The sequence below is a fragment of the Perognathus longimembris genome, chromosome 15, assembly GCF_023159225.1.
Source record: "Perognathus longimembris pacificus isolate PPM17 chromosome 15, ASM2315922v1, whole genome shotgun sequence".
Lineage (NCBI taxonomy): Eukaryota > Metazoa > Chordata > Mammalia > Rodentia > Heteromyidae > Perognathus > Perognathus longimembris.
In genome coordinates, this window is record NC_063175.1 from 27,470,568 (window position 1) to 27,614,746 (window position 144,179).

General features: G+C 38.7%; 1 protein-coding gene, 2 long non-coding RNA genes and 1 pseudogene across 3 annotated transcripts; 2 read left to right on the forward strand and 2 right to left on the reverse strand.

Moving 5' to 3' along the window:
* Positions 1 to 13,580: 13,580 nt before the first annotated feature.
* Trappc8 (trafficking protein particle complex subunit 8) lies at positions 13,581 to 95,536 on the reverse strand. Its single transcript, XM_048363043.1, is given in 30 exon segments — positions 13,581 to 14,705; positions 15,492 to 15,581; positions 17,483 to 17,628; positions 19,896 to 19,997; positions 24,677 to 24,850; positions 26,795 to 26,853; positions 27,192 to 27,254; positions 28,920 to 29,016; positions 31,052 to 31,199; positions 33,343 to 33,785; positions 36,500 to 36,654; positions 39,139 to 39,265; positions 40,824 to 40,898; positions 43,794 to 43,924; positions 44,277 to 44,471; positions 46,709 to 46,817; positions 47,854 to 48,078; positions 49,616 to 49,671; positions 49,674 to 49,746; positions 59,973 to 60,078; positions 62,314 to 62,414; positions 64,278 to 64,428; positions 64,976 to 65,091; positions 65,943 to 66,199; positions 69,726 to 69,819; positions 71,827 to 71,980; positions 76,490 to 76,664; positions 78,423 to 78,512; positions 88,789 to 88,983; positions 95,016 to 95,536. Coding segments are annotated over 30 exon segments (4,299 nt in total). The 5' UTR covers positions 95,173 to 95,536; the 3' UTR covers positions 13,581 to 14,470.
* On the forward strand, positions 83,774 to 84,426 carry LOC125363785. The gene is made up of 2 exons (XR_007213345.1): positions 83,774 to 83,905; positions 84,217 to 84,426. It is a non-coding gene; the product is annotated as an uncharacterized LOC125363785 (long non-coding RNA).
* A 7,994-nt stretch (positions 95,537 to 103,530) lies between the features above and the next one.
* LOC125364090 lies at positions 103,531 to 120,038 on the forward strand. The gene is made up of 3 exons (XR_007213408.1): positions 103,531 to 103,654; positions 110,797 to 110,800; positions 120,027 to 120,038. It is a non-coding gene; the product is annotated as an uncharacterized LOC125364090 (long non-coding RNA).
* Positions 120,039 to 140,145: 20,107 nt separating this feature from the next.
* On the reverse strand, positions 140,146 to 140,240 carry LOC125364306 (annotated as a pseudogene).
* Positions 140,241 to 144,179: the final 3,939 nt, after the last annotated feature.

A 144,179-nucleotide genomic window follows, 5' to 3' on the forward strand; every position in this document is an offset into this window, starting at 1 on the left:
GGGTGCTGACTTCATGATGGGCTGATCCATTCATGTATTCAAAATCCGAATGGACCACTGTGGGATCCATGGAACTGAGGAAGGTGGCAACAGAGACCGTATCTAGTGCTAGCACTTCCGATTGCTCTTCTCCACTTCCTGTCAATTGTGATGTGAGCTGTTCGGCTATGCCCTCCCCAGTGTGACAGACTGAAACCAGGAGCAAAATAAGTCATTCCTCCAAGTTATTTTCCTCTGGTATTGGTCAGAATGATGTTAAAATTGACTGAACTACTTAGAAAGCATAGATCTGGAAGAAAGGGAATTTTATTTTTTACTTACTTATTTTTGTGTCTGTATTGGGGCTTAAACTAAGACCCTTGAACTCTTGCTTGTTTTTCTTCCTCAAAACTAGTTCCCTACCACTTAAACCACATCATCACTTCCAGAATTTTCCTGGTTAATAACAGATAAGAGTCTCTTACATTTATCTGCCCAGTCTGGCTTGAAACCACAATCCTCATATCTCAGCTTCCTGAGAAACTAGGATTACAGCAGTGAGCTACCAGCACCTGGGAACATTTTTTTAAGAGACGCTACAACCCAGTGCTGCCAGCAACATGGGTCTGTGATCAAAAACTAGCTTTTAGTCTGTTTATTCAACTTACTATATCTCACTGGCCTTCTTACTCCAAAGTGCATGCCTCTCAGATACAGGTAGGAACTCCCTCAGCTTTTGCCTAAGAAACCTCCCCATATTTCCTTCTGTTTCTGGTTGACCAGCAACTCTGAGAACCCTAGAAAATAGCTGCCTGGTCAAGACAACTGTCCCCTACAATGACCATTCTCTTCTCAGCTGAGGCACCCTACTGCCAGTGTCCCAGGGCACAGTTGAGAACAGATGGTGTATTTGTTTATTTTTAGGAAAGTGGGACTACAGAAAATGATATAGGAAATGAGATTCTCTATTTATTGCTGCTAACTGAGCCTTAAGGATTTCTGACCAGTTTGCCACAGACCTGAAAAGAGCAGCCTAGATTATTCGGTGGGAAAACTGAGAAGCCCTGAGAATTCCCACAAATTGGATTCAGACCCAATTTCATCACACAGAAGGTCTTTCTTGTCATCCATACTACCTCAGGATGACAGGCAAACTATGAGCTCCCCTCAGAGAAGAAGCACCTCACTACACACCTGTGGTTTATATGAGGCACTAGCAAGAGTCCCTTAGTCTTAAAACCACTCCTGGGTCCAAAAAAATATGGTGCGCCTATACAATGGAAAAGATTATATCATTTGCAGGGAAATGGATGAACCTAGAACAAATCATGTTAGGTGAGGCAAGCCAAGCTCAGAGAGGATCTAGATCTAAAATACCCCAGGACATAATAAATTATATGGTACTCCAGAAACTCACACACAGTGAGACAAAAGGAGGATACTCTTAGGGAAGGAACACAAAGGTGTAATGCCTATGTGTCTCTGATCATAAAATAGTAATATAACAGGGCTGGGAATATGGCTTAGTGGTAGTGTGCTCCCCTTGCATGCATGAAGCCCTGGGTTCAATTCCTCAGCACCACATAAACAAAAAAAGCTGGAAGTGGTGCTATGGCTCAAGAGGTAGAGTGCTAGCTTTGAGCAAAAAGGAAGCCAGGGACAGAGCTCAGGCCCTGAGTCCAAGCCCCAGGACTGGCAAAAAAATAATAATAACATAACAATATTTATTTAAATATCATTTTTATTTATTTAAATTCAATTTATTAAAAGTTATATTTGGGGCTGGGGATATAGCCTAGTGGCAAGAGTGCCTGCCTCGGATACACGAGGCCCTAGGTTCGATTCCCCAGCACCACATATACAGAAAACGGCCAGAAGCGGCGCTGTGGCTCAAGTGGCAGAGTGCTAGCCTTGAGCAGGAAGAAGCCAGGGACAGTGCTCAGGCCCTGAGTCCAAGGCCCAGGACTGGACAAAAAAAAAAAAAAAAAAAAAGTTATATTTACTGAAATGAGCTCCAGGAAATGGAAACAGGAGGTTTTTTTCTTTGTAAATAAATAAGTAAAATCACTCCTTTTTAAAAAATAATTACTTATTTGTTGTCAAAGTGATGTACAGAGGGGTTACAGTTTCATACATTAGGTCATGGGTACATTTCTTGTACTATTTGTTACCTCCTCCCTCATTCCCCCCTTCCCCTCCCCTTTTCCCTCTCTCCCCATGAGTTGTTCAGTTGGTTTACACCAAATGGTTTTGCAAGTATTGCTTTTGGAGTCATTTGTCCTTTTATCCTTTGTCTCTCTATTTCAATATTCCCTTTCCCTTCCCTAGTTCTAATACCAGTATATACAGTATCCAGGGTACTCAGATGAGATACAGTGATAGCACGGGGACAACCACAGGAAGGGGATACAAGAGGATCATCAAGAAAAGAAGCTACAGTTTCACACGGCATGTTGAAAGTAATTACAACAGTGATATAATAGTCATTTCCATAACATGGAGTTCATTTCACTTATCATCATATGTGTTCATAAGGGCATAGCTATTGGGCTCTTATGATCCTCTGCTGAATCACTCCTTTTTTGACAGTTCTGTCATGTGTGTTCTCTCCAGATAGGCAGGGAGAGAGAGAGAGAGAGAGAGAGAGAGAGAGAGAGAGAGAGAGAGAGAGAGAGAGAGAGAGAGAGAGAGAGAGAGACAGAGACAGAGACAGAGAGAGAGAGAGAAAGAGAGAGAGAGAGAGGAGAAAAGAGACACAGACAGACCAATAGATAAAAAGAAGCAGAATCAAACTGCCTCCTAATTTCACAGAGGCCCCACATTGGCTATCTCTAACATATTGCTCTTTATTTGTCTCATTTGCTGCCATTGCCTATGAGGAGAACAAAGATGGCATTATCTTCATATTGCTGAGATAAAACTGAGGTAAAATCATATGATACGTAAGTAGAAGGAGTCATCTAAAACCCAGCTCATCTATTTCCAAACCACACATTTCCAATACAGGATATTGATGTACCAAGACGCTTGTCTCTCCAACCTATTCTTGTTCAGCAAGCCTTCTCCTGACATTTCTCTTCCATGCTTTCTTCAAGTCTTACCATTCAGGTTTCTCCCTGCCTGGCGCTGTTTGTCACAACGCAGCTGGATTATGCAGGCACATGACAGCACTGTTGTAGCTACATCCTTGGTCAGACAAGTAACTTTATTTTACATCGGTAACACTGGATTAGGAATCAAAATGCAAGCTGGGCCCAGTATTTTTCATCTGTTATCCTAGCTACTTGGGAGACTGAGATACAAAGAAGTGTGGTTGATAGTGAGCCTAGGCAGAAAAATATGATAAAATTCATCTCCAAATAACTAGCAGGATGCCTAGAGAGAGTAGAGCTCCAGAAAAGCAAGCCAAGTGAACATGAGGCTCTGAGCTCACACCCTGATATTGACGACAAAAAAAAAAAAAAATCACAGTACTTTTTTCTTTCCTCTTCCAGGTAGGAACTCTCTAAGAGGTAACACTAAACACCATGGGTTCTGGGAAGGGTAGACTGAGGCGAAACAGGAATAGCAGCCAATCATCATAGCCTGGTGAAAAATCAAAATGGATACACTTTGTCTCTGCAAATGCATGTCACAGCTAACCAGATGTAAATAAGTGGGAAAACAGGCCACATTTTTAAAAGCATTTTCCTTGCGTATGTTCTTGAGTTTGCTTAGTCCTGAAAACAAGGCAGAGTGGTTTCAAGCCTGAAAAGGGAGATTCTGAAAGAAAACCAGCTTGGGATGCAAGATGAACTCTGTGCTGATCCTGTCTGATAGCACTGGCAGGACTTGTTGTTAAGCAAATCTGTTTAGTGGGGGTAGCTGGGTCAGAACGGGGGTAAATTTTACTGAAAGAAAACACTATACATGCCTCCTCCTTCCTTCTGTCTAAAGCAGAAGCTGACATTATTCATGAGAGCAGGACAAACATTTAATGGCCCAGTATTTGCATAATTACTCTATTAGTAGCTTTTGCTGTTCCCACTAATTGCTTTCAAATATTTTTACTACATCTGTTGGGTTTAACTGCTTTCTCATCAAATCAGCATCCTCAGTTACAGCCGTGTCCCAGGCTACTTAGAACAAAATTAGAAACGGGTTGGAATCATTGGATTTGCCATGTGACTATCAGGAAGGGCACAGTTATTAAAAATATTCTGGTTTCTCAGGGCTGGGAATATGGCCTAGTGGTAGAGCACTTGCTTCGCATACATGAAGCCCTGGGTTCGATTCCTTAGCACCACATACATAGAAAAAGCAAGAAGTGGTACTGTGTCTCAAGTGGTAGAGTGCTAGCATTGAGCAAAAAGAAGGCAGGGACAGTGCTCAGACCCTGAGTTCAAGACCCAGGACTGGTCTCTCTCTCTCTCTCTCTCTCTCTCCTCTCTCTCTCTCTCTCTCTCTCTCTCTCTTTCTCTCTCCTGGTTTCTCTGTCCTCAGTACTCAGTGGGCTCAACATTATTTTGGTGTTGTTTTAGTTTTTTGTTTGTTTTATTGGTCACGGGGCTTGAACTCAGGGCCTGGGCATTGTCCCTGAGCTCTTTTGCTCAAGGCTAGAGCTCTACAACTTTGAGCCACAGTTCCACTTCCAGTTTTCTGGTGGTTAATTGGAGATAAGAGTCTCACTGACTTTCCTACCCAGGCTGACTTTGAACCATGATCCCTAGATTTCAGCCTCCTGAGGAGCCAAGTCAAACTGTCCTTCAGGTTCTCTAACTCTGAGAATGACCCTAGACTTGCTAGAGAGATTCCTGGTATCTACAGCATTATGATTCAAATTCTGGGCTAATTCTACACTTCTCCACTTGTGGGCTTGATCTTTGCATCTCTCTGGGAGAGCTGGCCTGGAGTCCTTGCCCCACTGTGTAGGTAGGGTTGGTGCTCCCATGCATAACGAAGTTGTCTTGTTAGGTAGAGCTAGGACTCATTTCAGGAGCTGAGAGAAATTGTGATAATTTGAGATTCATGGATCTGAATTCCAAACTTGGTTAGCTACCAATTACTTGTATAATCATAAACATTTAGCTAATAATAATAAAATAGCGAAAAAATAGCTACCAAATTAGCTTGATATATACCTGTCTATACTGAACACCTTACATGTCATTAATTTACACATATAAATGAAATATGAAATAATTCTTATAGCAGTCCAATGCATCCATTTTTATTCTCACAATATTTATTTTTGCTAGAATAAATGAATACATTAGCTCTATCTGATTTATAAAGGCTCTTGGAGAAATTTTAAATCTTCAAGTATCTCATTTTAGGCAATAGACTGTAAAATATAATTGTAATGACTACAAATATCTCAGAATAGCATAAGATTTCCTCATATAAATCAATATCTCACCTATTAGTAAGATGAACTCAAGTAAATATAATACAAGAGAAGCATCTTAGTGAATTGGAATGGGGTTTGACTTGTGACAGAGAATATAAGAATATAGTTTATTTCATGAAAGGGAGGAAGAGTAAGAAACATTAAAATCTTAATGTAACATTCAGAAGTATTGAAGTCTCTCAATAGCACAACATTGTGTCTAAAATTATTTATTCCTTTCATTTCACCAGCAAATCAATGTTGTCATGGTTCCCTAGAATACAGAAATAAAGTTAACCTGTGAAAATTGAACTGTTAAATCTCATTGTTATATATAATTCCAGCACCCTTTAAAAATATGACAAAGCTCTAGCTGTAGACATTTTTATTTAAACGAGGGGTTGAAGATGTATAGGCAGAAAGAAAGATGATATCCAATGTAAGGATCACGCCTGACAATCCTATAAGGTGACATAGGTTAGTGAGAGAAAAGCATAGCAGACTCAGTAATCAAAGGTTTACATGACACAGGAAGTGCAGAATGCAGAGAAAAGACACAGAAAAGCTTTAGTTTCATGCTTTGCTTGGACAGTTGTGTAGTAAGGTCATTGTCAGAGACTTATCTAACTGTTAAAGACTGACAACAAGACTTGTCTTTTCAGATTCTTTCTGGCCCCACTGGATAGTATCTTTTCTTCCAGGTATAGAACAGGACACCTGTCAATGAGAGTCTTCAAGGGAGAAGCTCAGAGAGCAAAACTTATAGGTATTAGTTTGCTTTGGGGAAGATGAGTTCATGCCTGTATGTCCTACCTTTGCTGAGAGGAATTCTGATTTCTGTGGATCATTTCTGAAGAGAAAGAGGGACAGGAGATAGGAACAAAGGAGAAGGTCAGGAAGGCTTTGCTTACACATCATTCCAGTCTCTCAGCACAAAGAACCCATCATGGTAAGGCCTCAAGAGCATACAATAAATAATGTCTATCTAGAGAATCGGTATATATTTTATGGAAACATGTTGCTGTATAATTGGCTATATGAATTCCACTAACTCGATGACACAAATTTAAGCTAACTAATTACCCAATGCATATCCTATGGAACTAGAAAAATTGAGGGAAGGGGTTGAGTTTGGAGGGATGGGGAGAATGATGAAAAGGGTAACATCTATCAAGATGCATTATACTTACAAACTTATTTGCTGAACGGTAACCCTTTTGTACAAGTACTTAGAAAAATATAGTTTAATGTTTTAAATAAACTACAGTGGGTGAATCATTCAATGTTATAATATTGTCTGTCCATATGCTTTACAAAGCTGAGGAAGCACGTGTAAATGAATCTAGAACAAGCAGAACAGATTGGATCTGGGTTCCTGACTTTTCTTCCTTCTTAAACATAGGGGAAAATCATTTCACTTAGACCCAAATCTAAATAAAACTAACCCTGTTTACAAGGGCCCTTATTATATTGGTAATGGCTATCCAAATGCTACTTTTGAAAGAATATCAGATTATATCTAGATTTAGCAAATGTGTACCATGAGTGGAAGGGCTATAGTGGTAGCTTCTGTATTGCACAGTGGATTCTGTATCCATGGGGCCTGTTTGAATCACTGGATTCATTGAATCCAATGGATTCATTCATGGAATCATTCTATCAGTGGATTCAATGCAGTAAGGATGGGAATGAGAAAAATTGTGTCCATGCTAAACAAATAATGGCATTGGGGAGTTTTTAGTTCCCCCCAAAGTAGAATATGACAATTATTCACATAGCACTTACCTTGTATTAGTTATTATGAGTAGCTTGGAGATGATTTTTTTTTTTTTTTTTTTTGGCCAGTCCTGGGGCTTGGACTCAGGGCCTGAGCACTGTCCCTGGCTTCTTTTTGCTCAAGGCTAGCACTCTGCCACTTGAGCCACAGCGCCACTTCTGGCCATTTTCTGTATATGTGGTGCTGGGGAATTGAACCCAGGGCCTCATGTATATGAGGCAGGCACTCTTGCCACTAGGCCATATCCCCAGCCCTTGGAGATGATTTAACCTACAGAGGAGTATGTATTTCAGTTATTTGTAAATACTACATCATGTAATATGAGACTTGAACATTACATATGTTGGTATCTGCAAAGGTGATAGCATTGGAGACTTAAATTATATGTCTATCCTCTTTGCTTGGCAGCGTGGCACAAGTGGTAGAGTGTCTGCCTAGTAAACAATGCTATCATCACCTAAAAATTGGCGTAAAATTCAGAGCTTAATTTCTTCAGTTGTCAGATTTTTCTCTTTCATTTTAAAACTACATATTTGCTATGTTTTGTCATTTGGTTCGGGCGGGGGGGGGGGGAGCATTAAAAACCCTACAAAACAGGCTAGGTCTATAACTTCAGTGCAAGAGTGTATGCTGAGAATATGAGAAGCCTCAGCACACTTCCCTCCCCAGACCTACACAAGAGGAGAGTTGTTACATTCAGCTACATAACTTGGTTAAGAGTTTAAAGTCTTCAATATCACCCATAGGAGGAAAGAGTTACACTAAATATAGCAAATTTTGAATGTATGCAAAGCCAAAATGGTGACGAAGAGGAAATAACAAGCTGTGAACCAGTTGACAGACTCCTCAAATAGAAAAGTGTGTCTGTGAATATTTGGAATCCTAGATTGCTTTATCAGTCATTTAAAGACATGGATAACAAAACAATTTTCTTTTTTTCCCCTTTTTTGGTGGTACTAAGGCTTGACCTCAACTCAGGGCCTTGCACTTGCCAGATAGGCACTTTACCCAGGCCACCCTGGATTTCCATGCTCCTGAGCCACTAGGATGACAGACAGGCCACCATACCCAGCCATTGTGCTTCCCCTTAGCTGGGGTGATAGGTGCATGCCACCACGCCCAGCCATTGCTAGAAATGGAGTCTCACAAACCTGTTGCCCAGGCTGGCCTTAATCATTGATCTTGAGTCTCAGCCTACCTAAAAGTTGACATTATAACCTTGAGCCACATCAGGCTTCTGAACAATTTCCATTATCCTCAAAGAATTTCTGGTTATCATATAATAGTGTTGCAATACCAACAAATCATTGCCTAGCAGTAATGTTGTGTTTATGATATTCTTAAGTATATAAAGCTTCTTTCCAAGACTACCCTTCTCCCTTGGTTCTTGGCTAGCAATCTTAACAATTTTGTAATATAACATTTCTCCTTGGCTAGCAATCTTAACAATTTTGTAATATGATCTCTCTCCTCCCCCCTCCCCCCCCCCCACTTAAGATCTTCCTCTAAGGGTAATTTCCCAGTAATACCTTCTAAAAGGTTTTTTGTTTGTTTGTTTGTTTGCTACACTTACTATTATTCAAGACAGCTTCTCAAATGTTCAGGGGTATCCCCAAGGGACACAATGGCTACTTTCTGGTGGGAGTAAATGTTTCCATTGTTCTCTTGCCTTTTTACAGGCCTTGTGAGCAAGAAGCATTATCTGCACCTTTGTTTAAGAGCAGTTTTTCCTGACTGCTTGTATTGAGATGGTCCCAGAATGGAGAAATTCGTCTCTCTGGCAATAAGAACTGATTGCTTTCTGTCCAGTACAACAAAGTTGGTGTCTCCCTCTATAGAGACGGTTCTATAGGTTTGCTTGTAGCCCATTATAAACATATTTCATAATTATTTTACAAACCACAGTTCAATCTGTTACCCCACAACCAAAGCAAGTCTGATAATAGGGTCCATGAAATTGGACTTTTATTTGGAACTACAACTTGAATGATTTCACTCCATTTTGGTTTTGCCAACTGCAAGCTTTCACTTAAGTCTTGTTCACTGTTATGGTATTGGCAGTGTCTGGGACACACACACACACACACACACACACACACACACACACACACACGGGCTGATCTGGTCCACAGCTGGGGCAAAACATCACGCCACATTCAAGTGGAAGCATGAGGAGGCCTGTTCCCTGCTAAATGGCCAAAGATGACCCCTAAAAGCCAGAACAGCCTGTCTAGTTGGGCAATTGGCTGGGTGCTAGTGGCTCACCCCTGTAATTCTAGCTATTCAGGAGGCTGAGATCTAAGGGATAAGCTTTGAAACCAGGCAGTGATTGAAAGCAGCAATGAAGTCTATGAGACTCTTTGGTTAACTGGGGAGGGGGGGGAGGGAAATCCACAAGTGAAATGGCAGCTCAAGGGGTAGAGCACTGGCTTTGAGTAAAAAAAGCTCAGGCCCTGAGTTAAAACATCCTTCCTGACACACACACACACACACACACACACACACACACACACCTTCCTGACACACACACACACACACACACACACACACACACACACACACAGTGAGGTAATTATTCTTGGAGCTGGTAAAGGAAACCTAGTCAAAAACTAGGTTTTAGAAATAGTTACTCTGGGAGGTGGAGAATTCAGAGGGCAACTTTCTGTGACAGCAATGTTAAAGCCAATCAAAGATATGGTAGAGTCAAGGGAGATTTCAAATGGTGTAATTCCTTAGAAAGGCAAAACCAAAGTAGAGCAAAACAAAACACCAGGTAGCAGATTCTTAAAAGAGGTGAATGGGTGAGGTGAAGAGGAAAAGAGTAGACAGATGAAGAAGAGAGGAGAATGCAGTCAAGAATCCAATGCATCCTACAAAATTAAGAAGGGTGAGGGAAGGGGTAGGCAGGGAAGGGAGGGAGGGATGAGAATGTTGAAATGGGTGACATTGATCAAGATATATTCATAATCTGCTTTGTTAAATGGCAATTCCTTTCTCCTAAAAGTATTTTTTTTAATGCTAGGTGAAAAGAAAATAAGGCAAGTTTCTTCCCTTTTAGGACATTTTTCAAGTCAAAACATCATTCTTCCTGTCATGCATTACTTCTTGAAACTTAGATACAATTACCACTCTTGTTGGAGTGCCTTATTCCGACAAGTCATGTACCAACCGCATCTACACAGTTCTACCATGGGAAAAAAGACAACAGGGATTGTGGGTGACTAGCAATCCTGGCGAGAACACACATAAACACTGTAGCAAAACAAAGCCCCAAACCTACAGGAGCTACAGAGGCTTCAGGAGATTGAACTAGAATCCTAAAGGACAACCTAGGTAGAGGGAAAAGTTTATACAAATTAAGGATTAAGGGATTCAGGGAAAGTATGAGCTCTGGAGAGGAAAAAATTGTTTTCAAAACCCAAGCATAGAGCACCAGGTTGAATGTGATGGAAGATGAATAGAAGCATCTAAGCTAAGATATACAAAGAACAGCCCAGCCAGTAAGTTTGGATTTTCCTTGAAAAAAAAAAAAAGATTCAAAGAAGGGAATAAAGTTGATGGGATGTGCAGGTTAGAATTCTCTGGCTAATTTGGAGCTAGAACAGAAGCACATGTAACTTTTGTAGTAAACTGATGAATAACCACAGAAAGCAGCACCCTGGAAATACCAACAGAAAAAGAGAAAAAGCAGACATATTCAAATGACAGGTGAGAACATCTATAGAACACAGCGGTTAAGTAGATGTGAATGAGAGAAAGTTAAAGACAGTCTCTTTGGTGTGAAGCTGAATGGCAGCACCACATATAGAGATAAAGAAAATAGGACAGCTAACAGGTAACAGAGAAGTAGCCAAGAGTTCACAGCTCCAACCTTGGCTTCCCTGGGGAGAATCAGAAACTTCAACCACAAGGTAAGGGAGGCAGCTCTGGCGACTACAAACTGGCAGTCCTACCCACAGGAGAAACCCATGGCACTCATAACCTTTACATCTGGACTGGGGATTTGGTGGGACAGGGTCTCCTCTTGCCTAGCAGTCTGGACACTTCACAGAGTAAAATAATTGGACATTGGGCCAAGATGGGGCATGCTTTTTGTCCATTAGTTCTATATGAATGTTATACAATTATTGAGATGGGCTGGGGATATAGCCTAGTGGCAAGAGTGCCTGCCTCGGATACAATTATTGAGAATGTCTGGGAACACTCCAGTTCCTTGTTTTTAGGGGTAACTGATTCAAAAATGACATTTAGAGGCAAACACTATCAACATTTTTCCTTGTGAATCCCCCCTGAATTTCATTAAGTACTCAGGCTATTTTCAACACTTCAAAGGTATGTTAGGGAAACCACTGTTGATGCAAAAGTGTGCTCTCGGTGCCCTCTAGTGGACAGCTGGTTTCAAGACTCACTTGGCAAATGTGGTACATACACAATGGAATGCCTCTATCAGAAAGAATGACATTGCCCCATTTGTAAGGAAATGGAAGGACTCAGAAAAAAATTATACTAAGTGAAGTAAGCCAGACCCAAAGAAACATGAACTCTATGGTTTCCCTAATAGGGAATAATTAGTACAGGTTTAGGCTAGTCACAGCAGAGGATCACAAGAGCCCAATAGCTATGCCCTTATGAACACATAAGATGATGCTAAGTGAAATGAACTCCATGTTACGGAAATGAGTGTTATATCACTGTTGTAATTATTTTCAACATGCCATGTGAAACGATAGCTTTTTCTTGTTGATGATTCTCTTGTATCCCCTTCCTGTGGTTGTCCCTGCGCTATCACTGTATCTCACCTGAGTACCCTGGATACTGTATATACTGGTATTAGAACTAGGAAAGTGAAAGGGAATATCAAAATCAAGAGACAAAGGATAAAAAGACAAACGACTCCCAAAGCAATGCTGACAAAAACCATTTGGTGTAAACCAACTGAACAACTCATGGGGGGAGAGGGAAAAGGGAAGGGGGGAAATGAGGGAAGAGGTAACAAATTGCACAAGAAATGTACCCACTGCCTTTCGTATGAAACTGTAACCCCCCGTACATCAGTTTGACAATAAATAATTATTCAGAAAAAAAAGAATCACTTGGCCTCTGAAGCTTTGCAGGACTATCATTGTACCATCTATCCTGTCCTCCCTCCTCTTGTCCAAGTCTCCAAAACAAATCAGATTATGGATCTCTACCACAATTTCAGGTTATCTCTAACCTGTTCTGTAGTTTCCAGTCTTTCGGAATTCCTGCCTTCCCTAACTTACTCTTGCAAAGACTAGCAGTGTAAGTTTAAGAAAACCTATCACATTTTAGTTTTTTCTACTTACCTGTAGTGATATTCTTTCAAGCATATTGGCCAAAAGCACATATTACATTTGGGTTCGCTTGCTCTTATTGTTGACTTATTTGGAGATGAATGATTAGAAAGGTTTGGACAGCTACTACTACCCTAAGGACAACTACAAGTGAATTCTCTGGATTTGGCTTAAAATTATGTTTTATTCCCATTCTTAAAGGTCATTTTCATTGTTTGGAATCATGGCTTAGAAATCATTTCCCTTCAACACAGGAAGGGAAATAATTGTAGCTTATCTTCTAGCTTCCATTGTTATTTATTTTGGTAGCTTGAATTCAGGGCCTGGGTACTGTCCCTGAGTTTCTTTGTACTCAACCACTTGAGCCACAGTTCCACTTCTGGTTTTTGAGTAGATAACTGGAGGTAAGTCTTGCAGGGACTTTTCTGCCCAGGCTGGCTTTGAACTGTGATCATCCGATCTCAGCCTCCTGAGTAGCTAGGATTACAAGTGTGAGCCAACAGCTCACGGCTCTTCCATTATTTCAAAGTCACTTATCAGTTGAATCATTGCCAGGCAAGTAACTCAGCATAGAACATTTGCTTACAAGTGTAAGGCTCTGAGTGATTCCCAGAACCCGGGGGAACACTGGGGGGAGGGGGGAGGCGGAGGGGGGTGTAAAAATTTTTATCTGCCTCTTAGATGTCTCCTTCTCCTCCCCCATCTTTTTTCTTCCCTGCTTCTATCTGCATTTGCCCTGGCATGTGCTTTTTAACTTGAAAGCAGATCAAGGCTCTCGGCTGCTTTATCCCAACTGAGTAAAGCCAGAGAGATCCCAGATATTGGTTCAATATTGACAAACTATATTAGTAACTCTATTTTTAGAAAGATTTTTTTCACACTTTGTTCAGACTTTTGACTTTTCTTCAGCAGGAAAGCAAACTACCTAGTCTGCCATAACCAGCATTAGAGTCTACAGTGCAGTTATCCACAACAGGTGCAATCAGCTGTGAGCTTCCTTTCAATTATGGTTACTGGTATCACACATGACTCAAGTGAAGAACAACATTCATTTGCTCATGCATAACAAGACCATAGAGGCCTCTAAAACCAGATTCTGTTTCATATTTGGAAACAATGACGATAAAGCTTTCACAGGAAATTTTCTGGTACCTGCTACATATGGTTGGCATTTATTTTAAATAAAGGATATATTAAGTGCTCAGAAAACCAGATTTTAAAAAAGGCATCTAAGTAAATCTATACAGTGAATAGCATGTCTTTATTCTATTTACAGTACATTTGTTATAAATATAATACATTTTTGAAAAGCTTATTTTAATTAACTTGAGTAGATTTATATTTTAAACAGATCAACTCAATTATTAAAGTTATATAATAAAGAATGATTTTAATGACAAAAATCACATTGTGAAGTAGTGGGATGAATGTGAGATGACCGAGGGAAAAAAAGTCAAAAAACTTCCTTTCAAAAAGCATCAGGAAAAAATGTTTTCTCTTTACAAACATATGTCTAAGCCATAGGGACCAACCAACAGTAGAATATGAAGATTTTGCAGCCAAAGTTCAAAACTGGTTTTAAAGAACTGCAGAGTAAGACGGGAAAATCTGTATATAACACTCTAGAACTTCACAGTAAAGCTGGAGTTATAGACTATTGGCTTAACAGGAGTACTGCTGACAAGGCCTTCCTTCTCCCAAATCATCTCCACTCTTAATGTTCATATACCATTTGTAAGTGTAACAGCAGACTTAGATGTTTCTTAAGACGGGGCTTAATAAGGTGCATGGATATGTTGAGATTCTGTATTATGAACATGTAAATTATTACCAGATTTGGTTTAAGAGAAAAAAAATGTAAGTACTCTCAGTCTGATGTGCTTTGCATCATCAACCAAATGACAAGTCAAAATAATTGCTGTGATGGGAAGCCATCCTCCAAGATAAGTTAGGCATTTCAAATACTGCTGCAAAGCCAACTCAGCCAAGTTAAACTGATTCTTGTGAATTTCAGCATCCACTTGCAGGATGTCACACATTATTGATGATGATCAAGGCAGGCATGGAGTTCTGCTGACTTGTTTCAAACACTGTAACTTGGTCTGATAACTTGGCAAACACCCTAGGAGTTCCAAGGTTATAAACACCTGTATGAACAAAGCATGCTTTCAGCTGCAAACTGTGAATCTCCTGGCTTTTAAGCTGAAGTTTATATTGTGTCTGTCCAAGCCATGTGAATGATCCATGGGTTTCCAATGCTTCTGGACTAAAGGGAGAAGGACAATGGCGGTTAAGTTGCAATGTTTTTTCTAACTTCTCCCCCAGAGTCCCATTACCATATTCCTTCATCCAATACTACTTCTAGGAATTACTTTCTAAAGTCAACTGTTTCTTAATAACAAAAACTATTGTTGCTAATTACTCATGTTAACAGCTAATCACATATTAACAGGTACTATTTTCTAAGCACAAAGCTAGAGTGAATTATCTTATTTAATGCCCACAACAGCAGCTAGTAAATGATGGGGCCTGACTTAAAACTTGAGCTTTTACCTTTTAGATTATTTATATGTATGTGTAAGCAAGAATACTTAATGGAAAAAGAGAAAGCAATCTAATATTAACCAGCGATGTATTATGATACACATAATAAATGATAACACATATATAATAAATGACATACATAATTTATATACACAGATGTTCATAATCATATATATATATTATGCTTGGATTTCAGACAAATGCCTGGGTGTTACATAACAATATTCAATATATGCTTCAAATTATTTTTCTAAGGATCAAAAAATTTCAGTTCCAAAAGACATCTGACTCTAGGAATAGCAGATTTGGTAGTATGGATCTGGATTTTTTGGTTAAGTAGTATTTTATAATCAAGGAAGAAACTAATAGAAACACCATATGAAAAATTAGGGCATATGTAAGTATCCATGTTAGATAATCACTGATATAATCTAAAAACATTAAATTGCTCTCTAAGCACCTTAAATCTTAAGTTTCAAAATAGCTTCGTATTACATTAATTCTTTACCTTGTTGTTTTATGCCGAAGATCAACTATCACATCTACGTCAGCCTTCGAACAGTTAGAAAGTAAAAGGGTGACTGGTACTAAACAAAGGCTATGGGAGAAAAATTAAAAATGTTAGCTCAGTATTTTTTTCTTAGAAACAACTTTTTGGAAAATAATAGTTAAGAATATCTGCAAGGCATCTGGGTTGGTTCCAGATTCTCGCTATGAATGGATCAGGAAAATGTGGTACATATACACAATGGAATTTTATGCCTCTATCAGGAAGAATGACATTGTCCCATTTGTAAGGAAATGGAAGGACTTGGAAAAAATTATACTAAGTGAAGTGAGCCAGACCCAAAGAAACATGGACTCTATGGTCTCCCTTATTGGGAATAATTAGTACAGGTTTAGGCAAGTCATAGCAGAGCATCAGAAGGCCCAATAGCTATACCCTTATGAACACCTAAGAAGATGCTAAGTGAATTGAACTCCATGTTATGGAGACAATTGTTATATCAAAGTTATAACTACTTTCAACGTCCTATGTGTATCTGTAGCTTCTATTATTGATGATGTCCTTGTATCACCTTCCCGTGGTTGTACATACAATATCTCTATAATCTTATCTGAGTATATTGGAAACCGTGTATACTGGTATTGGAACTAGGAAATTGAAAGGGAATACCAAAATTGTCTGTCTGAGCTCTTTAGCTCAAGGCTAGTACTTTACCACTTGAGCCACAGTGCCACTTCCAGTTTCCTGGTGGTTAATTGGAGATAAGAGTCTCACAAACTTTCCTGCCAGGTTGGCTTTGAACCTCAGATCTCAGCCTCCTGAGTGGCTAGAATTACAGGCATGAGCCACCAGCACCCAGCTCCCATTCAATCTTTCAGATATCACTTTCTTTTTGTTAGTCTTTTCTAATTTTTTTTTTTTTTTTTTTGCCAGTCCTGGGCCTTGGACGCAGGGCCTGAGCACTGTCCCTGGCTTCTTCCCGCTCAAGGCTAGCACTCTGCCACTTGAGCCACAGCGCCACTTCTGGCCGTTTTCTGTATATGTGGTGCTGGGGAATTGAACAGAGGGCCTCGTGTATCCGAGGCAGGCACTCTTGCCACTAGGCTATATCCCCAGCCCTCTTAATTTTTTTTTTTTGCCAGTCCTGGACCTTGAACTGAGCTTCTTTAGCTCAATGCTAGCACTCCACCACTTGAGACACAGTGCCACTTCTGGCCTTTTCTTTTCTTTTTTTTTTTTGGCCAGTCCTGGGGCTTGGACTCAGGGCCTGAGCACTGTCCCTGGCTTCTTCTTGCTCAAGGCTAGCACTCTGCCACTTGAGCCACAGCGCCACTTCTGACCATTTTCTGTATATGTGGTGCTGGGGAATCGAACCCAGGGCCTCATGTATACGAGGCAAGCACTCTTGCCACTAGGCCATATCCCCAGCCCCACTTCTGGCCTTTTCTGTTTATGTGATTGCTGAGGAATCTAACCCAGGGCTTCATGCATGCTAGGCAAGCACTCCACCATTAAGCCACATTCCCAGCCAATCTTTTCTAATTCTTTAACTGTTTCTTTCCAGCCAGCCTTCCTCTGGGCTCCTTATTCCCTAGGCATTTCTCAAAGATCATTTTATTCACCACCTCTTACTGGTCTTCTATTGTGTCCCTATCCAAAGTGACTTTGCCAGTCAGGACATGGATTTGTCTTCTACAGCCTGGTTCCAGTGAGACTTCCCTCCATCTTATCCTGTATCTGCAAAGTGACAACCTTTTGAATGTCACCTATTTCATTTTTAGAACTTTAAGTACTCTTTCCCTCATTTTTAACTTAATGATAAACCTGCTTCTTAAAGAGAAACTTAGCAACACAGAGATGGCTGTGGAAATCTCCATCCTTAACCACAACTGCAGCATATACTGTAACTCGCAGTAAGAGGTAAACTACTTAATATTTGGGTTAATGCCATACCTAAACAAACAAAAAGACTGGATAAATAAAGCTCATACCTTTTTTGGTGAAATGGATGATTAAATGATTCTGGGTAGTGAAGACTTGTTTTAATGATATTAGAAAGCTGGTCCACTGATGGCCTTGAGGAAACTGTAGAATTTTCTGGCCTGAAAAACTTTAATAGTTCCATTTCTGGTGGCTCCTGAAAAAAGACAAGAAAATGACAATAACAATACTTCTTGTTTTGCTTTTTAAAGTATAGTATTAAAAAACAAAATAAATTAAAACCAGTAGATTAAAAAAGTTAGGGTACAAAGGTCCTGAATTCAATCTCCCATTAGTGAGGCTAATTTGAGACTCTGATTTCCAGTTAACCAGCAAAACCTGGAAGTGGAGCTGTAGCTCAAGTGGTAGAGCGCTAGCCTTGAGCACAAAAGTTCAGAGAAAGTGCCCAAGCCCTAGGTCAAACCTCAAGACTGGCACATGTGCGCACGCACACACAAATTAAATTAACTTTAAAAAAATCTTCAATTAACCAACATACACTAGAAGTGGAGGTCTTGCCTCAAGTGATATGACACTAGTTACAAGTGCCAGCTCTAAGTTAAAAAACCAAATAAGAGACCATGAAGCCCTAACTTCAAACCCCAATACCAGCACAGGGGATTAAGAAAAACAACAGCAGCAAAAAACAACCAGTAATTTTTCTGTTATTATTTAAACAGTTCAATATATACTCTAGGATAGATATTAGAATTTGAAATCATTTCAACACTTTCCACTATAGTGCAGGAATTAGACCTGAGTTCTAGCAACTTCACACACCAGTTTTGTGATCTTAAGTTGTTTGTTTAATACTGTAAGACTTAATTTCCTTATAATTTTTCCTTATTCAAGTTCCTAATTCAATGGGGTTGATAACTGGTGATTTCAAATTTTTGATGTGATTATCCATTAAATTACTTAGGACTTAAGGTTATAGACATTCAAACCTTACACATCTGTTTTAGTTGAAGATTGGAAATTCTTCTTAAATTCCATTTTGAAAATACACGATAAAATTTTGTAGATTACCTATATTAGCTAGAGATGAACCATGCATATACAAATTCAGTCAAGAGGAAATCTGAGGAAAATGGCAGCTAAACAACATTGCCAAATAATCTCTCCTCACAGTAACACCAAGTTGAATAACTATTCTCACATCAAACTACCTCCAAAAGAGCTAAAGAAATCAGGACTAATGACACTGTAGATTTGCTCACACCAGCATTATTACAAACAGGCTGGCAGGCATAGAACAAGCATGGAGCTGGGAAACAGAGTGGGGGAAGGTGTGTGGTAGGTGCAGCTGCAGTAGTGGGAATCCTGGGGCAATCAGGGACCTTCCAACCAACTGGATCATACCACTACTTAACAGAAACTCCCAACTCCCAGCAAAAGATAAGAACACAATCCCACAATCCCAGCAAAACCTCAGCACACCCTCGGGTGTGTCTTGGAAATCTTGGCATGGACTTCAACTGTGTGGATCACGTAGTGTTAGAAAAACCAGAACCCTGCACTGCATCATTGAGAACTATACTGATTGAGAAAACAGCAGCCTGTGAATTGGTGGGAGTCTGGAAGGCAGCTCAAGCAGGGAGTGAAAACAGAGTCTGGGAGGTTAGGAGGCCATTGCCTGGGAGCCATCAGAGGAACTCGCATATAGAATTTGAAGCCTACTTTCCTGTCTATGGCTCCTGCTCACCGTCAACTGAGTGGCCACTTTGCCAGTAAACAGTAAGGACTGTACACAGTCATTGGTTCAGACTTAAAAATTTTTTTACATGTGCTTCAAGGAAGAGAACAATTTTTTTCTGTAAGTTTAATAATTATTTCAAAATAAAAAGTTGCTAAATTTAATGTAGGTACCATGAAAATTATTCATAAGAACATTATAGTATTACTGTTTTTTAATAATTGGAATTAAATGTTATGGAATTTTGTTCCAATATACTTTGAGAATCCAGCACAATTAAATAGTATTTAAGGAAAAATAAGAAACTATATTAAGCACAGCTCCATAGGCCACCCTTTACATTTTATAATATGGACCCTTGAGTTTTGCAATGGGATGGTCCTGTTACAACAAATAAGAAAATACAGAGAATATGGTTTCCTTCTCAGGCAAATTTAAAGCTTTGCATCATTATGAATCCTTGATTTAATACAGAATATACCTTCAGAAACCCCAAGGTCATCAATACCTCTTAATATAGTTACAGAGGTAATACCCAATTTTTAAACCAATTTCAACTCAGTTCTCTATCTAATTTTGCCACCAATCTCTTTCTCAAATCCAAATAGAAGAGCCTGAACAAGTCTGAACCAACCAGAAACTTTCAAAACTACCATAATCACCCAAACAACTCTCCACATATAAAACAACCCCTCCAAGTCCACAGTAAAGCCCTAATCTATTATTACCTGTTTCTGACGATATGAAAAGGCTTCTTTTCCTATAGTATGAAGAATAACATGATGCTGACCTTCCAAAATAAGCTGTTTACTGTCTTCTACAACATATGCCTAGAAAATACAAATCCAAGAAAAGTTACTCTGCTTGGTGATATATTACAAAGTAACCAACTCAACATCTGATAAAAGACAGAAAAATAATGGTTAAAAAATCTATCAATTACCAGTATTGGCTATAGCAATGATTTCAACTTTCATTTACTCATTTAATTAATCATGCATTAAAAAATTCTCTTTTGACTCAGTTGGCCTAAACTTAAATCCTTCTCACTTTTTTCCAGATTTTTAAGAAACTACTTCAGAAGAGTTGTGCAAAGGCCCAGTGATTTTTCTTTACTGGTCTGCAAATATAAAGGCAGAAGGTTTATTCTTATATTCTTTTGTGTTTGCTTTTATACAGTATTGATGTTTCAATTTCCAGCTTCACAGTGGCTATGCAGATGGCCTACCAGTTGAGTTACACCTCTATCCATTTACTCTTACACTCTTCTAGAATGCCTCATGGTTAATTACATAGCAAAGAAAAATTAGTGGCTATAATCACAAGTTCTATGAGTGAAAATCCTTGTTGGACCTTAAACATATATACATATAGTTTTATTTTTTTATTTTTATTTTTATTTTTTTTGGCCAGTCCTGGGCCTTGGACTCAGGGCCTGAGCACTGTCCCTGGCTTCCTTTTTGCTCAAGGCTAGCACTCTGCCACTTGAGCTACAGCGCCACTTCTGGCCATTTTCTGTATATGTGGTGTTGGGGAATTGAACCCAGGGCCTCATGTATACGAGGCAAGCTCTTGCCACTAGGCCATATCCCCAGCCCCAGTTTTTTATTTTTTTGAGACAAGGTCTCGCTAGGCTTCCCAAGTACTAGGATTGCATGCATCACCATGCCCAGATTAATTCAAATGCTTTTCTTCCAATATATAATGAACCAATTTCATCTATACTAAAATACTTGTTATACTTAATACATCTCCATCTTGAATTGCTTTTGTTCCTTAGAAAATATCTATAAGTGGACTTAATGTTTATGTCATATATAACAATACAAGGTGGGGCTGGGAATATGGCCTAATGGTAAAGTGCTCACCTCATATACATGAAGCCCTGGGTTCAATTCCTCAGCACCACAGATATAGAAAAAAGATGGAAGTGGCGCTGTGGCTCAAGTGGCAGTGTTAGCCTTGAGCAAAAAAAAAAAAAGAAGCCAGGGACAGTGCTCAGGCCCCGAGTCCACACCCCAGAAACAAAAACAAATAAACTCAATAAATTCCCTTAAAAATATACAAGGCAATATAAGGCTTAATTCTGATGAGCTCAATTTTATTAGAACAATTAGATTCAGTAGACAAAAATTACTCAGACAAAATGGTTTCTCAATTCTTGCTCACTTCCAATTTCTGCACTATGGACTAGTAAAAAGCTTGCCATCCAGAGATGTACTTGAGTGGTAATACACTGAGACCTAGGATAACACAGGACCTACTCAGATGCATCGTGTAGAACCCAGAAATAAGGGAGTTACACAGCTGCTCACACGGCCTTTAATCAGGAGGGGAAGGAAGTTGATAAGTAAGGTTAAACAATGACAGACATATTTCCCAAAAATCCCATAAAAGGCTTAAATTTTTTTAAAGACTTATTTTTGCCCAACACTAAGAGTTGTACTATCATGTTTTCCAACCCTTTTTTGTTGTTACAATGCTGTACATTTCTGTATTTTACTCCAATAATTAAAATATGGCTTCTAGTCTGTTGTAATTCAATGAGTTATTGTACATTAAAAAAAGGGAGGGAGGGCTGGGAATATGGCTTAGCAGTAGTGCTTGCCTAGCATGCATGAAGCCCTGGGTTTGATTCCTCAGTACCACATACTCAGAAAAGGCCAGAAGTGGTGCTGTGGCTCAGGAGGTAGAGTGCTAGCCTTGAGCAAAAAGAAGCCAGGGATAGTGCTCAGGCCCTGAGTCCAAGCCCCAGGACTGGCAAAAAAAACCAAACCAAAACAACAAACCAAAAAACCCTACCAGTCAGTCACTTTTTCAACTGAGTGCTAATGTACTTATAGGTACTAGCAACTACCAATTGTTATATCCCATTTTGTAATCCACTCAAGATTTTTCTTTGCAGCCAAGGAACATTATAATCTTAGTTTTCTTCTTCATGTGATCAGTAACATGGGCAATGGGCTCTTGTTTAGGGCCACTGTTTAAAAGATAAACCTTTCTACCCAACCAGCATTTATTGGACATTTAATGAACACAGCATGTACTTCTCACAATCTGTTTTAAAAAACAACACAAAAGTTACATAAACGAGCCTGTGGTGACAGTCAAGGATCTATTGAACTTAATGTAATAGATAGTGGTTTATATCAGAGGCAGTGCTGTTGAAGCTGAAAATCAGGACCCTCTTTATTTAAGCATCTGACTCCACACTTAATATTTTTAACATAAAGTATTTCCTACAATAAATACAAATATCAATTTATGTAAACAGTATTTCATTTGAAATTCATGCAAAGCCAATTTGGTTTCCAAACTTTATTTCTATCTCTAATTTTGTTTTTCTTTTTGCTGTATTATGGATAAAACCCATGTCCTCTTTCCATTAGGCAAGTACTGTATGACTGACCCTCAGGAACAGAAGGTTTATTTTGAAACAGGGTGTGATAAAGGAAATACTTTAGACATATCTGAATGAATTTAAAATACAATTACTGATTATCTTATGCAGGTATATTATGCTGACCCGATGACACAAAATCAAAGTTCTGTGAGACTGGGGTAAATATTCATGGACAACCACCTTAATTTCACTGTAGAGTCATATAATGCTCCTCTGGTCAGTTCACATTAAAGAAAACTACTGCCTCAAAACTTTCATTCTGAGCTACTACATGTGGGCTTTACTTAGATCTCTCTTTTTTTTAAGGATCCTGGGGCTTGAACTTAGGGCCTAGGCACTGTCCCTAAGCTTCTTTTGCTCAAGGCTAGAGCTCTAACACTCCTTTTTGGTAATTCATTGGACTTAAGAGTTTTATAGACTTTCCTGTCCAGGCTGACTTAAAACTATAATCCTCAGATCTCAGCCTGCTGAGTAGCCAGAATTACAGACATGAGCCACCAGCACCTGTCATGATCTATGTTTTCTTTTAAACGGTAAAATTGTATTTCCATATAATCAGGGGGAAATGAGGTAAAACCAATTACAGATTTAAGAATTATAGACTAAATTTATTAGGGAGGGACAATAATACTATGGAGTTATATTAGATGAAGTGGTTACAGCTCAGGAATAGAGTGCTCACTTTACATGTCTGATATCCTAGACTCAATCCTCAGCACTGAAAAAATAACAACAAAAAAGTTTTCTGTACTTTAAAGTCCTTACTCTGCTACAAGCACATACAGAAGTATTAAGATAAACATGTCATTAAAAAAATTATATCTAGGGCTGGGAATATGGCCTAGTGGTAAAATGCATGCCTTGTATACATGAAGCCCTGGGTTCAATTCCCCAACACCATATATATAGAAAATGGCCAGAAGTGGCTCTGTGGCTCAAGTGGTAGAGTGCTAGCCTTGAGCAAAAAGAAGCCAGGGACAGTGCTCAGGCCCTGAGTTCAAGCCTCAGGACTGGCAAAAAAACAAAAAAAAACAAACAAAAAATTATATCTAGCATGTAAAGGCCCTGGGTTCTATCCTAAACATTACAAAAAACAGAAACAAAACAGAAGGCTGGGGTTATAGTTTAGCAGGAAATACAGTGAATGCTTAGCATGCATGAGACAAAAGAAAGAACTAAAACCCTACAGTAGACAATGGCAAAAATGAAAAGAAAAAAACAACCAGGAAAGGGAAATAAATAGAAAATACATGAATACAACGAATATGGCTGTTGGAACTGGAAAGCCCTGGAACTTATTAAGGTACATAGCAGTTTATGGTGCTATGTTTCTTTAAGGCTTTGGAGTGTTTGAAAATGCTTTCTCTGCTCTTATAGTCAATAACACATAGAAATAACAGTAGTACGTAGAATAAAGTCATCTAATTTGAAAGTTATTTTCTTAGGAAAAAATAAAGTGCCATTAGATGACTGGTAAGTTATAAAACAAGTTCAGTGTTGAAACCAAGTTGAAGCAGAATACAAACAGAAGTATACTTTATTCAACTTAATTATTAAATATCTAAGCCAGGAGTAATGTCACATACCTGTAATCCTAGCATTTGGGAAGGCTAAGGCAAGATAGCATATGATGATAGTATATGTTAACACAGCAAGGGTCAGCTCATCTTGAAAAAGAATTAAAGCCGGTGGTAGCTCCTGCTTGTAATCCTTAGCTAAATAGCAGGCTGGGATCTGAGGATCACAGTTTGAAGCTAGCCCAAGTAGGAAAGTCCTTGAGACTCTTATCTCTAACTGGTCAGTAAAAAGCTAGAAGTGGTGCTGTGGCTCAAGTGGGAGAGTACTTGCCTTGTGCAAAAACGCTCAGAGAGAGCACTGAGTTCAAGCCCCAGAAAGGGCACACACACACACAGACAGGCACGCACGCGCACGCGAACACACACACACACACACACACACACACACACACACACTTCACTATACCAGCCAGCACATGCAAAAAAGTTTGCTAGACTCTATCTCCAATAAAACAGCAGTTGGAGCACCACAAAAACAAACAAAATTATTTATAAGTGAAGCTTACTCAAATAATTCAGCAGCACATACCTTCCATAATATGACAATATTCAAATCTACTTCACTGCACTTTTGAATCAATCTCACAGCCTCTTCTACTGAATGTTTGCCTGTATTCACAGACTGTTGAGTCTGTGATTTTTTTAACTCAGAGGACAAACTTCGAAAAAAGAAATCTGCACATGGGCTTGTTGAACTTATTATCTGTTAAGAAAAACACAAATCTACATAAATGTCTTAAATATGATCTTGTATAGGTAAGTTAAATACATTTCCTGCCACAATTTATACTTCTAAAATTTATATATCTCCAACCCAACAGCTCAGTCATTTGAATATATAAGAAATTTGGCAAAACTTTCTAAGTATCTTTTTTTTTTTTTGGCTAGTACTGGGGCTTGGACTCAGGGCCTGAGCACTGACCCTGGCTTCTTCTTGCTCAAGGCTAGCACTCTGCCACTTGAGCCACAGCGCCACTTCTGGCCATTTTTTTGTATATATGGTGCTGGGGAATCGAACCCAGGGCCTCATGTATAGGAGGCAAGCACTCTTGCCACTAGGCCATATCCCCAGCCCCCTTTCTAAGTATCTTAAAAGCTGTCATCCCGGGCTGGGGATATAGCCTAGTGGCAAGAGTGCCTGCCTCAGTATACCCGAGGCCCTAGGTTCGATTCCCCAGCACCACATATACAGAAAACGGCCAGAAGTGGCGCTGTGGCTCAAGTGGCAGAGTGCTAGCCTTGAGCGGGAAGAAGCCAGGGACAGTGCTTAGGCCCTGAGTCCAAGGCCCAGGACTGGCAAAAAAAAAAAGAAAAAAGCTGTCATCCCAAATTAATTAACCTACACTCCTGTGACCTATCAAAGGATAAATAAAAATTATAGAACATAAACATGTTACTGTTAAAATAACAGTATTTCTCATTCAAATACTTTTAGAATACTTGTCAATATACAATGAAACAGAATGCAAATAGTTGCACTAGTTGTTTTCAACTATTTCAACTTGAAGTAGACAGCATGAGACATTCAAACTGCAGAATTTTCTGTAAGAGAATATTCAGTCTCAATAAAATCTCTATACTTACAATCCTATAAATTACAAGGTACATATCATGTAAATATATGTACAAAAAATTATAATATGTAATATAGCATAATATATATAAAATATAACATATATAAATAAGTAAACAGCAAATGTTAACAAATATATGCATGGACTTTTGTTGTTGTTGTTGCTGGTCTTGGGCCTTGAACTCTGGTCCTGGGCACTCACTGTCTCTAAGCTCCTTTTGCTCAAGTCTAGCACCCTACCACTTGAGCTAGAGTAAGAGTAGCATGGACTTTTCTGCCCAGGCTCGCTTCGAACTGCAATCCTCAGATCTCAGCCTCCTGAGTAGCTAGGATTACAAAAGTGAGCCACTGTCATGCGGCTACATATGGATTCTTATCTTCAATTAACCAGCAAAAAGTCAAAAGTGGAGGTGTGGCTCAACTGGTAGAGTGCCTAAGAGCCTTGAGCAAAAAAGCCAAGTGAGAGCACAAGGCCCCAAGTTCAAATCCCAATGCTGTCACACACACAAAAAAAAATATAAAACAACAACAATAAAAAACCCACCCCATTGCTTAGGTGATCTTATGCATAATTATGACAGTACCTCGGCCTAAGTTACAAGATGGCCTTACATATCTAGCTTATTATCTGCATGTTAGAACCACCTGATATGCTATCATCCAAGATAATAATGTCTATATATTCTACCATGGATACTTCCTAAAAGAAAGGTTCCCTCATTTAATTTTATCAAGATTTTTTTAATCCCGTGGACTATGCTATTTCATCTGATACATTTTTTTAAAATTAATTTTAAATAACTAAACTAGCATGGTTCAGGTTTCGTTTATTTTGGGGACTGAAGGCAAAACACATGTTTATCCACCAAGGAATTAATAAAGCATCCTCCAAAGGATTAATAAAGAAATGGTTTTTCCTTTTTCCATGCATCTTTATTAAGTTTACTCAAAACAAATAAAATATACAGAATCCAGCTGAGACTTATATCCTTCTGGTGAAGAACCATTTGAAGAAATAGGTGTAAATTCAGGAATTTAGACTTTAAAATCAAATGGTATTGTTTATTTTCATACCTGCTCATTTCCAAAGATGATATCTGCAAAGGTGTATTTTTCTGCGGATTGTGTAGCAGCTGAAACATAAAAGAAAAAAAACTAATCATAGTATTGCCATAAAATATAAAATGAGGGGCTGGGAATATGGCCTAGTGGTAAAGCACTCGCCTCATAAACATGAAGCCCTGGGTTCGATTCCTTAGCACCACATATACAGAAAAGGCCGGAAGTGGCGCTGTGGCTCAAGTGGTAGAGTGCTAGCCTTGAGCAAAAAGAAGCCAGGAACAGTGCTCAGGCCCTGAGTTCAACCCCAGGACTGGCAAAAAAACAAAAAACAACATATATGTACATACACACACACACACACATATATGAAATGAACAACCATGAAAGTGGGAAGTTAAAATGGATTTACCTTCTTTACATCTTACTGCCTTGAAGCAAAACTTTCCCTTTTCCCTACTGGCAAGTTTGGCATCTAGGAATAAACAAGAAGAATTCAAAGATGTTTCTCAGTTTATGACACAGTAAAACTAATTCATTATTCAGATTTCTTTAGCAAATTAGAAAACAATTCAAATTATAAATAATGTTTAGTATAAAAAACAACCTTTGCATTTATTTCAGTGAAATCAATTTTCACTGAACTCTTTAAAAGAACCAAAGTCAGTTTTCTCAAAATATCTCTCATATGTCCCTAATGTACTGTGTGTTGTATATTTGACACTCTAGATAAACCCAAACTTTAAAAGATTAAAACTTGGGGATGAGAAAGCATATAATCCTACCATTCCAATCCTTTTTGTCACTTCCTTTTGGTACTTTTGTTGTGTCTATAATGTTTATCATTACATGTACACATTTTGCTATTGTTTATCTCCCCCTACCACAGACACTCTTAAATACTCTTTAAATACATGGTAATTTCATAACCATGAGGGTTGATATGAATTACACCATCTTTTTTAAAGTTTAAATTTTTTTTTTTTGTCAGTAAAGGGGCCCTGAGCTCTTTTTGCTCAAGGCTGGTAGGTACTCTATCACACTTGAGCCACACCTCCATTTCTGGTTTTCTGGAGATAGAAGTATCACAGACTTTCTTGCCTGAGCTGCCTTTGAACCACGATCCTCAGATCTCAGGTTCCTGAGTAACTAGGATTACAGTTGTAAGCCACAAGTGCCTCCCTTGAGTTATACCATATTTTATGCTAAAGATTAGTAAATTTTTCTCCAGAAAAAAATAATCATGCAATGAATAAACTTCTCTGAATATACAGATTTCTCCTATTTAAAATTAATCTTTAGTATGTATCTTCAAAATAAAGATTAATGTGAAGCTAAGGATTTAAACATTTTTATGTCTTGAAATACTGAACATACCAGTAACAGCCAATATCATTTTGCCAGCTTCACATCAATCTAGATATTCTCATATTACTGACAAGATGATAAACTAATAGAAATGTCCTAGAAAATAATTTGCCAGTCTGTGACAAGAATTTACATTCTTTAGTTTCAAGTATGTAAAGATTTTTTTGTGGAGGTATGAAAATAGTAAAGCTATGAAATATAGGCTTGACTATATAATGGAAAGCAAGCATTAAGTGGTGATGTCTATATATTTCTAATTTTGTCTGGATTTTTGACAGTGATCATGTACTCAGATATTGATTTTACAAATGGTAAAAAAAAATACAAATATGATAACCAGAATTTTAAAAATGGAAAAGACTATATAAAAATAGGTAACTTGACTTACACTCATATACACTAACAAAAACACAAGTGAAGGCTTAAAAACATGAATTCTAAGCTGCACACAAGAAGCTACTCAGGAAGCTCAGATCTGAAGGATCACAGTCCAAAGCAGAAAAGTCTAAGAAACTCCTTAGATCTTAGAAAAAAGGCAGAAAGCTGGACTGAGCACAGTTCAAGGTAGAATGACATCTGTGACCAAAAAAGCTGGACAAATAAACCATAAGGTCAAACCCAAGTACTAGTAATAATAATAATAATAATAATAATAATAATAGTAATAATAATTCTAAAAAAGGAACCAGTAATTTAATAGTATGGCACTAATTCTGCAAAGTAAAGCAATGAAATACCATAATTTAGTATGAAAAGGGGAAAAGGCACAAACCTTTGTTCTCAGAGAGATTTACAGATTTCTGTAGGCTCCAGTGTTGGCTACTACTTGATACTTGAGCTATATGGAACTCCTTAACACCCGCTTCACTCTGTCATAAAGAGAAGAGTTTTACGATTTCTGAGCACTAAATTAAAATATATCAGTAAGAATAAAATTCAGTTGCTATCAAAGTCACTGCCAACTAACATTAAATAAAATTTTTACTTTCAAATAAAGTGATTATAGTGGCGCTGTGGCTCAAGTGGTAGGTGCTATCCTTGAGCCAAAGAACTGAGGGGCTGCACCCAGGCCCAGAGTTCAAGCCACACGACCGACAGAAAAAGAAGAAAGTTACAAATAAAGTGACTATAACTTCAGAGAGTTTAAATTATTTTATTTCCTCTCTAACATTCTCAAAACAGAGAAGTCAACATTTTACCAAGCAGTCTTTTTAATTATTATTCACACCCAGTGGTAAACTTTAAAACACCAAGGCCACTCCATAACTGAAATGTACACAAGTTATTATAAGTAGTTAATAGATCAAGTTATTTGTTTTCCATTTTATTAAAAATTATGGTGTTTTCTTTTTATTTCCTTTGATGGTTCTGAGATAACTCATTCTTAGTTTAGTAAAAAAAACAAGAAACCTCCCAGATATCATGGCACAATCAGGACTTGGAGGGCTAACCTGGGCTTGTCTTCCCCTAAAAAATTAAGCCTTATAAACAAGAACCATAGAATACAGTCAATGCACATAAAGTTACTTAAATTGTGTATAACTTTTATTCTAAATAAAAGCTTAGTTTGATATTAGAAATCATTAAGATTTTCTTGACTAATAAACATTAATCTTTGAAGTATGAACCCTGTCATTTCAATTATCTTTTAAAAAGTGACTTACAAATTCATGAAATTAAAACAAGGTATATCACAGAAATAATATGTAACACTTCAAATAAGTTCAATCAATCTAGGTCTAAGGTATTATGAAACCACATTCCCTTCTTTGGAAATATTAATTTTGATATTTAGAGTTCACAAACAGACATGCCTTTTATAATAAAAGCAATGGAGCCAGGAGCTGGTGGCCACTTAGGATAGGATGAGATCTAAAGATCACTGTTCAAAGTCATCCTAGGGAGGAAAGTCCATGAAATTATCTCCAATTAACCACCAAAAACCTGGAAGGGGAACTGTGGTTCAAAGTGAACCAAAATGCTTAGGGACTGTGCCCAGGCCCTGAGTTCAAGCTCAACCACAGATGAAAGAGAGAGAAATGGTACCATCATAAATGTATGTAATTAGATTACTAAGTTAATACAGGATATGAAGTCCTAATAATACTACATAAATTTAATTAGATCAATAGAATATTCTTGACTGTGAGACTAAAAAGTACTATGAATCTCTTTTAGCGTGTATTATTGGCATCTGGAAATATACAAATATGAATACATATCATACTATTATCAGAAGATATTTTCATTAGGAGAAAAACTGACTAACAAAAGAAGGGTATATTATATAGCTCAAGTGGTAGAACTACGTGCCTAACAAGTAAAACAAGGTTCCTGAGTTCAATCCCAATATCACAAAACAAAACAAACACTTCCATGAAGATTTTGTGATTTTTATAAACCACAAAGCTGATGGAAAATTAGGATGTTTTCATACATTCCTAATGTCTGGCTTATACTGTCTGGTAAAGAGGGGGAGGACCCAAAACCTTTAATAAAAACAAGGCACATACATTTCATATAATTAAAAATAAAATTCAGGGGCTGGGAATATGGCCTAATGGCAAGAGTGCTTGCCTCATATACATGAGGCCCTGGGTTTGATTCCTCAGCACCACATATACAGAAAATGGCCAGAAGTGGCGCTGTGGCTCAAGTAGCAGAGTGCTAGCCTTGAGCAAAAAAGAAGCCAGGGACAGTGCTCAGGCCCTGAGTTCACGGCCTAGAACTGGCCAAAAAAAAAAAAATTCAGCTTTAAAACAACTCACAGTAGGGACGGGGGAAATGAGGGAGGAGGTAGTAACAAATTGTACAAGAAATGTACCCACTGCCTTACGTATGAAACTGTAACCCCTCTGTACATCACTTTAACAATAAATAAGTATTCAGGAAAAACAAACTCACAGTATTGGTATTTTCCACATCTACAAAGACTAGCATATTGCCTCCTCTTCCTTCTTCACCTTCAAGTGAATTACTTCGGCAGACAGTGGCTCTAACATTCAAAGATCGACTGGTACAAATAACTGCAGTGTGTCTTAATATTCTGTGTCTGAAGAAGTAAAAAACAAAAAGTGCAGAGTTAATATAAAAGCCTATTCTAATGTTAAAATTCTCTTTTCTGGGACTGGGAATATATATGGCTTAGTAATAGAGTGCTTGCCTAGCATGCACGAAGCTCTGGGTTCAATTGCTCTGCACCACATAAACAGAAAGGCTGAAAGTGGCGCTGTGGCTCAAGAGGTGGGGTACTAACCTTGAGCAAAAAGAAGCCAGGGACAGTAACTCAGGATTCATTTAAAATTCTATAAAAGTAAGTTATAAAGTTATTCTTAGCCTTCATACAGCAATGTCTGATTCTGCACTTTTATTTGAGTATGGTCTTCAAGTTGCTTGCTGAACAACTACAAGGAAAATCCGAATTTTAACCTGACATTCACAGCTCTCAGCCATTTAATTTAACATTCCAAAAATATATTCCCTTTTACTTCTTTCACACGAAGTTGACACTATGGCTGAATTCAATGTTCAGCTCATACTAACTTTCAAACCTTTGTTTACAAGTACAGCTACTCTGTGGACTAGTTAAGTATCCTTTATACAAAATTCTGTAGTCTTCACTGTCCTTGGTAGCTGATTTCATCACTACAATACTCCATGAAACTTTCTTGGTAGAGTACTCTTATCTACTATTTTAAAAATTAATATTTAATGAGGATCTAAAAGGTGTCCATACTTACAAATACTTGTTCCTCATATTGCGTCACAAAAACCATAGCTATTTTGTTGAAGAAAATAAATGTAACAAAAATATTCTTAGTTAACTTTAAAACAAGTTTTGTGTGTATGGGGGGGAAGGGATGGTACTAGTGTTAGAACTCAGAGCCTTGTGCTTGCTAGGCAGGCACTCCTACCTACTAGAGCCACACCCCAAGACCTTCTGGTTAATTTTGTAAAGAATGTGAAAGTGATAATGGCACTATCATGAATAAAATGTTCTGGCCAGGCACTGTAGGCTCACCCACGTAATCCTAGCTACTCAGGAGGCTGAAATCTGAAGAGGATCATGGCTCAAAGCCAGCCAGGGCAGGAAAAACTGTGAGACTCTTATCTCCAATTAACCACCCAAAAACCAGAAGTGGTGCTGTGGCTCAAGTGGAAGAGCTCTAGCCTTGAGCTGAAGGGCTCAGGGACAGCGCCAGGCCCAGAGTTCAAGCCCCACAACCAAAAAACAAAAAAAAATTCTGGCATACAATGTAAAGGTTTGACTTAAGTCGTAATCATTGCTTAATATATATATATATATATATATATATATATATATATATATATATCACCTACTCTGTTATCTGTTCTAAAAACATACATACATTCTTTTCCACACATTCTGGATGAAAATGGAAGGTAAACAAAATAATCTGCTTATGAAAAGACAACTGCAGGTAGGTTGGCTCACATACTAATGACATTTTAATGGGTAGTACCTGTTAATACCATTAGGTGATAACTTTGGCCATTATAATTAATTACTTCAAAGAAACATGGAGTTAGATGTAATGAAAAAGTTTTACTTTTTCTGCTGCTGGCTGTCTAAATTTCAGATATGTGGGGACTTAACATTATGCATAATTTTTTTTTTTTTTTTTTGGCCAGTCCTGGGGCTTGGACTCAGGGCCTGAGCATTGTCCCTGGCTTCTTTTTGCTCAAGGCTAGCACTCAGTCCATTGAGTCACAGCGCCACTTCTGGCCATTTTCTATATACGTGGTGCTGGGGAATAAAACCCAGGGCTTCATGTATACGAGGCGAGCACTCTTGCCACTAGGCCATATTCCCAGCCCTATGCATAATCTTAAAGAGGGTTATTTCTTAACAATGATAGAGGAGTATCAAAATGTTTATCAAGGAGCTTGGAATGTGACTTAGCAGTAGAATGCTTGCCTAACATTCATGAAGCCCTGGGTTCGATTCCTCAGCACCACATAATCAGAAAAGGCCCAAAGTGGTGCTGTGGCTCAAGAGGTGGAGTGCTGGCCTTGAGCAAAAAGAAGCCAAGGATAGTTCCCAGACCCTGAGTTCAAGTGGCAGGACTGGCAAAAAAAAAAAAAAAAAAAAAAAACAGTTTATCAATTATACATACTAAATTAAGCATTCAGTATATATAAAGCTTAAATTTTAAAAGATTTATAATACTCACTGTATTTTAGGTTGCTTTTTAACACTTTCATAGTAGAACAAAAAGTTAATTTCATGGACACCTTCTTCATCTGGCCCACGTAACCACATTGGTAGTTGGACTGAAGCTCCAGGTAAAAGAACAGTGTCAGGAAGGGGTACAGGAATCACTTCTGGCTGACTTCCTATGCCAATACCAAAGTCTACAGAAGAAGCTGATGAAATGAGGGCTGTACACACAGAGGTAGAATCTGTCACAACAGTCTTGTATGCACTACAGTTTTCAGAGGCAGAGGGGCTCAGTGGTGTTAGAACAGCAGTATTACCACCAAAAGTAAAGAACTCTGGACGCTTAGAAACAACTTTCAATCCAGTGAGAGGACATTTGCTGACATTAACAAATTCCACATAGGCTTTTCGGATTTCTCCACAGAGGAGCCCTGTAGGAAAATGTATAAAAAATACCTGCATTGGAGGGAAAAAACATTATTATATTGTCTGTCAAAAATTACGGACCTCTAGTAATACTTAAGTGTTATTTCTTTACTAAAGGCTTACAATTATTTCACTGCCTTTGAAAACTTTTTAGATACAAAGCAATTAGCAATTTCATTTTAGAAAACAAAATAAAGAGATACCAATGTGACGTACCCACTCAGATTTTGAGTTATAAATTAAAGGTAAAATATCAGCAACAAGAAGGCTAATGTGTCAAAATTTTCACAACTTTGTAGATTACAAACATGCACAAATGTAACATGGCTATGTAAATTAAATGTTTCTCATAAGCCTTATTTTTATTGACTTAAAAAGTGACCCAAGTATACATTTAATAAGATGAAAAGAATTGCAATGACTCATGAAGAGATGAACATAAGAGATCCAGGAGCCTATATCCCTGATTTTAAAATCCAAAAAGTTCCAAATAGCCTCAGGCTTTTAGTAACTTACATAGGGGTCAAAGTTGGCCTACCTAATAAAACCTTTTTTTTTTTAATGCTAATTTTAGGGTTTGAACTCAAGAGCCTAGGCACTGTCCTTGAGCTTTTGTGCTCATTGCTCTATAACTTGATCCAATTACACTTCTGAAATTTTTCCTGCCCAGGCTGGCTTCAAACCACGATCCTCATTTCTCAGTTCTGAGTAGTTAAGATTACAGGTGTGAGCCACAAAAGCTTTTAAACTATGGATAAACACTAAGTATATATTGTATTTAAAACTATTTGGCAATTTCCTTTATATTCTCACGCTAAAACTGGAAAAATTAAGGTGAAAACTTATAAATGCAGTTGAGTGAAAGACAAAATAGAACTTGTATTTTTTTTAATCCATCCTAGCTCTCACCAAAAGGGTTGTCCTTGATCTCAAAAATCTACCTCTATCACCATCCTTCACAAATAGTTCATAAAAGTATATTTGCATGCTTTAAATTAAGGCAAAGTGTTTAGGCCCACTTGATTTATTCTTCACTTTACAAGCATTTTTGTTTAACCAACCAAACACTAGTTGTTACGTAAACCAAGAAGTTCACTGACCCTAAATACCCTTTTCAAAAAGAACCACAAAGTTACACAAAGAACAAGGAATACAAAAAACAAAATAATGGGCTAGGAATGTGGCTTAGTGGTATAGTGCTTGCCTAGCATGCATGAAGCCCTGGTTTTGATTCCTCAGTATCACATAAATAGAAAAAGCCAGAAGTGGCACTGTAGCTCAAAGGGTAGAGTACTAACCTTGTGCAAAAGAAGCTCAGAGACAGTGCTCAGGTCCTGAGTTCAAGACCCAGTACTGGCAAAAAAAAAAATCAACGTAAATGCAAAAAGACTGCTGATTGCTAGAGCAAGCTTGTAATTCCAGCAGAGGCGGACATAGAAGATCTCAAGTTTCATCTTGGGCTTTACGAGTTCCAGGTCAACATGGACTACACAGCAATAGTGTGTTTCCCCCCCAAAAAAAAACCATACAAAAACCAACTTGGGCACTGGTGGTTCACATCTGTAATCCTAACTACTCAGGAGGATGGGATCTGACAATGGTAGTTCAAACCCAACGCCCTGAGTTCAAGCTGTAGGACAGGCACCGAAAGAAAAAAAAAGGTACCATTTGGAATACAGATATGTTATTTTTAAATTTTGCTTGCTTGTATTTCTCACTTTCGGCTAATTTATTGCTTCTGAAAGTAAGAATAAATTTTACTTTCTTCCTTAAAAAAAAAAAAGATACTACCTGATCCAACTTTTCTCATTTTGTAAGTGAAAAATTTTCTAAGACCAAATAATCTGCCTAAAATTAATACCTAAAACTATGTGATCTGAGCACTGCTCTGAAAAATATTAATATATTTAGCAATCCCAATAACCAAATAACCATTAAAACGATAATTTAATGAAAATTACAAAGTACAAGAATCATGTAACAGGGGCTGGGGATATAGCCTAGTGGCAAGAGTGCCTGCCTCGGATACACGAGGCCCTAGGTTCAATTCCCCAGCACCACATATACAGAAAATGGCCAGAAGCGGCGCTGTGGCTCAAGTGGCAGAGTGCTAGCCTTGAGCGGGAAGAAGCCAGGGACAGTGCACAGGCCCTGAGTCCAAGGCCCAGGACTGGCAAAAAAAAAAAAAAAAAAAGAATCATGTAACAACGCATATTTTGCTGTCTTGTACTATTTTAACAGTTTTTGTCTAGAATGATCATAATACTCTCATTTGAATGTATGTTCTTGCAATTCCTACCTACACGATTCCAAATAGAACACAACATTGAAGCTATCCCAGGTAGAAAAGTCCATGAGATTCTTAACTCCAATTAACCAGAAATAAAGCTGTGGCTCAAGTGGTAGAGTGGCAACATTGAGCGAAAACAGCTAAAGGAAAGCTGGGCACACACACATGCACACGCACATGTATGCACACGCACATGCATGCACACATATACAACAATAAGTAAAAACATAAATAAATAAAAAGTTTTGATTAAGAAGTCTCAGTAAATATAAACTCAGAAAAAAAACGAAGAAAAAGGCTATCTCACATGTAACTTGAGATTAAGTTAAAAACTATGATTTAAAAGTTTAGATCAATGCACTATAAAGCAATTACAAAATTAAAAATAAATGTATCTGAAATAAAACCTGATAAATTATTAAGTCGATGATAATTTTTAAAAGGAATGAAATACCTCCAATAGTGGCATTTCCTCAGTGATAATAGGATCTAAACGTCGATCAGGACCATATTTAATAGATGTTTTCTCTTCCTTTGTGTTGTTAAGTCGAGGACCCTGAATTTCTAAATCCTGTCTCCCTCGGACTGACATACTCAAGGAATGTTTCCCTGAAATAAAATCAAAATCAATTCCCCAAAATAATTTGACTTGTTAGCAGATATTAATTTAACTCAAATATATCAATATAGTAAGTTTCATATAACTGGTAGAAAAATTCTCAACAATTACAGATTAACATAACTAATCAAAGAACTAAGTACATTTTAACAACACATTTGATACACCTCTTGGATGTTGCTTAAGTTCTCATTTTGTTTTAGATTTACTTAGGTTGTAAAAATTCTCCCTCACTAAATAGGAAGTCCTTTGAAACCTATTTTTAAACCACAATGCTTATTAAACAAAAGACCTAAGAGAATAGCTATCTTAGAAAAATTATATGCGTGTTTAAATGAAAAACAAAATGTAAAACACGTTTAATCATATTCAAATGTATATATACAGCAACTTGAATTATTTCTGAATTATTGAATTAGAAATAATTACATCTTCTCAAGAAACTAAACAAGGAAAGCAAAATGCAGTACAGACAATAATAATGTATTTAATATCTTTGAGATTCTTCTGAAAGGCTTCCATGCAGAAATCTGCATGGAAGAAAAAAGCCGAACCATACAACTCTATCTCTCCTGCAAGATTACTCAAGAATTTTAATATCCAGAAAGTCACTCTTTATTCAAAACTCAATATATAATGCAGCATTTCCCGTACTTTGACTCCGATCCTGATTAACATTTTACACAAAAAATGAATTAAAGTATCATGAAAACTTTGCTTATGTCAGATTATGAATAGCAGTCATGGAATCTTTCATATAATAACATAATGATGTATATATTTTGATGCCCTAAATAACTATCTGTATTTTGTTGACAACTCCAATTCTGTAGTACTATATCTAAATACTAGCTATATATTAAGTGGAAAAAATTTCAAAAAGTTCTTAATATCTAATTATCTTGCTTTCAAAATGCAGTAATTTCCAATGTTCATCAATGGCTCTGCCTGTAATTAATCCTAGCTATTTATAATTAGCACAATGCAATAGAGAACATTACGAGGACAGAAAAGTCTGCACTACTCCATATCAAAAGAAGCTGGGCACCACAACACAAGCATCTAAGAAATGAACACCAAAAATATGCAAAATATTACAGTCCATTTTGCTGCAAAATTTTATTTTAGCTAGGCAGGCACGTATAGAAATAACTGAAGTCTGAAAGAATTAAGTTTTCAAATGTTCATGAAGACTTGCCATTACTAATAATTATTAATTTTATAAATGCTACATTCATGTCTACTAATGACTACTCAATTTCATTTGTTTCAAAGTAAGATGCATATTCCCTTTCTAGCAACTTTTCAGCCTAAATTCCTCAAACTACACATAGCAATTATGAAGTATTTATAGATCTTGAAGCATTCCTTGAATTAAAAATAATCAAATTAACTAGCTAATTATCTTGTAGTTTTAGCCCTCAAAACATTCATATACAGGAGGGCACCTGTGGCTGATGTCTGTAATTCTAGCTACTCAGGAAGCTGAGACCTGAGGATCAGGGTTCAAAGCCACTCTGTCAGCAAAGTCCATGAGATTCATTTCTCCAAATAACCAAAAAAGCTGAAGTGGAGCTGCAAGTGGTAGAGAACTAGCAAAAAAGATCAAGGACAGCCAGCATCCAGGCCTAGAGGTCAAGTCCAAAGACCAGTTCAAAAAAGAAAGGAAAGATTGTACAGGACACCAAGATATCAGTTTAACCCTAAAACCATGCTATTCTTTGGCCCAGAAAACCAAATTTGAAGTGCTTAATGCTTATACTTTCTTCCATTACTAGAGTTTAAATTCAGGATCTCATACATGCTAGGCAGACACTTTTATCAATGAGCTACATTCCCTGGCCATTTTTTGTAAGTTTGAGACAGAATCTTGCTAAGTTTTCTAGGCTGATTGAAATTTGTGCTCTTCCTGCCTCAGACTCATCAGTAGCTGAGATTACAGGTGTGCTCTACTACATCAAGCTTCAAGTATTTAATATTCAATTTAACAGAAACTCCTGTCTTGTTCCATATTTTATCACAAAAATATATTCAAAATGTGTAGCTTCATAGCATGGTTCAAGAAATAGAGCACATGCTTGACAAACGTATAGCCTTGAATTCAAACCCTAACATCACCAGAATAAATGTTTTAAAAATGAAAAGAGGACTTTTGTATCAACTGCAGACATAGCAGAAGTTTAAATAAATAGAATTTCTTTGGGTACAATTAATTAAATTAGGTACAATAACAGAAAAGAAAAATATATAGGGTAAAGCCAAACAACTATCAAAGAAGATATATCAGAAAAGAACAAAGTTAATTTTACCATGGGAGAAGTTAAAACAATGTAAATAGTTATTCTTTTATTTTCCTAAATGTATCTAAAGGTACATTAGACTTATTCAGAAAATTGCTTAATTTCATTCAATGTATTCTATAAAATGACTGAAGTATTAGTTTTCTAATTGTTTAGTAATACTGTTATCTTTACCTGTGTGACATCCAGGGAGAGCACCAATGCCGTCTACTGTCATGGAGCCCTGAATAGTGCCAAGATTATAAACAACTCCCAAAATATGCAGCTCTCCTATGTGATGGGGAAAGAGCTTTAATCTTGCCTGTGGAAATATTTAAGTCATTCTCATTATGTTTTCATAAGATCATAAACAGTGCAATATCTAAATTCTATAATGTTGCAGGAATATTAACCTATGACCTAAACTTTTAAAATACCAATTTTTCATAAGGCAAAATCTTTTTAAAAGAACAGAAAGTGAGTAGGTTCTTTTTAATATTTTAATTCCTTTCCTATTCTATATATTTTATATCAAGAGACACACTATAATGTTATTTTAAAATACTCATCTCTTTTTCTTTTTTTTTTTTTGGCCAGTCCTGGGCCTTGGACTCAGGGCCTGAGCACTGTCCCTGGCTTCTTTTTGCTCAAGGCTAGCACTCTGCCACTTGAGCCTCAGTGCCGCTTCTGGCCGTTTTCTGTATATGTGGTGCTGGGGAATCGAACCCAGGGCCTCATGTATACGAGGCAAGCACTCTTGCCACTAGGCCATATCCCCAGCCCCCTCATCTCTAAATTAGAATTTTTCCACAGTAATTTACTCAGATTTTCTATGTACCCTATGACAGATAAAACTCCCAAAGCATTTGTAATCAATCATGTGCAGAATGTAACTTTTGAGAGTTTGTGAAAAATGATGAAACACTAGCCTACTTGATTTTTATAAATCCAATTGTTACTGTTCTCTTTCCACTCCTATTTAAACTTTTTTAATCCTTGTCCTTCAACCACATCATCTACTGTTCATAGACTCACAAATGATATCTAAACATTGTTGTTTTGTTGGTTCCTTTGGAAATTCATATTTCTTATTCAGTGGCAACCTGGTTTTATTTCATGTGCCATACAGTTTTGTTCTTAGATCACTAAATGGGTGCTGTAAATCTGCATTGATTTTCATCATTATAAATGAGAAGTCTCTTTGGGTTATGCTTTTCAAAATCTCTCTCTCTCTGCGTGTGTGTGTGTGTGTGTGTGTGCGCGCGTGCGTGCCACCTTCCTCTCCTCCAGTTTCTCCATGTAGGGAAGACTGTTCCCCCCCTCTGTAGCTATCATCAGATACTATTACCTTAATATCTCCCACCCTACCATCTACTCTTTGCTGTAATGATAACTTGGAGTTATGGAGAAAATGTGTCAGCTTCATGATGTTATGAAAAAATGGTTAAGTTTGATTCCATAATTTTATACTAATTTGTTTTTGGAGAAAAGTTATTGTATTACAATTTTTATGAAATCAAAAGTCTACTGAAATTAAATATGAACCTCCAAAATACCGATTTTTCTTATTGAAAAGCATCTGTTTTAAAAGAAATTCTCTAAATCTAATAATTACAGAGCTAGGTCCTCAACATGGGAATTTACCACACTAACAACAAGAAAGTGAAAAGTTTTCACTATATGTCTTAGAAAATTAAATCAAAGATCACTACTTTCCTGCTTTCTCTATCAATTTCTTCCTGAGCAATTCTAGTGCCTTAATCTTCCAAATTAGTTTAAAAAAAATTAGAATACACAACATCTGAATAAGTTAAATTGATTTTCAAATTTGCTCTCAGCTTTTACAAAAGCAAAAGAAAGAAAAATGATCAAGTAATTACCACTTTAGATTCTTCACTATTAATTAAGAATTCTGAAATAACTTCAGTTCCAATCATTTCAGATTGACTTGAAACCTAAAAAACAAATTGTTTAAAAATATGCATTATATGAATATCACATTATTAGCATCTTTATAAATGAATACTTAGAAACCAATACACTAAAGTTAGTATGGTTTTTACATGTGCTATGTATGCCATATGCCAAGTGTTTATTCCCAACTTGAAGAGAGTCACACTGTGCTAAGTACTTGATATGCATGTACTTTTTCATTTTGTTGAATCCAATTCAAGTGATCTAGTCAAAGATAGATTCAGCCACCAAAAGAAAAAAATCCCAAGAAGTCCAATTGTTGAGTCAACCATGGCCAAAATAACACTTTAGTAATAGACATCTGTAATAAAGCAAGTTTTGCCATTTTTTGCTCTAGCCTCTTTTTCCAAATTGGCCAATTATACTTAGTGGCAGCCTAAGCAGGATGCAGAAAAGAAAGGTGAACAAGAAAGGTGGGAGAATGAAAGGCCTGCTTCTTCTAGTCCAAAGAGAAAAATGTCTTTTTAAATAGCCAAACAGAGCTAAATGGAGAAGCTCATTAAAAAAATCTGGCTGGTAGTGGCAAGAGTGCTTGCCTCGTACACATGAGGCCCTGGGTTCGATTCCCCAGCACCACATATACACAAAATGGCCAGAAGTGGCGCTGTGGCTCAAGTGGCAGAGTGCTAGCCTTGAGCAAGAAGCCAGGGACAGTGCTCAGGCCCTGAGTCCAAGGCCCAGGACTGGCCAAAAAAAAAAAAAAAAAAATCTGGCTGGGTGTGGAAACTCCTATCTGTAGTCCCAATTACTGAAATTTATAGGAAAAAGTAAACATACTAACTTTAAAAGTATTGAAAATTTTCATTTAACTTTACTAAACTGCCTTTACAATTGAGCATATTAAGCAAGCTAATATACTCAAAAGGCTAAAAAGAGTACCTGTCTAGCAAGTGCAAGACCCTAAGTTCAAATCCTAGTGCTGCTAAAAAAAACAAACAAAAACCAAAAAACTTTAGGCATCTTAAAAAAAAAACACTTGTCAAACTCAATAGTTCATACTTTCCGAAATAATTTAAAATTAGTGCAACAGATTTCTTCCTGGTCCTCCTTTTATAGACCAACATCCCATAATTTTTATCGTATTGTTAAAACATAATGTAAAGTTCTACCAAAATCTGTTATAAAACAGATAATGGTGAATAATTTAGTCAGTTAAAAATATATATGGGTGTCTCTCTCTATATATACATATATATACTGTATGTATACATACTTATTTATTTATTTCAGTTGGAATAGTGGTGCATGCCTATAATCCCAGTAGTCAGGAATCGAGGTATATATTTTTCTAACTTACAGTACCATCAGCTGGTCAATAAAAATTAGCTGTTCAAGTCTTTACTTCTTAAAAAACTTTCTTAAGCCAATGTGGTAACACAAAATAGCTATAATCCCCACACTTAGGAGGCTGAGTCAGGAAGATTAGAAGTTCCAGATCAGCCTATATATATATCCCACAGTAAGACCTATCTCCACAAAAGAATTGTTTAAAAATATATAACTGATGTATTAACCTGATAATGAAAAAGATAAATATAGCACATGGAGGATGTCAAAACACACAAGGAGAATGTCACAAAACAAGAAACACAAACACAAATCAGATGTGTTAGCAAATGACAACAAGGGGAGGCTGAGGCAAGAGGATCAAGAGTTTAAGGCTACCCTGGACTGCATAGTTAAATCCTGTCTCAGAATACAACAACAAAGACTTCACTAGAAATCAGATATGGAAGACTAGAACTAGTGAAATGGAACTTTTGCTTATCAAATCAACAGATATTTTTGTAAATAACGGTGCTTAAGGTTACAAAGATGAGATGCTGAACTTCATGTGCTGCTGAGGGACTCATTAAAATGACTTTTGATGAAACCATAAGAGGATTAAATATTTCCTTGGGGTAGGGGTAAAGCTTGAGTGATGGAGCATTTAACTAGCTAGTGCAAAGTTAAATCCCAGTACACATAAATATTTATTCCCTATAATATTCAGTGTGTGTGTTTATGTATTTGTACATATACATATATATACATATATATGTATGTATATATACATATATATACACACACACATTTATATGGAACTAGGAAAACTGAGAGGATAAGTGGGGCTGGAGAAGATAGGGGAAAGTGATGAAAGGGGGGAAATTGATCAAGATGTATCATACTCATAAAATGGCATGCTGCATTAAAACTTTTCTACAACTAAAGATAATAAAGATATAACTAAAAATATTTATTCCCTAAAAAGCTTGTAGCTTCTTGCTTAGGAATCATACCTACATAAATAATCTGAAGGCTCAAACGTAGGCACAAAAATACCCCCACCAGTAAGCTGGGGATGTACTTCAGTGGAGGCTTACCTAACAATGCACAAAGCCATGTGTTTGACTCACAGCTCGGACAAAATAAAATTAACTTCACCACAACATTACCTTAAGCATGGGAACCTCCAAAACATCTACTAATGCCTAGAATAATTTATGGATCATCTATGACAAAATTATGTAAAGATTAAGACAATTTAGCATTAGAAAATGCATATTGAGCAACATACTATATTGCATATTGTACAGAAATCCCAAATATAAGCAAAAAGTATACAAATGGAAATGACTGGAAAAACATACAAAAGGTTAAAGTAGTTTTTTTTCTAAATAGTAACAAATTTAATTTTCTATACTGTTTTTCTTTTCTCAAATTCTAAAATTAAGCATATATGCATTTTAAAACTAAAGAAAAGTAATCCCCTGCTCAAAAAAAGAAAAAGTGTAGTAAGTGAAAAAGCATACGAACAGAAGCAACAGAAATTTTGGTATAGCATCTATAAAGCATAACTGAAACATGCTTATTGCAAATACCTTTTAATAACTTACTAGTTCTTTAACTTCTTCATTATCTTTTCCACTGATATCCTCAGGCTGAAACTTCCAGACCAACGACAAGTCAGTCAATAAAAGTGGAACTTTCAAAGGGTTTCTAAAAGCCACTTCTACTGTAATTGGTTCTAAAAAAGAAAAGTCTACATTAATAACTTTATCAAACCTCACAAATCACCCCAAGCTTCAAAGCTCTAACTAAATATACCTTGCATTCCTTTTTCTGCACTTCCTTTACCACCTTATTTATACAAGTCTAAATTCAGTTTTTAAATTATGTCTTGTAGATTTCCCCAATTTCTCTGTATTAATGTACATCATTCTCTTCTGACACTTTAGCAACACATTATGTAGACAATGGAGCTCAATAAATTATGTTTCTAATGTATCTTTTAACTCGAATCTCTAGTAATACATGATGCACAGTAACTTATCTTGAATCTGCTGTAAGTAAAATAAGTAAGAAGTCAAGTATATCACCTTCCACAACTGCAAGTGGAAATCTGGAATTATCTGAATAACTGTTCAAACAGTATTGTGTTGGATGAAAATTAGATGGAATTATTCCTTTGTTAACCACAGCCACAACATGTTCCTCAAGTTCTCGCCACTGCTGAGAGGATTCAGAGTCATATTCTTGATCAAGACTTACATGAGTAGCTGCTTGCTTTTCTCCTAAAAAAAAAAAAAGAAAAAAAATCTCAGAATTAAATACATGTTTATGAACATTAGTCCTAAGACAAAAAATATTTTGGGGTGACACTGATCAAGATGCACTGTATTCATATAATGGTATGTTGACTTGAAACCTGTTAGTATAACTACCTAAAGGTAATTATTTTAAGGGCTGGGAATGTGGCTTAGCAGTAAACTGCTAGCCTACCATGCATGAAGCCCTGGGTTCAATTCCTCAGCACCACATTAACAGAAAAGGCCAGAAGTGGGTGCTGTGGCTCAAGAGGTAGAGTGTTAGCCTTGAGCAAAAAGAAGCTAAGGACTGCTCAGGCCCCGAGTGCAAGCCCCAGGACTGGCAAAACAAAAAAACTAAAAAAATAAATAAATAAAATAAACAATTTTTTGTCACTTGGGTTTCTCTCTGTTCATAACTGGTGCTTTACAACCTATTTGTTTACTAGCCTTGGAATAAAATAGTCTTTGCTTAAAATACTGATACTCTTCTTCTGACTAAAAAAACTTACTTCCCCTCACTTCCACAAACTTATATGAAATATTTCAAGTATGAATTATTCTTCATGAAGGCATGAATACTATAAAATGCTTATAGCCTACCATTTGTCTACTTTTATCACATACTTGTTATATTTTATAAAATGGACCTTTATAGAGCTGACATCCTCTGTAATCCTCCCCAATCTCACCCCCACAGACACATTACACAAAGTATATAACTCACCATTAACTTTTTTAAATTATATTTTAGAATTATTAAATTTTTATTCTAAAATTTTATACATATATATGCATAAACAATGCATTGAATCAGTTTGTTTGAAAATTACACTGTAGATGAAATGATTCACTCAATATTGCCCATAGTGAAACTAGTTGATTCATGCTCTGTAGTGAGTAAAACATATTGAATCATTCTCTTAGGAATTTCAGCAGTTTATAAATTATTCCTGCTATTAAAAATAATGCAAGCTGAGCATTGTTGATTATTCTCTAATTGCTGGTTAAATGGAGATTAGCCACCACAAAGCCAGAAGCAGAACTGTGGCTCAAGTGGCAAAGTGATAGTCTTGAGCTAAAAAGCTCAGGGAGAGCGCCCAGGCCCTGAGTTCAAGCTCCAGGACCTGCATGCATGCACACACAGCACACACGCAGAGCTATTAACCTAAGTTTTTTTTAAAAACACTAAATTTCATAGAGATATACTGATTAAGCTCAAAGCATCAAAATATCTAGAATTAAATTTACTTCAGGCAGAAGGCTGGTGGCTCAAGCCTGTAATCCTAGCTACTAAGGATGTTGGGATCTGAGGATGACAGTTTGAAGCCAGCCAAAGCAAGAAAGACCCTGAGATGCTTATCTCCAATTGACTACCAGAAAACCAGAAATGGGGCTGTGGCTCAAAGTGGTAGAGTGCTAGCCTTGAGCAAAAAAACTCAAGGACAGTGCCTATGCCCTGAGTTCAAGCCCCACACCTACAAAAAGAAAAGTTTACTTCAACATGCCTCAATACTTTCAGTTCAGTAGTACCTTTCCAGGCCTTGATGCTATGGAAATAATCCAATAAATTGATTTATTTATTAAGGTCTCACACTACAAAGAGTACAGCATTGATAACTAGAATAATGAATCTGGTTGAGAATAGTCTGGAAAGGAGGAAGGGTGGAAAAGGGAGAGTTACTAGATAGAGATGGTGAGTTTAATCAAGATACATTGTACACATATATGGACATGTCAAAATGTAACCTCTGGTATAACTAATAAAAAATGTAAAAATAAACCAAAGAAATGAACAGCTGTTCCTTCTTTGTATGTACATTTGAAATTTTAGATAAGAAAAGTTAAAGGTGTTTTATCACAGCATGACTTTATAAAGGCAAGGAAAAAAAAATCTAACTGTAACAGACAATGCTAAAATACTTTACATGAACTTAGTGGTGTGTCTTACAAATATTAAGAATACTTTCCAAGATTATATAATATTTCTCTATATTGTGTGAGAATAGCTGTTTGATTTTAACTGTTTTGTTTTTAGTTGTTTGCTAAAAGGAAAAACACTGTAATGGTTATTTTCAGATGGCAAATGATATAAAATTAATACACAAATGATATGAAAGTATTTATTTTCAGTATTCAACTACACATCATTTTTCTTCAATGCAGAAATAAAACATTGAAACAAACAGTCATTAGGTAACTAGGCCAAATGAAACTTTACTAACCATCTGCTGGTCGTCTGTCATGGCCAAAGAAAACCCGTGTTGCTGAACTGTTAATATATGGTAAAGGAAGCTGTGGTAAAGGGCCATCTGGTGAGAGCTGACTAACATTCTGGGAGACATATAAAAGAAAAAAATGAATAGATTTTAAGAAAACTATATTTCCTTGAAATATATTTATTGTTAATAAAGTATTAAAAACATTCAGTAGAAATACATACAATACTTTTAATACATACAATACTTTTAATATCAGTCATCAAGTTTTAAACTGAGGAGATCTTTAAATACTATTTATTCTGCCTCAAAAACTTCCTATGCTTACTCTAGTTAGCTCCTTTTATATGTTATTTTGGTACACATTTCACTTCCTATGACTCATTGCAGCATCCTATTAGCCAAAATTCTAACCCATTTGTCAAATTAATAATGTGTAAAAGAGTAAAAATTTATTGTATATATGCCTACCTGATCTAGGGAAGAGAAAGAAAAATGAGCATGTAAGATATCACAAAAAATGTATTTACTGCCTTATTATGTAACTATACCCCCTTTGCACAATACCTTGTCAATAAAATTTAATTTTAAAAAAAGAGTAATCATTTACCTGCAGGCTAGCTAAAAAATATAATTCATTCAAGGGACTTGAAGAGAAGATTACACTTATTTTTCCATAAGAAAATGGTTTCATTCCTGATTCCTCTGCTTTAGTGACATACGCCATTTGTTTTTCTGGATTACACAAATATTTCCCCCATATCCTCAACTTTCATAAGGAAAAAGAAGAAATGTATGCAAAGGATGGTAACAGAACCCACTAGTTCATAAACCTAGTGTGATTCTGTAAAAATCATGATAAAGGAGTAGTACAGAAAGTTTATGGATTTTTTTTTTGTTTTTAAGAGTCCAAGAATAGCCATAAAACAAATGTTCACTGAAATATTAAAATCCTCTTTCTGTAGAAGGGACAATGCAATTTAGATCTGACAGAGAAATGTAGCTTCCATCACTTTATTATGACAGGCAGTTCTACATATTCTAATGAAGTCATTTTACTATACTTCTAGGAAACAGCATTGAATGTTTTTTAAGTGAAAAGAACACCTCAAATACAATTTTAATATTTATTTTTGAAAAGAAGTACTTGCCTTGTAAACATAAAGATATTCTCTGAGGAAGGCTCCTTGTTGGGTAGCTGATTGCTTACTTTCATTGATTAGAATGTGCCTAAAAGCAGATACAGCATTCTCCAAGTGTCTAAGAGTATAGGACTGACGTCCAATTGTGAAGTTAATGTGATCCTCTGCAAGAGACCAGCCTTTTCCTTTGTAAACTTGCATGGCTTGACAATAGCAGCGTAAAGCATGTTTTTTCTGTAAAAAAAGAAACCAAACAAAGTATTATAATCCAAATTTTTCTGGAACTAGAAAAAAACAAACACATACACACAAGCAGTCTTCCTCTAACAGAGACAGGGATGAGCAAAATAAAACTAATATTTATGGCCATCTCTCGTGTTTCTAATCCTAGTGACTCAGGAGACTGAGATCTAAGAATCATGGTTCAAAGCCAGCTCAGGCAGGAATGGTTATGAGACTCTTAACTCCAACAAAAAGGTGGTAGCAAAAAGGTGGAAGTAGACTGTGGCTTAAGTGGTAGCATTGAGTATTGAGTGCCAAGGTCCCAAGTTCAAATGCCAGGACTGTCAAAAAATTAACAAAAAAATAAAATAAAGGGCTGGGAATGCGGCTTAGTGGCAGAGAGCCTGACTAGCATGCATGAAGCCCTGGACTCAATTCCTCAGTACCACATATACAGAAAAGGCCAGAAATGGCACTGTGAGTCATGTGGTAGAGTGCTAGCCTTGAGCAAAAAAAGCTCAGGAATAGTGCCCAGACCCAGAGCTCATCAAGCCCCAGGACTGGCAAAAAAATAAGTAAATAAATAAGTATATATAAAGCATTTTTAATTCAACATTCAGCAACTCAATATATTTTTTAACTTTCTACAAGTTTCAAAAATAGAAAGAGGAACCCAATCTTAAAGTCCTGTTTTAGCTAGGCACCAGTGGCTCACACCTGTAATCCTAGTTACTCAGGAGGATGAGATCTGAGGATCATAGTTCAAAGCCAGCCTGGTCAGGAAAGCCTGTAAAACTCTTTATCTCCAATTAACCACCAGAAAACCAGAAGTGGCACTGTGGCTCAAAGTGGTAGAGCACTAGCCTTGAGCTAGAGAGTTCATAGACAGTGCTCAGGGCCAGATAGTTCAAGTCCCATGACCAACAAAAATAAAAAAATGCTGTTTTATTGTGTGTGTTTGCCAGTCCTAAGCCTCCACCTCCAGCTTTCTTGTTGACTAACTGGAGAGAAGAGTCTTAAGGACTTTCCTACCCAAGATGGCTTCAAAACACGATCCTCAGACATGAGCTTCCTAAGTAGGTAGGGTTACAGGTATGAGCCAGGAGCACCCAGCAAAAATCAGAGTACTTTTATATGAAATTGAAAGAAACGTTCTTACACTTCTTTATACCTTTATAGATAGAAATCTAGATCTAGATAAATATATACCTTTATATCTCTGAAATAATGTTCATCTTAAAACACTAGAATACTTGGTTAATACAGACATGAAAAATAATGCATAGGGCATCTGACTTCACATGTGTGATTTGGTTAAAAAAATCAATTTGTAAACATAAAAACTGAATCCCAGAAAATTTAAGTCATTGGACCCAAACTAAGATGTGAACAGAAGATTTAAATCCACATTTGTCTAAATACGCAAATCTCATGCTTTTGTAAATACATATCTCAGAACAAAAGGCTTAACATTAAATCATAAAAATTAACAAATGATGAGTTATCAAATAAATTAACAACAACTTTTTGTTTAAAAAAACATGCTCACCTGTCCTGCTTTACTAAACCGGTGGCCTGCCAGTATCATATGAAATGCATATTTCTAACCATAGGACTCTTCATGTTTATAAAGCAATGTGCTGCCTGTTCCAAAAGAAGTGCACTTCGAAGATCAGAATCCTATTGAATATTTAAAATAAAGAGTTCGTTTTACGACATTAAAAACTAAAAGACTACTGGTTAGAAAACATGTACTTTCTTACATATAGCATAGCAAATGTTTAACTTAGACTATAAGAGGGAAGACATAAAGGGACAAATAAATCTTAATTCTTTCTTCCAATAAGTACAAATTTTGTTTATAGACCTTCCCAAAACTTGATTTGTTTTCTTTTTACAAAAGCCAAATACCTGGTTATGATATGTACTACATAACAAAAGATGGCAATCCCACTTTAAATGGCAAAAAAGTATAAAAACCAGGTACCTAATTAGAACTAAGCCACAAAACAGAGCACAGGAAAAAAACAATTGTATAAATCTAATTTCTCTTGTAAATTACTCTATGATTTCCAATAGTAAATTCCAATCCACCCAATAAAAAAAAAGATACAACAAAATGTGTCCAGATTATGAAGTAATCTAATCTACTACTTTATTCTCTATATGTTTTCATCCATTGAAGGGGAAACCTCAATTTTTACTGTAAGCATGCCCTTCAAAAATTATCTCTTCACCTGCAAATTGTACATTAGTAAACAAATCTCAAATTAGTTTCTTTCTTCTCAATCCTTATAACATAGAATCTACAAAAAAGCATGGACTACATTAACATCACTAATCATAAGGACAATCTTTCAAATAAGTCATTACTTTACAATAACAGAGAAAGTACTGAAGTGAAGTTGCTGATTAAGTATCAACAACATTTTCACCAAAACTTTCTCTAGGTTTTCAGCTATTCTCAAGCTGAACTTACCATGCCCTTCCATGTGCTCTGCTGCCATTATTATCCCCAGGGAAAGTAGAAACAGAAAACATTGACTTTAAATGAAATAATTTAAACAAATTTTAGGTACATCAAATGTGTTCACAGACCATTGATTTTACTATCTCTATAACAACCTGAAATGATTAGAACTGAAACATAGATTTAAAAAATATATTTCTCAAACAATAAAGAAAAAAGTGAACACCTTTCCTTTCCATCACATGCTTCAAATCATTTCCCACAGGTAACTACTATTTCTGGCTTAGATTTGATATGTTCTCTCCATCTCTCTTCTTCTCTACCTCTTCTTCCTTCCTTCTCTCTGTATAGGTATGTGCTAATTATGCCTAATACATACAGGTATTTTTTGCCTAAATATGCATACTCCTTTATGTACAAATGTACTATAAAAGTATCTTGCTTTGTTCCACTTAATATCATGGACAACGTTCCAAATAACCTACATCTGTCATTTCTTTAAAATCCATATATTCCATCATGTAAATGTACCATAGCTTATTAATATAGTCCTTAATTGGTTGTTTATTATTACTGCTTTGATATGTAACTATAAAAACTTTTTTTGTTGTTGAGGGGCTAGAAGTCTGGGCCCGGGCGCTTCAGCTCAAGGCTAGCACACTCTACCACTTGAGCCACAGCTCAATTGGAGATAAAAGTCTCATGGACTTTTCTTGCCCAGGCTGGCTTTGAACCATGATATTCAGATCTCAACCTCCTGAGTAGCTAGGATTACAGGCAGGAGCCACCAGCACCCGGCTATAAAAACTTTTTGAATTTTTAATTTTTGTAGGGCTAGGACTGAATGCAGGCCTTACATGTCCTCAGAAAGCACTACATACCACTAAGCTACTTCCCTAGCCTAAGCTTTTTGACACAGTGATTTGCTACATCTACCAGGCTGACCAGGAATTCACTATTGTAGCCCAGGTTGGCTTCACACTAGCAATCCATCTGCCTCTGCCACCCCAGTGCTAGGATTACATTTATTTAAAAAAATTAAATCATTATCCAAAAATTATTATTAGATAAATTTCTGCAAGCTGAACCATTCAGTTATGAAGACTATGTGCATATATATATGTGTTTCAAATGCAAATCAACATAGACTGCTATAAAAAAATAAAGCACCAATATATTCTCTCACCAAAAAAGAATAAACCTTTGCTTTCCATCCTTTTCAGCAAAAATCTTTATTCAGTTACTTGTATTTATCTATCTACATATTTTTACTGTCATTGTAAAGGTACTGTACAGAGGGGTTACAGTTACATAAGTCAGGTAAGAAGTACATTTATTTTCAAACAATATTACTCCTTTCCTCGGTGTCACCCAGTTTTTCCTTACAATCTCCACCCACAAATAGTATAGGTCATTTTCAACACCGTATCTAGTAAATATCACTGCTGCATTTGTTCACTCTGTCTCATCCTTTCTGTATATGATCATATATGCACACAGCTATAGAGCCTTTGATATCCTCTCTTAAGAATATCATCCTTTAAAATTACAAGTACACACGATATTCAAACAATCATAAGGAGCTATTTCCAAAACCTTTACTCAGCGAAAAACAATAATTTTACAGAAATGGATCAATTCTTAGAAAAGTACAAACTGCCCAAACTGAACCAAGAAGAAATAAATCAACTAAATAAACCAGTAACTTACAGTGAGATACAGGGGGTAATCAAGAGCCTCCCAACAAAGAAACGCCCAGGCCCAGATGGATTCACCAACGAATTCTACAAAACCTTTAGTGAGGAGCTAATACCAATACTCCTCAAACTCTTCCACGAAATAGAAACAGAGGGAGAAATCCCAAACTCATTCTACGAAGCTAATATCATACTCATTCCCAAACCAGGCAAAGACCCAACAAAAAAAGAGAATTACAGACCAATAGCACTAATGAACACAGACGCAAAGCTCCTCAATAAAATATTAGCTATCAGGATCCAGAAACTGATCAAGAAAATCATACATCATGACCAAGTAGGCTTCATCCCACAGTCACAAGGATGGTTCAACATCCGTAAATCAATCAACGTAATTCACCACATAAACAGATCTAAAATTAAGAATTACATTGTTATCTCAGTCGACGCCCAAAAAGCCTTTGACAAAATACAACATCCATACCTATTAAAAGCTTTGGAGAGAACAGGAATAGATGGAACATTCCTCAAAACAATAAAAGCCATATACAACAGACCAACTGCTAATATCATATTAAATGGAGAGAAACTTAAATCATTCCCCCTAAACTCAGGAACAAGACAAGGATGCCCACTCTCCCCACTTCTTTTCAACATAGTGCTGGAATCCCTAGCCATAGCAATAAGGCAAGAGGAGGACATCAAAGGGATCCACATCGGCAAGGAAGAAATCAAGTTATCCCTATTTGCAGATGACATGATCTTATATCTGAAGGACCCAAAAAACTAGTACCCAAACTCCTACACCTAATAAACCAATTTGGCAAAGTAGCAGGATACAAAATCAATCCACAAAAGTCAGCAGCTTTTCTGTACACCAGCAATAGACAAACAGAAAAGGAAATTATGGAAACAATTCCATTTACAGTAGCCAAAAAAAGAATCAAGTACCTAGGGATCAACTTAACCAAGGACGTGACGGACCTATTTAATGAAAACTATAAAAATCTAATAAGGGAAATCAAAGAAGACACAAGGAGATGGAAAGACCTCCCATGCTCATGGGTAGGCAGAATCAATATAGTGAAAATGGCCATATTGCCCAAATTGTTATACAAATTCAATGCAATACCTATCAAAATCCCAGCCACATTCTTCACTGAAATAGAGAAACCAATCCATAAATTCAAATGGAACAGCAAAAAACCTAGAATAGCCAAAGCAATTCTAGGCAAAAAAAGCAGTGCAGGAGGTATCACAATACCAGACTTCAAGCTCTACTACAAGGCCATCATAACAAAAACAGCATGATATTGGTATAAAAACAGATCAGAAGACCAATGGATTAGAATTGAAGACCCAGAAATAAAACCGCACTCTTAAAGCCAACTGATATTCGACAAAGGAGCTAAAGACATACAATGGAATAAACATAGCCTCTTCAACTACTGGTGCTGGGAGAACTGGGCAGCCATATGCAGAAAACTCAAAGTAGACCCAAGCCTATCACCATGCACCAAGATCAACTCAAAATGGATCAAGGACCTCAATATCAGACCTGAATCCTTGAAACTACTGAAGGACAGAGTAGGAAAGACACTAGAACTTATAGGCACAGGAAGGAACTTCCTGAATAGAGTCCCAGTGGCACAACAAATAGGGGAAAGACTCAACAAATAGGACTATTACAAATTAAAAAGTTTTGCACAACTAAGGACATAGCTACCAAAATAGAAAGACAGCCAACAATATGGGAAAGGATATTTACCAGCACAGCAACAGACAAAGCCCTGATATCTGTCATCTACAGAGAACTCAAAAAACTAAGCCCCTCCAAGCCCAATAAACCTATTAGGAAATGGGCAAAGGAGCTAAAGAGAGACTTCACAAGAGAAGAGATAAAAATGGTGAAGAAATGCTCAACATCCCTGGTAGTAAAGGAAATGCAAATAAAAACAACCCTGAGATACCACCTCACTCCAGTTAGAATGGCCTATGAACTCAGGCAACAACAAATACTGGAGGGGGTGCGGGGAAAGAGGAACCCTTCTCCATTGTTGGTGGGAGTGCAAATTAGTACAACCACTTTGGAGAACAGTATGGAGGTTTCTCAAAAACCTCAATATAGACCTAACCTATGACCCAGCCATACCACTCCTAGGCATCTATCCTAAACAGCAAAACCCAAGATATCAAAAAGACATTTGTACTTCCATGTTTATCGTGACACAATTCACAATAGTCAAAATATGGAAACAACCCAGATGCCCCTCCACAGACAAATGGATCCAAAGAATATGGTACTTATACACAATGGAATACTACATAGCGATTAGGAATGGTGAAATATTGTTATTCGCAGGGAAATGGTCAGAACTCGAACAAATAATGTTGAGCGAGACAAGCCTAGAACACAGAAAACAAAGGGGCATGATCTCCCTGATATATGACTGTTAACAAAGGGAGACGGAGAGACAGTAGAGACCAAGTCTGGGAAACCAAAAACTGCTTGTCAAATAGTATTTCCCACAGGATTGGGGCAGCGACCCAACAGTATGTAACTAAAACCAAACAATTACTCAATATATAAAGGTCAAAAATTGACCTCTCAGGGGAATACAACAGCTCAAAAGCTAGGTAAGTATGTTCATATAAGACTACTGTCGACATATGGTCTAATATCGACATTACATTTAAAGCCCTAGGCGAACTTTCTTGGGTGTGGCCACGTGGCTACTGTATATGTTCTTGATACATTGTATATTGTATATATGTCTACCTGACCTAGAGAAGAGATAGAAAAACAGGACGTAAGATATCACAAGAAATGTACACACTGCCCTACTATGTAACTGTACCCTTTTTGCACAACATCTTGTCAAAAAATTTGTGTTCAATTAATAAACAAATAAAAAAAAAGAATATCATCCTTTGGTTTCACTGTGTGACTACCTAGAGATGAGATATAATTTATCATGCCCTGGTGCATTTTTTTTTCTTTTTATCATCCAGTGTGTTTACTTGTAGATTTATAGGCACATTCTAGTTACCACTAATGAAACCATGCAACCCATGTTTCTTTGGGTCTGGGTATGGCTTACTTCACTTAATGTAATTTTTTCCAAGTCTTTCCATTTCCTTTTGCATAGTACAATATCATTCTTACTGGTTTACTTTGCTTAACATAATTTTTCCAAGTCTTTCCATTTCCTTACAAATAGTACAATATAATTCTTCCTGGTCAATGAGTAGAATTCCATTGTGAATATATACTACATTTTATTAATCCTTTCAACCACGGAGGGTTGATTCCGTATCTTGGTTATGGTAAACTGTGGTGCAATGAACATGGTTGTGCTGGTAGCTTTAGTGTGGCCTTGTTTGTGGTCTACCTGATAAATACCTAGGAGTGGAATTGCTGGGTCATATAGGGAAGCTCTATGTTTAGTCTTTTGAGGATTGCATCAAACTCAAGAGTTTCTCCATGATAAAGGACATAGCTATCAAGATAAATAGAAAACCCTCAAGATTTTTACCAGCTATGCATATAACAAGGGCCTCATATCTAAAATATACTTAGAGCTCAAAAACTACCCCCCCAATAAACCTTCAAAGAAACAACAACGCAATTAATAAATGAAAGGCTTTAAAGAGAGATTTCTAAGAAGAACAACTTAGAATGGCCAATAAACACATGAAGAAATGTTCAACATCTCCAGCCATAAAATAAATGAAATCAAAACACTGAGATTCCATCTCACCACAGTTCTAATGGCCACTTTCAAGAAAACTAACAATGACAAGTGCTGGTGAGGATATGGCCGAAAAGGAATGTTACCACACTACTGGTGGGAATGTAAACTTGTTTAACCACTTTGAAGAAAACTAGAATCTTTTTACTTCATTACTTGTAAGGATTTTGATCTTTTCACGTGTTCCTGCTCTTCTGCATTGATTTTTAACATGATCTGAATTGTAGTCAATACTTAAATTTCTACTCTATGCATACATCTATACTCATCACTGTAAAGTGTCAATTTCTATAATCCAAATTTTATTATCTAGAATGGCTCTAACTACTATTTATTTTGAAATTTCATTTAGAAACTGAACTTAGAACTCAGTATCTGGCACTTTGACTCACTGGCTGACACTCTACCACCTGAGCCAAGCCTCTAACCCCTAGTTTCACAATTTTTAAGTCCTATAAATTTCTTAAGCTTACTGTTAGGATGTGTGTGCATATACACACACATATATTTTATTGCTATAGAGCTTCATCAAACTACAACACCTGGATAGGTAGCAATCCTGGCTGTTCCAATTAATTAAAATAAGGAATGGGTGGCTGTAACTGATTCCAAGCACAATCCAGCTCAGAACCAGCATAACAAGCTCTCAAGACCTGAAAGTCCACATCATGTATTTAAATGAAATAACATCTTGATTATTACTAGAATCATTGGCAGGGTTGATTATCTGTTTTCAAACATCTTACTGAAGCTCTAGTCTTCATGACATCCTTTCAGGGTAATACCCAAAGTAGGAAAAACATTATTTTGAAAAATAAAATAGCCTTGGAAAGAACAAGTGCCACCAATGTTGATGGAAGATCAAGGACTTTTATAGTAGGAGCTTCATCTAAAAAGCAAAGCTTTGAATGGAGAATACAATTATACTATACAGGCAGTTCAAACCTATAATAATAAATTATACATCCCAGCTACACTGGAGGTAGAGATCCAGAGGACCGTGGTTCAAAGTAGCCAAGGTAAAAAGTCCTCATCTCAACTAATAAGCTAGGCATAGTAGTGTGTCCCTGTCATCTCAGCTACAGGAGACCACAGACAAGAGGACCAAGGTTATAGACTGCTCTGGGACAAAAACAGAAGATTACAAAAAAATAACTTAAGGTTTATCCTGAGTTCAAAGCCCAAAACCACCACAGGTACCAACAACAAGTTTACATGTGCTGTAAGAAGAACTATAGAAAAGTATCGGTGATAACACTTCAGCAAAACTCAAGCTTACTCAGGTATGATGATGCACCAGGGAATTCCATGTCAACCTGTACTATACAGAGAGGTCAAGGCCTGCCTGGAATATATACAGAACAGCCCTATCTCAAAAATAAAACTACGAAAATTCTGCCCCAGTAGAGTGAAGATTTGAACAAAACCTGAAAAACAACAGTAACTTAAAATATGGAAATACATATAGGAAAAACAAGTCATCTGAATAGAGGGCATGTTATAGTTCCAGTGAGTTCTCGAATGAGTCCTCCAAAGTTGGCATTAGAAACTCAATCCTTAATGAGATATGGTGCCTAATAAGAGGTGATTAGGTCAAAGGACTCTGCTCTTGAGAGTGGATTAATGTTATTAACAATGGGGTGGAATACTGGGATAATAAATTTGTTATAAAAAGTGAGGTCAACTCTTCCTTCCTCACTTGCTATGATACTCTTGCCTTTCTTGCCTTCTATCACATTCCAATGTCATGATCCTGGAATTCTTGCCTTCAGAAAAATATGCCAAATAAACTTTTATTCTTCACTAATTAGAAATCTATATTATCCTACTATAGCAATACAGAACAGACTAAGACAGACTTCAGTAACACTTTCACCACTACACAGATGAAAACAGGTGTAATAGTGTATGACTAATCATAATCAGGAGGATGAGGACCATAGATTCAAGACCAAACTGAGTTACATACTGGGTCCCTGTCTCAAAAAAAACAAAAACTAGGGGCTGGGAATATGGCCCAGTGGCAAGAGTGCTTGCTTCTTATACATGAAGCCCTGGGTTCAATTCCCCAGCACCACATATATAGAAAACGGCCAGAAGTGGCTCTGTGGGTCACATTGGCAAAGTGCTTGAGCAAAAAGAAGCCAGGGACATTGCCCAGGCCCCGAGTTTAAGCCCAAGGACTGGCAAAAAATACAAAATAAAAAATAAATCACAGACAACAGAAGTACTAGTACCAACAAATAAAAGCCAAAGCACAAATCTTCTTACCCAGACTCACAGCCATCTTTAACTATAATGGTTTTAGCAAAATTCCACGGAACACAATTCATGACCAGTAAGAATATGTGACTATGTTCTCTATCTTCAAGACAAGTGCTCTTTTCAAGAAATTACACAGCCTTTCTATTTAATACAATATAGAGAATAAACTTATTATTGGTTAATATTTAATTCAAAACATACCTACCAATCTTTATGAACTAGCACCTTCCCCCATGCACTAATCCAAGGGCAGTAAATGACAATAATACATTCTGCATACTTTCATAATACAACCAGATTAGAGGCAGCAGAATTCAAAAAGAGAAGGAATGACAGAAAATGTCAAGGTTAAAATGTAGACAGAACAATTTGCTTTGAAGAACTTTTATTCCCCAATGTGGGTAGAAAAACAATTAAAAGCATCTAAGCAAGAAAAATAATTTATTCATGTTCCTGTATTACAAATTCTTTGACATTTGCCACTATCCCTAAGCTTAAAAATAGAAATACACTCAATCGTAAAATGAGATTATTAATTCTAACAGAGGACATCAACATACTCCAGAGCCCTCATTCAGATCTTCAAGAGTTTATGTCTGAGACCTGCTCATATGTCCATGAAATACCAATTATAAAGCAATTTATTTATCATTCTTGATCCTAACTAATACATATCACAGGGATTTCTCTAGTTAAATATAAGATTAAAAATTCTTCAATGACTAGCCATTTTATATTAGGAACAATGCACATTACATGCATATTGCTTTTTTTTTTTTGGCCAGTCCTGGGGCTTGGACTCAGGGCCTGAGCACTGTCCCTGGCTTCCTTTTTGTTCAAGGCTAGCACTCTGCCACAGAAGCCACAGCACCACTTCTGGCCATTTTCTATATATGTGGTGCTGGGGAATCGAACCCAGAGCTTCATGTATACCAGGCAAGCTCTCTTGCCACTAGGCCATATTCCCAGCCCGCATATTGTTTTAAATATAGTTTTACACAGAATAGAACCTATGTTATAAGTGATGCCCAATACATGTTTATGGTTAATACTAAAAGGCAATTGTATAAACAAAATAAATTCTATTTGTAAATAATAACTTATTGGGTGTGATGATACATAACTATAATCCCACCTACTCAAAAGGTCAAGATTGGATCATAGTTCAGGAACAGTCAGACAAAAAGTTAATGAGACCCTATCTTAACAAACAACTGGTCATAACAGTCACATTATAATCCTAGCTGAGTGGGAGATATAGGTATTGGGTATTTTATAAGGAGCTGGGTTTCAGGCTGGCCTGGGGAAAAAGTAGAGAACCTGTCTAAAATATAATCTAAAACAAAAAGAGTTGGAAGTGTGGCTCAAATGATAAGAGTGCTTGTCTAGTGGGTACAAGGCCTTGAATTCAAATAGCAGTAGTCAGGGCTGGGATGTAGCTCAGTGGCAAAGCGCTTGCCTAGCAAGTGCAACGTCCTGGGTTCGATCCCCAGTACCAAAAAAGAAAACACAAAAAAAATACAGTTAAAAAAAAAAACCCAACCAAATAGCAGTAGTCAAAAAAAAAAAAAAAAAAAAAAAGGAAATTCAGCAAATCACTGAACTAGCCATGCTGCAAATACCAAGAAGAGACATAATTTTATGTTTTAAACTCCTTGCCATGAAAATGATAAGTTTATAGAATGACTAATACTAATTAAATCAAATACACAGTTTCAGTACCTCACTTGTCAACCGTATTAGGAGAGCTGCAGCTTCTGAATATTTGCTCTGGCTTTTTAAAATTTCAGCACTAAGTAACACACATCTTTCAGCCAATATCATATTCCTAAAATAAACAAGAATATCATAATCAACACCATAATACACTGTAATATTACTTAGCACATCAAAGTTACTCTACTTACAGAGTTTGAATAAAAACTCTATTTGGTTACTTTCCACCTACTAAAAGAGTTAAAAAAATCTTCATAACCCATCAAAACATTTAGTTTTGTATAATAATGCAATGTAAACTCACATTTCCTATATAGAAAGAAGTCAGAATCAACTAGTACCTACAAACTATCAGGTAGCTAACAAAAATCCCTTTAAACAAAAAGGAATACAAGCATTTCATTCCCACTTCTTTCTCCTTTTCACTGGAAACTCTGATTACTTATGTTTCATTACTCTGGACACTTTCAGGAATACTTAGGCATTTTTCCTCTAATGGGATCACTGAGATATCTCAACTCGACATAGCATGGGACCATGCTGACTAATGATTCCTCACTCTTTTTTCTTTTTATTTTGTATGAACATAGACTCAAAAAGCCTAAGCACAGTAGCATACCATCTATAATCCTAGCACTGGAGATTGCCAGTTTGAGACCAAGCCTGGGCTATACAGTGAGTTCCAGAACAGCCTGCAATACACAGAAGATGCTGTGCCCCCCCCCAAAAAAATTATTTATATTTTAATATTGCTGAGATCCAGGAGCTTCGTATGTGTATCTGTATAGACATTCACACATATGTATATGTACATATTTTAAGCATGTAAATATACACAATGCAGTGTTTCTAACTTACCTCAAAATATCTGTAAAAATGATGAGATATCCTACTAAATATGGTAACTATGAATAAAGAGCATAAGGTAAAGAATACCAAACAGTAAATATGGATTCAGAAAAGCATGGTCTGTTTTAGACAGAAAGAACACAGCTGAACTGCTAAGGTCTAGCTGGCAATCTGGGGCACTAGAGACTATGGCTTTTCATTTGCAACATTCTGTCTATCAGCATCTCTTCTCCAGTTTTGAGCCTTAAAATACAGCCTTATGAAAGAATATCCAGGAGGCCAGAAGTTCTTGCTCCACTCTACTAGTTCTACGTTTTTAATCTTGTCTGTCTCCTTCATAAGTTCCTCTTTTACAGGAGCCCATGTCTCAAATTAAAATCTACAAATACAGACTTGAACAGATTATAAAGCATAAGAGGTAGGATTCAGTGGTGGCACACCATTTATTAGCTTTATGGCTTTAAGTTAAACTTTTTAAAGATTCAGTCTCCTTATATGCTAAATAGAAATCAAAGTACCTATTACATCACAGGTATGTTGTAAGGATTAAATGAGAATATAACCTGGCTGGTCAGAAAGGCAAATCTATTATAAACTTACTGAGGTCACTATTTCTACTTGAACAGCAGTATAGAGAGCAAAATGATCTGTGTTTCTGACTTCAAATGCAATCCTTCTTCAATAGAAAATTTAAGAGTATATATATGCCTGGGTCCAATCCTCCATGTAAAAAAAGTCTACGAGATAACTTTTATGATATCAAGATACTATTACTTCAAATTCAGTTATTTCTCACTATTACATAAATCTTAATTACACCCTAGTAATAATAACAACAACAAATGACAGTTAAGGATCTTCACACTGATTTATCTTAAGCCATTTTCAAAATTTATCACCCAGTATTTCCCATATGTACAAACACTCCTACCTAGCCAGAGCAACCCCTTTTCTCCAGTGCTATTGTTTCCACATACCACTCCTATAAAAATTGCCAACTCCAGAAATATCTTCAGAGCTATTAAGTCTCAAATAGACCTTCCTCCTAAGGTCTATTTACCAAATACATTATGACCTCGTCTAACAACCTCTTATGGGCCAGCTCATAATTGACATATAAGCAGTAAATTCTATTTATACTATTTATATAAAATACTTCTCATTTTCCAGCCCTAGAATATCATTTAAGTTTCTGCGTTTTGCCCAGTTAACAAGAAAAATTCAAAATGGCCAACTTTTAGCCTGACAATGTCCCCAAAATACATACCACTCTCAATATAATGTATTATTTCAACATTAAGTGTAGTAAATTCCTAATTCTCTAATCCAAACTACACAGAATATCAACAGAGAGTGTAATAAAATACAAATACTTTTACCTCAACTTCTGGCTACAAAAATTTAAGAGTCTAGAGCATGAAAAATAAAGAACTGTTTATAGTAGTATGTGTCAAATTTACCTCTAAATGAGCAAAATAAAAATATTGTAGTCACCTACTTGCAGATATCTCTGTATGTCTGAATTGCTGTATCCATGTAATGAGCTGGGTATGGTCGAGGTGCTCCTGGTTGAAGAAAAGCTGACACTGCTGCCATTTCCTAAGAGAAAAAAAAATAATTTATATTATTTCAAAAAGATGAATATTCTTACAGTTTAGCATTTGTGAAAGCTAGAAAATGGAATGCAATTTTGGGAGGTGTCTTATTATATACAATTCAGAGGTTAATAGAGTAAAAAAAAAAAAATGTAGGGCTGTAAGCGTAACTCAAGTAGTAGAGCTCCAGTTGTAAGCAAACAAGCCAAGTGAGAATACGAGGACCTGAACTAAAGTTCACTTAAAAAATAAATAAATAAAAATATTTAGAATCAGGTATGGTGGTATACGATTGTAATCACAGCATCTGAGAAGTTGAGGCCAGAAGAATGGTAAAATCAGAGTTGCTATGATTATAACAAGACATCATCAAAACAACATAAAATGTTTAAATGCTTTCATCTTAAAAATCTCAAGTCCTTCACTCAGTACTTAAAAGAGATTCCCAGCCAGGTATGGTGATACACATCTATGATCCCAGCACTTAGAAGAGACTACAGCACGAGTTCAAAGACCACTTGGGCTACATAGCAAAACTCTGTCTCAAAACATAAATGAGATCTTCAAAATGACCTAATAAACATGTTATATATAAACATAAAGTGAAATGAGCCTAGCATGAAATGTCTGCTACATGTCTTTCCCTGCTCGTCTCTTTCAATGAAAGAGGACAGAGCAATGACAAGATTTTACAGAGAATAATATTCTCAGCAACATTTAACGACAAGGAAACATTTTAGAAAAATTTCTCCTAAGGGAAATCTGTACAGCCATCATAGGGTACTTATATACACTTAAACAGTTATGATACCACTAGGTGATTTGTATCACTAAGTGACATAATTTTATGAGACAACCACTGTACACATGGTACAGTTATCCAAAACATAATTGTGCAGTGTGATTATTTTCTCAATGTCATCTATTCTCTGTTAAGTACTACATTTTAATTTTTTTTCTTTTTGGTCAGTCCTGGGGCTTGAACTCGGGGCCTGAGCACTTCCTTCTGCTCAAGGCTAACTCTACCACTTGAGACAAAATACCACTTCCGGCTTTTTCTGTTTATGTGGTGCTGAGGAATCGAACCCAGGGCTTCATGCATACCAGGCAAGCACTACCACTAACCCATATTCCCAGCCCTACATTTTAATTCTTTTAACCAAGGTAGCAGCTTATGACAGAAACAAGTTTAGCATTGCAAGATAAATTCCTATTCATTCTAACATAGTTTATGGACACCAGAAAGCAATTGTAGTTTATAAAAGCTGTCCTAAAAGTAATAAGCATCTTGAAAAAGGATAGCTAATTCATCTGTGCAAACAAAACACAAACATAATAAATACTACATAGTACCTTGAATAAATACTTAGTACCTTGAATACATACATACATAGTATGTATACATACTAGTATGTATAAATACATACATACATAGTATGTATACATAGTATGTATACATATGAATACATAAATACATAGTACCTTGAATAAATACTACATAGTACCTTGAAAGAGGATCTATATAATCTGAACAGGCACCTTAGAATGTCTGGGAGTTCTCTCAAGGAATACAAAAAATTACCAAAATGTACGTAGTAGTGAAAGTAGAAGTGAAAAAGAGGAACTCCTATCTAAAGAAGTTACCATGTGGGTAACATGCCTTAGGATCACAGTCGGACAGGGATTGGTGGTATGTCTTTCAATAGGAAGTTCATATTCAGTTTTATTTTCTTAAAATGCTGATAAATACTAAGGATGTAGTTCAGTGGTACAGCATTTGCCATGCATGAGGCTCTAGTTGTGATCCCCAACAACACAAAAAAAAAAAAAGAAGAAAAAGAAAAAACAAAGAAAAGTAAATACCAACCAAGGCACCAGCTGCATAAAGCATTGCTTGATCATTAAGAAAATCCTTCTTTGCAGTGTGATAACAATTATAAGCCAAATCATAATGTTGCACCAAAAAGCACAAGTCAGCCATTTTCCTGATCTGAAGCTCTGGTGCTTCTGGTGGATATCTGCAAATATAAAATAAGTAAAGAATTACAATTCATGATCCACAGTATCATTAAATATAAACTATGTAATAAGCTGTTTAATTATTTAGAACATGAGGAAAACGGATCCTATTTTACAAGAATTCTATCTCTAAAGAGAATGTCAATTTTCAAAGTTAATTAAAAAACACAAAGTTTATTTAATTTATAAACTTGACCAATACACTGGTATGATCACACACATCTGTCAACCCAGCCATTTGGTAGCTACAACAGGAGGATAGCAATCTAATATCAACCTGGGCAGGAAAGTCAAGACTCTATCAAAACAATAACTAAAGCAAAAAGTAGCTAGGGGCATGGCTCAAGTAGCAAGCATAAGGCTTTGACTTTAAACCCAAGTACCACTACAAAAACAAAGACATTTATTTTTAAATGTCCAATTCAATTTTTTTAATTAAATAATTTACTTATCACCTCAGTTTGGACAATTACCAAACTGAGAAACACTTTTTGAAGGATATAAATAAAAAAACTGTCAAAAAGAGAACAAAAATATTTTACTCACAGCAACCCAGATGTATTTTTCAGCTCATTAATGCTCTTTTCTGGAACTTTACTTCCACTAAACCATTTTTTAGTTGCAGAAAACAGAGATCGACTCAATCCTTTTCTTGATATTAGCTAAGAAAAATATTATGTTAGCAAATAGAAGTATGTTGGCTTAAATTCTTTATCAAAAGAAAAAATTACCTTTAAAAAGCTTTAATAGACATATGTATTCCTTTTCATTACATCTATTTTTAAAAACTTCTGGAATTTGTATAACTACTTAAAAAAACAATAATAATAGCTATTTAATATGTGAGTAAAATACTAATGAAAATGAGTAAGTTTCTTCTAGGGTTAAATAAAATTTCACCACTGATAATAATTTCAGTTGAAGTCTTAGCATCAGACAATTATGAAACAAAAAGTTTTAAAACCTTCAAATACAGTAAATTTACACTACTACATTCTTAAATTTTATTATTATTATTTTTTTTTTTTTTTGGCCAGTCCTGGGCCTTGACTCAGGGCCTGAGCACTGTCCCTGGCTTCTTCTTTTTTTTTTTTTTTCGCAAGGCTAGCACTCTGCCACTTGAGCCACAGCGCCACTTCTAGCCATTTTCTGTATATGTGGTGCTGGGAAATTGAACCCAGGGCCTCATGTATATGAGGCAAGCACTCTTGCCACTAGGCCATGTCCCCAGCCCCTTAAATTTTATTATTTACTAGAATTTAAAAAAAAATTCAGCTGGGTTCCAGTGGCTCATGCTTGTAATCCTAGATACTCATGAAACTGAGATCTGAGGGTCAAGGTTCGAAGCCAGGCAAGAAAGTCTCTGAGACTTATCACCAATTAACCATCAAAAACCTGGAAGTGGCGCTAAGGCTCAGAATAGTAGAGCCTTGAGCAAAAGAGCTCAAGGACAGCACCCAGGCTCTGAGTTCAAGCCCCAATAAATAATATAACAATAATAATCCAAACTTACCTGATCATTTAATTGCCGAATGGTTTTCTCTATATGAGGCAAAAGGCCACGAAATGTAAACTCTTGTATAAACTGTCGGATTCTATCATGATCAGTAAGCGTTAAACATGCACCATGAATTACTCCAGTATTTGCTTTCTTTGTTTCATGTAATGCTGAAACAGATTTGACATGATCTGGGCCATCCATGCTATTAGAAGGGTCACTGGATTGATCCAATTGAAGTGGGTGGGCTCTAAAGTTATTTGGTAAGCCATCTACCAAAAAACAGATCTTTATTTTACTCTCAGAATTTAAAGAAGAAATGTAATAATCCTATCATACAACTAGAAATAATGAATGATGGAATCCTTTCTCTATTTTCTAATGTCTAAAAAACAGTAATATTAACATTTCTAACTCTAAACTTATAGAACGAAAGTCAATATTTTGCATATGTGTAACAGAAAATAAATTCAGCCACCAATCCTAGCTACTCATAAGGCTGCGATCTGATAATGACACTCATAGTTTGAAGCCTGCCCAAACAGAAAAGTCTATGTGACTCCAATTAAACAGAAACAAGCAAAACAGTAGAGGCATGGCTCAAATGACAGAGTGCAAGTGTTGAGTGAAATAAGTCAAAGGAGAACTTGAGCACCTGAATTCAAGCCCCACTAGTGACATAATAAAAAGAAAAAAATATAAAAATAAATCAGAAAGCAAAAATAAGAGCTTTAAGCCAGGCATTGGTGGCTCATGCCTGTCATCTGAGCTACACAGAAGGCTGAGACCTGAGGATCACAATTCAAAGTCAGCCAGGAAGAAAGTTCTTATCTCTAAGCGAAACTGTGTGAAGAGCCCAAGCTTTGAAGTTCAGGGACAGTGCCCAGGCTCTGAGTTCAAGCCTAGGACCACCACCCAAACCAGCAAAAAATGAAAGAAAAAGAGAAAGAGCCTGACACAGGCTCCTGCCTGTAATCCTAGCTACTCAAGCGACTGAGATCTGAGGCTCATTTCAAAGCCAGTACAGGCAAGAAAGTCTGCTAGACTCTTATTATCTCCAATAAACTACCAAAAAAGCCAGAAGTAGAGCTGTGGCTCAAGTAGTAGAGCACAAAAGAAGCTCAGGGACAGCACCCAGACACTGAGTTCAATCAAGCGCACACACAGTTTAAAAATAATATAATGAATTATTTAGTGTAAATAACACACAAAACACTAAGAAAAACAATCCAGACATGGAGGCTGAGAATGTGGCTTTGTGGTAAGAGAGCTTGCTTAGTATGCATGAAGCCTTGGGTTCAATTTCTCAGCACTATATAAACTGAAAAAGCCAGAAAGTAGTGCTGTGGCTCAAGTGGTAGAGTGCTAGCCTTGAGCAAAAGGAAGCCAGGGACAGTGCTCAGGCCAAGTCCAAGCCCCAGGACTTGAAAAAAACAAACAAACAAACAAAAAAACTACTCAGATGTAGTAATACTCACCTTAATCCCAACACTCAGAAAGTTGAGAAAGGGGCTGGGAATATGGCCTAGTGGTAAGAGTGCTTGCCTCGTATACATGAAGCCCTAGGTTCAATTCCCCAGCACCACATATATAGAAAATGGCCAGAAGTGGCGCTGTGGCTCAAGTGGCAGAGTGCTAGCATTGAGCAAAAAGAAGCCAGGGACAGTGCTCAGGCCCTGAGTTCAAGGCCCAGGACTAGCAAAAAAAAACAAAAGAAGGTTGAGATAGTAAGATCAAGAATTTGAGGTAAGGAAGTAAAGGTGTGGCTCAAGTGGTAGAGCACCAGCCTTAAGTGAAAAACCCAAGCGAGAGTGCAATGCCAAGTTCAAGTCCCAATACTTGCACAAAAAGAAAATTTAAGTAAGAGCTACATAATGAGTTCCAGGCCAGTCTACATTAAATAGTGAGATACTGTCTCAAAAATAAACAACAGCTACTCAGGTGGAGACAAGGAGGGTCACAGTTCTAGGTTAATCCAAACAAAAAGTTAACATTACCCCATTTCAACAAAGGAAGCTGAACAAAAAAGAGGATGGGGGGCTAAAGTCAAAGAGTACAGGTACAGATCGTGAGTTCAAAACCCCAGTACCAAAAACAAACAACAACAAAGAAACTCAAATTATATTCACTTTCCTGCCCAGGATGGAAACTTAAAATCACAGTCCTCAGATTTCAGCCTCCTGAGTAGCTAGGATTACAGGAGCGAGCCATTGGGACCAGGCTTAATGGTGTGATTTTAAGCAGCAGCAAAGATGCTTTCATCCCCCTCTTAATTGATTTTTTAAAATCTTTTTAAATGATTTTGTTTGAGGATGAATTTCTTTTAGGGAAATGAAAGTTATCCTGATACTAGATATGTAGATCCTATGATTGCTAAAAAAGAAGTATCACTGTAATATTCAAGTAGTCTATATGCACAAAAACAAGAAAGAAATTAATGTATTGGGTTTTTACACTTGCACAGAATGAAATATAATAGGTACTTAAAATAATGAAGATACTTAATGACATATGAAATGAATTATGCTAAAAAGGAGTGCCAATCTATAAAAATAAAAGCATACATCATATAGATGCAATATTTTTAAGTTATCACTACCCAAATTACAAAAATGTAGCTCTACAGACCATGTAAATGGAAAGTAATTAATTCTATCTACAAATATTTTTAAAAGAAATGCAATAGACAGTGCTATCAAACTATTTTAAATAAAATTAAACTCAAAACCTCAATAACATCTTCAGGGGAAAAAAAACTAACCTGGTACCCAAGTGTGGTGGTACACATCTATAATCCAGCATTTGAAAAAATGAGGGGGTTGGGAAAGTGGATTAGCCGTAGAGTGCCTGCCCAGCATGCACAAAGCCCTAGGCTGATTCTTCAGCACCACATAAACAGAAAAAGCCAGAAGTGGTGCTGTGGATCAAGTGGTAGAGTGCTAGCCTTGAGCAAAAAGAAGCCTGGGACAGTGCTCAGGTCCTGAGTCCAAGCCCCAGGACTGGTAAAAAAGCAAAATAAAAAACAAATGAGGTAGAGAGATCACAAGTTTGAGACCAGCCCCTACATAATGTGTTCCAGGCTAGTTTAGCTACAAAGTAAACCCTACATCTCAAAACTAAATTAAACTAAAATGACAAAAAGAGCTAACCTTGTTGGGGTGCCCCTCTAGAGGGGGCTGGACCGGGAACTGAAACGATGGAAATCAGGACACAGGGGATGCAAAGGTGAATGATCCAATGCACACTTTATTTTAGGAAGGCCAAGACTTTTATATACTGTTTTAGGAACAGGGCCATAAGACATCAGTTTACAACTTCGAGTAAAGTTCAAACAGAAAGATAAGACTTATCTAAGCATGGCTATATCTGCCAATACATTATAGGATTAGACTGGTCAGGGCAAGACTACATTTATCCCCTAACTACTTGTTTGCACTGAGTTAAATATCTTAGCCATGAAACTCCCCTCACACAGTAAAACCCCCTCCCCATGTAACTGTGTAAATAAATCTTCCAAGGAACTCTCTTATCAGGGGAGGAATGTCTCATGATCAAATGGTTTCTTTTGGCCATCAAACAGAGGAAATTCCTTAATGGAGGTGTGCCCCCTTTGGCCTATTAGTTTGCTAATAAGGCTTCGGAAAGCTAGTGTTGAGGCTGAGTCTACCACAGGTCACATAACCTGATTGTTATTTTTATATTACAAAAACGTCTTAACTTTTATCTATAAAGATTACCATGCTTTTAACAACGATATTTTTTTCAATCAAAAGAGAATTTAGAGAAAAGTATTAACACCTTTGACTTCATTATCTAATCCATCCAATGAAAGCAAGTTACTATCAGAACTCTTATCTGATGTTATAGTACAAGGGCCATCTTCATATGATTCCTATTTAAAAAAAACAAACAACATTAACAATTACATTTAATCAAGTTTAAGATACATGAATCTATCAATAACTTTGTTCTACTCACTTTTGGTTTCAATTATTTGCTAAGGCAATACTAATTTTTCCAGTCTTATAAATTCCTAGCTTTTGCTCTGTATCTTATTTTGTAACACCAAAACACACCTCAATGTATACATTGCTATGTAATATATACACATACAATCACATATGTATCCACAGATACTCAAATATGCATTTACATATGCCTATGAATCTTAAGAAATAATGGCAAGAGAAATGTTCTCCCAGACTTAGGCAGGAGGAAAAACATAACAGGTATCCTAAGTCTTGAACCTAAGGAAACCAGGAGTTCTGAACAGACTGTAGTCTATGTATTTCTTTCTACAAAGGCACTGGTGTCTCAGTCAACAAAGAAAACTAAAAATACTTAGCAAAAAAAACTAAACATACTAGCAAATAAATACAAAGTATTTCTGAGTATTATCTTTCTATATTCTGAAAATTATCTTAAACAATAAACTGATATGGTCACCACCAAAGGACCAATGTGAACAATGTAAAAAAGCAAAGGGGGATTTTTTTTTTCTGATCATACTAGGGTTTGAACTAAAGGGCTATGATTGCTAGGCAAGTACTCTACTACCTGAATCATGTCCCCAGTCCCTCTGTTTTAGTTATTGTTTTCAATAGAATAGCCCAGCCAGACTGGACCACAATACTCCTATTTACATTTTCCAAATCGCTAGATGAGGGGCTGGGAATATGGCCTAGTGGCAAGAGTGCTTGCCTCCTATACATGAAGGCATGGGTTCGATTCCTCAGCACCACATATATAGAAAATGGCCAGAAGTGGCACTGTGGCTCAAGTGGCAGAGTGCTACCCTCTAGCAAAAACAAGCCAGGGACAGTGTTCAGGCCCTGAGTCCAAGCCACAGGACTGGCCAAAAACAAAACAAAACAAAACAAAAAAACAAATAGCTAGATGACAGGCACGTACCACCGCACCCTGCTTTTTCTTGGTTCAGTGGGGTCTTGCTAACCTTTGAATAAAAATTATATCAGTCACAATCCTCTCCACTGCTGCATTCCTAATAGCTAGGATTACAGACGTGAGCTGGTGCCCAGCAAGAAAAAATTTTTGGTTGATCAAGCTTTTCAGAAATAAAATGGGTTACTCAAGGGAAATGCCATGCAGATGAGTCATTTATATAGGCTTGTTTTATTTGTGTTTTTGTTTTTCTGGCATCTGACAACCAAGGGGGCATACAACTGTACTTCAATTGTTTGAAAGATTATTAAATCTTACTACAAACCAATGGCCAACAGATACATCATTAATAGACTAGAACTCACTCTTTAAGAAAGGAGCAAAGAAGAAAGAAAAAACACTTCCTACAATTCACAACAAAAGAAAATCAAAGGAAAGTTGGGAAGAAAGCCCACACACCTAGAAAGTATAGACTCTAAAATGCAGCCATAGAACATCAGGTTAGAAATGCAGGAAAGCACGTTCATGAAAAATTTTTTATATGACTATAAGCATTCATAATGAACTAAATGAACAAGTCACAATTTCTATTCTCTGTATGTCTACCTAATCTAATAACACTGTGTAATTCACTTTTCATTTTTTTAAAGGGGAAAGGATGGAGTGACACTGATCAATATGCATTGCATACATAATTTGACATGTTAAGCTGAAACACCTAACAAGTAATAAAAGCTAAGCTAAATATAATAAAAATGATTTTTAAGAAAACTCCAGCACAAGAAAAGCACAACAGTATCATATACCTAAAAAGAATGGTAGCTTTTGAAACCCTGAATTAAATAAGCACACACAGCTGATAGAATAAAACTAGCCAGAATCTACAATATAAATGTTAGTAACTATATTACAAAATCAAGATATGAACAATTCTACTTAAAGTACTGTCATAAAACTAGAGCATAACTTCTATTATTTGATTGTTTTTTGCATATACCTGATTTTGAATACTATTTTTCTGAAGATACTGACTCCACGGATCTGGTATCTGTTCATCTGATGCTCGATTTGATGTTCGAGAATTAATTTTAAGTAAATAGCAACCCTGAGTTCCGTATTTCTGTTTCATTTCTTCATAAATTGATTCAGCTCTAAAATTTTTTTAGAAAACCGAAAAAGCTTTTTAGTAACTCAGGATCAGGTTTCAGACAATAACCTTAAAATAATATAAAAGCAATACCCCCCAAAATAGTCCAACAGAAAATTAGAGGATAGAATTATTTAAGTACTAAAACAAAAATCATGATCCTAACTGAAATTTAAAATTTAACTGAATTGAGAATGGCACTCTAAAAGGATAATTACCAAACTATATTTCATGAAACAAAACTCTTCCAGATAATCTTATCTGTTATCAAGCAGACCATTGGTTGGTTAAATTAGTTTGGGGAAGATACAAAAACAAGCTTCTTTACAGCATAGACCATGTCTGAGCTTTCCTTATGCAAATATTCACTGCCAAATTCCAATTTGCATATCAGCAGTCTTTTCTGTTAACTATAGGAACTAAACATCAGAAAATATAACTGAGACATTTCTTATTTATGAATAAAGGGCCCAAACAAAAAATTATACCAACAAAAACAGAACACAAATTCAAAGTAACAGAAGGAGATGAAAACTGAACAATAGTAACGAAAACATTTATTACATAAAATCTACCCTTTTGCTGTGAATTTTATAGTAGCTGAAATGATGAGGTACTTCTCAGAAGCAGCAAAAAATTCTGATTTTATACTTGAAAAAAACAAAACCATGCTAAATGGTAGGAGACAAAATAGTTCAACTGAAATGATAAAACAGCCTACGAAATCATCAATACAACTTAGGAAATGCAATTTTGGTCCATAAAGCTAACATAGTTTATTTTTCAGTAAACGAGTCAGTCTCACCTGGTAAAAAAAAAAAAAAAAAAAAAAAAACAGCCAAAAAGGAAAAAAACAAAACTGAAGCATCTGAAAGCCTATTCAAATGAAAATGCTAATAGTAAACAAACAAGTCTTGCAAACAACTAAATCACATTATGCCTTACTACACACTACATAAAAACCATGAAAAAAAATACAAATACCAACAAAAATGTATATACATATACACACTCAAGTACAAGAAACCAAACTCTCACTCACTTTAGCAATAATCACTGAGCCACTGAAAATGTGTAATCTCAGCTACTCAGGAAGCAAAGGTTGGAAGGATCAAAATTCGAGTCCAGCTTTGGTAAAATTAAGCAAGACTCCATTTCAACCAATAAGCTGGCTGTTATGGTACCTGACTGTCATCCCAGCTACACTGAGGCAAAGGAAGAGGATTTGGGTCCTGGTTGGCCCCAAGCAAATATTAGAGACTCTACAAATAAAACAACTAGAAGCAAAAGAAGACTGGGAAAGGGAAGAAATATGTTTCACACAGTAGAGGGCCCACACAGCAGAGGGCCTTTCCTAGCAAACATAACTTCAAACTAGTACAAAAAAGTTTAAATTAGGGCTGGGAATATGGCCTAGTGGCAGAGTGCTTGCCTCGTATACATGGAGCCCTGGGTTCAATTCCTCAGTACCACATATATATAGAAAGAGCCAGAAGTGGCGCTGTAGCTCAAGTGGTAGAGTGCTAGCCTTGAGTGAAAAGAAGCCAGGGACAGTGCCCAGGCCCTGAACTCAAGCCCCAGGACTGGCCAAAAACAAAAACAAAAACCCAACAACAACAATAAAGGGGGGAAAAAAGCTTAAATACTCGAATTACTACTAAAATCGTTATAACAACCATCAACAGATAATTTGTAAACTATATTCAGTGACAGAAACTGATTTTTAGGAGACAGTTCACTTTATTTCTATTTATAGCATATTTTATCCAATAAGAAAAATCCTGAAGATGTTTAACTGATGAATAAAGATAGTAATTCTTTGGGTCCACTGAGCTTAACTTATTGAAAAATGGTTAAAGAGCTAGGCATGGTAGCTCACGTCTGTAATCCCAGCATTCTGGAGGCTGAAGAAAAGCCTCCTGCCTACTAGGCTGGCTCTTATTTGAGTCCTTTCTCAAATCAAACAAGGCCAAACAAAACCAGCTTTTAAAAAAGGCTAGAGGCTAACATATACAAAAGTCTATGAAGTCAATCCCAATCATAATGGTTTGTGTAACTTTAAAAGTACATCCAGGGCTAGGAATATGGCCTAGTGGCAAGAGCGCTTGTCTTGTATACATGAAGCCCTGGGTTCAATTCCTCAGCACCACATATATAGAAAAGACAAGAAATGACACTGTGGTTCAAGTGGCACAGTGCTACCTTGAACAGAAAGAAGCCAGGGACAGTGCTCAGGCCCTGAGTCCAAGTCCCAGGACTGGCAAAAAAAAAAAAAAAAAAAAAAAAAAAGTACATCCACCTACCAAATGTGACTAAAATATCAATAATAGTAAGATAAAACAAAAGATTAATTCTGCTGTAGGCAGATTCAGTGGTCAAATGCTTGCTCAGCAAGTACAAAGCCCTGAGTTCAAAGTTCAGTAACACCAAAAAAGCCAAAATAAATGGCAAAGTCATAAAGAAAAGTTGTAATTAATGTTTACCATATTTTTCAAGAATTTATTTAGGTATTTTAAAACAGAGCCACACTATGTAGACTAGGATTGCCAGAACTTGCTATCCTCCAGTCTTCATCAACCAGTGCTGGGATTTTAGGCATATACCACCATGCTTTTAAGACAAGTTACTCATGAATACCAAAGATAAAAGAACTATTGCAAATCACCAAAAACAAATATTAAAGAGAACATAAAACCTAAATGCCTGGTTTTTGAAACTGTGAATACCAGGATTAAAAATGTGTGGTTTAGGGGCTAGGGCCTAGTGGATAGAGTGCTTGCCTTGTATACATGAAGCCCTGGGTTCGATTCCCCAGTACCACATATATAGAAAATGGCCAGAAGTGGCGCTGTGGCTCAAGTGGCAGAGTGCTAGCCTTGAGCAAAATGAAGCCAGTGACAGAGTCCAAGGCCCAGGACTGGCAAAAAAAAAATGTGTGGCTTAGTGGCAGAGTGCTTGCCTAGCATGCATGAAGCTCTGGATTCAATGCCTCAGTACCACATACACAGAAAAAGCTAGAAATAGAGCCATTGCTCAAGTGGTAGAGCGCTAGCCTGGAACAAAAGAAGCTCAGGGACAGCGCCCAGGCTCAGAGTTCAAGCCCCAGGACACACATACACACACACACACACACACACACACACACGCCCCAGGACACACACACACACACACACACACACGCCCCAGGACACACACACACACACGCCCCAGGACACACACACACACACGCCCCAGGACACACACACACACACACACACACACACACACACACACACACACACACGTCTGAGGATGGGTCATGGTTCAAAGCCAGCCTAGGCAGGAAAGTCTGTGAGGTGCTCATTTCCATAAATTAGTGGTACTGTGGCTCAAGTGGTAAGGCACTAGTCTTGAGCACAGAGGCTCAGGGACAGCACCCAGGCCCTGAGTCAAGCACCAAGACCAACCAAACAAACCACAAAATTAAGTAATAAAGCACACCTGTCATCCTATGTCTCAGGAAGCTAAGATCTGAGGATCACAGTTCAAAGCCAGCCCAGGCAGAAAAGTCTGTGAGACTCTTATCCCCAATTAACAGCAAAAGATGGAAGATGGAAGTGGAACTTTGGATCAAGTAGTACAAGTGCCAGCTTGGAGCAAAAAAGTTAAGAGTACACGCAGGCCCTGAGTTCAAGCCCTAGTACTGAAACACACAAAAAAAAAAACATTAAGTGGCAAAAAGTGTCTTGCAACAGTCAAGGAGTAAAATGTTAGAGGGAAAACTAAGAAAAAGAAAACAATAATTTTATATTAAGAAGTAACAATCAAGACCTACAGGTGTAAATGATAACTGCTTTCATACAAAGGTTATATGATATATAGAAAAGAAAATTTAGATAAGCATATGAAATCTAACATTAAAGAATAAATTATTTAATATAACGGCATTACTTTTTTTTTTGCCAATCCTGGGACTTGAACTCAGGGCCTAGGTGCTGTCCCTGAGCTTCTTTGTGCTCAAGTACTCTACCACTGGAGCCACAGCACTGTTCTTTTTCTGAGTAGTTTATTGGAGACAGGAGTCTCACAGACTTTCCTGCCCAGGCTGGCTTCAAACCATGATCCTCAGATCTCATCCTCCTGAGTGGCTACGATTAGAGGTATGAGCCACCAATGCCCACCTATAATCAATTTCTATTTGGTGGGGGGGGGGGGGGGGGGGAGGGGTGCAGTGCCCAGGTCTGAACTCAGGGCCTCACACTCTCTCAGCTTTCTTGCTTAGCTGGCACTCTACCATTTGAGTGACACCTCAAGTCCTGCTTTTTGCTGGCTATTTTGAAAACAAGGTCTCCCAAACTTTTCTGCCACAGCTAGCCTTGAGCTGCAATGCTGATATCAGTCTACTAAATATCTAGAGTAATAGACATGAGCCCTGTCACCAGGCTAACTTTGATTCTTCAAAAATTCCAAATTTAAGCAAGCCATGTGGAAATTGTTAAATCTTTAGTAAGAAAAAAATTTTTTAAAAACTTACCTCTGTTCATCTCCTGCACTTACATCATGTAAAAGTACATAATATTTAAGTGTATTTGGTATAAACCACTTAGGGTAGGAATAATCATTGTTGTGCTGAATCCGATGCTGTTCTTGTGACAACTTGGAAAACTGTTCCATAGGGTCAGCTTCATTGGATGATGCTACCAACATACCTTGTGTACCATATTAAGGAAATTATCACTTATCACTCGATAGCCTATTAATACAAACTCAAAGGAGGCATATTGTCAGCTAAAAAAGTCACATTTCACAGGTTTTCACAGCTAGCGAAAAATAATTTCTCTACTACTCTGACATAATTCAAGACTCAAAAACCTTACAGGATATTTTACCAAAAGCTTTTACATCACTTACATATTTAATAAGTAGATGTATAAAATAAACAGTATCAAAATTATACAACTACCAACATAAAGGAAAAATCTGGCAAAGCTTGCTCTTCTCCTTTTCGTTTTAGTACAATGTCATGCTTTATATGACTTCTTCATTTTTCTCTACAACTTTAAGAAAATTAAAGTCATAATCATCAAAAGAGGACAAAAGTTTACTAAAATATGAATGATTATTTTTAATCTAACCTTTAAAGTAAGCAATTAACTCTGAGGAAATCACTGAAGCAGTCAGCAATGACCATTCACCTTCTCTATTTCTAAAGTGCTTTAAAAACTTATTAAACCAGGCATGGAGGTACACACCTATAATCTCAGCACTCAGAAAGTTTAAGTAGAAGGAACTAGTTTGAGGTTAGCCTGAATAATAGGGCAAGCTTTAGGTTAGCCTGCATGACACAGAAATATCCTATCTCAACAAAGAAAAAGAAAAAAGGCTTGAGATACACTTCAAGAGTTACAGAGCCCGCCTAGCAAGCATGACACCTGAGTTCACTCCCCAGATTATCAAAAAGAAAAAAAGAAATTAAGTATGAAATATACAAGTTAAAGAAATAAGAAAAATAAAAGGCAAAATCTCAGTAGTCTTATTTTATAATCAAAACTAATTAAAATTCATGCTGGGTACTGTAGCTCAAAGCTCTAATTCTAGCTAGTCAGGATGCTAAAATCTGAGAATCACAGACAGAACCAGCCCACGGAAGCAAATCTGAGATAGTGTTAGTTCCAAGTAAGCAATGTAAAGGTGGAACTAGAGGCATAGCCTCAAGAGGTACAGTGCCAGCCTTGAGTGAAATAAGCATGAGTAAGGGGCCTTAAGTTCAAGCCCCAGAATTAGCTCAAGAAAAAAAATCAAAACTTAATTTATTATAGCAGTCTGTACCAAGGACAGACTTAACAAAATGATATGGCTAGAGGTGTGGCTCAGGAGATAGAATGCCAGCCTTTAAGGAAAACCATTACACAGTGAGTTTAGATCCCAATCCTAGGAGATGGGAAGGGGGGGATGACCATAAGAAAAAAAAAAAAAACCCAAAAACCTGACTTTATCATTTAAAAAAAAAAAAAAGACTTTTTTTTCTTAGCCAGCCACGGTTGTGCAAACCTGCATCTTAATACTTGTAGAGACAGGAGGTTACTAAGCTCAAAAATGCCTCAGGCAAAGATAGCTCAATTTTCTCCATTCTCAGTGGGTGCCAGGGGCTCACATCTATTATCCTAACTACTCAGGAGATAAGACATCTAGAGATCATGGTTCAAAGCATGCATGGGCAGGCAAGTCCAAGAGACTCTTCTCTCCAATTAACCACCTAAAAGCCAGAAGGAAGCACTGGCTCAAGTGATAAAGCCTTGAACACAAAAGCTCAGGGACAGCACTCAACCTCCTGAGGTCAAGCCCCAGGACGGGCACATTCAATTCTCTATGGCCTCTCAACAAATTTGCTTTTCATTTTATTATTTCTAAAATTAATGGCTTCCATAATATTTGCCTCTAAGGGAACTCAAAAGGTTAAAGGATACATGCTAAATAATGGTTCAGGAATTCATGATCCGATGCTGGCATGGACTGAAGGAAGGTCTCTCTGTAAGACTCAAACCATGGAGTAGTAGCTAAAATTGATATATAAAACAGTTAAAATGGCCCAATAAAATCAATTTACAACAAAGTTCCAATCACATTCCTAAACAATATGAAAGATCATTTTAGCAACAATCAAGCATTTTTAACCTGTGCTTTAAGATGTCTATAATACATAGAAATATTTAAACTATTCACAAACATATACATAGTATATTTGTATATATATACACACACACACATTTTTTAAACTGAGTTATTTCCAAATCTATACAACCAATTATCTATTTATGCTCTAAACATTATGTATTGTGCCTCTGCTCCACTAGCTGCTGTCATAAGCAGATGCTTTTTATAAATACGTTAGAACACTGGTTCTCAACTGAGGTCGATTTTAACTCTGAGGCAACATCTGGCAATATCAAGGGTATTTATGGTTGTCACAGTTGATATGAGGGATGTGCCTACTAGTTTCTAGGAAAAGGGGTCAGGAAAAAACAAAAGCAAAGAATTACCTAGCCCAAAACATGAATGAACATAGTTGACAAATTCTACCTTACACCTGGTTATTTGAATGTGACTATAACAAAGCCTCTTTAAAGAGAATTTCAGAAGACACTACTTACCTTAAAACTAAACACAGAAAAGCATATTCTCATTTTTTGTACAAATGTGTAGAATGTGATAAAATGTCAACTCTCTTAACTCCATGCCAAGCAGTTTATATTGTGTTTTTTCTTCATTTGAAATTACTCAAATTTGATTTTAGAAAGTTTAACTAAATCAAGTTTCACTATTAACACTCGACTCCTAATAGTTTGTGCTTTAACTGCTGCAAACAAGGCACTTATGTTTTCTGCTAATATTATAAGTGACTAGAAGAGCTGAAGAAAAAAGCCCTAGGACTGGGAATAATGGCCTAGTGGTAGAGTGCTTGCCTCGTATACATGAAGCCGTGGGTTCAATTCCTCAGCACCACATATATAGAAAAAGCCAAAAGTAGTGCTGTGGCTCAAGGGGTAGAGCACTAGCCTTGAGCAAAAGGAAGCCAGGGACAGTGTTCATGTCCTGAGTTCAAGCCACAGGACTGGCAAAGAGAGAGAGAGAGAGACAGACAGACACACAGAGACAGACAGACAGACAGACACACAAGCCCTATCATGACCAAAATGCTTATTTAATATACAAAAAAAATTTAGCCCCAACAAAGGTTTTATAAAAATTACCATACATTACAGTCTGATTAGGAAGCTTATTATTGTAGCAATTTCATATTCTTTGGTATAAACAAGGGAAAACAATACCAGAAATATTACATGAAAATGGCAACAATCGAAGAATATAGACTAAAACCTGTTACACTAGGAAACAAACTTTCTCCCCAACCAACAGCAAATATTGTCCCACCCAAATCAATTAAATGGTCTCTTGAAGGGAAGTTAAAGTAGATTTTCATGTAGTACCAACTACAAGGAAAGAGATAATTAAATTTTTGGTTAAGTAAAAAGGTGCTTGCACAGAAAATGGGGAAATAAATATGCATCTCTATTTTTTTTTAACCTATGGCTTCATTGCTGACTATATCTAACAAACTTTAGTCTTATAGTTTCATCCTGCTTCATAGTAAGGATTAAGACTTCTGAATTTAAAAAGCAGATCTTCCAAAACACCTATTTTTTAAAAAACACTATTTGTAATAAAAACTGAAAAACACTTATGGCATCAAAAGACTGGTTAAATAAATTATGACACATTATTAAATTCTATAGTACACAGCTATAATAGAGAACAAGAACTCTCTCATTAGACTGCTAAAAAGTGCTCTCTTGGACACAGTAAATGAAAAAAGCCAACAGCAGAAAAGGTGTATTTTTGTGTAAGAAAAAGAAGAAAACATGTATTTGCTTATTTTTTAAAGAAAAATAACAGAAAAGTCAAATCTCACACATTTGGGCTAGGAATGTTGCTGAATAATACAGGGCTCAGTCAACATGCATGACACCTTGGGCTCAATCCCCAGCACTAATAAGGAAGGGAGGGGGAGCTAATACAATTAATTATCTATAAGCACAGAAGAAAAGAAGAAAGGATACTTTTTAAAAAAAGAGAAAGGAGTTCTGGCACCCTGGGTATTGTATATATGTTTATTGGAACTATGGAAAGGAAGAGGAACATCAAGATGGAAAAAAAAAAAAGGGTAAAAGATGAACCAATGCAACAGTAATACTTACAAAACTATATGCTGTAAACTGTACAACTCATGGGGGGGAAGGGAATGGGGAAGGGAGCTAAAAATGAGAGGAGGTAACAAGTTGGATAAGAAATATCTTCACTGCCTTATGTATGAGTATGAAACTGTAACCCTTCTTGTATATCACTTTGACAATAAAGAAATTTTTAAAAATACTAAAAAAAAAAAAAAGAGAGAGAGAGAAAAAAACGAACCTAGATAAGGATTAGACATGGGGACTGGTCCTCAACACCACATAAACAGAAAAAAGCCAGAAGTGGCACTGTAGCTCAAGTAGTAGAGCTCTAGCTCTCTGTATAGAGAGGCTCAGGAACAGAGCCAAGGCACTGAGTTCAAGACCCAGGACTGGGGCTGGGAATGTGGCTTAGTAGTAGAGTGCTTGCCTAGCATGCATGAAGCCCTGGGTTCAATTCCTCAGCACCACATAAACAGAAAAAGCTGGAAGTGACACTGTGGCTCAAGAGGTAGAGTGCTATCCTTGAGCAAAAAGAAGCCAGGGACAGTGCTCAGGCCCTAAGTCCCAAGCCCCAAGACTGCCAAAAGAAAAAAGACCCAGGACTGGCCAAAAAAAAACCAAACAAACAAAAAACCAAAAAAGCAAACAAACAAACGAAAAAGATAAGACATGGCTGTTTGATTTGGGAACCATATAAATGTATAAACTGAAAAAAAATATACACACACTAGTTCTTAATCTGAAATATTACCTTCCAAAGTTCTATTGAAAAAAGAATATGAAGAGCAAAGGAAAAAACTTAGAATGAATTTTCTTTTTTCTGTTTAGAGTTTTCATCCTTCAGATAGGTCATACTCAGGGTAAGTAAAGTTTCCCCCTTCCATGTTTCCTTGAGGGGGGCTGTAAAAGTAAATATGTGTCCTCCTCTAATTTCACAAAATGCAAATAATCTAAGGGCATCCTTCTATTTTTTTAATTTTTCAAATGACAGTTTTTGTAGAAAGTAGGGAAAACCAAAACCTTTTAAATTATTATGCTAAAAGAAGACTTAGTGACAAATTTCTTCTCTTAAAAGTTCTCATGCATGGGGGCTGGGAATATGGCCTAGTGGTAAAGTGCTTGCTTCATGTACATGAAGCCCTGGGTTGGTTTCCTCAGCACCACATATATATGGAAAAAGCCAGAAGTGGTGCTAGCTTTGAGCAAAAAGAAGGGAGGGACAGTGCTCAGGCCCTGACTGAGTTCAAGCCCCAGGACTGGGAAAAAAGAAAACAAAAAATTCTCATGCATTTTGAGATAAATCACTATTTTGCTCATAACCCTTTCCACCTCTACCTATACAGAACATACTCTGTCTTGGTAAGGAAGGATGCGTTCTCTTATCAAAGTAAGATGCAGCTCAAACTATACTATTCAAATACAATGCCTATTTCTTAGCAGACGATATAAATCAAGAATAAGCACAACAAATTATTATTAGACAATAGATGATAAGACAAAAAGTTGAACAAGCCTTATCAGACCTCCTTTATTTCAGAAATTTCATGATAATTGGGACAAAGTTGAAAAAGTATGGAAAAAGGAAACAGACAAGGAATAGAGTGAGAACAACCTGGAAAACTGAAACCCACAAGAAATACCTGTGAATAACGAGGATTCTTTCATTTCCATCAAAGTGTCTTTCCAGTTACTGTACCAAGGAACACTAGCTTTAATTGACCGATCTGATAAAGAAAATATGGCACTGTTAAGCTAGGCTTATGAGGTAAAGAACATTTATTTCTTAAACAAAATAGGTGAAAAGTACGCTGACTCATGTTAATGGTAAAAATTAAAAGCCAACTTTTGGACATACAATTAGCACATTATTAAACAGGTAAAACTTCTTTTAAAATAACCTCCAGAGTTTTATTCTGTTATCATGGAATTTTCTTCAAATGAATTCAGTACTTCATCATATCTCATTCCCAGTTTTCAAAGCCATAAAAAAAATGCTGAGGTATAGTGATATAGTACCTATACTTAGCAAGCATTCCTAGCTACAAAATAATTTTAAAAAAAAACTGAAATGGTGTTTTAAGTTAACATCAAAAAAGCCGAGGAGGGGCTGGGAATATGGCCTAGTGGCAAGAGTGCTTGCCTTGTATACATGAAGCTCTTGGTTCAATTCCCCAGCACCACATATATGGAAAACGGCCAGAAGGGGCACTGTGGCTCAGGTGGCAGAGTGCTAGCCTTGAGCGGGAAGAAGCCAAGGAGGGTGCTCAGGCCCTGAGTCCAAGGCCCAGGACTGGCAAAAAAAAAAAAAAAAAAGCCAAGGAAATATATATATATATTTTTTTTTTTTTGGCACATAGTTGATCAGATTTCAACTACAGGAGGGCTTTTAATGGGAAAAAAAATAACTCTTCTCTATATAGAGTTGTTTGAGGACCTAGGGATTGTATATAATGTAATTACAGAAAATTTCTCCAAACTGAATAATAAATACATTTTTCCTATAAACTACCTACTAAACCACTTGAATAGAAAGATAAACAAGGCCACTAATATACAGATAGCAGGAAAAGATTTAAGAGTCTTTTGCCATAGAAATTAAATGGTGCCAAACAAAAGAACTGTAAATAGTAAAAATTGGAATAAAAACTAAGAATTAGACTCCCTCAAGCCTATTCACACCTTACCACCAAACAAAGAAGGTCACTAACTGATAAGCTTTGCTTATGCCCAGTCAGGGGACAAATATCCAAATTTGAAATTAAAAAATGCTTCTACTAGACATTTGAGGAGAGATACCAACATGAAAGACACCAGAACAAACTGAAAAATAATATGAATGAGAGAAAAAACAGGACAGAAAAATCTAAGAACAAAAAAGAAGCCAGTCACAATGTATTAACATCCTAAAGTTAAGGTTCCACAACAAGAAAAAGGAACGAGATGGCACAGAATCAGGTAAATCCATAAACCCCCCAAAAAAAATCTTTTTTAAAAAGGAGATAGGGCTTGGAATGTGGTTAGAGTGCTTGCCTAGCATGCTTAAGCCCTCATTTCAATTCCTTAGTACCACATAAGCAGAAAAAGATGGAAGTGGCACTGTAGATCAAGTAGTAGAGTGCTAGCCTTCTGCAAAAGCTCAGCGACAATGCCCAGGCCCTGAGTTCAAGCCCCAGGACTAGCAAATAAATTAGTAAACAAGAAGGGGTTAAAGGAGATGGGTATTGTAAGGTCCTTCCTTGGAAGGCTCCATGTAGATACCCCCACCTCATTAAGTCTCCACCCAGTTACCTGGGTAACCAGCAGACCTGGAAGCAGTTACCTCCCCTTTCCCTGAGGTCACATCCTAATCCACACCCTCTGCCCCTGCCCTAGATAAGGTAGGGCTGGGTGGGGGTCGGCCTTTCTCTCCCTTCTCTCCCGCCATGGATCATCTAGGCAACAGGCCAGCAGTTCAGTAACAAACTTCCTCTCCTGCCTGAATACCACATGGCGTTCTCCTTTACCAGCTACCTACTTAAAAACCTAACAGGTATATCAAACACTAAAATTTAAATGGAAGAGTCAGAAAATAAAGTTGAGGATATTTCCCCAAAAAGTGAGTAACAAAGAGAGAATTAGACAATAATAGAGGGGGAAAAAAGCCAATTATGGCACATGCCTATAATCTCAGCACTCAAGAGGTGAAAGCAAGAGGATCCAGAGTTCAATATTAGCCTGGGGTACATGGTGAGACCCTATTAAAAACAACAACAACAATAAGGATCTCAAAAAACAACAACAATAAAGATCAACCCAACTTCCAACAGTAGTTCCAAGAAGAACAAATAAAACAATTTAGGAAAAATGAAGAATCTAAGAAATTTACTCTTTCTTAAAACCAGAGTATTTACAATCACATTTTCAAAAGGTTGTTCATACAACCAGAGCCAAATAAGAAGCCAAAATAAATTTCAAAACAGCAAGAATGAAGTTTCTCAAAGCTTCTAAAAGTTGGAGAGAGAAAGTACATTGGAAAGTATCCAGCTTAATTTAACACTAGAAGCTAGAAGAATGATTCTGATGGAAATGATTTGTAGGCATACAATCTATCAATCAACTATATAAAATAAGAACTTTTCAGTTTTCCTTGTATATACTCTTCTCAAAAATGCCACTTGGAGAAGATTCTTCACCAAATCAACGAAATATATAAAAAAATATGAATGACTGAAAGGACAAAAGGAGAGCTGAGTAAATAACTCAATGGGTTATCAGCCTTGGGTTAGGTCAGCAATGAAAGGGAGAGGAAGGGAAGTAGGGAGGGAGCAAAAGAGGAAGAAAGGGAAAGAGAAAATCCCCAGGATGACAGCTGTGGAGCTTGCCTTGAGGTAACAAGATGAAGTACAACATTAAAGTATAAGATAAAGTACATGACCCACCCCAATGAATGTTTTTACTTTTTCCCTAGTTATTCCCTCTTCCCACCATTACTTTTGCCAGTGGTAGGGATCCAACTCAGACTCAGTACAAATCCCATTACCATCATAATAAAAAAAAAAAAAACACTTTGCTCTCCCCCCCAAACCAATTTTCCTTTCACTGGAGAATGATATTGTCCTCACTGAAAACACATTGAATATGAAGAAAAACAAACTTCTGAAAGAGATCTTGATAAATTGTTAGATAAATGAACCTGACAAATTAAAAATCCCACTGAAGAAGTTTCAGAGAATAAAAAGAACTGTGAAATGTTTTGGTTTTTTTTTTTTTTTAAGTCAATTATCAACAGGCTAATACCTGTAATCCTAGCTACTCAGGAGACCAATATCTGAGGATCACAGTTCAAAGCCAGCCTGGGCAAGAAAGTCCAGTCTACTAATGCTTATTTTCAATTAACCACCAACAATCTAGAAGTAGAGCTGTGTGTGGTTCAAGTAGCAGAGTACTAACCTTGAGCACAAAAAGCTCAGGGTCAGCACCCAGGACCTGAGGTTCAAGCCCCAGGACCAGGAACAGGAGCAGGATCCGGACCACCACAAACACAAAAAAGTCTGTTACCAACTTCTAAGGAAACAAAATACTTTATTAGAAAGCCCAAAAACTGGTTCAGCAAAGTATACAATGTTTAGTCATAATATTGTAAGCCGTGAATATTAACCCCAGAAATGACAGAATCTACATGAGAGGTGAAGAGGATGAGTAACTATGTGAAGTCCTCCTCATTACTCAAAATAAGAATTCCACAAATAAAATTTAAAGTGACTAAGTCACAGATAGCAGTATAAAAATATTAACTAGAGGGTTGGGAATATGGACTAGTGGTAAAGTGCTCGCCTCGTATACATGAAGCCCTGGGTTCGATTCCTCAGCACCACATATATAGAAAAAGCCAGAACTGGTGCTGTGGCTCAAGTGGTAGATTGCTATCCTTGAGCAAAAAGAAGCCAGGGACAGTGCTCAGGCCCTGAGTTCAAGCCCCAGGACTGGCAAAAAAAGAGTAAGAAAAAAAAAAGAGTCATTTTGCATAGATGACAGGCAATGTTTCTGTGTCCCTCAGCATGGAGGCATACCAGATATGTCTTATCTCTATTATAATGTATTAGGATTATATCATAGTGACTAATTTTTCCGATTGTTTTCCTTTCACTAGATTACAATCTTATAAAGCACATCCTACTCATGTATGAATGCAAAACGGGGAAGAAAATAAAAATATTGGCTACATGTATAATAAAATGTTTAGACCTTAGAAAATAATAACAGTATTAAAGGTCTAGGAGAGGCCTTAACAAAGGCCGAGCAGTCTTGTTTTCAGATGGAAAGAAAGTCTGGGAAACATTAAATGACTTACTCAAGATGTCCAAATAACAAAGGATATGGTAGTATGAAAACTTAAAATGAAACTCCAGCAATTGATTCATTGTGATTCACATGATAACAGTGATGGCTTGGAAACAAAGACTCAAACTGTATTTCAACTACTTTGCCACATTCTCAGCAAAATATTTAATTTTTTATTTTACTTGAGACAGGGTCTTATTGTATAGGCCCTGCTAGCTCTAAAATAGACATCCTCCTGTCACAGCCTCCCAAGGACTAGGATTACAGACATATACTATGTCAAACTTATGAAATTTTTGTATCATTTTAATATGATGACAAAAACTGATAAAAATATGCATCCTAAAATTCAGATGCTTTTGATTAGTTAAGGCACTAACATTCTAAATTAAAAACTATGAGGCTAAGACACAGCTTAGTACTAAAGTACGTGTGAAGCATGTATTCAATCCTCAGGACCAGAAGATAAAAATAAAATTATCAGGGGCTGGAGATATGGCCTAGTGGCAAGAGAGCTTGCCTCGTATACATGAGGCCCTGGGTTCGATTCCCCAGCACCACATATACAGAAAAAACGGCCAGAAGTGGCGCTGTGGCTCAAGTGGCAGAGTGCTAGCCTTGAGCAAGAAGAAGCCAGGGACAGTGCTCAGGCCCTGAGTCCAAGGCCCAGGACTGGCAAAAAAAATAAATAAATAAAATAAAATTATCAAGTTAACCTATGTTTCTAGAACTAAGAATAATAGCCAGAAAGGAGGTAAAGTATAGGACAGTTATATTAAAAATTGTATAATAAAAACCATACAAGTGCAACCAACTAACTCTGTAAACTAAAACATGCTATATTTCAGTTCTCTGTATACAGTTAGGAAAAACTATAAATATACACTTACACTTGGTGCCAGTGACTCACACCTGTAATCCTAATTACTCAGGAGGCTAAACTCTTAAGACTATAGTTTGAAGCCACCCTGGGCAGAAATTTTCATGAGACTCTTTATTGCCTGAAGTGGAACTATAGCTAAAGTAGTAGAGCATCAGCCTTCAGTGAAAAATCTAAGGAACAGGGCCCAGGCCCTGAGTTCAAGCCTCAATAATGGTTTAAAGAAAAAGTTACCACGTCATTAAATTATAAATTATACTGATCTAAAATACTGTTTTATAAGTCTACTAAATTTTGTAAGGCTACTAATACAATGTACTTTTAACCTTTTCCTTCTAAACAATCTCTACTATGACTCTTTAAATACTAGAAAACAATCACATCAACACTGTTAACACATTCTACATATATTTATGTATTATTTCACTTCTCAGTCATTTTATGAAAATTTACCACTTAAATCAGATTAAGAAGCACCAATAGGGTCTGGGAATATGGCCTAGTGGCAAGAGTGCCTGCCTCATATACATGAGGCCCTGGATTCGATTCCCCAGCACCACATACATAGACAATGGCCAGAAGTGTCACTGTGGCTCAAGTGCTATCCCTGGGCAGAAAGAAGCCAGGGACAGTGCTCAGGCCCTGAGTCCAAGGCCCACGACTGGCAAAAAAAAAAAAAAAAAGAAGCACCAATAAAAGACTATGTGTTTATGAAAGAAAGAATAGTAATTAATGCTTTTTTATAAACATTTCCTGCACTTAACACTAAACAAGGTCATGTGCTGGTGGCTTATGTCTGTAATCCTAGCTACTCAGGAGCGTGGGATCTGTGCAACAAGGTTCAAAGCCAGCCCAGGCAGGAAAGTCTATGCGACTCTTACCTCCAATAAATTACTTAGAAAAAGCCAGAACTGGTGTTGTGACTCAAGTGGTAGAGCGCTAGCCTGGAGCATAAAGAGGTTCAGGGACAGTGCCCAGGTACTGAATTCGAGCCCTATAAGTGACCAAAAAATAAAAACTAAACACAATTAAAATATGAACTTAGGGCCTGGGAATGTGGCTTAGTGGTAGAGTGTTTGGTTTGATTCCTTGGTACCACATAAATATAATGAACTCAATGCGATTTAATTATATTATATCACAAAACAAATGTTATCTACTGTTATTTTTCATTAAATAGATGTGTTAATCATACATATATGTTCCAGTTATTATTTAGGTGCTAGAATGAAAAAGAACAAAAATTCCTCTGATTGCTTTCCAACACTGTTCTATATTCCCAGAGTCCAGCATTCTGTATGCACTCAAATATTTGCTGAATAGTTTCCAAGTCACCAAATTATTTCTTCTAACAAGAAAAAAAAATTCATTTAAAAAATAGTAATAAACCTTATTACATACCACTGATGTTAAGGTCATAATCTCCTGCCGTAATCACATTAGCTACTAATCCTTCTGCAGGCTGGCTGCCAGAAACAACATCATTCAAAAGCTTTCGAATAGCTCCAGGCTGAGGTGGTTGGGTGATAATGTTGCTTACGGCTATCTTCAAATTTTTGATTATGTGGAGTTGATTATTAGGATCTCTCATATGAACTTTAAAAAAAAAAAAAGAGAAAAAGACAAGTTAGAATTATATATAATGCATAACAAACCAAAATCAAATTACTGTCATTTAAAAAAAAGATGTTCAAATCCAAAACTAAGAATTTCAAGTGGAACATTATTTCAGAAATACAACTGTTTTACAACACATCCTTAAGTACCAAAAGGACCAGCTAAACAGCCTAAAGTGCTTTCCTCTCATGTAATTCTATTGCTTCCCACTTCCCTACTATAGGCCTGTTCCTTTCTTGTATGTTTATTAGAGTTGCCAAAAATCCAACCACCACCTATGTCAAATCTCTCATTCTCACCTTCACTAAGGCTTGTCTGAAAGGTAAGGTCTATGAATTTATCAATAATGAAAAGAGTACAGGGCAAGAAAAGGGGAGGTGGGAAATGCTCCCTGTTGGCTTTCTTATTCTGTCCCCAGTCTTTTATGCATGCTCAGCTTCTAATTTACATCCTGACAAGTCAAAGCCCATTCGGAAGAATGTTGATAATGGGGAGGCTGGGCACATGTTGGAACAAGAGGTATGGGGAATATCTATACTTTCCCCTGGTATACAGTGAACCTAAAATTGATCCAAAAAAAAAAAAAAAAAGCATTTTTTACAAAAAAGAAAAGTCAATGCACAGATCCCTTTCCCCACCACAAAACCCCCTGTCTCCCCCATTATAATCATTACTTTGGTCTAAGAGATGTAAAACCAATTGTTTAGGACTTCAGGATTAGGAATTGGTTCTGAGGTGACTGTGGCACATAGCAGCCAAAGTCTACAATGTAAGCATCTTTTTTTATATAACAAGACAAGATGATTAGTTCTCAAAGAAATGTCATAAGCACTCTACTATACTTATTAAGGACACAGCTTTTGGAGTCACACTTTAAATTCAAACCCACCACTTATCAACTAGGTTACCATGCATAGCTTTTGTGACTTTTCTGAGCTTCCATTTCCTCCTCTGTCATGTGATTAATACCTACTTCTGTATGAGGTTATTTTAAGGATTTGGGTCATAAGCATAAAGCACTAAGTACTGTGCAACAGCAGTTACAACATGATACATTATCCCAACTGTATCATGAGTGGATCACACAGAGGCAACTTTGGATAAGTGGATGGGGTACCTACTCATTTTTTTTTTAAATGACAACTTTCAGTGGAAAATGCTTTATAATTAGTAAGCTGTTTTTGTTTTTTGAGACAGTTATTACTAAGTTACTTTCAATCCTAGCTTAGACTGATCTGGAATTTATTAGGTAGCCCAAATGTAATTCAAATAAAAATGCCAAACCTCCTGCCAGCCTTCTGCTTTCTGGGATTACTGTCAATGTGCCACACTCCTGTCTTGTATTAATATGTTCTATGAATTATTTCTTCACACTTTTCATACATATTTACCTTGCCTTTCATATAAACAGTTGTAGTATGCCATTCATATATTTAAGATACGTTTTTGCTTTGGAGACAAGAGACTTAGATTGGCCTTGAACTTTTGACAGTGCTGATTCAAATTCCTAACTGCTGGGATTACAGGCATCACATGCAACTCTCCACAAAAAACTTTAAGTTCAGGATAACCTATACTTTAAATTAAAACCCTAATTAAAAACAACAAAAAGAAACATAAGAATTTTCTAAATTTCTCATGTTGTGTTAAATTCTAAAAATTTTGTAAAAGCATAAACTACTATATATGCCATGAATATGTATTCATATAGTGCAAATATATGTACAGGAAGCATATAAGCACATTTCATCCATAGTGGCTTGCTACATTACAGGAAAGTGAAATGAAACCAGAGAGGTAGAAATAGCAATTAAATCTTACCTCTGATTGCTTTATTTATTTTTGTTTTGCTTTTCAAATTTATTTAAAATAAAATCCAGAATGGATCAAAAAGAACAATCATCAAGGATGCATGTGCCATACACAGGCCAAGAGAATAGCTAGAAAAGTATACCTTGGGAACATTCAAGATCTCATTACTACCTTAATTTTAAAAGCTATAACCTAACAGAAATAGCTTAGTTTTCCATTGACCTAGCTTCAGTACCTACAAACATGGCATAGCTGGCTTGCCTTGCAAGGCCTCATATTTTCAAGAGGGGAAAACATTTCATACAGAATGAAAGTAGTCTTGCCATGTACCTTGCATGAGACCATATGGAAGTTAAGATCCTTTTATTTGGCCAAAAGTGATACTGTATGAACGACCTGTGTGTAAATGTGGTCCTTCTACTGATTGCTTTATTTTTAAAGAAAAGAGATTAAAAAAAAAAGGCCAGTATGACAAAGGTTTGGTATTTGTTAGTTCTAGAGAGCAAGGAGTTCAAAGTTTTTGTTATTGTCTGTACTGTTCTATAATTGTTGTTTTCTAATTTAAATAAACACATACAGGCTTCTCCCCCTAATTTCCCAACTATTGTAATTATGTAACAAAGAATGTAAAACAAAAAATTCAACAGTACTATGGTACATTTCTGATAAGATTACACAATATTTTTATTGAAATTGACTCATAACTGCCAACTAATGTAAGTAGCCATGTGTTGCCTAGCACATACAAAGCCCTGAATTAGATCCCTGGCACCATGAGGAGGGGGCATAAATTTTACTCAAAAATTTGGTGGTAGAAAATGCTGAAAAATAATTATTTGGTTATATCAACATAGAAGTTAAGTTTTAATAAAATGTCTTAGACTGGGGATATAGATCAAGGAGGGCTGAGATGTTTATAACTAAGAGAAAAGTAGAGGCATTATTTCAAAGATTATTTCCTAGTTTAATTTACCAAATTTTTCTAGTTCATACAGAAACCATTCAAGCTTTATATAAGACTATATTATATTCTTTGTAATCTCTTGCATAAATGTATTCAATTTCAAATTATATATATATATATATGTTTTATTTTAATAAGTGGGGCTTGGACTCAGGACCTGAGCACTGTCCCTGGCTTCTTTTTGCTCAAGGCTAGCATTCTATCACTTGAGCCACAGCACCACTTCTGGCTTTTTCCATATATGTGGTACTGAGGAATCGAACCCAGGCTTCATGTATATGAGACAAGCACTCTACCACTAGGCCACATTCCCAGGCCTCTATATTTTTAAAAATTAAAGCTACATGCTTTAAAATTTAGTGTTTGCGATTTGCTTAAAACAAAGCATGTAAAAGGTATGTTGAAATATGTTTACAGTTATCAAAGAACTATTACGAAGAAAATTTATACTAATACTACTCTGAAGCAGGCCAGTGCAAATTCTTCCAGTATTAGTAGACTGGGGATCCAGCTCAAAGGTAGAGTACTTGTCTAGTATGATGAAAGCCTTGGGTTCAATACCCAACACCTCACAGGAAAAAATGAAGTATCAGGGTCACGAAAATGTGAACGTTAAGTCCCAAACAGTTGCTAATAGTATATGAGAATTTTAATGTATTTCATTAACATATTTAATTTTAGGTTTCAAAAATGTGTCTAAGGAATCTAAATGGCCCTCTATCATCAAGCCTAAATTCTATTTTCAAGGTTCTAATTAATGTACAGTTCTAAAATTTGTTCTAACAACCCTCTCTTTATTATAGCTTTAAACTGTGTATTTTTTCCACTAAATCCTAAAGTCCCCTGAAATTACCTGGCCCAGTATTTGCCAACACTGATCTCAGTCGTCACAGCAATTTTTTATCTGAAGTAACAGCAACAGCATACCCACAGGCGACACATGAAATATATTTTAAATATATTTTAACATTTCCTTTGCCCTTATAAGGAAAGTTTAGCTTGTTTGGCTATAGATTTATATTGTCTGAAGTGTTACTCTCATGCCTTAACTGCCTACAGAAAAGCTATCATTGAAAAAAATCCCCAAAGTCAACTCAATTTTAAACAGTCTGAATGGGTTCCCTTTGGCAAAAAAAAAAAAAAGCCAGAGCTGGGGATATAGCTCCATGATGCAGTATTCTGCCTAAAACAAGACAAAGAAAAAAATTTACCAACAGCAACAAAAAAACTATTATTTCTCCAATTTTTAATGCCACTATCATCTTTACGTTGATTAAACTTTAAATTTTATATCAGCAGCTCCTAACAATCCTGGTAAATCACATAACTAATTGATCTCCCAAAATTTTAGTCATATGACTACCTCACATTTACCACTAGATATGAAATCCAAAATCCCCTTCCTATAATTCAAAGACCTCCTTTAATTAGGCACCCCCCCCCTTACCATTCTGTACCCAGAGCCATTTCCCCACTGCTCCCAACCACTGGATGATAATTTACACCTTCTGACCTTACCATTATAGCACATATAGACTCAATATGGAATGACTGCCCTTTTCCTTTTTATGACTTCTCTACTTACTACTAACATGCAACTCATAATACTCCTTCCCTACATCTTTCTGGCTGCAGAGGGAACTCAAAAATATGTTGACCACTTTTGTAACAGTGTCCTGTCCAATACCACGGCACTAGCTACACATGGTCGATCAGTAATAAGGTGTGTACTCCAAATTGAGATTTAAGAGTTAAATATAATTCAAGACTTAGCAATAAAACAAATGCGAAATAACCTGTTTCTATCTTTCAATCTTACCTATTAATTTATCCATACTGTGTTTTCAACTCAGGGCCTTGTGCTTCCTAGGCAAGCATTTTACACTGAAACTACATCTCTTTTTTCACTTTTTTAATGTTGCTACTAAAATTTTAAGAGTATTTATGACTCAAATAACTATCGGATAAGCACCGCTCTTCATTTTCAATTTTAAGTATTCCCAAGATGATCTGATGATTAAGATCACATTGCTTGTTGAGTCACATTGCTTATTTTCAATCTTTCTCAGACACAAGAACAGTGGACAAGTTAAAATTTCTATGCTTCAGTGCCTTCACATTTAAGTGACAATAAACAAAATTCACAGAAGACTAAGAGAAAATATACCTAGAAAAGGTATTGGCATTATTATTTTGTTTTTGTTCAAAAGAACATACATATAGAAGTCAATGTCACTGTAAAGTGTTTAAACGTATTAAGAATTTAGGAATGTAGCCTGCCTTGTTCTTACATGTACAAAAACAGTACAATGTGGAAGGAGCTGAAATGAATGGCTAAAGTACAGGCTGAAGAAACTCTAAGAGTTCTCAAACTTTATTTTGACAGTTCCCTCTCTTTTAAATGTCCGGCTAAAGGTGTGACTCGATTGACAGCACCAGCCATGAAGTAGCAAGACTAGCCAGTGATGTCCTGACAACAAAAAAACTAAAGCTGGAGAACATAGGTGACTCCTCAATGAATACTTCTTCCAGTGAAAAACCTCTATCAGAAAAGTCAAGTTTCAGAACTTTTCTGTTCCTACAAATGTAGGTAACTCTAAATATCTACATTAACTTAACCACTATTTTCCCTTAATTTCACATCCTTTAGGCAAAGCTTTTTATTGTTTGGTTGGGATTTTAAAAAGCACAATACTGTATACCTAAGAAAATGTTTTCATGTTAAAAAGAAAAAAGTAAAAATAGCCTACAGTGATAAGCCTCACTGCTAAGTGAAATTCAGGCCAACTCTAAAAAGTTCAGTTTCACACGGGGGTGGGGTGCAGATGACAGATCCAACTGCCTATTACACCTGCCAGGAAGAGGCAGCATCTTTCCACCTTAAGCTGCCTTGCAGCAGTCTGAATTCCTTCCCTATGGATGAAAGTCTCAGCGTCCTTCTCCGGGGCTCGCTGTTTCCGTCCATTTATTAAGAGGAGGCAACGGAGTGCTTAGAAAATGCAGGAGGCTAGGACCGCGCAGTCCTGACGACCTCACACAGGGCCCCTCCGCCAAGCCGCCACCCACCGCCGGGCTGCAGCCCTGGACGCCGCCGCCGTACAGGGACAGGTCCGGGATGTAAACACCGCCCTCGGCTCCCCGGCCTGACCCAACTCCCCGCTCCTGGGCCACCGCGTCGCTTGAATCCCGTGTGAGTGGTAGGGGGGAATGGGGCGGGGGGGTGGGCAGCACATACGCTCGGAAGTGAGGCGAGAGAAAGGCTTCAGCAGCTCCGCGAAGCTCAGATGATTGAGACGAGTGAGCCGCTCGGCTTCGTCGCTGCACAGCGCGGCCACACAGGGGACGAAGGAGTCCGGGATGAGCTCCTGCACTGACTGTACGCACTGGGCCATAGCCGCGGCTCAGGAGACCGCGGCGCCCGCCCTGCGGCCCTCCCTCACAGCGGATCCCGCCGCTGCCGCAGCTACGGCCGCCGCCCGCCCGCCTGCCCGGCCGGGCGGCGCCTCACACCGGAGCCTGCAGACGAAAGGAAGCCACAGACGACGCCGCTTCGGCTCCCTGGAGCGCCCAGCACCCAGTCGTCCCCGGCGCCGCTGCTCCTCAGCGCACTCTCTGGCGTTTTCGCATTCTACCCTAACAGGTGGGGACGCCGACAGCCATCAACTTCAGTCCTCCAGACAGTAAAACCTTGGTCACGGCCCGACCGGAACCGCCATGTTCGGGCCGAACCTTGACCCACCGGCAGTACTCCTCCCGACAGCCCCCGCGCCCGACCCTCACGTGACCGTGTCAAAGGAGTTCTGTGGGCGGGGAATACAGCTTAGGCGAGGGAAGTAGAGGCCGATTGGGAGTTTGGAACCGGAAGTAATGTGATGGGTGGTTCCCTGAGGGGCGCGGCAGAGGCGGGGAATGAGTGTTATGGGCGGAGCCAGAAGAGCAGGCACACCTCTGTAGGCTGGATTCTCGACGGGGTGTGGAAAGCAGCTGCCTGAGGCCCTTGTGCCACAGGTGGGCGCTCCAGTGTACAGGTGCTGCCTACTGACTTTTTTTTCCCCCACTACCTCACGAAAATTAGACTAACAATAGGACACCTGCTCTGGGAAGAAGGGATGCTTGGACTCCCAACTCCTTCTGGGCTGCCAGGGAAAGACTGTATCCTTTGAAGACAACCACGGCTTTTTAGAAATGGATTTAGCCACTGAGCAGAAAACTGTGGGTGCTCCCATGAAAACGAGTGTAAGGGGAAATTTCTGAGCTACGACTGCATTTTGGTCCCAGGGATAGGATATGCCTGAGAACATTCCCTTACACTCTGCTGGTGTTTCCTTCATAGTGGTGGAGGTAAGGGTGGCAAGTATTTATATGCCATCTAGATCCTGAATTGGTTTCCATTCTTAGTTTGCATTTTTTAGGGCTTGCTTCTATATAATAAGTAGAAGTGAATGGGAGGAATTTTACTATCTTGTGTCACCAATATAAGGAAAAGAAAAGTGTAACACTGTGTCATGGTTTGAAATGTTGATTCTAAATATCAAGCTCTCATATGGTAGGACCTATTGGCACTCTGGTATTTACCCTGGTAAGAATTTATGACAGATAAGGCAGAGTTGAGGCATTGACAGGACTCACTGTGTAGTCTGAGAAATAGGCAGTAGGGAAGGACAATTGAGCACAGTGACAAAGACTCTGGAGCCATAGCTCAATTTAAGGGGAAAAAAAAACTAAGGATTTAGAAATTTGTTTCCTTAAAATATCTGCACCTCCCAGAAATGTTTTGTTTTTGTTTTGTGTGCTGGTCCTAGGGCATAAATATTTTATAGTCCCTTTGAATGATCCTAATACCAATCCTTTCTCCTTTGTGAGAGTCTCATACAACTGAAATGCCATAAAAAATATATAAAAGAAACACCTTTCAAGGATACGATTTAGTGGATCAAGGCTAATGCTCTACCACTTGAGCCACAGCGCCATTTCCGGATTTCTGGTGGAAATAAGAGTCTCCTTTTCTGCCCAGGCTTGCTTTGAGCCATGATCCTAAGATCTAAGCATCCTGAGTGGCTAGAATTTCAGGCATGAGCCACCAATGCCTGGATAATTCTACCATGTGAGCAACAACCCTCAGTTCATTTCTTTTACAAGTCTGAAATGACTTTATTCCTTTCTTAATTGAAATTGTATTTTCTATAAAGCATTCAGAATGTGGACAAAACAGCTGCACCTTTTCTTTGCAATTACAAAACAATTATTTCTCTAAGCTACATCAGAGACAGCTGAAGATGAAAAACTATGATACTATGTAATTTGTGTTATGTACCACCAAGATCCTGCTTTAAATTTTCATACCAGTTTGCAAACCCCATACTGCACCAAGCTAGGTCAGTGACCATTGTAATTACTACCAGGACAGGGCTATCTAAAGACACACTCCTCAGCCCACTTTTAACCAATTATCTGTTAAACAACTTAAAACTTACAAGACAGGGGCTGGGAATATGGCCTAGTGGTAGAGTGCTTGCCTCGTATACGTGAAGCCCTGAGTTCAATTCCTTAGCACCACATATATAGAAAAAGCCAGAAGTGGCACTGTGGTTCAAGTGATAGAGTGCTAGCCTTGAGCAAAAAAGAAGCCAGGGACAGTGCCCAGGCCCTGAGTCCAAGTCCCAGGACTGGCCAAAAAACAAAACAAGTGAAAAAATAAAACTTACAAGGCATATTTTGGTGAGAATAAGCAAAATAAGTCTAAGCTACAGCCTTCAGAATAACAGAAGAAATCATAATATCCAGAATATATACACTCAAAAAATTAAACACCAAAAGAACAAGTAATCTTATCACTAAATGAGCAAGTGAATTGAATAGCTAGTTCCCAAAACCAGTATAGGTATCTATTGAGTACATGAAAAATATTTAACATCTTTAGTAAATGAGCAAGTGAATTGAATAGCTAGTTCCCAAAACCAGTATAGGTATCTATTGAGTACATGAAAAATATTTAACATCTTTAGTAATTAAGGGAATGCAAATCAAAACTATGTTGAAATTCCATATCTCCTAATCAGAACACCTATTAAGGAAAACAAATACTGGCCAGGATGTGGGGGAAGATACACTATGCAATGTTGGCAATTGAGTAAATCAATGCAGCCACAATAGAATTCAGTGTGTAAGTTCCACAAAAGAAATTCTGCATATGTACCAGAAGAAATGTAAGTCAGCTTAGACCAGAGCTGTCTGTATACATGTTTTTTACAGCATGAGTCCAAACAGTCAAATTCTAGGATGGGCAACACCAGGCAGGAAAATCTGTAAGATAGTGATCTCTAATAAACAAGCAAAAAGCTGGAAGTGGAGCTGTGGATCAAGTAGTAGAGAACCAGCCTTGATGGAAAAAAGCCAGGCAAGAGATGAAGGGCCTGAATTCAAGCTTCAGGACTGGCACTGGCACACACATGCATACACACACACGCACACACACATGTGGACTGGCTAGGCCAGACCAGGTCAGGCAGCTATACTGGCCAGGCCAGGCCAGAGCAGGCAGTTAGGCTGGGCTGGCCAGGCCACGCTAGACAGGCTCCTTTGGCTCCTTTTTCTCCTTGCCTTCCTGTCCTAGCCCTAGCCTGTCCTTGCCTGTGCTTACCTGCCCTAGCCCTACCCTGTCCTTGCCTGTCCTAGCCCTAGCCTAGCCCTACCTGTGGGATCAAACCCTGGGCTTCAGGAATACTAGGTAAGCACTCTACCACTAAGCTACATTCCTAGCCCTGACTCAGTTTGTCTCTGATGGGTTTCAGTTTAAACTCCAAAAAGGTCATCAAATTTGGGTGTTACCAAATGTTTTAAAGGATTATTGCATTGCTTTAAAGAGGAATTATAGTTTAAAGAAAAGATTTCTTTCATTTGCAGTTGAAAAATATTGGTATCTTAATACGTTAGGCTGTTTGCACTGTAATCAAATTATCTGGCTTAGCAAAAGGCATTGGGAATTTGAAATTATTTCCCTCCACTGTTTAAAAATTTAGGACTAAATGTCAAAAATTTGGATATTAATGTTTATCACTGTTAAAGGACTGCTTTGGGCTTCTCAATCATAGATCAAGAGGAAAGGCCAGGAAAACTCAGGATGAGCCTGTGTGCATGCTTTTTGGAGTTGAGGGGTGAACTGGCAAAGATACAGCTTATCTGGTCCATGCATGGTGAGACAGGCCCCCGGGGGAGTCCACACATGGTGGAAAAAGAGTACAAAGGCACAAAGGCAGTTCATCAAGCCCTAAGAAGTCAGATGGGTATATGCCCATTCTATAGGACAGACCAATGGAGGCCTATCTTTGTCTTTTCCTTGCAGATAGACATTGGAAACCTGGTGGTAAAATGGGCAATGTAATGATTTGTTTGGTATTTCTAAAACTGCCCCTTGGGATGTATTAAAAAATTGGAAAAGTCTTGAAAAAAGGGTTGTAAAGTTTATCTGTATTTTGTAATTTGATTTCTATGCCATTTTGCAATTTGGATATAATTTCATAAAAAATAGCAAAGATGATAAGTCTGTATCCTTGTGTTTGTAATTCTGGTGCTTGTAATTCTTTTTTTTTTTTTTTTTTTTGCAAGTCCTGGGGCTTGAACTCAAGGCCTGAGCACTGTCCCTGGCTTCTTTCTGCTCAAGGCTAGCACTCTGCCACGTGAGCCACAGCACCACTTCTAGCCATTTTCTATATATGTGATGTTGGGGAATTGAACCCAGGGCTTCGTGTATATGAGGTGAGCACTTTACCACTAGGCCATATCCCAGCCTCTTAATTCTTTTTTTTTTTTTTTTTTTTGCCAGTCCTGGGGCTTGGACCCAAGGCCTGAGCACTGTCCCTGGCTTCTTTTTGCTCAAGGCTAGCACTCTGCCACTTGAGCCACAGCACCACTTCTGGCCATTTTCTATATATGTGATGTTGGGGAATTGAACCCAGGGCTTCATGTGTGGGAGGCAAGCACTCTTGACACTAGGCCATATTCCCAGCGCCCCCCTCCTTATAATTCTTGTATTAAGGAAAAACTGTCCTTTGAGTTCAGTGGTGTTCTAGGCAGTAACTCAGACTGCAAAAAAATAAAAATAAGAAACAAATGGCCCTTTTAAAAGGAGCCATCCCGAGGCAAAGGGGTATGCCTAGTGTCTCTAGATTTCAGAGTACTTCAAATGTAATTGAAATCTAAAGTGTAAGTGTTGAAGAAGTTATTTTTTTTACAAAAAGGCTTTAAAAACCAAGAATGAATTTGGAAGTAAAAATTGGAAGTAAAATTGTTCAAATTGGAAAAAGGAAAAATTAGGGCTGCCAAAATGATTGTAAACAATCATTGCTTTTCCAGTTTGCCTATATGTTTTTGTAGTAGATTCCAGCAGGCCCACAGAAAAGGACAGATGATATTTACAAATTTGTCACAGGTAACTTTGGCCCTTAATAAATTCTAGGCTACGTGGTTACTGTATATGATTTTGGTACATTAGATATTGTATATATGCCTACCTGATCTAGGGAAGGGAAAGAAAAATGAGAGTGTAAGATATCACAAGAAATGTATTCACTGCCTTATTATGTAACTGTACCCCCTTTGCACAACACCTTGTCAATAAAATTTAATAAAAAAAATAATAAGTTCTAGGTAAGATCATGCTTAAAAACTACTTCAGTGTTGACCACCTTGTTGCTTTTAACTGGAGTAATGTGGCCTCATGTGCAGACTCATGATCTGAAATCCGAGGTTTGAAGCCAGCCCAGGCAGAGAGAGGTCCCTGTGAGAGTCTTCATCTCTAGTCAGCCAGAAGAATGCTGGGAATCAGAGTAGCTTTGAGGCTCAAAGTGGCAGAGTGCTAGCCTTGAGCTGGAGAGCTGAGAGACAGCACTTAGACCTTGAGTTCAAGTCTAGCAACCAACCAAGGGAAATGCAAAAGGTGCATTTACCTCAGAGTGGAACAGTCACTTCTGGGACAAAAGTGATGGAGCCTCCAGAGGCAGTAAGCCACTGCTTGGATGGCAGAGATGGTGTCAGATCCTAGAGTCACTTGTGCTTGGCCCTTCAAAGTTAATCAGAGCCAAGAGGTCATTGGAGAATAGTCTGTAAGCATGCCTTTCTCATGGCCATGTCTGTCTACTAAGTAATTGGGCAGGAACTTGCCAGTGGGTAGCCAAGAAAACTAAGGTTGTCAAATGGGGGAGATAGTTTAAAATTCCAACCCCCTGCATCTGCTCAAAGCCCTAACTGGCAGTGAATTTTGAGCTGGCACATCTGTTCAGGACCTGTGATCGTGTCTTTATTGAGATCTGTCTATGGCCTGCAAAGGTAATTTAGGCATTGTTAGGTCATCAGAGATCAGTTTCCCTGCCGGTCAGGAAAACACTTGCAAACCAAGTGCTAAGAAGGTCTGTGCAGTTGTTAAAGGTTAACTGTTGTATATAATTTCCAGTTTGGAGTAAAGCTCCTAATGGACAGCTGATCCTGGCAGCCCCTTGGTAAAGTAATTTAAGGTTATAGGTTTCTAGCTAGGAAGGGTCAGTGACCCTGAATCAACCTGAAAGAGTTACAGAAGATGGATGATCTTCACCCATCAGCTCCCCTTTAAGATCAAGGGACCAGAGTAATTTTTGGAAGATGAGGCAGGACAAATTAGAGGCAGGGAAAACAGTGGTAACAAGTATAAAGACTGGAGACTGCACTTGTGAGGGATGGTTACAGGCCAAGTCTTCTATGTCGGCATAAATCCTAGCATTATTGGAAATATCTGATTTCGTATCAAACTTATTACCTCCTCCTTTATTTTTCCCCTGCCTCCCCCTCCCCTCCCCATATGCCTCCCCCCCCATGTGTTGTACAGTTGGTTTACAGCATATGGGGGGGGGGGGTTGTTGTTGTTTTTTTTTGTTGTTGTTGTTCCCAGTCCTGGAGCTTGAACTCAGAGCCCAAGCACTGTCCCTGGCTTCTTTTTTTTGCTCAAGGCTAGCACTCTACCACTTGAGCCACAGTGCCACTTCTGGCTTTTTCTATATATGTGGTGCTGAGGAATCGAACCGAGGGCTTCATGTATATGAGGCGAGCACTTTACCACTAGGCCATAGTCCCAGCCCAGCATTGTTTTGTAAGTATTGCGGTTGCACTGATTCACCTTTTACCCTTTGTCTCTCCATTTTGATGTTCCCCTACCCATCCCTAGTTTTGATAAACATACATACAATTCCTAGGGAAATAAAGTCAGTTACAGTGACATCAGGGGTAAAACTTTGGGGAGGAAAGACAAAAGGAAATGGCATAATTTCACATGGTACGTTGAAAATAATGATAATAATAAACCACTTATTTCCATAACTTGGAGTTCATTTCATTTAGCATCATCTTATGTGGTTATGTGTACATAGCTATTGTGATCATCTGCTAGGACTATCCTAGCTGTGTAATAATTATTACCAATGAGGGAAACCATAGAGTCTGTTTCTTTGGGTCTGGCTCACTTGACTTAATATGATTGTTTTTCCAAGTCCTTCCATTTCGTTATGAATGGGGCAATGCCATTCTTTCTGATAGAGGCATAGACTTCCATTGTGTATATGTACCACACTTTCTTGATCCAGGTGCCAGTGGCCCATGCCTGTAATGCTAGCAACTTGGGAGGCTGAGATCTGAGGACCATGGTTCAAAGCCAGCCCAGGTAAGAAAGTCCATGAGACTCTTATCTCCAATTAACTACCAGAAAATGGGAAGTTGCTCAAAGTGGTAGAGCCTGAACCTTGAACTGATGAGCTCAGGGACAATGCCCAGGCCCAGAGTTCAAGCCCCTTGACTAACAAAATAAAAATTTCTTTTCATTTGTCAATATTTATCATAAATATTCTTATAATAAAAATGCACTTATAGATAAATATTATCATGCGCTATTCTACAGAAGATAATGAATATAGATTGAATAAAAGTGTAAAAATTATAAATAGAAATCATGGACAATTCTATGTGTATATTTTTTGTTTTGATTGTGTCAGACTGGATTATTTTAATAATATATGAATATCTGTCTAGCTATTTATATTGAGGGATAATTATGGAAGCAGATGAAGTGAGTCTGTTTAAAGATAGACCCTTTATTGAAATATTAAAAATATACTCTTGTGCTTGCTTCAGCAGCACATATACTAAAATTATCTCCAAGAAGGAGAAGCTTCTCTCGCAGCCAGAGCAGGTCCCTTTCTAGAGACAAGAGAGAGATCACTGTCTCAGGAGAAAAATCACAAGCTGTCCCAATCTTTCTCTAGGTCTCATAGCTGATCTAGGTCAAATGAAAGGAAATAGAAGAACAGTTTGCAAGAGAAGTGGTGTACAGGAAATAACTTCAGTTGACAGAAATATGTACAGAAAATTCCAGTTTTGCTTGAGACTTTATAAGCTTGGTGCATTTTTAAGATGTTTTAGCTGTTCAAATTTGTCTTTTGGAACAGTGACAGAGCGGTGTAATTCTCTATGCTTTGAAATGGATCATATGAGCCATGTAATACCAAGAATTGTTACTTTACAATGTTCCCTTAAGCAAGATTGAATTTGCATCGAACTCTAGTCTTGCACGTAGGACTGAAATAAAAACCTCTAAATCTTACCCAGCTAAAGTGTGATGTGCTTATGTTACAGAAGCACAACTTCAGAAGTGGAACTCAGATGCACTGTCACTCATAGCTGGGATACAGTATACAGCTGTAGATGAATATGCAGTCTTTACAAGTGGCTGAGCCCACAGACAGGCCAAGAGTAAAGATAAAAGCTGTGCCATTAAACCAGATGAGAAGTTTTTCCAAAATCCAGCTGGTCTTCACCCTGGGCATAGGTTGCCTTAGTTTAAAACCTGATGAGAAAGTTTACCTTTTAAGTGTCTCATATGATTGCTATATATGAATACATAGCTGTTTGTAACATTCTTTATTTGGGAATTTGAGATTTCAAAATACCAATGTCCTGCCAGTTTAAGGATACATTGTAGAGCTGAACTTTTGAGTTACTGTGCAACATTTTTTTCATGCTGCCATTTGTAATATGTTTTGTGAGAATTCCTTGGGATTAAGGTTTTGGTTAATGTGTGTGTGTGTGTGTGTGTGTGTGTGTGTGTGTGTGTGTGTGTGTATGTGTGTGTGTGTGTGTGTACTTTTTTTCTTTTTGGCCAGTCCTGGGGCTTGGACTCAGGGCCTGAGCACTGTCCCTGGCTTCTTTTTGCTCAAGGCTAGCACTCTGCCACTTGAGCCACAGCACCACTTCTGGCCGTTTTTTCTGTATATGTGGTGCTGGGGAATTGAACCCAGGGCCTCATGTATACAAGACAAGCACTCTTGCCACTAGGCCATACCCCCAGCCCCCATGTACTTTTGATCTATGTAAAGAGGTGAATATTTTAAAGTCATAATTATAGAATGTAACCGCAGTATTAAGAGTCTTATGTTTGAAAATGACCAATATTTTCCATAGTTGAAGACAGTGTCATTACTTGGGTGGTTTTTTTTCAGTTCTATATTCTCAGCAATATCCGAGAGCATCCCTCTTCATTGCTCACATACCAACCTCTTTCCAAGCATACGCTTGAGCATTGATCTAGAGACAGACACACATAAAACACAATGGTTGATACTTCCATGAAGCCTATGTAATTAAAGAGTAAGAAAAACAATAAGGGCTGGGGATATGGCCTAGTGGCAGGAGTGCCTGCCTCATATACATGAGGCCCTGGGTTCGATTCCCCAGTACCACATATACAGAAAATGGCCAGAAGGGGCGCTGTGGCTCAAGTGGCAGAGTGCTAGCCTTGAGCAAGAAGAAGCCAGGGACAGTGCTCAGGCCCTGGGTCCAAGCTCCAGGACTGGCCAAAAAAAAGAAAAAAAAGAAAAACAATAAATATAATTCATAAAAATAATGATAAGAAAACTCACATCCCAATGCTTTGGATAACCAATTTAAAGAACAAATTGGTGGACAAAGAGACAATGATGGCCAATAGGAGAAAGTCTCTGGACATTTGACACTTGAGCAAAGATCACAAGAAAGAGTTATGTGTAGACATAGGTGTATAGATGTGTGTATGTGTGTGTATGATAACTTGGGTTTGAGGAAATAGCACTGACAAATCCAGTATGGGTCTGTACAGTCAAGGAGAGTGAGAAAATCAGTCAAAAACAGATGTTTTTCCATTGGAATTGAGAAACTATGGGAATGATTCAGTCATGTGTGAAATGCCCTTGTTCAGGGTTGATCATGTAAAATATGTGTCTGTAGTGCCCTGATTCTAAGGAATGGGCCATAATAAACTGAACTAGTTGATTACTACAATAATATAGATAAGAAACTTAAGCACCTTAAACTTGAGTGAAAAATACATACTGTAGATTGTAGATGGATCTGAGTTTTCTTTATTGAATAATAGAGCAGCCTTGGTTGCACCTGTGGAGATGTTGGGTGAAGAAAGATAAACACTGGGATGATTCATTGGTTGTGAGCTTACACCAGGTGCATAATGTTGTATTAATGTACTGGAGACAGTTCTCAGAAGAACTGTGTCTTTGAGTAAGGATCTAGAGTGTTTCAGATGTGTTAGATATGTCAGGTTAAGCATTCAAACCAACATAGTCAAATATGTATCTTGTGTGTCTATATATTTACAGTTCAATAGATACATTTGGGCTGCTTTACAGATTTCACTGTCAATATCATATGTAAGTGGCACATCAAAGAAACAAGAGCAGATGAGATCACTTTAAGAGATAATACAATTAAAGAAGCTGAGGGGATCTGGAAACAATCCTGTGGAAACCCAATATTAAGAGGTTGGAGCAGATATGGTCTCAGCAAGGAAAACAGAAAAAATGGTGGCTTATGGGTATGGGTGCAAAACAGCCAAGGAAGCATTTTAGGAAGGAGAGAGTTTTAAGATAGGCAAATGGCTAAAATGTCAGGTAAGATGTAGACTGTAATAGGAAAGAATAACTACTAATGGTCTTGAATATGTCTCTTTGTCATTGACAGAGAAGTTTCATTAAATGGTCGAGAGAGAAAACTGCATAAAAAGTTAGGGAAATAAAATAATACCTGAGACATTTTCAGAGAAAAATTTTAGTTACTTTATTTCCTGCAAATGATTAGGCACCAGCTGGATGTGTCCATGTAATATTTATACTTAACTTAGTACATATATATGCATTATAGACACACATAATGTGCATACACATGTACATTGACATGTACATTGACATTTGAGAGAAGGAAGATACTAACATGTATATGATTGCTTATCAGAAAGGGATATAAATCTTACAAACTGATTTATAAAATGTACCTTGGGTACCTAGGTAAATAGGCAGTATAGTCTTTAAGGCTACTTTTGTTTTTCTGTCAGTGTTTGGCAACTCACTATAAACAGATGATTCAAGGACCTTCAAGGACATTTCCATAGTGTTAAAATTTTGTGTTGGTTGTGTACACACCTTCCAATGAATATACTTTGAGTAAAGTGGTATTTTTTGCCAAAGAGATGCTAGAAGTTTCATCTGGGATAGTCTATCAACAAGGACTGGATCCTTGTGCTCTATTTTAACTTTTCTAATGAGATAGCATTACTTAAAATGAAGAACTAGACTCAGAAAAATTAAGTAATTTATCCAACTGACAAAACTAGCACTCTTCACTAAGTGAGTTAGCACTTACTTTCAGTGCTTAATAGGAAAAAAAAACTACAGAAAGCACTGAAATAAAATTTCATAGTGGGGCTGGGGATATGGCCTAGTGGCAAGAGTGCTTGCCTTGTATACATGAGGCCTTGGGTTCAATTCCCCGGCACCACATATATAGAAAATGGCCAGAAGTGGCGCTGTGGCTCAAGTGGCAGAGTGCTAGCCTTGAGCAAAAAGAAGCCAGGGACAGTGCTCAGGCCCTGTGTTCAAGCCCCAGGACTGGCAAAAAATTAAAAATTAAAAATTAAAATTTCATAGTGAGTACCCAATTTCTTTCTGTTTCTGACACTTTTAACCTTCCCCGCCCACACACACACATAAGAGAAAATGAAGGAAGGAGAGAGAGAGGGTAGGAAGGAGGAAAGAACAAAGGGGTGAAGAGAAAGAGGGCAGGAAAAAGAAAGAAAATAAGAAAGGAAAGGGAAAATAGAAGGAAGGGAAGGAAAGGAATCAAGACAGATTTTTGTATTCCAGTAAACCTTTCAGCCATAAACTTCCAAATACCCATCCATCTTTGCCTGTAACTGAGGTCAGTTGTGCTCCATTGACAAAAGCACACATGTAGCCAATGAAGAGCAGGTGTGTGATCAAGGTTTCTCATATGCAAACTGAAGGGAAGTGGTCAAGGGTTCTCACAGCAGAAGCCATCGTATTTCACAAGAAAACTTGCAGAATATTTTAAAATGAAATCAGTTTCATTTCAGAAATAATTAGTAATAGGTTAAATGATACTTGTACTTGATCACACAACAAAAATCAGCCTAGATGTACACCAAAGACATTACATAAATTGAATGGGACTTGGATGTAGGTATTGTTTTCTGAAAGTCCTATAATAGAAACAAAATGAAACACAGAAATCATTAGGAAACAGGTTAATCAAAATGAAAATTATAGGGGCTGGGGATATGGCCTAGTGGCAAGAGTGCTTGTCTCGTATACATGAGGCCCTGGGTTCAATTCCCCAGCACCACATATGCAGAAAATGGCCAAAAGTGGTGTTGTGGCTCAAGTGGCAGAGTACTAGCCTTGAGCAAAAAGAAGCCAGGGACAGTGCTCAGGCCCTGAATCCAAGCCCCAGGACTGGCCAAAAAAAAAAAAAATGAAAATTATAATCCAGTCTTGTAATACAGGTGTAGAAATAGTGAACAAAGGAGAATTAACATACAACATTATTGCTGATATCTTATGCAGAAATGTCTTTGAGACTCTATTTCCAAAATAATCAGCACAAAACTTGGCTGGAGGTGTGGCTTAAGTGGTACAGCACCATATATATGTATATATATATATGGCTGGGCAAGCAAGCCCAGCAATCATAAGTCCTCTGTATTAAGAGACTATATATATATATATAGAGAGAGAGAGAGAGAGAGAGAGAGAGAGAAAGAGCACACTTGAAATTCTTATATATACTTTTTTGTACATGACAATTTAATGAAGTTAGTAGAATTATATTTTCATGATTTATTATGTGGTTAAAACAAAGATGATTCTAAAATATCAGAAGATTTAAGTTATGCAGAGTCTGTCTCAGGGTTTCATATAAAATGCTCATTCTAGGGGCTGGGAATATGGCCTAGTGGCAAGAGTGCTTGCCTCGTATACATGAGGCCCTGGGTTCGATTCCTCAGCACCACATATACAGAAAATTGCCAGAAGTGGCACTGTGGCTCAAGTGGCAGAGTGCTAGCCTTGAGCAAAAAAGAAGCCAGGGACAGTGCTCAGGCCCTGAGTTCACGGCCTAGAACTGGCCAAAAATAAATAAATAAAATAAATAAATAAAAATAAAATGCTCATTCTATTTGTTACATTTTATGAAGATTTTGCTTTGTATGGCAAGCATCCATCCACCACAGGACTTCAAACTGTCAAGCAAATGTACCACGAACTACCTTGTTTCCTAGATTCCCACACACTGAAGGGTGGTGGTGTTTTGGGTTGTTTGGTTTGTACCAGCACAGGGCTTGAATTGTGGGCCTCTCCTCTTTGCTTTGTTTATTCACCACTGGAACTCTATGATTTGACAACCATATCTCCACCTGCAGCTTTTTGCTGGTTAATTGGAAATAAGAGTTGGATTTGCCTGCTTGGGCTGATTTCAAACCTTGCTCCTCAGATCTCAGTCTCCTGAATAGCTAGGGTCAAAGGTTTGAGCCATGAATGCACAGCTTGTACCTTATGTTTATAATCTGAAATGCACTGAAAGAGCTGATTAAGGATTCACAGGCTTCTGCATTTTCTTATGAACATGGTGCTTTCTATACCGCTTTGATAATTCACATTCATATTTTACAAGAATATAAAGACATTTGAAATGAATTTCTGCCAATCTGCTACAAGGGAATTTTTTTCTTTATTTTTTAATTTTTATTTTCTTTAACTTTTTTCTTTATTGTCAAAGTGTAGTACAGAGGGTTACAGATTTATATGTAAGGCAGTGAGTACATTTCTTGTTCAACATGTTACCTTCTCCCTCATTTCCCCCCTCCCCACTTCCCCTTTCTCTCTCCCCTCCAAGAGTTGTACAGTTGGTTTACAGCAAATGGTTTTGTAATTATTGCTTTTGGAATGCTTTGTCTTTTTATCCTTTGTCTCTCAATTTTGATATTCCCTTTCTCTTTCCTAGTTCTAATACCCATATAAACAGTATCTAGAATACTCAGTTGAGATACAGTGGTGGTGGGGGGGGGGCGAGGTACAACCACAGGAAGGGAATAAAAGAGGAACAAAACTAAACTAAACAATCAAACAAACAGACAAGAAAAAAAGCTGCAGTTTCACATGGCATGTTGAAAATAATTACAAGTGATATAACTCTTGTTTTCGTAATGTGGAGTTCATTTCACTTGGCATCATCTTAAGTGATCATATGGGTGTAGCTATTGAGCTATTTTGATCTTCTGCTATGGCTAGCCTAATCATGTACTAGCTATTCCCTATGAGGGACACCATTGGGTTTATGTTTCTTTGGGTCTGGGTCACTTCACTTAGAATGATTTTTTTCCAAGTCATTCCATTTCCTTACAAATGGGGCAATTCTTTCTGATAGAGGTATAGAATTCCATTGTGTATATGTACCACATTTTCCCGATTCATTCATCTACTGAGGGGCATCTTGGTTGGTTCCATATTTTAGCAATGACAAGTTGTGCTGCAATGAACATAGTTGAGCTGGTGGCTTTAGTGTGGTCTTGTTTGTAGTCTTTTGGGTAGATGCCCAAAAGTGGGGCTGCTGGGTCATAGAGGACCTCTATGATTAGCCTTCTGAGGAACCACCACACTGCTTTCCAGAGGGGTTGAACAAGTTTGCATTCCCACCAACAATGTAGTAGGGTTGCCTTTTGGCCACACTCCCTCCAGCATTTGTTTCCTAATTATGGACATTCTTACTGGGATGAGGTGGAATCTCAGTGTTGTTTTGATTTGCATTTCTTTTATGGCCAGTGATGTAGAACACTTTTTTTTTTTTGCCAGTCCTGGGCCTTGGACTCAGAGCCTGAGCACTGTCCCTGGCTTCTTTTTTTTTTTTTTTTTTTTTGCTCAAGGCTAGCACTCTGCCACTTGAGCCACAGAGCCACTTCTGGCCATTTTCTATATATGTGGTGCTGGGGAATCGAACCCAGGGCTTCATGTATACAAGGCAAGTGCTCTTGCCACTAGGCCATATTCCCAGCCCGATGTAGAACACTTTTTCATGTGACTCTTGGCCATTCTCGTTTCCTCTTTTTAGGTCTTTAGCCTATTTGTTGAGGAGGCTGTTGGTTCTTTGATTATTTGTTTTGGAGGAATTAAACTTTTTGAGTTCTGTGTATATTTTAGATATCAAGCCTTTGTTTGTTGTATGGCTGGTAAAGATCTTCTCCCAATCTGTGGGGTTTCTGTTTATCTTGGAAGCTATGTCCTTTGCCCTGCAAAAGCTCTGCAGTTTGATATAGTCCTACCTGTCCAGCCTTTCTTTGATTTGTTGCATTTCTGGATCTTTATTGAGGAGGTTTCTTCCAGTGCCTAGGAGTACAAGGGAAAAAAAATTTTTTTTGGCCAGTCCTGGGCTTTGGACTCAGGGCCTGAGCACTGTCCCTGGCTTCTTTCTGCTCAAGGCTAGCACTCTGCCACTTGATCCACAGCGCCACTTCTGGCCATTTTCTATATAAGTGGTGATGGAGAATCGAACCCAGGGCTTCATGTGTGGGAGGCAAGCACTCTTGCCACTAGGCCATATTCCCAGCCCAAGGGAAAAATTTTTTTACAACACTTCACCAATTCATTCAGCTTATCTGCTCCCAGTTTTGTTATCCTCCATTTATATTCATCTGTGTTATCAGATGTTAGGCTGCGTTTGATTTGCATCATCTTTACTTACAGAGGGATTGCTTACTTGATGAGAAGAAACATGAAGTGGGGTTTTGCTTTCCCTAGAAAAGACATCAAACTAACTGAATCTGTTAATGCTGACAGCTCAAATTAATCAACTGTTCCTTTTTATATTGTCAGGAGAGAAGGAGGGGAGAAAAGGACAGAAAGAGAGAGACTGCATTAGTGTCCATCAGTGCTCAGAAAGAAGGGGAAATCTGTTGCTCTAGTCCTCAATAATCAAGTAGGCATGTTTTTAATTAGCAACATCTTCTTACTGGGCTTCATTTAATGCTCTCCTTTTATTGAGTGTGTTAATTTTCTGTGACTACTAAAGTTCACACATGTCCAGAGAATATAATTTAAATAATCAAACCAACTGAATGAATATGGAGTTAAATACAGCCAAGGAAAAGAAATGTTTATTGACAGGGAACAAGATCTCCCAGGAGAATGTAACTCTCCAAGTTTGTTTTTGGTATATTCAGGAACTTATTTTTACAGCTAACATGTACTTGATAGTGCAAGAAGCACGTGTTTGCATTGGTTGCCACTTCACTTACCATCAATCTGGTTAAATAGATTTCCCCACCAAACTAAAAAACCAAAGAGCCCCTTCAAAATGTTCTTTGTTAAGTGAATAGTCTCTTTAGGATGATGTTGTTTAGGCCCTTCGGATTCGATTTTGGAGCTCCCAACTTTCAGTACAGTAGTGCTCTGTTAGTTGGGTTGGTAGATGGAGTTATGAACAGGCTCCTGGTCTTTTGCGGAGAGAGCTTCCCGGGGCTGCAGCTCCACATGGCGCCCAGGGCCCACACAGAGTGAAGTGCTGGCAGTGGCCTCTCCAGCGGAGCACAGGCAGTGTGCACCTTACAGGCATCGCCAACCGCAGGGAATTTTCCTGTCGATTTGGATTTCCCTTCTTGAGTTTTCCCAGCTTCATCAAGTTGCTCCTTTAGTGAGCTGTCGGGAACTCTCCTGGACAACTCTGCCTCGGGTGCTCCCCAAGATCTTCCCCTGTGGGAGCTGGGCACACAGCCTGTGGGAGCAGAGGCAAAGGTCAATCCACCAGAACATCTGGCTGCACACCACACTGCTGGGGCCCGGATCTTCGCTGCAAACGTGGGAGGAAGGCTCAGCCACCACCCTCTGGCATCAGACTGGGAGGACAGTTGTCTGAAAGCAGATACTGGCCCCCATCCTAGCTCCCTGGAGATGGAGATGACAGAGTGGGCCTACCCATTGCATCCCACCCCACCCCTAGTCTGCCAGTCTTCTCCGATGTCCCTGCACATCTGTGGTTAACCTCTGAGGGAGAAATCCGTGCCGCACAAATTCCATGTCTGGGGAAGTGGCTACATCGCCGGGTCTCCTTTTCTCCTTCAACCCCTCTCCCCATCCTGTGGCTTCGAATCCCCAAGGACAGGATCGGAAACACTTTTACAGTTCCCACGCTGTAGATCGCAATTCCCATTGCGCTTCTCCTGGGCCAGCACTCCTTGCTAAGTGTGGGTGGGGGACTCAGGACGATGGCCTTCCTCTAAGAGCTGAGTACGCAGCAATGCTAGGAATGGGAGTGGGCAGTAGAGGATCCAGTGTGCCTGGAAGAGCCTGCCAGGGAGGGAAGATCCCCAGCCCAAGAGGATGCCCCCCCAGGGGGGAGGAGGGACAGAGAGGTGGCCTGGGGGAGGATAGCAGCAGGTTGAAAACCCCAGCCCTCCTGAGGTCCCACTGATTGGAGAGATTTAAAAGCAGGAATGGGAGTGTAAACTTGTTCAACCACTCTGGAAAGCAGTATGGAGGTGCCTCAAAAGGCTAAACATAGGGCTCCCCAATGACCCATCAGCCCCACTTCTGGGCATCTACCCAAGAGATTACAAGTAAGTACAACAGTTTGATAATAAAAATTTGGAAGGAAAAAAAAAAGAGAGATTACAAGTAAGACCATACTAAAGCCACCAGCACAACTATGTTCACCACAGCACAACTTGTCATCACTAAAATATGGAACCAACCCAGATGTCCATCAGTAGATGAGTGGATCAAGAAAATGTGGTGCATATACACAATGGAATTCTATGCCTCTATCAGAAAGAATGACATTGGCCCATTCGTAAGGAAATGAGAGGACTTGGAAAAAAATGATACTAAGTGAAGTGAGCCAGACCCAAAGAAACATGGAAACATGGACTCTATGGTTTGCCTCATTGGGAATAATTAGTACACGTCTAAGATGGTCCTGGCAAATCACAATAGCTCAATAGCTGTGCCCATATGAACACACAGGATGATGTTAAGTGAAAAGAACTTCAAGTTATGGAATCAAGTGGTATATCATTGTAGTTATTTTCAACATGCCATGTAAAACCATGCCCTTTATCCCCGTATTTCCTTCCTGTGGTTTTATCCCTGATATCACTGTAACTGATTTTAGTACTGATATTGTATAAAAGTGTATCAGAACTAGAGAAGGGAAAGGGAATACCAAAATCAAGAGACAACGGATAAAAAGACAAACTAATGCAACAGCAATGCTTACATAACTATATGGTGTAAAACAACTTATAATCCATGGGGAGAGAGGGGGAAGGCAGGGGAAAATGAGGGAGGAGGTACCCCTGAGGGGTACAGGCTGCTTCCTGGCCCCTTGCAGGACCCAGGTTGGGGTAGCCTGGAGCCCAGACCCAGAATTCAGCCCTCCACTCCCCAAGTCTTCTGCCAGCTGGTGAGCTCCTTGGGGGCCCTCACAGGACCTGCTTCCCCTGAGGCTTTAAGAAGCTCTGCCAGGATCCGGAGCCCAGGCAGCCACACTTTCAAAGGCAGCATTGTCTGGAAGCCTGTCCTTGCCGTCCTTTCTATTTTCCATGAGTGACCTGTCCTTTCCATGTGTGTCATCAAAGACTCTTGATCGTCTCTAGGCATTTCAAACAGGGCTTCTCCAAATGCAAATGAGGATCCCCGAACTGGAGTCTTCTAAAATGTTCATCTTATGTAATTACACACCCAGGAGCTATCCAAAGAAGCTTTCCAAAGAAGCATCCAGAGGCAATAAGCCACACTGCTTGGATGGCAGAGATGGTGTCAGATCCTGGAGTCACAGTCACGTGTGTTTGGCCCTTCAGAAGTTAATCAGAGCTGGAAGGTCATTGGAGAATAGTCTGTAAGCATACCTTCTAATGCCCGTGCCTGTCTACTAAGTAATTGGGCAGGAACTTACCAGTAATCTGTAATAGTGGATAGTCAAAAAAACTAAGGTTGTCAAATGGGGGGATAGTTTAAAACCCCAACCCCCTGCATCTGCTAAAAGCCCTAACTGGCAGTGAATTTTGAGCTGGCACATCTGTTCAGGAAAGGAAGCTTGTGAACCTGAGGTTGTGTTCTTATTGAGATCTGTCTATGGCCTGCAAAGGTAATTTAGGCATTGTTAGGTCATCAGAGATCAGTTTCCCCTGCCAGTCAGGAAAATGCTTTTGCAAACCAAGTGTTTTAAAAAGCTACAATGCTATTGCCCAAGAAACGGTCTGTGCAGTTGTTAAAAGTTAACTGTTATATGTAATTTCCAGTTTGGAGTAAAGCTCCTAATGGACAGCTGATCCTGGCAGCCCCTTGGTAAAGTAGGTTAAGTTTATGGGTTTCTGGTTAGGTAGGGTCAATGCCCCTGAGTCAGCCTGAAGAAGTTACAGAAGATGGATGATGTTCACCCATCAGCTCCCCTTTAAGATCAAGGGACCAGAGTAATTTTTGGAAGATGAGGCAGGACAAATTAGAGGCAGGGAAAACAGTGGTAACAAGTATAAAGACTGGAGACTGCACTTGTGAGGGATGGTTACAGGCCAAGTCTACTATGTTGACCTAGAAAATCCTAGCCTTCTTGGAAATATTTGATTACTAAAAGTTATTGTCCTGGCAAAATTAGCCAAGGGCCACTACCTAAAGCTGTCTAAAAAACCAGGGGTGGGGGTGCCAGCCTGCAAAAACCAGTGTACTTACAAAGCAACCAGGAAAATATTAGGAGATTTCACTAAAGTCAGGCCTCCTGTTAAGCTTCTTTAACCAATCTGTGCAGAAAGTTGTAGGCAGCCCAGCAGAAGGTGTGACATTCTTTTGAAGCCACTGGGAGATACTGCTGCCTGCTGCTGCCAAGGCCCCTGCTCATTCCATTTGGGTTAAGATCAAGGACAGCCTGACAGTCATCTGAAGGAATCTCCATCTTCATCCTGACCACCTCTACTGTGGTAAAAGCAGATGGGACCCCATCACACACAGCTGATTCCTGGTGGAAGGCTGCTTTGGATCTGCTGAAACTAAGCTATTTCTGGGGCATTCTTTCTGTGGTAACCTTCCTACTCCTCCAAGTTAATTGGACCCCTGGCTCTATAAAGATAACCTGTTTCTTTCTGGGTGTAAGCTTAGGAGCAGCAGTCCCACTAAACTGGTCCTTGTCTCATCTTTGCTCTCCCCAGCAGCCTGTGGGTGGAGTCACAGAGTACATTTTCTGGAAGGAAGCCCGTCTTCCACCCAAGATAAAACACCATCTTTGATACTGACATAGTGCCTTCCAGAGCAGCTAGCAGGTAACAAGGGCTTGAGGGATAGACTGTGATGCCATTTTCGACAGAGAGAAGGAATCTGACCAGTGAGAGACAGCTCTGCCCAGGGGAAGGTAGCCTTGCCCAGGGGGTAAAAGCTCCTCCTAGGGAGGGACAGTTTTACCCCAAGTAGGCACAGCAAGAGGCTGCCCGGCCCCTCTTTAGCAAACAGAGATGTTCCAGTCATCTTGAAGCTCAACCTGTAGCTTATCTGGGAACTCTGGAATTACAAAAACAAAATTCTATAAAATCTCACTGAAAGAAAACACTGGATAGGCTAGTCACAGCAGAGGATCACAAGCGCCCAGTAGCTATACCCTTATGAACACACAAGATGATGCTAAGTGAAATGAACTCCATGTTATGGAAACGACTGTTATATCACTGTTGTAATTACTTTCAACATGTGATGTGAAACTGTAGCTTCTATTATTTTTTTAATTTAATTTATTTATTAATTGAACACAGATTTTTTGGACAGGGTGTTGTGCAAAAAGGGTACAGTTACATAGTAGGGGAGTGTGTACATTTCTTGTGATATCTTATGCCCTGTTTTTCTTTCCCTTCTCAAGGTCAGGTAGACATATATACAATATACAATGTATCAAGAACATATACAGTAGCCACGTGGCCGCGCCCAAGAAAATTCCCCTAGGGCTTTAAATGCAATGTCGATATTAGACCATATGTCGACAGTAGTCTTATATGAACGTACATACATAGCTTTTGAGCTATTTTATTCCGCTGAAAGGTCAATTTTTGACCTTTATGTGTTGAGTAATTGTTTGGTTTTAGTTACATACTATTGGGTCGCTGCCCCAATCTTGTGGGAAATACTATTTGACAAGCAGTTTTTGGTTTCCCAGACTTGGTCTCTACTGTCTCTCCGTCTCCCTTTGTTAACAGTCATATATCAGGGAGATCATGCCCCTTTGTTTTCTGTGTTCTAGGCTTGTCTCGCTCAACATTATTTGTTCGAGTTCTGACCATTTCCCTGCGAATAACAATATTTCACCATTCCTAATCGCTATGTAGTATTCCATTGTGTATAAGTACCATATTCTTTGGATCCATTTGTCTGTGGAGGGGCATCTGGGTTGTTTCCATATTTTGACTATTGTGAATTGTGTCACGATAAACATGGAAGTACAAATGTCTTTTTGATATCTTGGGTTTTGCTGTTTAGGATAGATGCCTAGGAGTGGTATGGCTGGGTCATAGGGTAGGTCTATATTGAGCTTTTTTTTTTTTTTTTTTTTTTTTTTTTTGGCCAGTCCTGGGCCTTGGACTCAGAGCCTGAGCACTGTCCCTGGCTTCTTCCCGCTCAAGGCTAGCACTCTGCCACTTGAGCCACAGCGCCGCTTCTGGCCGTTTTCTGTATATGTGGTGCTGGGGAATCGAACCTAGGGCCTCGTGTACCCGAGGCAGGCACTCTTGCCACTAGGCTATATCCCCAGCCCTATATTGAGCTTTTTGAGAAACCTCCATATTGTACTCCAAAGTGGTTGTACTAATTTGCACTCCCACCAATGGAGAAGGGTTCCTCTTTCCTCACACCTCCTCCAGCATTTGTTGTTGCCTGAGTTCAGAGTATAGGCCATTCTAACTGGGGTGAGGTGGTATCTCAGGGTTGTTTTTATTTGCATTTCCTTTACTACCAGGGATGTTGAACATTTCCTCATATGTTTCTTTGTCATTTTTATTTCTTCTCTTGTGAAGTTAGCTTCTATTATTGATGATCCTCTTGTATCCCCTTCCTGTGGTTGTACCTGCACTATCTTTGTATCTTATCTGAGGACATTGGAAACTGTGTATACAGGTATTAGAACTAGGAAACTGAAAGAGAATACCAAAATCGAGAGACACAGGATAAAAAAGACAAATGATTACAAAAGCAATACTTGCAAAACTGTTTGGTGTAAATCTACTGAACAACTCATGGGGGGGGGAGGGAAAAGGGGATGGGGGGGAGGAATGAGGGAGGAGGTTACAAACAGTACAAGAAATGTATCCAATGCCTAACATATGAAACTGTAACCGCTCTGTATATCAGTTTGACAATACAATTTTTTTTAAAAAAGAAAACACTAGATAGGCTGTAAAAAGCAAGACAGGCTCCAGGGTGGGTGAAAAAAAGGTCTCAGGAACTAGTGCCTCTGGGAAAAGTCACTGATTCCAGACATGCCACAATCCCATGCACACTCAAGCACACTTGCAGAGAATCCAACCTGCAGAAACCAGCTATCTCCTTCTGGCACTACCATACACACATTTTTTTTTTGGCCAGTCCTGGGGCTTGAACTCAGGCCCTAGGCACTGTCCTCGAGCTTCTTTTGCTCAAGCCTGGTACTCTACCCCTTGATGAAGCTACAGTACCACTTCTGGCATGTTCTGTTTATGTGGTACTGAGGAACTGAACCCTGGGCTTCATGCATATTAGGCAAGCTCTCTTCCACTAAGCCACATTCCCTGCTGTCTGTTCTGTCAAATTTTATATACACCACTTATCAAGGTACCTGCCATTCTCTCTCATGCCAAGATTCCCCCAGCCCCTACTCCTCTCCACCTTGTTCCACCGTACACAAATTTCTTGGCTTTGTTGGCGCTCATCCCTTGCCCTCATCCCTTATGAGTGATATTTTGTAGTACATCCTGCCTTCTCACAAGATCTGATGTATAAGGAATGTGGTTAACATCCTACTTCTTAAAGTCAGAAACACCTCCAGGACAGTTCTTTGAAAATTAATAACAAATTTTGGTGTTATTTTATTTTCCAGGAAATTGCAGGACAAGTTGAAGTCAACCTATTATAAGAAAATACTCTTGGAGTTTCAATTTTTAAAAAGCATTTATAGGTCTAGGATAGACCTATCAGAGGATCACAATAGCTCAACAGCTATGTACATATGATTATAGAAGATGAGGCTAAGCAAAATGAACTCCAAGAGATGGAAACAAGAGGACTTTATTGTTGTCATTATGTTTAATGTACTAGGTGAATTTCCTTTGGTGTACCCCCTGAGGTCACTGTATATGATTTTGGTACACTGGATATTGTATATATGCTTATCTGAACTAGGGAAGGGAAAGAAAAATGAGGGATGGTATAACAAATAAGACAAGAAATGTACTCACTACTTTATTGTGTAACCGTACCCCCTCTGTACATTACCTGTCAATAAAATTTAATTTAAAAAAGAGGGTTAAAAGGTTACAAGAAGCATTAAAATGCTACATCTCTGGTTCTGCAAGTAATATGTATCTTCAAACTATGTCTTTGAAATCATGAGATATTTATAGTATTTTTCTTGGAATTATATGGCAGAAATATGAATGAGCTATGCAGCAGTGGCTTATGCCTATAATCCTAGCAACTAGGAGGCTGAGGTCTGAAAATTGTGCTTTAAAGACAACCCAGACAGGAAATTCCGGGATAGTCTTATCTCTAATTAATCACAAAAAAAGCCAGAAGTGGAGCTGTGACTCACTGCAGAGCACTAGCTTTGACCAAAAAAGTTAAATGACAGCGCCCTTACCCTGAGTTCAATCCCTAGTACCAGCATGAGAAAAGATATATATAAATAATAATCAGGCACAATTTTGAAATTAGTTTAGAACTATAAGATGGTTCTAAACAAGACCTATTGTAGAACTTCAAGACATGACCTAATTCTTTCATCAGGTTCTGGATTGCACATTGATCAAAAGTCATCTTGACATAAATTCAAGTATTTAAAACAGAACTGAGGGCTGGGGATATAGCCTAGTGGCAAGAGTGCCTGCCTCGGATACACGAGGCCCTAGGTTCGATTCCCCAGCACCACATATACAGAAAACGGCCAGAAGCGGCGCTGTGGCTCAAGTGGCAGAGTGCTAGCCTTGAGCAGGAAGAAGCCAGGGACAGTGCTCAGGCCCTGAGTCCAAGGCCCAGGACTGGCAAAAAAAAAAAAAAAACAGAACTGAAGGTACAGGATTCCTCCAAATGATAGTGTAGCCTAAGCTCAATTATTTTGATGATAAAGAAGTTACTGACAACTAAAGTAGAAACCTAATCATGTTGATCTTTTTTTTTGTCAGTCCTGGGGCTTGGACTCAGGGCCTGAGCACTGTCCCTGGCTTCTTTTTTTGCTCAAGGCTAGCACTCTGCCACTTGGGCCACAGTGCCACTTCTGGCTGTTTTCTATGTATGTGGTGCTGAGGAATTGAACCCAGGGCTTCATGTATAAGAGGTGAGCACTTTACCACTAGGCCATATTCCCAGCCCTCATGTTGATCTTAAACATACTTCTTCATGACTTCTACATATTATATGAGTCTACTTTCAAGAGCAATATAGAATAAGCACCACTTTATCTTTAGGGCTACAGAATTTTCATGTGTCTTTATACTCTACCCTTCTTGAACTAAAACTACGCATCTTTAACAATTTTTAAATGTGTGCTTTTTAGGTTCTTTCTCCACTTTTCCTTCATTTCCCTAATATATCCATTTGCTTGTATTTCCATAAAAATGTGACACTTAGACTTGCAACATGGTTTTCCAGATGTAATCCTGAAACCAAAGTTTTAGACTCAGTCCCAACTCCAGAAGATCCACATGCCAGGTCCAGCTGCTTGTTCTTATGTCAGATAAAGAGCTCTAGTGGGCTGGGGATATGGCTTAGTGGCAGAGTGCTTGCCTAACATGCATGAAGCCCTGGGTTCAATTCCTTAGTAATACATAAAGAGCAGAAGTGGTGCTGTGGCTCAAAAGTGGTAGAGTGCTTGCCTTAAGCAAAAGAAGCTCAGCGACAATGCCTAGGCCCTGAGTTCAAGCCCCAGGCCTGGCCAAAAAAAAAGAAAAAAGAGCTATAGTGACCATAGAGAGATTTATTACATGGCACTGATGGGAACATTGCACATCAGCCCATCTTCAGCCATCTACTGGATGCCGAAATGACTAATAGGCTTACATAGACAGAGTGAAGGTCAGTGAGTGAAAGTAAGCACTGATAAACAGTCTCAGTCATAGGTTCAGAAGTGGCTTGGTATGGCAGTCCCTGTGGCAGGATTGTTACGGTGGGGTCTTGTGACAATTTAATAAAGCTAGGCATTCCTCCATTTTCAACAGAAGAAACTATAAAGCCCCCATTATAATCTGAACATCACAAAATACAAGCTAATTTATATTTCCTCATCTTGCTTGGAAGATGCTTAACAAATTTCTTGTATAGGATGACGTACATGAATATAATGTGAACCTTGGCCAGCTGTTGCTGACAGCACTAAATGGTATCGTGTTTATTTTTGTCCCAAGTGAGCAAAGGTCTTGTTATAGGGAGGCAATTCAAACAGGAAACTGGCATGCTCTATTTTCTAATGTGAACATGAGCCATTTGTTTATTTTGAGCAGAGTTGTTCATTTATTTTGAGATGTGTGTGTAAGATGAAGAAATGTTTATAGATAATTATTTAAAAGAATGATCTAGCCTGTTGGTGGTGGCTCATGCCTATAATCCTAGTCTGGGAGATTCTTATTCTTAATTAACAACTAGAAAACCAGAAGTGGTGCTGTGGCTCTAGGTAGTAGAGCACTAGCCTTGAGCAAAAAGACCTCAGGGTCAGCACTCAGGCCCTGAGTTCAAGCCCTTTGACTGAAGAAAAAAAAAAGAATGATCTAAGGTAAGGAGAGAGGGAAAGGATGATGACAGTTGGGATGACATTGATCCAGATGCATTGTATTTATAAATTGCATTGTTGAATGGCAACTTCTTTGTACATGTAAAGATTTTTTTAAGAGGTAATTAAAGAATGATCTGAGTGGATGTGGTAGGTACACAACTGTAAGCTTAAGCCCTGTGGCTCACTCCTATAATCCTAATTACTCAGGAAGCTGAGGATCACAGGATCTGAGGCTTACCGTGTTATATGGGAACTCAGTCAGTGAGAAACCAAGGAACCACATCTTGAGAGGTCAAATTGGGAGTCTTTATTAGAAAGCCAGTGACTGCAGGTGGACTGCTGTCCCAACGGCCTGCAGCTCTGTATGCAGTTATTACAGAACTTACTAAGACAAAAAAAACACATCAAGGAAGATGTCACATGATACGGGAACTAGAAAAACTTGTTTTGCTGAAGCAAGCTATCTAGGGGGAACAATCAAGGACAACCAAGGGCATGTATTCTCCAGAGCAAACTTTTCTAGAGCTAAACACCTCAGGACACATCTGCAATTTAAAGAATGTCGCCTCTCTATTGCTTAGCACTCACAACAAAGCTGCAGATCAAAGAAAGTCCTGTATCACCTCTAGAGTTCTTGGAATTGGGTAAAATTTCCCCAGTATCTATGAAGATGCCAAAAATTCCCCCACCTTAGGTCCTCAGTCCCCTCCCCTAAGCCCCCAGCTCTACCCATACCTGAACTCCCTGCCCTAGAGCTATAGTTGGCCACTCCCATTCGCCACTCAGACCTACCTACTTCCCCCTTAGCCCCAGAGCTATATAAGCAACCACTTGGATAAGTTGCAGACACCATATTGTTCTCTCTTCTGTGGGAGATATGGCCCCACTAATAAACCTCCTTATAAACCTTCTCCTGTCCATGACTACTTCCCCATGGTCCCCTGGGATGTTTGGGACAGATTCTTTCAAGGATAAGATGACATTACTTAGATCCACTATCCATATTTCAGCAGTTCACAGGCAGCTTAGACAGGAACATCTGTGAAACTCTTGTCTTCAATTAAACACCCAAAACCTAGACGTGGAGGTATGGCTCAAGTGGTAAGAATGCCAGCCTTGAATGAAAAAACTGGGACTGTGTTAAGGTCCTAAATTCAAGTACTGGTACTAGCACAGACACTCAAAACAGACTATAACCTCAGATACTCTGGGAGACAGAGGTAGGAGAGCAGTGAAGTTGGAGGCTGGGACGGAGCAAAAGAGTGAGATTTTATTTGAAATACAACCTAAAAGCAGAAGTACTGGGGGGGGGGGGTCGCGGGGGAACTCAAGTAGTGGAGTGCCTGACTAAAAGTTTAGGTCCTGCGTTCAATCCTCTTACTGCCAAAAAGAAGGAAGGAAAGAAAGAAGGAAGGAAGATCAATGGTGTGATATAAATGCACTTGGACCAAGAACAGACAGCATGATGATGAATCACAAAGCAGCTGAACAAGATATAAAAACTACACGATTACTACCTTCTCTTCAGAATGATAACATTCTTTCAAACAATATTTCAACAACAAACAAACAACAAAGTACAGATAGGAAAGGAGTGTAAAGAATGGGGAAGGGTATTAGTGGAACAAGAATTAAAGAAAACAACAAACCCAAGTATTGACCCAGGATGGAGTTTCCAAAATCTGTGGCCAGCCATATATTTCAGAGATATAATAGAGAGATGGAGGAGTAAAGTGTTAGGTCCTCTCCCTGAGGCTCCATGTAGATGCCCCCACCTCATTAAGTCTCCACCCAGGTACCTGGGTAACCTGCAGACCTGGAGGCAGTTACCTCCCCTTTCCCTGAGGTCACATCCTAATCCACCTGGCCACACCCCTTGCCCCTGCCCTAGATATAAGGCAGGGCTGGGTGGGGGTCGCTCTCTCTCTGTCTCTCCTTTCTCTCCGGCCATGGATCATCTTGGCCACAGGCCAGCAGTTTGGTAATAAACTTTCTCTCCTGCCTGAATACCACGTGGTGTTCTCCTTTACCGGCTACCTACTTTAAAAACCTAACATATAGTAGCTTTCCAGGTTACAGTACTCCAATTTAATTGGTCACTAAGTCATTCCTAGATGTTACAATTTTTGTTGTTTTGTTTTTGGTCATACCAAGGTCTTTCTATGTAGACCAAGCTGGCTTGGAACTTGAGATTTTTCTGCCTCAGCCTCCTGAGTATTGAGATTACTGGCATGTATCTTCACAGATCTGATACAATGTATGATTCTTAATCTAATGTGTTCTTTATGTAACAGTAATGGAACTTTAAAAGGCAGGTCAAAGGAAGGTCCTGGGTTCTTGAGGCAGACTAGATCTGGTAAAGTGAGGAATGATAAATTGTAGCAAGGAATTCAGAAACAAATATTGATTAATGACTAGCATTATTTAAAGCACACAAGCACTATTTTCTCTGTTTCAAGCTTTTTACTGCCTCAATAAACTAAAGATTAAGGTCATCATGATGGACCCCTAATGACTGGGTCATCATGGCTTTATAAGAACAGTAAGAGAGACTACAGAACATACATGTCCAGGTTCTCTATCTCTTTCCATGTGGTATGTGGCATCACTTTGAGACTGTCAGCAGGAAGGTCATTACCAAATACAGCCCCTTGACCTTATACCAGAACCATGAATTTCTTTATAAAGCTATTAACCACAACCGGTAGTTTCAGTAAAGCAAGCTGACAAATACTGTCCTTCTCTTCCTTCTCCTGTTGTGCCAAGTCGCAAGACCACCCCCAAGAAGACCACCGAGATTCAGACACTCCGAAATGCAAAAGCAAGGCAAGGCTTTATTAACGAGCTGCCAACTCGGGCCTCGTCCTACCCACCGACACAGCAGAGGTTAGGAGGGAGCCTCGAGCTGTGATTACACAGGGCTTATAAAGGCAAAGAACAAGGTTACAACAATCAGCTGTGCAAGCAAGATTAGAACACAGGTACAAATCTGATTGGCTCAGGGTTCGATTCTAAAATGGGGTTCACGTGGTGGGGCCTGACTTCAAAGTCTGGCATCTCATTTCCCCCTTTTTCTTTTTGGTACCTTGGGAGCCAATCATGGCTCCATTCTGTCCATTTCAATGGCTTGCATGTCTAGGGGATGATATAGAGGTAAGGCATGGGCCACTAGGGCCCAATGTAGTAACCAAAGGGCCTGTCACCATTTCTTACAAGAATATTCTCTGTACCTCTGTTTTGCATGTCTCTAGTTTATCCTGCCTCATCTTCCCCAAAACAACTCTGGTCCCTTGATTTTAAGGGGGGGGGGGCTGATGGGTGAAGATCATCCATCTTCTGTAACTTCTTCAGGCTGACTCAGGGGTGTAGACCTTACCTAGCCAGGAACCTATAACCTTAGTCTGTCTAACTTTCTTTTCTTGAGGCGAAGGCAAAGCGGCTGAGTTGGGTGCTTGGAGACCTCCCATGTTCCATCACGGTAGTTGTCATCCAGGGCAAAGGGGTCAGCTGGCCTGGCGTGGAAGCAATGAACCCAAGTGGCGATGCCGTCTAGGGTTCCTTCCACCATGGTTCTTAGGATTTCAGTCCCCTGGTCTGAATAAATGGGGGGTAGGGACAGAAGCAGAATCATATAATGCCTTAAGTTGGGGTCACATTCTTGTACACGAGCTGCAAATAATCGAGTTTACACAAAAATTCAGCATTATCCAAATCAGCAAGCAATTCAGTCTGAAGGCTAGGGATAATGGGTGGAGGGTACCCGTACATTATTTCAAAAGGAGTAAAGCCAAGCTGATAGGGAGAACTTCTTACTCTAAGCAGAGCAAAAGGAAGGAGTGACACCCAGTCTGTGCCAGCCTCTAAGGCCAATTTAGTTAAGGTCTCTTTTAGAGTCCGATTCATTCTCTCTACCTGTCCTGAACTCTGGGGTCTATGAGCACAATGCAATTTCCAATCCGTCCCCAGTGCAGCGGCTATTCCCTGACTTACTTTTGAGACGAAAGCCTGCCCATTGTCTGACCCAATGGTGGATGGGAAGCCATACCTGGGTAGGATTTCTTTCAGGATCTTCTTAGCCACTACATTCGCAGTCTCATGCTTTGTTGGATAGGCTTCAACCCATCCTGAAAAGGTGTCTACAAAAACTAGCAAATATTTGTAATTTCTGTGAAATCTACTTCCCAATACACACCTGGCCTATTCCCACAGAGGCGAGATCCTTTAGTAATCTGTTGATTGGGGGCATTGGCAAGCTGAGAGGCCTTTAACAGATCTCAATAAGGACACAATCTCAGGTCTACAAGCTTTCTTTACTAAACAGATGTATGAGCTTAAAATTCTCACTGCCAGTCAGGGCTTTGAGTAAATGCGGGGGGTGAGATTTTAATCTATCCTCTCATTTGACAAACTTACCCTTACTAACCACTATCACAGATGACTGGTAAATTCCTGCCCAGTAGACAGACATGGGTATTGGAAAGGCATGCTTATGAACTATTCCTCTAGGACTTCCCGGCTTTAACTTTTGAAAAGCCAACAGTAGTGACTCTAGGATCTGACACCATCTCTGCCATCCAAGCAGTGGCTTACTGCCTCTGGATGCTCCATCACTTTTGTCCCAGGAGGAGTGACTTTCGACTTGGACTCAGGGCCTGAGTGCTGTCCCTCAGCTCTCCAGCTCAAGACTAGCACCGTACCACTTTTGAGCTCCACACCACTCCATTCCCAGCACTCTGCTGGCTGATTAGAGACAAGTCTCTCACAGGGACCTTTCTTTGCCCGGGCTGGCTTCAAACCGCAGATTCAGATCAATGAGTCTTATAAGGGGCCACTTTACTCCAATTATAAGCAACAAGGTGGTCCACACAGAAGTAGTTTTTAAGCATGCTCTCTTACCTGGAACTTATTAAGGGTCAGTATTAGATCTTGACAAACTTGTAGGAATCACCTGTGCTTCTCTGTGGGCCTGCTGGAAACTGTTACAAAAAACCTACAAAGAAGCTGGAATGGCAATTAAACATTTTGGTAGCCATAATTCTCCTTTTCTCAATTTGCAATAATTATTTAGGACAATTTTACTTCCAAATTTCTTATCTAGAAATGTATTCTTGATTTCCAAAGCCTTTTTAACACTAACACAACACTTTAGCTTTTATCTGCATCGGAAAAACTGAAGCCCACTGGCAATCTGAAACCAGGTGCCGCCCTCTGCTTACGGGCTGCTTGTTTCAAAAGAGCCTCTTTTTTTTTTCTTCAGTCCCAGTTACTGCATGGCATGAAGACCTTTGAATTTAAACTTAGTTTTGCATCATACTGCAGTCTTGAACATGTTCACACTCACACATGCACACACACATACATTTTCAAAAGATCTTAAAGCGCGCTGAATAAGCATCGACCGTACATTTTAAGACAAAAACCTTTAACAAATGATTTTAGCATTCTCCAGCCTCATTTTTTAGTCTTAGTAAAACATTTTAGCGCACCAAACAATTTTCTGCTTAAGAAGGCTGGGTGGGGGTCCCCCCAGAGTTCTTTCTGTGGACACTCACACTCTGATTGTGAACCATCGCCTGTACATCTTTCCAATGAGCTATGCAGGTTTGACACAAAAGAGACTGTTAGACTTACAAACAACACAGAGATGACAGCGCAGCATGGTGAGGTCACTCCCTGCCACCTGTGGGTGGCTTGGGCTGGCCCTACGTCCACCCCGTCGGCGGCTACGGGTCAGGACTTGGACTTGGGGCTGATGCGTCCGTGTCCTGGGCTGTCGGTGCAGGCGAGTTGACTGGGCAGGACCCTCCGGAGCGGAGGGCACAGCTGAAACATTTTCCTCAGAGTCCTCCTCTTGTAGAGTTAACTGGGGTGGGGCATATGGAGCGGGAAACATTTCCTCCTCCATGCTTCCTCCCTGGAGAACAGGTGAGTACAATTTCTTCTCTTCCTTCTTGGTTTCTCTCTTGTCTGGATGGCCCGAACGAGGGGTGTAGATTAGGCCTTGCGAAGTCCTGATCTTACCTATGTCAAAGCTCCCTCAATTCCCTCAAAGGTGGGCCATTCTGACTTGCAAAGGGTGATCCACTTTTCCTTCTTAAGGGCCACCTGAGCTATCTCCTTAACCTCCCTCCAGTGAGCTAGGATCAAGTCTAGGGGGCTAGATGGAGGTCCTCAAGATAGAACGTTATCCATAGCTCTGATCAGATGTTCAGTCCAAAAGGCTACAAAAAACAAAACAATTAATACAAAAGGAGGAAAACACACAGGCCTGAGAACAAGAAAAGCTACGAGTTGGAGACCTCCCAAGCTGGCCCACAACCTCCTACAAGGGTGCAGAAGGAATGGACCCGAGTTGGCCCACAACCTCCTGCAAGAAGGAGTGGACCCGAGTACAAGGTGGGCGGGTTGAGTCTCGTTTAGGAGGCCCTCCTGGTCAGTTCCAGCCAAAAACCAAACTGACTCGCGCCCTACAAGTATAAGCAAAAGCAAAGCAGACAAACAGACAAATTACAGGACAAGACAAATGAACAGCGCTGTTTTCTTACCTTCGGAGTCTGGGATCTCGGGGTCTCTGGGGCTATCCCGGACGAGCCCCCAAATGTTGTGCCAAGTCGCAAGACCACCCCCAAGAAGACCACTGAGATTCAGACACTCCGAAATGCAAAAGCAAGGCAAGGCTTTATTTAACGAGCTGCCAACTTGGGCCTCGTCCTACCCACCGACACAGCAGAGGTTAGGAGGGAGCCTCGAGCTGTGATTACACAGGGCTTATAAAGGCAAAGAACAAGGTTACAACAATCAGCTGTGCAAGCAAGATTAGAACACAGGTACAAATCTGATTGGCTCAGGGTTCGATTCTAAAATGGGGTTCACGTGGTGGGGCCTGACTTCAAAGTCTGGCACCTCACTCCTTCTCCTTCTCCTTCTCCTCCTTCTCCTCCTTCTCCTCTCTCTCTCTCTCTCTCCCCCCCCCTCTCTTGCTTTTATGGAAACTTAACTTTGGGGATATATTTTAACCAAATATGCAGATTCTTGTCAATGTAAAACTGAAACAAAATGTTTTTTAAAAAAACAATTCTCAAGTGAGGCGCTGGTAGCTCACGCCTATAATCCTAGCTACTCAGGAGGCTGAGATCTGAGGCTCATGGTTCAAATCCAGCCCAGGCAGGAAAGTCTATGAGACTCTTCTCTCCAATTAACCACCAGAAAACCCAAAGTGGCACTGTGGCTCACGTGGAAGAGTGCTAGCCTTGAGCTGAAGAGCTCAGGGACAGGAACTTGGCCCAGAGTTCAAACCCCATGACCAGAAAAACAAACAAAAACAAACAATACTCAACAGGGTGCCAGTGACTCTTTCCTGTACCCATAGCTACTCAGGAGGCTGAGATCTAAAGATTGTGGTTGGAAGCTAGCCTGGGCAGTAAAGTCTCTGAAACTTTATCTCCTATTATCCCATAAAAAGCTGGAAGGAGAGCTATAGCTCAAGCAGTAGGGTGCCAGCATTGAGTGAAAAAGCTAAGGACAGCATGTTGGCCCCAGAACTAGCACAACTGAATGTGTATATGTTACACAGAGAGAGAGAGAGACAGAGAGAGAGAGAGAGAGAGAGAGAGGCAAGACTTGTTTCTGCTATTTAAATTACAGATAAAAGGACTGTGAAACATACAAAGTAGATTTTCTTAAGTGGGTAAATCCATGTTGTAAGGTCCCTGGGAAGGGCTCCATGCAGATGCTCCCCCCACCTTTTTAAGGCTGCACCCATGCCTGAGTTACCTAGGTAACTGGCACATCTGGAGGCAGTTACCTCCTGCTTCTCTGAGGTCACATCCAATCCACTTGGCCATACCTCCCACCTTTTCCTATACAATCCAGCTAAACACAGTCCCCAGTCTCTTTCCTTTTCTCTCTTACTCTCTCTTGATCTTTTCTCTCTTTTTCCCTTCTTTCTTCCCCTGTCTTCCCACACCTCCATTTTGTGTGGGCTGGCAGTTTGCTCTTCCCCCAATAAACTCTTCTCACCTGAACCATGTGACAGGTTTCCTTTCTGGCTAACCTTACACATGTAAAGAACAATTCATGGCACAGGGTATAGGTTCAGGGAGTGTAAGCTATTGACTATGAGTGTCTAAAGATACATTAAAAAGCACTTGTTAGCTGGGTGCCAGTGGCTCATGCCTGTCATCCTAAGTTAGTCAGGAGCCTGAGACATGGAGGATCAAAGTTCAAAGCTAACCTTGGCAAGACTTCTTCTCCAGTTAACCAGTAAAAGATTGAAAGCATGGCTAAAGTAGAAGAGAGCCAGCCATGAGCAAGAAAGATGAGTGAAAGAGTGAAGACCAGAATTTAAAACACCAGCACTGGCACAAAAAAAAATTTTTTAAATCAGGAAAAGGAAAAGTTTTGTAGACAAATGAGTATAATAAATGATTCAGAGATGGATTATAAGATCTTGTAGTGTGAGAAGCATTTGTTTATAACTTAGAGAATCTAAGTTTGAATATTCTTGTATTACAGACAACAGACCAAGAAAATACTTAAAAGGATATCTAGTCTCCAAACACCTTTTGAAATTATTGACAATCTTTTTTAAACAATTGTGATGAAAATGGTCAATTTGCTTAAAACTGGGATTTAACTTGTCACCAACAGCATAGGGCAAGCAATCACATTACTAAAAGTTCATCTTTGCCAACACATGTAAACTTTCTTTTCTCTTTTTTCCTAGTTCATCTCAACCGGCTGTTTTGATTTTATTTGGTTTTTATTCACTGCCTTGATCAACACTCAGGCAGTGATCCCAGTTTAGGTTTAAATTTTGCTCTAACTGCTTGAATAATGACCCAGATTCTGTCTCCTTAAAAATCACAGCTTTGGCTTGGCACTGGTGGCTCACACCTATAATCCCTACCGACCCAGGAAGATGAGGTCTATGATCAAAGTTTGAAGCTAGCTCAACAGATAAATCTAAGAGACTCTTATCTCTGACTAACCAGCTCAAGCCACAGAGAAGACATGGCTCAAGTAGTAGAGTACTAGCCACAATCAAAAAAGACAAGCAGACCTGGGCTCTGGTGGCTCATGCCTGTAATCTTAGCTACTAAGGAGTCTGAGATCTGAGGATTGCAGTTTGAAGCCAGCCCAAGGAAGAAAAGTCCCCATGAGACTCTTATCTCCAATTAACCACTCAAAAACTGAAAGTAGCAGTGTGGCTCAAGTGGTAGAGTGCTAGCCTTGAGAACAAAGATGATCAAGGCCCTGAGTTCAAACCACACAACTGATATAAAAGAAAAAAAAAAAGACAAGCCAAAATGTGACACCCTGAGTGTTAGGAAAATGGAGAAAGGAAAAGGAATATGCCAGACTCGATCATCAACAGGTGAGGACTGTTTCTTGAGAAATGGCGAGGGGCACAGAACTTCCAGCAGGATTGGAGGTGGTACCAGGAACTGGATTTTGGGGTTTGACTTATATAGGACCTTAACAAAGAAGTAGAAAACAGAAAATGGGTATGGTCTCTTGGGGGCCCAGGGCAATGTCCTTGGCCAGGCCTACAGTAGAATGCTCCACCTGGTTTGAGGTGCTATTGTCTCTTGGGAACCAAGGGTGGTTTCCTTGGCCAGGCTGAGATTGGAATACCCAGCCTGCAGGCAGGCATGTGGTCAAGCCTGTTCTTGCTTGACCTTGGGGAATAAGGCAGGAATCAATCCTTTGTATTCCATCTTTAGATCCATAAAAGGATCAGGCCGAGAGGGGAGAGGCAAGTCCAAGTCCTTCACTGAGTTCAAGCCCCAATACCAGCACAAAACAAAACAAAAACAGGCTTTGGGCTTAACATTAGTCACTCCCTACTCAAACAGATATGACTTTCTATGTTAGCAAGGAATCCAGAAGCAACCAGCATCTTGCTTGGCTTTCCTGGGCACCTGTAATCCCAGATTCTTGAGAGGTGCAGACACGAGGCTGTGAGTTCCAAATCCAGTTCTGGAAACAACAACTAATATAAAACCCATAGAATAAAGTGAAGCCTTATTGAGAATTTCTAAATCTGGGTACTTATGTTGATGATATTTTCTTTTATCTAGTTTTCTCCACCCTGAAAAGAAAGACAACTAATCAAGAAGTATTCCATACTAGGGCTGGGGATATAGCCTAGTGGCAAGAGTGCCTGCCTCGGATACACGAGGCCCTAGGTTCGATTCCCCAGCACCACATATACAGAAAATGGCCAGAAGCGGCGTTGTGGCTCAAGTGGCAGAGTGCTAGCCTTGAGCGGGAAGAAGCCAGGGACAGTGCTCAGGCCCTGAGTCCAAGGCCCACGACTGGCCAAAAAAAAAAAAAAAAAGAAGTATTCCATACTAAGAATTTTAAGGTAAATAAAAAAATTAATTGTGGTTCTACCTCTTTCAGTGGTCCCTTCTGTCTTTGCTCCTTGAAAACAGGCTAGAAATGCTTTGTAAAAAAAAATATATATATATATATATGTTTGTATGTATATATAGAGGGGGGCGGAGAGGTACCATTATTATACTCCTTTTAAGAAGTTGCCTAGTCCCATCTTCGTTTTAAGATAAGAAAGGCCTGGAGTTCTGTCTCAGTGGTAGAGGATCTTCTTGCCTAGCAAGGAAGAGGACCTGGGTTCAAGTCCTCTATTGAAATAGGCAACTCAGTGTTGGAAGGCTTTGGGGCATTGCTCCAGTGGAGGAATATCTGCCTAGTAAACACGAGGCACTGAGTTCAAAGCCCAGAATTGCAAAGAAAGAAAGAACATAGTAAATTGTATAGAACTTTAGGTATTGACACACAGTGAGACCAAAGGAGAACAATCTTAGGAGAGGAACACAAAGGTGTGTGTGTGTGTGTGCATCTAAATGGACTCTAAGAAATGAATTGATGCTTTTCTTTGTTACTGTTTTCTTTTCATTTTGTTTATTTGTCTTTGAGAGGATAAGGAAGAACACAGAAATGGAGAAACAAATGAACTATACAACTGTGTGTGAGGACAGGAAAGAAAACTTAGGAGAGAGCAAGGGAAGGGGTGACACTGTCCAAAACGAAATATACCTGACTCATATAACTGTAACACCTCTGTACATCACTATTTAATAATAATAAAAAAAGAAGAAAGAAGGAAAGAAAAAAGAAACAGAGAGAGGAAGGAAGTGAAACGAAAAGAGAAAAGAGATGGCTACCAGTGGCTTTTGCCTATAATCCTAGCTACTCAAGAAGTTGAGGAACTGAATGAAGATCGTGATTTGAGGTCAACCAGGGCAAGAAAGTCCATGAAAATCTTATCTCCAGTTAATCAGAAAAAAAGCCAGAAGTATAGCTGTGGTCCAAGTGGAGAGGAGTAGCCTTGAGCAGAAAATTGTAAGGGCCAGGAGTCTAAGCTCTCAGAGCAAAAGCACAGTGAAAACATCTCTCACAGGGTGGCAGTCTTTAGCTCTGTGAAGAATCCAGGGTAGCCCTTTCTAGTTAGTGTTCTCTTCTCTGGTTCCTGCAAGAAGTAGAAAAGCACACTGGACATGTGAATAGATATAGAAAGGAATAGAGTAACTCAGACATTGAGATTTACCATAAGCATAATTTCATATGGATCAAATATATGTTATATGTAGAAACTCAACAATTTAAAAAGATTCTCTTGGGGGTGGGAATGTGGATTAGTGGTAGAGTGCTTGCCTAGTATGCATGAAGCCCTAGGTTTGATTCCTCAGTACTACATAAACAGAAAAAGCTGGAAGTGGCACTGTAATTCAAATGGTAGAGTGCTGACCTTGAGCACAAAAAGCTCTGGGACACTACCCAGGCCCTAAGTTCAAGCCCTAGGAATGGCAACAAACAAACAAACAAAAACCCACACAAATAAAAAAATCTCTTGGCTGAAGCCAGGCGCCAGAGACTAACACCTCTAATCCTAGACACTCTGGAGTTTGAGATCTGAGAATGGCGGTCAGACTCTAGCTGGAACAGAAAAGTCTGTGAGATTCGTATCTCCAGTTACCCAGCAAAAAGCCAGATGTGTAGAGCACCAGCCTTGAGTGGAATAAGCTAAGGGACAGCAAGTAATAAGCTAAGATCTTGAGTTCAACTCCCAGTATCAGAATACACACACACACACACACACACACACACACCTCTAAAAGACATAGAAAACTATGTACTTATAACCTGCTGAAAAATATTATTTGCAAGTAAATTTAAATTACTTTTTCAGTAACTAGATCATTTTGCTGCAATTTTTTTTTTTTTTTTTTTTTTTTTTTTTTTTTGGCCAGTCCTGGGCCTTGGACTCAGGGCTTGAGCACTGTCCCTGGCTTCTTTTTGCTCAAGGCTCGCACTCTACCACTTGAGCCACAGCACCACTTCTGGCTGTGTTCTATTCATGTGGTGCTGGGGAATCGAACCCAGGGCTTCATGTATACAAGGCAAGCACTCTTGCCACTAGGCCATATTCCCAGCCTTGCTGTCTTCTCTGCCCCCTCCCCACCAATCTCAATTTTACAATAAAGTAAACACATGCTTGGGCTATCTTTTTTTTTTTTTTTTTTTGCCAGTCCTGGGGCTTGGACTCAGGACCTGAGCACTGTCACTGGCTTCTTTTTACTCAAGGCTAGAACTCAACCTCTTGAGCCACAGCACTACTTCCAACTTTTCTGGTTATGTGGTGCTGAGGAATTGAACCTAGAACTTCATGCATGCTAGGCAAGCACTCTACCACTAAGCCACATTCCCAGCCCCTGGGCTATCATTTTGATAGAGTGCAAGCAGGTAACATGTTAACATGTTCTGTGTGATGCATGATTCTCCTTTGAGTGGCCCTTGAGGTTTTGAGCTATTCACAGGCTCAGCACTAAGAGCAACATAAAATACTATGCATAAGGCCAGCCTCAATAAATGTGTGTTAAATTGGACTTGTTTAAATTTCTAGAAATGGAGAAAATGATACAGATGAAAAAGGGATAGGACTTACTCAGAGGAAGATCCTACTCTTGTCCTCTTACCAGAAATGTTCTAAGGAGGTAAAATTTTTCCTAAAATCCCCTTAGTAAACAGTAACCCCTGTGTACATCACTTTCATAATAACAATAAGAAATGAAGAGGCCTTTTGTAAGTGATATCTAGGGACCACCACTCTCCCTACCCCTGCCTCTAGTCTCAAAGCTCTGCATTTTGTTTATTTATTGCACCAGTACTGGAGTTTGAACTCAGGGCCAGGGCACTCTTGCTTAGTGTTTTTTTTCTCAAGGCCAGTACTCTACTTCTTGAGCCACAGCTCTACTTCTGGCTTTTTGGTGGTTAATTGGAGATGAGTCTCCTGGACTTTCCTGCCTGGGCTGGCTTTGAATCACAATCCTCATATCTCAGCCTCCTAAGTAGTAGGATTATAAGCATGAGCCACCTGTACCTGGCTTCTGGGTACTAATAACCCATGCATTATCACTAGAATTCCTTCCCTTTAAGCCAATGTGCCTTTTAAATATAGTCATATAGGGAAAACATGTTTATTTTATTTTTATTATCTTTAAATAGTTGTACAAAGAAGACTTAATTCAACATGTTAGTTTATGAGTGCAATACAACTTGATCAATATTACGTATGCCTTTACATAAAGGAGAAACAATAATGACACACCTTTCATTATACTTTGGTAAGTATTTTGGTAGCAACTGCCTAAAACTAGGAGTCAGACAAGCTAAAGTCCTTGACTTGGCCAAAAAATAGAGAGGACCCCCTCTCTCCAGGAGAGAAGCTGAGTTGGGAGAGAAGCCCTTTGGGAGACAAGGCCAAGGTAACACTACAGTTTGTTGGAGCACCCAAAGCCTTCGATCCACTGACCTAGTTCATTAGGGGTGGTAGGGGAGGCATAACAAAGTGCAACTGGCTGAGTCCTGTAAATGCAAAACACTTCAGGTCTACATGTTTCTATTCAAGATCTGCTTATACTTTAACCAGATCCTCAGATTAACAGTACAATTTGCCCTGTGCTAGAAGGAAGTATGGCCGCTCTCTCAGGGTGAAATGGGCACCAGATTTAGGACTTAACCTTGGACTTGCTCCTGTGGAAGGGGGTAGGGAGTGTAGCTCAGCTGACAACAGAAGTCCAGCCAGGAGGACAGAGGACAGTGTCCTCAGGTAAGGCAGTCAGTGTGTGGGAGCCCTCTTCCTTGATGGTGGCCTCACTCAAAAGCCTGGGTTTAGAGGCTGTCTCAGTCCCCAAGGACAAGACAGGAGTGTGCAAGTCAGAGCTCGTGTACCAGATTCTATATCCAGTATGAATCAATGGCTTGGAACAGTACTGGGTAGCATTTGCTGTCTTGATATACGACATCCTCTTTTGTTTTAAACAAGGAAGGCTGTGCTTAGGCCAAAAGATTTCATGTCATTATTGGCACAGAATACTTGGAAAGGTACCAGGTGAATAACTTTTGCAACACAAAAGCAAAGATCAGCTTCATAAACTAGGGCAAGAAGGCGATCAAGGTGGAAACTATGGGCCAGAACTTTGGGTAGGATAAATACGCTGCCTGTAGTTACTCTGAATCTCAGAGACAATTCTAGCCATACTCAATACATAACAGAAATAGTAATGAAGATATGTATCTTTACTCATAATGATCCCTGAAGCCTCCAAAGTACAAAGGATTATATAAGCTCCTTCCTCTTCTCTTGCTTTCCTCCTCCTCTTCTCCCTCCTGTGTGGTACTGAAGTTTGAACTCAGCCTTGTGCTTGCTGGCTTCAGCCCTATTCTTTTTGACTTTTTGTTGTTTCATTGGAGATAAGAATGACAGGGACTTTTCTGCTAGAACTGGGTCCAAACTGTGGTCCTCATATTTCAGCCTCCTGAGCAGCTAGAATTACAGGTGTGAGCCACCAGTGCCCAAGCCTAGTCTTATTTTTGAAGCACGGTCTTGCCATGTAGCCCTGGCTGGCCTTAAATTCACAGTCCTTATTCCCAAGTATTAAAAAGCATATAGCTGAATGCCTGGATCATATGGTCTTTTTCTATTTGCAACTCCCTATGTGAGAGTGATTGCTACTTAACATCTAAAATAGTGCTAAATAGGATGAGATCGGAAGATCATGGTTCAATCAGAGCCTGGGCAGAAAAGTGTTTTGTGTTTTTTTTTTAATTTTTCTTTGCCAGTCCTGGGGCTTGAACTCAGGGCTAGAGTACTCTGCCAGCTTCTTTTTGCTCAAGGCTAGCAATCTACCACTTGAGCCACAGTGCCACTTCTGGCTTTTTCTATATATGTGGTGTTGTGGAATCGAACCCAGGACTTCACATATACTCGGCAAGCACTTTACCACTAGGCCATATTCCAGCCCACTTCTGGCTATTTTGCTGGAGACAAAAGTCTCCTGAACTTTACTGCCTGGGATGGCTTCAAACAGTGGTATTCAGATCTCAGCTTCCTGAGTAGTTAAAATTATAGGCATTAGCCACAGGCATCTGCCACATATAGATTCTCATTTCCCAGAATAACCCTGTGAAGTAGGTAGTTTTATCCATAATCTACAAAGAAGGAAACTGAGGCTAAGAGACCTGTGTCGTACATTACTTGGCCAGTAAAAAAGTGTTGAGGGCTCAGAGTCATACATACATTCCTTCTAAGTTCCTCTTTTCCTAAGAGGGAAAAGAAGACCCCAAAAACCATGAGAGGCCTCTAGACAGGTGGCACCATGTGCACCAGTTCAAGGAGATGCGACAGTGGAAGATATGTTTGGAGGCTCCACAGCCTTGTTTACCAGGAGTACAGTTTTGGGGAAAGTGAAAAAGTAGCATTGCTCCAAGGAAGGAAAGGCATGAAATATAAGCACAAAGAGCAGTGGGCATCTATTACTTTGGCCTCATTCTTCATGTCTGAATCTCAGAAAACAGCATGGGCCTCTGAGTCCAGGGTTCTGCTCATTCAGATTGCAAGGTCAAGGTATTTAGTCTAAAGGAAAAGAGGAAGAAGAAAGAGCCCGAAGCAGAGGGTACAGATATACTGCAACTAGGAAACCTAAGGGGAGGTGCTAGGGTAGTGCCAGGCAAACATCAAGATCTTTTAGAAACATATGAGTTTAAATCTTCTACCTATCTAGCTTGTGACCTTGGCCCAGTCACTTATCTCTCAGATACAGTTTCCTCACCTGTGAAATATATGCCTCCTTCCTGGTGGACTTTGCTATTGATTTGCCCAAATCCTTTCCACCTCAGTTGATCCATCTAAGCAAATCATGATGAATCCCATTCTCTTTGCTAATGATTGCTCAGGGGATAACTAATGAACTAGGCAGAACGGTGCTGTGGAAGGAATTGCACTTATCCAACTCATGTGTTATAAACACTGTATGTGGTAGTGTTTTGCAGAGGGGATGTTTTGTGGCTTTTTTTGTTTTGTTTTTTGTTTTTGCCAATCCTGGGGCTTGGACTCAGGGCCTGAGCACTGTCCCTGGCTTCTTTTTGCTCAAGGCTAGCACTCTGCCACTTGAGCCACAGCGCCACTTCTGGCCATTTTCTATGTATGTGGTGCTGTGAAGCCCAGGGCTTCATGTATGGGAGGCAAGCACTCTTGCCACTAGGCCATATTCCCAGCCCTGCAGAGGGAATGTTTTGGAGTTAATAGGTTTGGGTGAAATCAGGCAGGTGGGGTCTTCATAATGGTAATACTATCCTTCTAAGAAGAGATACCAAAAACTTCTCTCAAAACTGGAAGAACACAAAGGAAGGGGTAACATTGCCTAAGAGAAAATATACTCATTACCTGATTTATGAAATGGTAACCCTTCTGTATATCACCTTTATAATAGCAATGGAATTTCTAAAATAAATCTCTCTCTTCTCTTCTCTCCCTCTCTTCCTTCATCACCCCCCTCATATGAGGACACAGTAGAAGAGGGTCTTTTGTATGCCCAGATGAAAGCCTAGAAGAAAACTACCATGTTGGTATCCTACTCTTGAACTTGTAGACTCTGAGAAATAAGTTTCTGATATCTCTACTCCTAGTGCTTTGGAGCCTGAGGCAGGAGGACAACACATTCCAGGTCAGCTAGGGCTACCTACCTCATTCTAGGTCAGTCTGAGCTGTGATAATCTGTTTCCAGAAAACAAACAAAGGAGAGTAAAGAGTTTAAGAAGGAGTAACCTAGATGATTAATATGATCAAACTCCATGATATGAATTTATGTAAATATAGTAATAAATCATTTTATGAAATCTATGTCTGCTATAAAAATATTAAGAAAAAACAAGAATGAATTTTTATTAAAATAAACAAAATTTTGTTGTCTAAGCAATCACATCTAGGATATTTTATTCTGGCAGCTTGAGCTGAATAGTGCAAAGAGCTTAATAGAGTGTTCTGGAAAAGCTTTTCCTTGCTCCATTAAAGGAGAATTGTCAGATTTTTGTTGTTGTTTCATTATTCATCAAAAAAAAATAAGTAACTGAAGCAGAGTGGGGGTTCACTACAATGAAACGGGGTCCCCCCCCAAGGGAGGGGATTCCTGGTTCCCCCAAGAGTCCACCACACAGTCTCCAGCTACAAGATGACAAAAAGTCAGTTTTATTGGGGAAGTAAAAAGTGAACAAAAAGTGAACCGACCGGCCTTGGTCGCAGCCCAGACTCGGGAGCCGAAACTGCTGACCACGAGTGCAGGATCAGGGCCCAGACTCAGGAGCTGGAGCCACCTGCACGTGTGCAGCCCAGACTCGGGAGCTGGGACCACGTGTCCGTGTGGCCTTCCAGCCTGGTTATAAGGCAAACATCACAGACAAACTTGTCACATGCAGGTGACCAATGAAGATACAACACTTACAGAGCATGCTAGAGCCGCACACAGGTGGCCAATAGAGTTCCAGTCTGTCTCATATCTATTTGAACTAACCTATCATTCTACACCTACTCATAGCAGGTTCCCTTGAAGCTCCCAGGCCTCAGGTGGTCAATCTACATAACTTATCATAATAAACAGGAGGACACAGGTTCCCTTGAAGCTCCCAGGCCTCAGGTAGTCAATCTACATAACATAGTAAAGGGGAGCTTCCCTGAATAGGGTAGGGGAGGGCTTAGTGGAGATGGAGTTGGCTTCTGCTCTTTTCTGAGCTGGAGTCAACCTGAAGTCCCTCCACAGTTAATAATGGCACTGGGCAGATCTGGCCTCCCTATTACAGTAACCTCAACCATCACAAGCAGCAAAAGCTGAAATCACAGAATTAAAGAGAATCAAGCACTAAAAGTATGGTTTGAAGGGGTAGAATACTCGCCTACCAAGTGTACAATCTGAGTTCAAACTCTAGAGCTTCAAGAAAAATAAAATAAGACAAAGAGTAGTAAAGAAGCGGAAAGGGAACCCTAATCTAACTATGCCTAAAGTGAGTGATATACTATGTATTGTTCCTCCTGTTATGTGAATCAATACAGTAACTTGCTATTCTTTTTGTTTGTTTGTTTTTGGTCAGTTGTGGGTCTTGAACTCGGCCTGGGTGTTGTTCCTGAGTTCTTCAGCTTAATGCTAGCTCTCTACCACTTGAGCTTCAGTGATCCACAGAGCCATTTCAGGTTCTCTGGTGATGAATTGGAGATAAGAGTCTCACAGGGGCTGGGGATATGGCCTAGTGGCAAGAGTGCTTGCCTCATATACATGAAGCCCTGGGTTCGATTCCCCAGCACCACATATATAGAAAACGGCCAGGGCTGGGGATATGGCCTAGTGGCAAGAGTGCTTGCCTCATATACATGAAGCCCTAGGTTCGATTCCCCAGCACCACATATACAGAAAATGGCCAGAAGTGGCGCTGTGACTCAAGTAGCAGAGTGCTAGCCTTGAGCAAAAAAAAAAAAAAAAGAAGAAGCCCAGGGACAGTGCTCAGGCCCTGAGTCCAAGGCCCAGGACTGGCCAAAAAAAAAAAAGTCTCACAGCCTTTCCTGCCAGGGCTGGATTTGAGCCAGGATCCTCAGCTCTCAGCCTCCTGAGTAGCTGGATTACTGACATGAGCCACTACACCTGGCTAATTTCTATTCTTTTAGCAAGCTGTTTTTGTTTTCACATCAGAAGACTAATGTACTGACAAGATGTGAGGGAGTCATATGTCATACAGTCTATGAATACCCAGTCATGGTGCTCATGAACCAAAAGAGGATCTTCTTTAAGCAAGCTTGAGTTTCTACTATTTGAAGATAATAGCGAGTTAGTATGATTATGAAGATAAACTTTAAATAATTAAAGACCTTTGTCCAGTGCATGGCATATGTAAAGGATAACTATTATTATTTAGGCCAGTGGCAAATTTATCAGGCCCTCCTTGTAGTGATTCTGACTGGGAATCTATTAGGAATTTCCAGCTGAACTTGGTAGCAGGCATTTTTAGTACCAGCTCCTCAGAAGGATCACTCAAGCTCTGAAGATTTAACACCAGCATAGTCAGCATAGCAAAGCGCATCTTAAAAAAAATTAGAAAGAAAAAAAGAAAAGAGCTGGGTGCCAGTGGCTCACATCTGTAATTCTAACTACTCAAGAGGCTAAGATCTGAGAATGAAGATTCGAAGCCAGCTCAGGTAGAAAAGTCTTATCTCCAGTTAACTAATGAAAAGCTAGAAATGGAGCTGTGGGTCAAAATTGGAGCAAAAAAAGCTTATAAACAGTGCCCAGGCCCCGACTTCAAGCCCCAGGACCCACACACACACACACACACACACACACACACACACACACACACACACACACACACACACACATACACACACACACCACAGGGGGGTGGGGTGGGAGGATAGGGAGGAAGGAAGGAGAGGGAGGAAGGAAAAAAGGAAGGAGGGAAAAAAAGTTTCTTACCAGTAAAGGAAAATCAGTCTCTGAAAAAGAAAGAAGACTGAAATATAAGTAGGGAATTTGCCTAGGACTAGGCAATGGAGAACTAGAAGTTAGATTCTGGTAGACAAGGAGGAAGCCAGCAGAAGAAACAGGAGAATTGGCCTAGGTGTTAACAATCATAGTCTCCTTCCTTATTTCTAGTTTTCATCTAGGGATTTTCCTATCCTTGTAATAAGTCAAATAGCCAGCTCTGTTTTAGAAACATCCTTAAGTTCTCTTGCTCTCATTAAAGTACTACTTCTGTTCAAATGCTGACACTATTTAAACAGGTGAGAACTAGTAAAATGCGGCTTATTTAGATTTTACCCTGTTGGGGCTGGGGATATGGCCTAGTGGCAAGAGTGCCTGCCTCATATACATGAGGCCCTGGGTTCGATTCCCCAGCACCACATATACAGAAAATGGCCAGAAGGGGCGCTGTGGCTCAAGTGGCAGAGTGCTAGCCTTGAGCAAAAAGAAGCCAGGGACAGTGCTCAGGCCCAGAGTCCAAGGCCCAGGACTGGCCAAAAAAAAAAAAAAAAAACAGAAGTGGAGCTGTGTGTGGCTCACAGTCATAGAGTACCAGCTTTAAGCAAAAAAAAAAAAAGCCAAGTGAGAGTTCAGCCCCAGTACTGGCATAGATTTTACCCTGTTGTACATTTTACTTATTAAAATGACTTATTTGCAAATTTCAAGCAAAATAAAGATATCTGAAATTTGTTCTAAAACCACATTATTTACTAGATGGCAAGCAATTTCTAAACAAAAACTAAGGTAGCCAGGAAAATGGTTGCTCTAAGCCACCGGACAGCTCTTCCTTGAATTGTTGTAGCTGGTAATCATTAGCTAGTATGCATGGTATGATTGTTGACGTTTCCTATTTTTAGCAAGTTGTTCTTCTAAAGTCTGACAACTGTTCAGTCCTAGAATGTTTATGAAATCATTTCCTTGTTCTTAAGAAACATGAAAAACAGATTAAATTAGTAATTATGATCCTAAAACAAAACATTAAGAAAATATGCAACGTTTAAGATGTTCCTTGCAGCATCATTTATCTTAGCAAAAAAGAAAATAACCAAATGGTCAATGACAGGGGATTAGTGCAAGCAATAATGAGGTATGTAAATAGTACCATTAGAATATAGGAAAAATTCTGTAAATTCAGATATGCTCAAATAAATTAAAATATGAACCAATAAAGATATTTTATATAATGCAGTTGTGAATATGGGAAGACACTTCTACTTTTTTTATTAATTAATTTTTTTATTGTCAAAGTGATGTACAGAGGGGTTCAAACTTGTTACCTCCTCCCTCATTCCCCCCTCTTCTGCCATTCCCATTACACTCCCCCATGAGTTGTACAGTTGGTTTACAGCATATAGTTTTGTAAGTATTGCTGCTGAATTGGTTTGTCATTTATCCTTTGTCTCCATTTTGATATTCCCCTTCCCTTCCCTAGGTCTAATTCATGTATGTATATACCATATCCAGGGTGCCAAAATCAGTTATAGTGATATCAGAGGTAAAACCATGGGAAAGAAAGACAAAAGAAAAAGGCACGATTTCACATGGTATATTGAAAATAACAACAATGATAAACCACTTGTTTCCATAATTGGAGTTTGTTTTGTTTAGCGTCATCTTTGTGTTCATATGTACTTATCTATTGAGCTATTGTAATCTTCTGCTAGGATAATCCTAGAGGTGTACTAATTATTCTCAATGAGGGAAACCATATGTTAGGTTTTTAAAGTAGGTAGCTGGTAAAGGAGAACGCCACGCGGTATTCAGGCAGGAAAGAAAGTTTATTACCGAACTGCTGGCCTGTGGCCAAGATGATCCATGGCAGGAGAGAAGGGAGAGAGAGAGAGAGCGACCCCCACCCAGCCCTGCTTTATTTAGGGCAGGGGCAAGGGGTGTGGCCAGGTGGATTAGGAGGTGACCTCAGGGAAAGGGGAGGTAACTGCCTCCAGGTCTGCAGGTTACCCAGGTAACTGGGTGGAGACTTAATGAGGTGGGGGCATCTGCATGTAGCCCTCAGGGAGAGGACCTAACACCATAGAGTCTATGTTTCTCTGGGTCTGGCTCATTTCATTTAGTAAGATTTTTTCCAAGTCCTTCCATTTCCTGATGACTGGGGCAATGTCATTCTTTCTGATAGAGGCATAGGACTCCATAGTGTATATGTACCACATTTTCTTGATCCACTCATCTACTGAGGGGCATCTGGGTTGGTCTCATATTTTAGCAATGACAAATTGTGCTGCGATGAACATAGTTGTGCCGGTGGCTTTGGTGTGGTCTTGCTTGTAATCTTTTGGGTAGATGCCCAAAAGTTGGGCTGCTGGTTCATAGGGGAGCTCTATGTTTAGCCTTTTGAGGAACCTCCACACTGCTTTCCAAAGTGAACACACTTCTACTTTTCACCGTAAAGAATTATAAAAAGTGTAGAGGATCTGTGCTAAAGAATAGGGCACCTACAATGAAGTATGGATGCAGTTCTGGTTCTCAGGATGAACAGACTCTTGCAAATATATGTGGGATACTTCAGAACAACCTCCAGAAATGCCATGGTGAAGGACAGAAGAGAGCTTGCATGAGTGGTTGTGGGCTAAGAAGCATCAAAATTTGAAATTTTCTTATGAAGTTTTGGGGTGTGTGTGTGTGTGTGTGTGTGTGTGTGTGTGTGTGTGTGTGTGTTGTACTGGGGCTTGCACTCAGGGTCTTGCTTGGCTTTTTTTCTCCACCATGGGAGTTATGACTCCACTTCTGTTTTTTTGCTGGTTAACTGGAGATGAGAGACTTCATGCACTTTCCATCCGAACTGGCTTTGAACCTCAATCCTCAGATCTTGTCCTCTTGAGTAGCTAGGGTTACAGGTATGAGCCATTGGTGCCCGGTTTCATTAAGTTTTGAAGACAGATAACATTTTGGAAAACTTCACCTTTTCACTTTTCTCATAATAAAATTTTCACTATGTAAGTGCAAATAATGTATTATAACATACAAGGAAGGCATTTTTTCAATCTTTTTCAAATAAATGGTGTATGAGGTGGTATTGAGCCAGACATGACATAATGTGGCTATAATCTCAGCACTCTGAGGCTAACAAGGACCCAGTATTTGAGGCCAGCTTGGGGCACAGTGAATTTGTTTTGTTTTGTTTTTTGCCAGTCCTGGGGCTTGAACTCAGGACCTAAGCACTGTCCCTGGCTTCTTTTTGCTCA